A 144,179-nucleotide genomic window follows, 5' to 3' on the forward strand; every position below is an offset into this window, starting at 1 on the left:
CTCCAGGAAAAAAAATATTATTTTTTTGTTGGAGGAGTATTATGCCATTGAGTTAGTACAGTGTAGTTGTTAGTAAGCAAAATGTTGTCTTATAGTTTTGCCTGAATTTATGGTATCACCAGGATAAAAGCGAAGTGAAAACCTTTTAAGATACGAAGATAATTATTATACCACAAAAGGTTATTTCCCACAGTGAATGTACCACGCATAAAGTTGCTCAATGAGCTATAGCCCCCATTACAGTAGTCTGCTTATTGATGGGAGTTTGCTACACACATGTATTAATATGTAATAACAGGCAAAATGATAGCATACTAGTAATTATTAGTACTCTGTAGTGTGCATTCTGTGATCATTTCTCATGTGGGTTGTTGAAAAAGAAAAGACAAATTAAGTCATTTCCAAAACTTAAAGGCCAAGTGTTAAATTACATAATAAGGTATTTACCACGGTAAATAAAAACACTTACCCTTACTGCCACTATTGGTTTTACAGGATGAAACTCAGACTGGTGTGTTGCAATGGTCATTCCTTTCTGTGAGTATGATCATCTTTAACTATTACAGTGTAACCTCTCCTTTGCGATACCTCTATTCAAGGGACACCTCCAGTCAGGTGACACTAAATTTGGTCTTAGAAACATTTTCACATAATCTTTGTAGTTGTAACAGGTGTACCTCTATTGAAGGGACACCTCTATTCGGGGGAAAGGGAAACTTTACCTGGATGCCGAAACCCGCATTTGACCTCCATTCAGGGGATTCAGGGGGGCATTCAAAAGGTGACTGTCCACAAAAACGTTAATAAATTTAAGTGCTCACTAGTCACGATTGCGACAGCTTTCAAAACTTTAACTACCTTACTTAAATCAATGCACTGTACTTGTGAGAATTCAACACACTACATTGCAGAGGTAAGTTAATAACAATTTTTTAGACATAAGATTCCAAGGCAGGATAAAAGAAAACATTTTTATTTGTTGGTCAGTTTTTACACTTGCCTTGGTCCCAAGGGTTTCCCCTGAATAGAGGTTCCATTGTATAATATGACATCTTTAAATAATTATCTTCTTTTTTAGTTTTGTCTTTTTATAATAACAGACAAATGTTTACTCTTATTTACCTCTTTACCAATGACCACTTTTTCTAATTCTAGTGGAATTGGATATTCCATGCATTCACTCAAGGCCACCTCTCCATGATGACCACAGCCACTAATTTAAGGTGCTTTTCCAAAAATATACTTGTATTAAGCTCCATGTGATGGCCATTTCAAAGAAAATGACTCACTTTGGGTGTTGAGTAAGAGAGAGCTAACTGTCTTGATTTTATGATTATGAATCAAATCTGCTGGGGTATTGCATATAACCACAGTATTACAGTGCTCAGGGCCTTAGTTGTTCAAGATATGGATAACACTATCTGCTGCCAGATATTGCAGCACTTGATTTCCGTAATATTATCCTGTGGATGGCGCTATCCAGCATTTGAACATCTGGGGCCTGGCGGATAGATAGTGCTTATCCAACATTTGAATTACCAGGACCTGGTGGTAATTATGTGTCTGTTAAAGGAATTTACAACTTTGATTGACAAAAATTTCCTGGGTCTGATGGAGTATTCCTTCAATTGCAATGTGGCCAGTAAAAGCCAGTTATGCCTTTGCTGTAGTAAAAAACAGCTTCAAAGTTAGATTCAGGTTAATTTTGATTTAATGTTTTTAACAATGATTCTCTTTAATTTCCTCTGTCTCCTAGCTCTAGTAAATTATTAGGGCTAGGAGAAAAAGGATATTGAAAATTAACCTAGGATAAATCAAAACTAACCTGTATTTATAACATACACGAGTACTATCACAGGGAACCCACACAATCTCGCAATGTGTGTACTGATTGCTATTTTATTGTAAATACACCAGATTTACCATTTGCTTCACCTATAGCGATAAATCACTATATATGTATATAAATCGAAATGAATAAACGTTGAATTACCTTACCTTTGGTGTATATGTATTGTCGTCCTTTTGCCTCAAAAGCGGTTTTGTGAGCGATTTTGAAGGATTTTGAGTTCGCTGTTGACAGCGTTTATTTAACATCGATTTAGATACATAGTAAGTGATTTATCGCCATAACTGAAGCAAACGGTAAATCCACTATAAAATAACAATCGGTTATGCACACTGCGAGATTGTGTGGGCTCCCTGTAGTACTATTTACCTTTCAACTTATTTATTAATCTTCCTTTCTTTTGTTCATAGGCAGAAACAAACATCTTTAAACTAGAGCATAGCAGAAGAAGAGAGATTGCCCTTCCTGTCCTGATTTTAAGGTGGTGCATCAGGAGTCTGCTGAAGAACCCCATTTGTACTTCAACTTGCAAATTTGAGGGAAACATATCATCCAAGTTGAACACAGCTACACCAATTGAATGGACTGTTAATGTGTTAAACCGTGAACTGAATGGTTTTAATTTTTATCTATGGCAAAGGGTACATTCAATGCAACAATTTCTAGAATTTCAGTTGAAATGTTCATTCAATACAGAAATTTTAAGAAAAAGCGTTCTGTCCACCGAGGATACTGGTCACAACTCTTGGATGTACCTCTTTTTCAACCAAGATTTACGATCACATTCTTAGACATTGTTGTGTCCACTATCACAGCTCAGGGATGCGTCAAATTTACCAAAGTGTTTTGGTCACCATGGCACCATTAATGAAATGTGCATACTTTTAAAAAAATTTCTTTCTTGTTTATCCATTAAACTTAAATGATGAGTTACTTGGATAAATGTTCTTTTGAAAATATAATCTTTTGCAGCCATGTTATGACATTTTCATTTTTCTGGTTAGTTGAGAGCACCCAGTCTGCAAGTCTTAATATTGAATGGGCATGTAATTAATAAATTGTCATGCTGTCTTCCAAACTCTGCCTGATATGGAAAAATGTCACCACTACCTGAAGATGTTAAAGCCTGAATGAGATAATAAAAAATGAAAAGAAACACTGAAAGATAATTTGCTTATTGTTTGGCATTAACTGCTTACTATAGTTGCCGTTCTCAAATCAGTAAGTATGTACAGTGTGGACTAAGTTAAACCCACGGGTCCTTGCCAGACTGTGTATTACAAAAAACGTTTGAAACTTTTCGAGGCAGGCATAAGGATCTGCCATTGCTAACAGGGTTTTTTTTGCACTCATTTGAAGTGAAGTTCACTTTTACTCAAAATATTGTGTAAATATAATCATTTTCTTTACTCGATTATTTAGGTATTGTTCTAACTCATTAACAGAGTAAACTTTGATTTAACTCAAAATTTAGAGTAGCCTTTACTCAAATTATGAGTAATTGGCTGTTTTACTCAAAATAAAGAGTCACCATGGATACATTTCTCTTGAGTAATTTTACCTCTACTTTTGAGTTATTTGTACTCGATAACTGAGTATTTTCAACTCAAACTTGTGAGTAAAGTTACTCATTCTGAGTAAACTTACTCATGCTAATGAGTAATCTTTACTCAGTATTTCTGCTTAAGTTTACTCACTATAATGGGTCACTATGGATGCAACGATTTACTCAGAATTTTGAGTTCAGTTTACTCAGCTTTTTTTACTGTGTGTAAACTAGCTGGATAAGCTAAGTGCACTTTCCACTATAAGCGATATACATGTATCCATCAACGAAGATAATTCATAAAGCATCGCAAAGTCGCAAAATTTTGTATGGTTGGGGGCACTTTTCATTCCAGGCTGGAATAATATTCATATCGGCATGATAGGCTATCGTGATCAGTGACTGGATTGCATGTTTGTTACTAAGGGGAGGGGACGGCCGTACACAGGCTGCGATTCCATCATATCTCGCCACCGTAGGGATTATGCAAATGCGAACACAAAAGAGTTTGCACGCAGTCCCTTTGATCCCTCTAAGAGGATGTTGTGGTAGATAAAACCTGTGATGATGTGGATAGGGTCGACACAGAGGACGGAGTCACTGATAGTGTGGGGCTCAATGAGGTACATTGGCTTTTTAACTAAATGACCGGCAGTCTACTCTGCTAACAGAGTCGCTTCAATCTTTCCTAGAAAAGTCGGGAAAGAGGAAAGAGGAAAGGGGAAAGAAGAAAGCGGAAAGGGGAAAGAGAGGGAGCTGAAAAAAGTACCGAGTGTCACAAAACATGGTTTCGTTTTCTGAGCCCAACGTAAACCAAACGCTAGACTTGAGATCTACAAAGCATTTCAGGATCGCTTGGCTTTTCTTAATCGACACATATATGTTTGGATTGGTAGAGATTCTTAGATAAGTCAAATTTATTGAAAATACCGGACTGCGGGTCATTTAGTGTTTTGAAAACCTTGACCGGTTACCGGCCATATAGGGATTATGCAAATGTGAACACAAAAGAGTTTACACTGACTCCCTTTGATCCCTCTACGAAAAGAGCTTTACGACTCGCCCTCACACCCGACGAGTAAGTCGGTTTTAATATTGCCTTTTTCTAGTTTCGCCTAGTCTTGGGCTTGTCCCTGGCCAGAGCGATTCCCCATACCTTATTACCATGTCAAGATTAACAATACCCAGAGTATAATAGACCTATTCGGCTAACTCAAAGTTGTAGCCAATTCGAACCCTTTGGGAATAAAACGTTTTGTTTCAGTAATTTCCATATCATTTAAATGTGAATGCCACATTATAATGCAAATACAAGACACAAAGAATCTTATCCCCGGGAGATTTGAATTGGGTTCAACATTGAGTTAGCCGAATAGGTCTTTGTTCCCACGTTTTCGCTGTTGTCTTTAATGAGGTGGCTTACTCTTTGTGGAGGAGGGCGCCTCAGTCGTAGTTGGTGCTTCAGTCGTAGCCTCACTGGTCGGATTCATGGTGGTCACAGACGCATTCGTCGAGGGGCCAGATGGTGTCGAGCTGATAACCTCTGTGGAGGCTGCTGTAGCAGAGGTTGTTGTGGTAGATATATCCTGTGTGGGCAGGGTCGACATAGAGGACGGAGTCACTGATAGTGTGGGGGTCAATGAGGTACTCTGTCCAGACACACCTGTCAAAGTATAAAGGAAGAAGTTTGGTTTTTTGATCGTTACATTTTTCGGATAACTAAATAAACTAATAAAGTTTAAAGCAGTTTTTCCCGCGAAAAAAGAAGCTTCGCTCCGTCTTTGAGGGCATTGGAAACGCGAGTGAAAACGCTGTGATACGCCGAGCACATGGATGTTGCTTCTCCTGAGAGAAGTTCAAAAGGAACGATTATAGATAGCCGTGACAATATTTGCACCCAGCTTCTGAAAAAAGATTCTAGTTAAAAAGAAAATAAGTAATGGAAATGGCGAGTGTGAGCAGGAAGTTTTAATTTTGTTTTACTTTGACTAAGTGGGTAGTGATTACTAGATATTTTTAGTCTTTTGATGTTTTTAAAATTTTTTCAACATTGGCTTTTTAACACTTAATGACCGGCAGTCTACTCCGTGTTAGCAGAGTCGCTTCGATCTTTCCTAGATAAGTCGGGAAAGAGGAAAGAGGAAAGGGGAAAGAGAGGAACCAGCTGAAAAAAGTTCTAAGTGTCACAAAAACATGGTTTCGTTTTCTGAGCCCAACGTAAACCAAACGCTAGACTTGAGATCTATAAAGCATTTCAGGATCGTTTGACTTTTCTTAATCGACATATGATAGTCTGATTTGGTTGAGATTCTTAGATAAGTCAAATTTATTGAAAATACCGGACTGGGGGTCATTTAGTGTTTTGAAAACCTTGACCGGTTACCGGCCATATAGCCATAGCGTCATTTGCTGTACAATTATTGACAAATCTCCTAACGGAAATCCTAGCGGTCGCTTTAAACTACTTTCTTAAGCAATTTAGTAGCCTGTAATTACTTGTAATAACACTGAACAAATATGAATCTTCTTAGTTCAGTACTGCGTTTCCAGAGGACAATTTCTTTACGCCTACAGTAGACCTAGAACTTATAATACTGACAGTGGTCTGTTATTGGCTGTCAATTCTACTGCCCTCCCCCCAACCCCCCTTCCCCCTCCTTCCACCCCTGCACGGGCACTCCTTCTTAGATTAAGTAAACTGTAAACTACATTTGTTTTTACTGATACGACAACGCTTCTAAGTCAGGTTACTGTTGAATTCCACCTAGTTCTGCGCGAAATTCAAGTTGCCTGCAAAAATACTGACAGCCTGCTGGAAGTTAAAAAAGTCACCTGGCACATAAAACTTAGGGCGATATGTCCGCTGGGAAGCAAAAACGTTCTCAGTGTTTGCTGTAAATATAAGCTAGCATTAAGGATATCCATATAAAACTATAACTACGATTGCAATATTTTCAGGAAGTTTGAAAGGAACAGTCAGAAGATATCATCGGTTACATAACAATATACTCTAGACATACTTTCCCATCTAAATGTTTTCCTTTCTGAATATGTTTCAACTCAAAGTGTGTTGACCCACTAGTACAACAAACAAAACAAGCTATTAAAATAGTGTTTCAGTGGCTGACCATTTCTGAAGTGCTGAGAAATTAACTTCCTGTCTGGAAAGTTTCATAGCAATTTCGCCACGAACCCCTTAGAATCGTATCTACGATTATTTATCTATTACTAAAAAATAAAATACAGTCAACTCTCTCTAAGACGGACTCCTTTGGGACCGGCACTAAGTGTCCTTCTTAGAGAGATGTCCGTCTTATAGAGAGTCAAATAAAGGGAGTAAAGAAAGGCAGGGACCAACTATAAGTGTCCGTTTTACAGAGGTGTCCGTCTTATAGAGGTGTCCGTTAAGAGAGAGTCGACTGTATTACTTACCCCGTGAGACGAAAACCATTAAAAGTGCAGCGAAAGTTGCAGCCGCGGTTGATGAATCCGAAAACATGTCTCAAGGAAAACTTCAAGCGATGTTAATACCCAGATATCGAAACTGGAAAGCTGAAAGCTACGTTCAACGTTCTATGAACGAATTGAATACACTGGCATAGGGAATGTTTTGCTCGTGTTTATCCGTTTCTATGTACTCATGTCACTCGCACTGCACCTGCAACGCGTACCAGTGACAGAAGATAAACAAATGCAAATCCTTAAAAAGATAACCGACAAAATAAGTTGAAATTAGCTTTGTAGGCTATACTTCCAAAAGACATTTAATAACCAATTAAAGACAAACATGTTACCAATTTGGAGACCACGCATGTTCATGGAAATTCGAAAAATTGTCTTGGTTCGTCACGCCTATTTCAGTTTTTAAACTCACCCATAATCAAATACAGAATTACCTCTTTGACATGATTGGGTTATTAAATAACGCTTATGTTGGCTTTTGTATAAAGCAATAAAGATTGCCGGTTGCTAAGCCACAGATTGAAGCATTCTTTGGTTGTGTAGTTTTTCATTTTTGCGTAAAATCTGTTGAAATAAGATTTTTCTTTTTCTTGTTTTGGTGTTGGGGTTGGTGGCTCCTTTTTGAACAGTTTGGCGTGTTGGGGACTTCAGTGTTACACGTTTTTGCCAGAAGAAAAGATAAACTAATAACAAGCAATTGAACCACATCGGTGAAGTCACCTTCCGATTGGCTCAGCGAGGTCACGGTCAGGTGCAAAGCAGGTAAAAGTAAACGAAAGAATTGTTCAGTAACTCCGGCGGTTTCTGTTTTGCTGTTGACAGATCTGTTATCTAGTTTTGCGGTTCTTAGGCGTCAGTTATTTATCCGATAAAATAAAAAAAGGACAGTCGTTTTTCGTTTACCATAAGTAGGTGCTTCCACAGTTTAGCTGTATTCGTTCAGCCGGGAGAAGCCGCAATTTCTTCGAAGTTTTCTGTCAGTTGCGTTTCCAAGGACGTTCGGCTTATGACCAGTGCTGAATTTGCACGCAGAACTCTTTAACATCTCTCGGCTTCGCGGTTTTTGGCGATTGCGGTAAATGTATATTCTTTTTCTGAAGTATTAACAATTCGTCCAGGTGTTGTTCATTCCATGGTGTGCGTAACTTGCGTTTCCAATCGAGTTATTGCGCGAAAGTTGGAGCGAAAGCAAAAAACACAACAAAACAGAACAAAAAAAAATCATTCCTCTTTTTTGCTCTCGCCAACTTTCTCGATGAACTCGCGCTGAAACGCTTGCCACGTTATATCTCATAAGTCAAAAGTCCATCTGAATCATATCATACGTTGTTGCCGGAAACCGGTTATATGCGTGCAAGTTTTAATATCCAGTCTGACCAACCACAACTTTCACATTTATTGTTTTGAGAAAGGTTTTGACCTTATATTATTTTCCTAGACATACATTTGGACAAATTTCTCATTTTCGTAACGTTCCCAAACTTTTACGTCTCGTTCCGACAGTTGAACTACCATTAAAAGCAAACCAGGGGCACCCAACGTCATTTTTCGAAAAATATCTGTTCGGAGGACGATTTGAGATCTAGAATTTTCGGAACATTTGTTGTAAAATTTCTTGCTTGCCTGCCTCTCCTAGGATTTTCGAACATCTAAAAAATGGTATAATTGCCCATTTTTAACCTAGAATTTTTCGGGAGCCTTTTTTCTGGCTGAAATTTTCAAGAAGGTAAGTTTTGATCCCTATAATTTTCGGATCACTAGACTTTCAACTAGGAAATCCGAACAGAAAAAACTTTTTACAGGATAAAAATATGCCTATATCTACTGTTTAAATACTAAACTACGTTTAACAATGCTATGTTTAAGTGGTTTTGAACTATATTCTCGTTGGGTGCCCCTAGCAAATGGGATTGAACTGTCTCTTTTGAGTATCACTTCTCGTCGAAGCAGACTCCGGGTAAAAAAAATTCTTGTTGTAAGAAAGCTGCCACTGTTTTTGTTACATCTGCATTAAAAATATGTGCCGAATATCGGCGAGTGAACCAAAATAATTTTGCATCACAATCGTTTCTTGAATTTGATACTCTACTCCTGATTTCTTGTTTTCTGATTATAACTCAGAATAAGCAATGATCTGATAAACAACGATCGACCATCACTATCGATAACTTGTAGTCTATGTGGAGAGTCTGGTAGAAATGAGTGGCCAGCGTCCAGCGCTGATTATAGATGGGGATAAAGGAACGTCCTCAAATTCTACATGAGTGACTTGGCTCCACATTAAGAACTTGACATGATTCCCCATGGGAGCTCACACAAGAACCACGTTCCAAGTCCCAAACTCGATGTACTCTGAAGGGGTACCGAAATGTGGCCCTGTCTGGTTGTGTACTCAGGCGGGGAGGTACATGATTTGAGCCCACAGGTACCGCTCCAAAGAGCAATGCTCACTTCACAGTTGAACTAACTTAACCATAACTCTTCATCCCATCACACGTAGGGCAGTTTGGTCCTCGGTACGGCCAGGCGCGCTGCTTTAGGAGGTTTGCCTTTCTTAGCTCGTGGTTTACGATGCGCTCGACACGAAAGAACAACGCAATACAAAACAACCATTGCTGTGAACAGTACCACGTACATTGGGAGGGTGGACATTACGCTCATATGACTTGCAACAGGGAGTTCTTCAGGGTCTGAATCACCTACATCTGGGTACGGTGCTACTCGCTGCACGTGACGCGGGACGATCACGGGTAGCTAGGCAACAGAAAAAACAATAGTAGTCAATATTCCAGCCTCGCGAGCCACTTAGCCTTTTCTTACGTTCTTTAACTACCAAGTGTAACGATGCAACTGAAGACGGGAACTTAACATCGATCGAGGTAAGTCTGATTTTTGGGATTATTTAGAATGGGAATAACACCCTTCTCGATCTTCATAATTCCTCACATCACACGAAAGCCGAATCCAGTGATTGCTTATCATTATAGTTACTGGGACAAACGGGAGAATACTTGATCGACTTCCGAAATTCACCCAGAAATTAGAGTACAACTCTCATATAACAAAGCAAGTGCCTTAACGAAAGATAATCGTTGACACGTTTGGCTTTCTCGGCTCATCATGCAAAGAGCCAACCAAAAGCTTGAGCGGGAGTACTTTTATCTTTAATGTAAGCGTAGAAAAGGACCTCGAGACTGGACGTATTTTTTCGTTTTCTCGGTACTGAGTTTTGGCGAGATTATACCTTGACTTCACCATACACTCGCCCTGTAAACTTACTCTCAACACAATGTTTTCACTGCAAATGTTTTGCAGGCAGACGCCAAGATACAAGAGAGTGACAAACAAGCACCTACCTGATCAAGATTAATTGATAGGAGCCATCTTTGCTTGTGAAGGTTCTCAGGGGCCGTTATATTGAGGGGCTCTGGTTTGCTCCACGCCTGCGCGGGACATTCTGGCAAAGGGACAGTCTCAATGGCTCCAAGTTGAGTTGAGTCCAGTACTTTTGAGTATTTATGAAGGTGACTTCCTGAAAACCACCAACAAAGAATATGGATGAAGAGGCTTATTCAGTTCTTACTTTCATGAGTAAGAATATTTTTCTTTTTAACAATACTGTTCAAATTTTGTATTTTGTGGGGAGAATAACCGTAAAAGGAAATAGTGGTTTCTTGTGACTCAAAACGTTGTTTTTAATAAGAATTACAATTTTCAATAAGTTCAAAGACTTTAAATAATCGGAAGCAAGCAACAAACACAACAAAGGCAATTTTAATTAGGAAATATTTTCACTAGGGCCGTCGTTATCGCTACTCATGCTTCTAAAGATAGCATGACGGAAACGAAGGCTCGTATATAAACTGACGCTAAAATGGCCATGCATTATGTTTATACTCTAAGTGTTTTATCACTCTCACCGTCCATTCTTTCAGGTACTGATTCGGAGGGTTTGGGAGGGCCGCTGTCTAGATCTTTTAGTATGGGAGATAATATTTTGTTTGAAGTGAAGTCCAACAGCAGGTCCAAAAGCCAAAAACAATCTGTCGACAAAAAAGGAAAAACAGTAAGCACATACCTTTGGCTGTCATTCAAATATGCAACCACGTGTTTCATGTTGTATAAGGTTATGATGTAACCTGCTATATAAGGTCTTGATGACCGGACGCGCGTCGGTCCACACTACGTAAACCACGCTAAAATCGACATTGGCAGCCACACAATTACTCCAATTCCACCTAAAGGTTATTCAGGGCTTGGACTAGGGGCCTTCGAATTGCAATTCCAGCGCTTTAATCCGTCGGCAACGCTGCCTCTTACATACATGTATACAGTGGAACCCCAAACGGCTTAAAAAACAAACAAACAAACAAAAAATGGCCGAATCAACGGGGTGGCCGTATTACCGGGGCAGGGTCACGTTTCCGTTATGGCACATGCACTATATATTGCATTCGCACTTCTTGAATGACAACTATTCTCTTTAATAACCAGCCGGAATGTAGATATTGCGTACAATAGCTGTAAAAACTACTTGAAACTTTCCTTCAGAACATAGAACACTCTTAAATATCGGTTATTAAACCGTCAGAAATGCATTTTAGCCTAAAAACAAAGCAAGAACAGCTTTAGCCCACTTGGTCAATCAAAATGACATGTCACAGGCATTTTGATTTTCTAAATTTCGAATAAGTGGCTGTATTAAATGGGGTGAAATGATAAAAGATTCCATTTTTTGTGTTTTTAAAAACCTGGCCGTTAACCGTATTAAAGAGGTTTTTTTTTTAAATAAGAAAATCTCTTTTTTCTTCTCGGGCTGCCGCCCTCGTTTCGCGCGTCTCGCGGCTTTGCCGCTCCCGCGCGCGTGCATTGCTCTCACTAAATTTGAAGAAAAAGAGAGACTGCTCGCAGTCTAGAAAATGTATGGCCTTTTCGCCGGGCCGTAGTTCGCTGCCTTCAGCGTTCCTGGAACCAATTATGTTCAAGGGATGCACTACAATAATACATCCTTTCTATGGAGGAAGGATTCCAATACCTTTTTCCATGTGTGCATTGTCCAGGCAGTTGGAGTCACCATACAATGCGAGCCTGCCACTCGAGGGTCCTGGTACCTGATAAAGACCCAAGATCGCCACATCTTCTTCGGTCTTAGTCTCCCCCGTCACAACCTCGTTTCCCTGATGATTTAGCTTCTGTTTTATCACCAGGCCTTCGGATGGAAACGAGGCTAAGCTTGTTCCGGACGAGTACAAGACTACAGAAAACAATTAGAAAGCAAAGTGTTTAAAACGTACACAATCTGTTGAAATCTGTAATGTAGCTCAGCTGAATTTAAGAATTTCAATCTTCAGCTATAGCGGACGAAAGAACTGCGAATGCTGGTAGTTTTGCTGATAGAAATAAACCAGAAAAACGACAACAAAAGACAAGCATTTGTTACCATTAAGACAGCTGAGTCTGACAAAACTTGAACTAAGAAGAACTAAAATTTTAGACAAAAGCTATCTCTAACAAACTTTAAAAAAAAAAAAAATAAAGAAGACTTAAAACTGAGACTGAAACAAACACACACTTAGTTAATCATAACGACATAAATGTGATGTAATTTTAACATCTAGCTTACTCCGCCGACGAGATAATACGGTAAAACTATCTAGTCGACTCTTTCTGTTACTTTTAGTAATAAAAAACAAACTTCGTTTACGTACTGGTGAATGCAAGCATTCACGGAAGTTAGCTCATCAAGTACCATAATTATTCTTCCACATTATATTTTCTTTTCCTTCTTATCAATTCAAACATTCCAACGCCAAGAAAGTACTAACGTGTAGTGTGTTTTGTGTGTTTCATTTTTGTTTTTGTTCTGAACGTCACTGTCTGGGGTGACAAAAGGTTGAGTAAACTAAGGGCCTGTTCACATGGAAGTGGGGGACCCCGGGGTAGGTGAGGTAACTTATGGCGGGTCAACCCGCCTATCACGTAAACGCGATCAAATTAAAATGAGAGTTTATATGGACAGGCGGGTTACCTCACACACCTGCGGTCCCCTACCTCCATGTAAACAGGCCCTTAGAAAGGTTAACATTAACGCAAACAACGAATGCTTTGCTAAACCTTAGTCTCACCTTTATTCTCGCCGATTGTAAACTCTCCTTCATACACCTGGTCACTGAAAGCTATCTTCCAGTGAGAGAGAAGTGAGTTGATCGCTGGAACATTGGCTCCGCCCGTATCAGGCATCCACCACTGTCTCGTATTTTCGTCATAAAACTTGATCTTCCTCATAACCGGGACATTGAACCAGTCGCCCACCACGATAACTGATAAGCCTTTCTCTTCAACGTCTTCCCTTAGTTTGGTGATCTCTTCGGCAAAGTATTCTTCTTCGCTGTCTACAAGAAGTAACGTACCTAAGAGAAAACAACACGAAACGTTACAATCAGATAAGCTTAGGGACTGATGCCAGCGATTTTTAACGGCGAATAAACGCAGAATCCAAAGAAAGAGTAATAGGAATGGACCGTATAAAGAACGTGAGGACACTAAAGAGCTAAAAGGTCATTGACTCACAGAAATTGTGTGCCATAGGGCAATATGATACTTCAGTCAGTCAGTAGCAAACAGTAATTTGCCAGTGCACAAAAATTGAAATAGCGTTAAAGCCAGGCGCACTCAGTGTTTTATTGGCATAACAACAGACACAGCATCGGAGTCAGCACGTGAATACAACTTTTTGTAGCATATAACATTACTGTCAGATAATAATCAATTGTATTCTATACTACGTAACGACAGTTGCTTATTTTACGTCACTGCGTGACACTTACTTACAGATTGCATAGATAATATAGCTCACGCGCTGATTTAAGGAAACAAAGAACAATTTTGGCTTGATTTCGAGCTACGCATTACAATAACGTTTAGCGAGCCAAGAATTAACCGCAGCACTATAGTATTTCTTTTTTGTGAAAGTATGTCACTGATGTATTAAGGGCTGTAGTTTAGAACGGAAAAGACACTGAGGGTGTAACATTGAACGCACCTTGAGAGAGAATAAACGCATGTAGTGGAATTGAAAGATACAGTCCTTGATTGTAAACCAGCGCCGGGAAATATTCCCGAACAATAATTACACCAAGTTAAGTAGAATGAAAAAGACCTCGTTGACTACCGTTAGGTAGATCAGAAACACTCTACACGCTCACAGCGACATGCATTTTTTACTAAATGTTTACTAGATGATCCATAAGTCATTGCATTCGAGCATTATATACAGTCTTTGTATACGCGCCAACTGATTTATAAGATGCGAAGCGTTACAAATTTTAGAGCCTGAAAAAAGAAAGAAAATGGCTTCTTACTGTATTTTGTGGCATCAAAGCACGTGAACGGCGAACCGAGAACTTCCACAAAATACCCGGCATTCCTGAGGTGCATGTACATATCCTTGAAGTTGGTGTGAATGTGATCACCATTCCTGAAAGTAAAGTTCAACAATTATACCAGCTGATTGGCAATACCTCCCACTTAAGCTCCCTGTCTTCGCTAGAAAACAAAGCTAATCGTAACTTACCAGTCTAAGGGGTCGTTCCTCATCTTCAAATTGTCCCGCGGGAAATATCCGGAAGGATAGCGAAGGTTGTGATATTGATCCCATAACAGTCGCTTGCTGCAAGGATTAAATGGGTAAGAGTCTGATGAGAATGGTCAAAATACAAATACAAAATGAAATAGAAATTCAGTAACAACGCAAAACTCTGCCCAGTAATCGCCCCTGACCTGCGGTCCAACGGGTCAGGGAATGGTTATTCCAACGCGATTTCTGTAACGGAGCGAAGCTGCGCCGCGACGATCTCTTGATTGGAGAGTCACATATCGGATAGGTTCTGTGTTCGGACCGTAGCGGAAGTAGTCTGCTACACAGTCGTTTTTTAGTATCGTCACGCAACGCTGGGGACGTTTCGTGACGACACTGAAAACAACTGAGTAGCAGACTATAGCGGAATTGAATAAGTAGGAAAGATGGGATGTTAGCACTATAACGGATAGCTTTTAGTGTCGGCACGAAAAGCTATCCAGTGATAGTGTGAACATAGCAAAAGACACGCAAGTGCAAAATTACCTATTTTATTGACCGAATGCGCAAACAGCATTACAAACCTTCTAGGTGGTGTGGGTATCACTTTGACACGAACGGGAAGTTTGATGGTAGATCTTCTTGGCTCAATCTCCGATTCCTGCAGGTCAGAAGTAACAGTTATATAGTTAGAGATAAGTTAACACTGGACCAGAATGCTTTACGCTTTAGCAGAGTATAAAAACATGACACATGCACGATATGACCTCTTGACGCTTCTAATTTCAGCAGTTACCCTTACAGTAAGGTTTGTATAACTTGCATGAGAATGTGAACCATACGAGACGGCTTAACCAAGAATTTCACAGAAACGGTATGCTGTGAACTCTTTCTTAGAAGGAAACCATCGATGCCGGTCGACCGTCTCAAAAAAGGTGTCCTTCGTATGGACAGTCAAGTGTCTTCCTGCATAGGTATCGCATATCCCAGTTTCCTTTTTTCTTTTATTTTCATTTATTACTTATCTGTTTATTCATTTACTCAGGCTGATGCAATTTTTTGTTGTTGTTTCCATGATGTTTTGGTTGCTAGCGATATCTTTTGTAAGAATTTGGTAGTCGTACGAAAATTCTTCTTAACCTTATAGGTTTTCGTCTACAAACTTTCTCTCATCGTTCCAATTCTTGTTACGTATCAATTTATTTTGTTTATTTTGTTTGTCATGGGGAAATAAAGAAATCCAATCCTTCCCTACGCTCTCCAACTACTTGTGTACTGTTTCAGTATGATAGTTGAGCCCGAACAAATATAGTTAAGAGCTCAAACTGTAAAATGCTAGCAGGAAGAGGAACAAGGTCCTACCACAAATTTAAAATAGTGATTATGCTACAGCACAGTTTTGAAACCATCACCCATACCTGCGGCGGGGAAACCACGGTGAGTGACACGTGACCTTGTGCAATGCCTTCCCATGATTCAGCTTTTTGCGCAGGCGTGATGATAACAGCCAGATATCCAGACCACGGCCACAGAACAGATGAATAAGAAAAGGCAACCTTAAGGCAAGGAAAAGGCAGATAAAAGTAAGTGAACAATCACTGTACGTCATGCTATTCTGGTAAATGAAAGCTGAACAAATGTATTACAGCTTCAGATCATTTCTTGAAGCAATTCAATTTTGCTCGTGAAAGCCTTCTTATGTACAAGGGTAATGTCCACGGTTGAAAATTAGGAGAAACGGTATTTAAAATGTGAATTTCCGCTGTTTCAAACTTCATCGCTATCATTCCTTTTTTTTTTAATTTGTCAACTGTAGTGACTTTTTCTGTAATTGATTCCTTAAGGACCGTATCCAAGTTTAGAAAAATAAAAATAAAATCGTCGTCTTGTTTTAGCGTCCTCCATAAAACAAGAAATTACAAAATTTCACGTCGTAATCGTTCTGTTACGGCAGTGAAATGCATTGTTGTTGTTTTGGTAATGAACAACAATAAAACAAAAACAGGTTCTACGAGCAAAACAACTCTGCACGTGCATCACACTTTTTAGGAACTTGCACATTTCTTTGCCGTTCTCTAAACAACTAAAATGTAAAATGTCTTTATTCCGGCCAACGTTTTATGGTAGACGTGCACAGACGAAGCGAGTTTTCCTTCCTCTTTCTGAACACGGACATTATAACTAAGAAATCAATTAAGAACTATGTTGGTGTGCTTCGTCTTGGAATATTATTATGAAACAAGCCAAGATAGCGACACACATTAAGACCTTGCTTTGTGCAGCCATGAAAGCAAAAAAGGCAATCGAAGGGTGCCTTCTTGACCTTAAAGCAGGATGAGCTGCAAAAGAGGTTTCTCCTAGTAATGTTCTCACTCATTAATATTTACTAAAGAAAATAGTTAATACAAGAGAAAATAATGTTAAATGAGAAAATTCTCCATTTTGAATCATTAATTTCTCCTTCTAAAGTCAATTTGTGTGGGAAATAATATCAAATATTCGACACACAGTTTTCTATCACAAGATCATACACTTCGAAGCTAGTCAGAAGTTCTCCCCTACGTGTTGTGTATTCAACTTCTTCTCAGCGAATCACTTTGTCTCCATGTTTTATATAACTAGACGATTAAAAGGGAATCGTTTGACAGGAACTACTATGAATATTTTTACCTGTATGTAGTCTCCATTTTGAGACGGATAGGGATGCCATGTTGGCTGTAAATAGGAAGAACAGTTAAGTTAATTTTCAGATTACGTTTGCATTAAATATTCCGAACAAAAGCATTGTACGGCAGCTCTGGTCTTCTCTGATTATGGTTACAGGACTCTGTCTTAGTTTGTAAACATATCGTTAATGATACATTTGTTAGATTTTTTTCTTTGAGGGGAGGGGGGGGGGGATTGGAAGGGATATTTATCGGAGCGTAGACAGTTCCTCTGTTCGATTTCAAAATACAACAACAGCGTGTCAGAAGCTGCAGGTGCCATTTACCTCACGATTTCCACGTGACAACTGTAGTTTCCCCTTTAAAGCAATTTTCCATCGAATTCGAACAAAGAAACCGTTTTGGGGGCGAATTTGGATTCAGCTCCCTAAGCAACCTCGTAATAGGCAATAAAAAGGGCGATAGTATCCGATAGGTACCACAGTGCAATTCGACAAAACTCGGTACCAAGTCTCACTCTCGACTTCAAAGTGACCAAAAATGCACGTACCACTACGTTTCGGGTAATGTAGGAGATGCTCTTAAGGTGTTCCTTCATTGGTCGCAGAAAGCAACAACACATCATTGTTTATTATCATTTCCCATTGTTTCTCGGTTAGGGTATCGAACCAATTGGCTTTTAGGGTTAGGGGAGCTGCTACATGACTGTAAGTTTCTGCTGAATCAGGATAAAAGAGTGGAGGCTTTGTTTAGGAGAAACGTAACTTACATGTCCTTCGATGTGCCCAGTGACTCCCATTCCATTCAAAATAGTGATCTGATTAAAGAAACGATCACGCAGTCGTTAAGGAATCCTTTCAAAATCGCGTAAGTTACAAAACAAACGTTGCATGAGCAAGACAATGAATAAGACACACAGCTTATAGTTAATACGAATCTTGATTATCGCACCTTAAGCATATTAAGTGGAAAAAAGGTTTCGTTATTCGCTGTTGTTGTTTCTCACGAAATTCATGGCGCACATGTTAATCAAAACAGTCATCCTAAAACTGCTGATAGTGATGGTGATTATGACAACAATGTACGACCAGGCGACAAAAATTTCCTGATGACGTTGAAGATTTTGCGTTTGCGGATTGAATACAGTCTTCCTTTGAACTCTCTGTCTTGACGCCAACTGCCTCGCTTTCACGAAGCCACATGGCCTTGCTGTCATGAATCAGTGATGTTGCTGCGCACATGTCTCTCGAGTTTATGACAGGCCGTTTGATAAGTAATTCAAAACAAGCCATTATGTCAAAACAGACTTACATTTACAGTGGTTGGCATTCCACTATAGTAGATGGGCTGTGTGCAGTATGGCCACATGTAAGGACACTCGGTTAAATCTATGTACGCAGGACTCAAACTGCCAAGAAACAAGACACACACAAAAATATTTCAGTCTATGCTCTAGGGAATACATCTACAGAAAGTTATCCTGTTTTGCAAGTGGTTAATTGTTTTGGAAACTAAGGAAGTCTAGTCAGTAACAGATTTAAGTAAAAGATTGTAAGAATTGGGAGTTGGGAGTGGATTCATTTTGATTTACAAACATATGTTGTAGGCGAAAAGGACTGTTCTTTTGTCTCTTAGCCCTTATTGTTCATAGAAGACAAAGTAAATAATAGTTTGACATGCAGGGTTCTATCTAGGGTATTTCAGGGGTAGGGTAGTAGTTGGGAGTGGATTCATTTTGATTTACAAACATATGTTGTAGGCAAAAAGGACTGTTCCTTTGTCTCTTAGCCCTTATTGTTCATAGAAGACAAAGTAAATAATAGTTTGACATGCAGGGTTCTATCTAGGGTATTTCAGGGGTAGAAGCTTCCCCCGCCCCCCTGTACACACTGTAACATTTCTCAAAATTGTGTCTCAAAATGCACCAGATTGCATCTCTGCACATATTGATTTCAAAAACTTCCGGGGGGTATGCCCCCGGACCATCCTAAGAAGCTCGTGGCCTTCGGCCACTAGGGACTTCTCTCCCAAACGATAAATCCTAGATAGAGCCAATTAATGTATACATTAAGAGGCGACCATAAGTAGGGTTTCGACTGTACACTCAAACTGACAGTCAATACCTTGCTTGAGGTTTGTAGTTGCTGAGAATCTGATATGCTTTGATGAGGTCAAGTTTGCCATGACCTGAAATAAAACAAAAACAGTCTGATAGGAAAAAACTTCCCACTCACAGTTAATAATTCAACGAGTGTTCAAGAGCAGGAAAACCGTTTGTTATAACGGCGATACCTTACAAACATGTATATCCGTATCAGGGCAATATTTCATATATTTTATTATAGCAAGAGAGACAATGCATTTGTTACCCTACGTGTTCCATATAGGGGTTTCTTAACATTAACATTTGGGTATCATTTAAGGTAAATACATTGTTTACAGTGGAAGTGCACTATACTCAAATAGTCACCAAAAAACAATTTAAAGGTAACATAGCTAAAAACCCCAACATGCAAGAGGTAAATATCTTTCTATTTATACATGTATGACCGAGGAGGTAAAGACAGGAAAATCGAGAAACAAATCCGGCTAGCGGTCAGGGTGGGACAGGAATCCGGGACCCGCCATATTGCGAGTCTAACGTGGTGAGCTCACAGCTGCCTCCCTGCTCATTTATTGTAAGCCACATGCGCATGTCAGAAAACATTCCATCTTTCACCTCTCAAAAATATTCTGTGAAAGAATAAAAAGCTTCTCTTCTTATAAGAATGATTATCAGGGCTCGAAAAAACTTGAATTCCAGCTTGTCCTTTGGGCAACCAACTCTCACATTTCGCTTGCCTGGGGACACTTCTTGCTCATCTTAGTTAATGATTTAGTTAGAAGATGACTAGCTTGGACTGTTGCCCATTGCGCAGGTGAGCTTTATAGTTATCTGCCCAGCAAGAAAATCAAACTGTCCCAGACTGCTGGACGGGACTTGTTTCCAGCCCTGAACATGGAAAGGCAATTTGCTTTTTAAAGACAAAATACATGCAAGTCAAGAAGAAAATATGCACCTTGTTCAAAGATGTTAAACCCTAGAAGGCGGCGAGCTGAAGCCATCAGAGCTTGTTTGACACTGGCCGGATTCACAGCATTTCCACGATGCTGAACAGCACTAGGGACAACATGAAAAAAAAATTGAACTCCTTTTTGTTCTAAAAATGATTTTACACTAGTAAAGGTTATGCCGACTGAGAAATTCAGAGGCTTTTTCGCTTTTCGTCAAGGAAATAATTAGGTCAAGACGTTTCTTCTTTGCCCCAGTAGTAACCTTTACAATGGAGTTTATCATTTTCCTTGAGTTTAAATGCCGTTTACTGTCACTGGGTATGTCCACCATAAGAGACCTTACGATCGGCAGTTCCCGCAAACCGCGAACGTCAAGAAGTCACGTGACTAGTGCCTGCTGTCAGGTTTGTGGTTTGCGATTCACGTTCGTACGGCTAGACCACGCTCTAAAGGCAGGTGATTTACCCCAAGGTTTTTTGCATCCTACAACATCACAATCCCACATTTGAGAGAAAACACTACTTTTAGAACTCTTTTGGTTATCAGTTATGGAATTTTTTCTTCGAAACGCAATTTTTAAAGACAATTTCTCCGCTGAAATAAAAGTGAACGAATGAATGAATACAAACATGGAAGCCGCGAGATACCACCTGGGAATCTTAAGTCCCAAATATGGGCAGGCGAGTAACGTTGAACCGCATATCGCACGCCGTGGTTTGCTGTTTGCAGTAAGATGGCCAAACCTCGATCTTAAGGTCTTTACTATTGTGAAAACCAGCCGGAACACGAGCAAATGACGTCATTATTCCACTGTCGGAGCAGAATCTTGCACAATTATGTCCTGCTTATTCCGCAGAACTGGAATAGCAGGTCACTCGAACGGATGTTCTGGATTATTCTATGTATTCCTCTTCTAGAATCGAGCATTAAAGGTCAATCGAATGCATCCTAAATCACACTATGCTTCCCTTAAAAGTCAATGATCAGCTCCCAGACCTTCAAATTATTCGCGTTAAAACACGTTTTTCTTCTTCAGAGAAACTTTTCAAACTGACTTTTCGTATTTCCTATATTCTGAAGCTATTTCTACATCTCCAGCAGGTATTAGCTGAATGTGCAAAGCTGTGGTACAGTAAGTGTCACCAATTCAAGAAACTTGTTGAATCACTCCAAAAAATAACCCTGACCCTCAGAACATGCAAGTAAGTGCTAAAGAATCAAGACTGATGTCTACCTCAATAAAAGAGAAACTGCACCAGCAACAACAGGGGACGCGACACTGGTACCAGACAGTGAACGACAGCCACCCCTGAAAACAGATTTATTAAAACAATGAGTGGATGAAATATTTACCAAGCACATACTTGAATTACGAACACAGTGCTTACTCAAGTGTTGTCTAGATACGCTCAACTGCTACTAGCCTTCCACGCAGACGTTCTTGGGTTCACCACGCGTTCCTGCCCCACGAAGGTCGTTCGTTTGGGAGGATTGCGTAACGAGCCAAAAGAACGTCTGCGGGGGAGGTTTAATTGCTACCCGCTGTTCAGGAAATGAGTCCATGCTCCTCCTCTGATAAGCTAAAATGTCTCTTTAATATCCGGGAGGAACAAGACCGGACGTGAGAGAGCGGCGGAAATTGAACCTATTGTTTAGACTTTTTCAAAAAAACAAACAAACAAAAACAGAAAACAGAAACTGATCATACTTGAGACTTGATCCTCGTACTCCAGAACCATAAGTAACAATGTCTGGTTTGACTCGGCCATATCCATTAGGAAGCTCCTACAAAATGGCAAAACAGAAAAAGATCTTAAGGTGAATGCCTTATGGGGGTATCAGCTCAAAACAATACATGTACTTAAAATGTGAACAAGTCTCTGCTTCTTGCTTCAAATGTAAATTGACGTCATCTTTACAGAATTTTATCCCAAGTGAAAGTGTAATGACTTTGAGTTGAGTTAATATTAATTTTAATTTGGATTAATAATTCAAATTAAATTAACTCATCTCATTTTTTGAGAATAACATGAAATGTGAATAACACAGGGAACAAAGCATGCACTGCAGTCAACATAATTTGCCGTAACATAAAGGGTCAACCCTAATGATAAACTCGTTTACATCCGTTACTGAAATTTCTCGGCAAGCAGTAAGGCCCTATTTTCTAGCTGTCACTTGTTTCAGCCCATGGAGCAGACAAGTGAAAACTGGAACTACAACTGCATTCACATAGTTGTTACAGACTGATAGAAAAAATTCTTGAGGCAGTTTTTACCCATGTAGTCATTCCTCTGGAAGAAAATCTTGCAATGTGATCTTCAAAGTTGATTCCTCCAACACCGATGACATCCATCTGATCAGCAGGATTATTCAGAGTTCTTCAAAGTGGAAAAGCAACAAATTAAAAGACCAGATGATGGCCACTACATGCACACTGTTCAGAATTTGTTGTTATTTTTGTCAGAACAATGAACCCTTGAAAGCGCCTACGTGTAACTTTTGAGTCGTGGATGGAAGCCTAACTATTATGCTGTAAATATCCAAATGAATTAATTTTGATGGCACTTTCACATAGTACTGTTTGTTTTTCAGGCTTAATTCAAAACTTAATTTGGAATTTTCGCGTCGCAAATTCACCTTAACTGATTCTGGATGTAAATAAACTGTATGGCTCATGTACACATATCCTTGTGACAGTAAGGAAAAAGGTGTGATAATGTTTTCGTGTCTTGGTGTAAAAAAAAATTGTTTATTATACATGCAGGCTTGGTTTATTTTTTGTCTTTCAACATAATAAATCCTTTGTCAATGTTTTGCAGTATCCCTTAGGCCCAGTTCAAACGTCACAATTCACATGTCAGATGTGCCAAACTGGATCCTAATGAGGGAAATCTGACGTTCTTGTTCATTGGCATTAGATTCAGAAAAATGTGAAATGGGAGTTATGTACTGGGCCTTACGTATACAGTGTAAGTTTACATTGGGGGTATGGAACAATGTCTAATGAAATTTGTAATAGAAATACAATCATGTTAAGTTCATCAAATGCAGTACACTGCTGTTTTCTTACCCATAGAGGGGGCCATCATTGCCAATAGCAGAAACCATAACCACACCATTGGCAGTAAGCTCCCACACCTGACAATCAAAAAGCAAAACAACAATAATTATTAAATACATTTATTTTATAAATACTGTAACAATCAGGGTGAGCCAAAACCTCTGTCCGATTGTCCAGGACAGGTAGAAATTTAGTTCAGACATGCAAACCTTATGACTTGTCCGTGGGAAAAGAACATTTTTAATTAGAAAAAATACAGAAACATTTGAAAATTGACTTCAAATTACAGTAGAACACAAGTAAAATTTATCTTAGTCATAAAAGCAATCCTCATACTTGACAAAATAAGGGTATCCTTTTAACTTTGCTCTACTGGGGCCATTTTATTTGTTTTTGTGAGTTCCATTTGGCTTAGGAACCTGACAAAACTTTTTGCACAAGAACTCTTGCATTTTGGACAACAAATTTAATATAGTGCTTCTCCGAAGAACAAGTGAAAAAAAAAGGAAATTTTCTCTTACTCTGTAATAATACATGTACAACTGGGCCAAGTTGTTTGTAGTTCTTATAAATAGGAGATATGAGTTGTTGTGAGTAGTATAGGAAATGATTCCTTCTGGCTCACTTTAACATTTTTTTCTGGCTCAACTCACAAAGTCGCTCCTCTTGTTCTCTCATTCACTCGTTTCTCTCGTTTCGCTCGTTTCACTCGCTTACTCGCTTACTCGCTCATTCGCTCTCAAGTAGTCGCTCTTTTGTTCGAAGAGCCAGAAAAAAATGTTAAAGTGATCCAGAAGTAATCATTTCCTATACTACACTGTAGTAAAAAATTGATAATTAAAAAAATAAAATAATTAATAATATAAGATATGTCTAAATCATCTACAAATAAACAACTTATGAGTTTGTCTTTGGACGAATTAAAAAAGATTTTATCACAAGACAAACAAAAAGTTAGAAAAGATTATAAGGATTTGAAAAAAAAGATGAAAGTAATTGCTGAAATAAAGAAAGTGAGAAATATTGGAAATAAAATTAAACAAGGTAAAATTATACCAAAAGTTAAACCAAAAAAGATAAAATCATTTGAGGAGTATTTTGAGGAATGTATAAAAAATAAAAAAATTTCACAAGATACCCCACCTTACTTACGAAAAGCTCTTGAGAGAGCTATGAAGGAGCATGAAGAAGGAATTGAAGTTGAAAAATCATCTTTAGACGAATTTGCTAAAAAATATATTATAAAAGGAAAACCGGGTTATTTGCCGAAACATTTTTTTGAACAATATTATTATACTATTAAAAAATTTATTAAAAATCATCGTAATACTAAATTAAGGTTTGTTTTAGTTTGTATGATGGAAAAGAAAGAAAAAATATCAAAAGATAGTGATAAATTTATGTATATTCAAGATAAATCATATTTTAATTCTAGTACTTTTAATAATTTTAAATCAAGTGATGAAAAAGTTATATTAAGAAGTACTTATAAAGAGATTAGTGAAAATATAGCTATTTATCAACAAAATGGTAGTGGGTGGTATTTTAAAGAAATTGTACAATTAGAAATTCATACAACAGAATTAAAACCAATGAAAGGTTCTTCTTATACTCCTCTTCCAGATTGGATTACGAGAAAAAAAGCAATTGTTAATATTATTAATAAAGATAATAAATGTTTTATTTGGTCAGTACTTCGTTATCTTTATCCAAGAGAAAAGAATGATTGTAGATTTACAGATTTGAAAAAGTATGAGAATGATCTTAATACTAAAGGAATAACATTTCCAATGAAAGTAAAAGACATTAACAAATTTGAAAAACTTAATCCAAATCTTCCAGGAGTAAATGTTTTTTCAAATGATGAATATACTATTTATCCTTTGAGAATGACTGAGAAAGATTGTAAAAATACTATTGATTTATTTTTGTATGAAGAAGATGGTAAATTTCATTATTCATTAATTAAAAACTTTTCCCGTCTTGTACGTAGTCAAATTACTTCAAGAACAAATGAACCAATTAATATTTGTAAGAGATGTCTTTGTCATTTTACAAAACCAGAATTATTAGATAAACACATCAAATATTGTTCTAGTAATAAAACATCATTTGTAAAAATGCCAGGTCCAAAAACATATTTGCATTTTACTAATTATGATAAACAACTTCCCATTCCTTTTGTTGTATATGCAGATTTTGAATGTTTTACTATGCCTATGAATAGCTGTTCTCCCAATCCTAAAGATTCTTACAACTATAACTATCAAAAACATGAACCATCAGGATTTTGTTTTTATGTAAAGGGTGTTGTAAATAAAAGAATTAAACCAATCATTTATACAAAACAATCAGATGATGAAGATATTGCTAAAATATTTGTAGAAAAACTTACAGAAATTACTAAAGGAATATATGAAGATTTTTATTGTAAACCAAAACCTTTAGTAATGAGTAAAAAAAATATTGAAGATTTTAATAATGCGGTTAATTGTCATATTTGTGGTGGTGAATTAGGTTGTGATAGAGTTAGAGATCATTGTCATTTTACAGGTGAGTACCGTGGAGCAGCACGTAACAAATGTAATCTTATGTGTAAAAAACCAAGAATACTACCAGTTATACTTCACAATCTTCAGGGTTATGATGCTCATTTATTTATTAAACAACTTGCTAAAATTGATGGTGATCTTAGTTGTATACCATCTACTGAAGAAAAATATATTTCATTTTCTAAAACTATTAAAGTTGGAGAGTACAATCATATTAATGGTGATATTATTCCAATAAATTTTGAAATAAGATTTATAGACTCGTTTAAATTTATGCAAACATCACTAGCCAATCTTGTTTCAAATTTAAACAAAGATGATTTTCATATTACAAAACATGTTTTTAAGAGTAACACTTCATTACTAACTCGTAAAGGAGTTTTTCCTTATGATTATGTGTCATCAGTTGATAAATTATCTGAAAAACAATTACCACCAAAACAGGGGTTTTATTCAAAACTATATAATGAAGATATAACTGATGAAGATTACCAACATGCTATTAAAGTTTGGAATACATTTGGGTGTAAAACAATAAGAGACTATCATGATCTTTATTTAAAATCTGATGTTATGTTGTTAGCAGATGTGTTTGAAAACTTTAGAAAAACTTGTCTCAAACATTACAAATTAGATCCAGCTCATTACTATACGGCTCCAGGTCTAGCTTGGGATGCGTGTCTGAAAACAACAAGTCAGCGTTTAGAATTATTAAGCGATTACGATATGTTAATGATGATTGAGCGTGGTATTCGTGGAGGAATAACTCACATATCAAAAAGGTATGCAGAAGCTAATAACAAATATATGAAAAATTATAATCCTGAAAAGAAATCATCATTTATACAATATCTGGACGCAAACAATCTTTACGGTTGGGCTATGTCTCAAAATTTACCAACACATGGTTTTAAGCAGATAACTAATATTACAGTGGAAAAGGTGATGGAAATTTTAGAAAAAACAAATAATAGTATGGCAAATACTGGTAAGAAGGGGTATATTTTTGAAGTTGATTTGGAGTATCCACCAAAATTATGGGATCTTCATAATGACTATCCTCTTGCACCTGAGACAATGAAGGTTGATGGAGTTGAAAAACTAATATGTCATTTTAAACCAAGAAAAAATTATGTTATTCATTACAGAGCTCTTAGACAATGTCTTGAGTTGGGTATGAAGATTACTGCTGTTCACAGAGGAATATCATTTTACCAGTCTCCTTGGATGGAACCATATATAAGAAAAAATACAGAACTTCGAAAATGTGCTGCAAACAATTTTGAGAAAGACTTTTTTAAACTAATGAACAATTCAGTTTTTGGTAAAACAATAGAAAATATTAGAAAGCGACAAAATATAGAACTTGTTGATGATCGTAAAAAAGCACTAAAACTATCAAGTCGTCCAAACTTTGATAGATGTACAATATTTGATCGAAATCTTATTGCTATTCATATGAAAAAGACAGAAGTGTATTTTAATAAACCAGTATATGTTGGTCAAGCAATTTTAGACTTATCAAAAACTCTAATGTATGATTTTCATTATAATTATATCAAAGATAAATATGGGCAGAAAGCTGAATTGTTGTTTACAGATACTGACAGTTTAATGTATCAGATTAAAACAAAAGATTTTTATAAAGATATATGTTATGATATAAAAAATAAATTTGATACTAGCGATTATCCAACAGATCATCCTTCTGGTATACTAACAGGAGTTAACAAAAAAGTGATTGGCAAGTTTAAAGATGAATCATCAGGAAAACAGATAACTCATTTTGTTGGATTACGTCCTAAACTATACAGTTATAAACTTGAGGATGAAAAAGAGTTAAAAAAGTGTAAAGGAATAAAAAAAAATGTGGTAAAAAAGTCAATAATATTTGATGATTATGTTAGATGTTTATTTTCTGGTGAAAAAGAAATGAGAACTATGAAAATAATAAGAAGTGAGAAACATGATATATATTCTAAAGAGGTTAACAAAGTAGCTCTAAGCAATAGAGATGATAAGAGAAAAGTATTAAACGATCAAATACATACTCTAGCTATCAGATAATATATTTTAAGATAAAATAATTAAATATAATAAATGTTATATACAGAAGAAGAAATAAAAAAATATCTCAATATTTTACATAATTATAAAGAAGAAAATGAGGGGATTAATAAGTCAAAAGTATCTTCATGTTTAGGCTGTAAAAATACAGAATCTTTTTTTATTGATTTTGGTCAAAAAATATGTTACAATTGTGGAATGTTAAACGGTCATGTATTAGGATTTTACGATATGAAAGATTATGATAGGGTACATTATAGAAAAAAGAGTATTTATCATAGGAAGTATTACTACGATAAAAAGGTTAATCAGATTTCTAAACTAATAGATCTTCCTGATGAACAAAAATGTGAACTTTACAACAGGTTATTAAAAATAGATAATTACATTATGACCCATATTAACAAACAATATTTTAGAAAGAGAATGATAAATATTACTTATGTAATAAAAAAAATTTTGGATGAAATGGGGTGTGAAAAGTATAAAAGTATAAAGCTTAAAATAAGTCCTAAAACTTTAGAAACTTATGATAGATGGTGGGGAACTTATAAAGAAATGATAAAATAATTTTTTATACTAAAGTAGTATAAAAAAAATTTAATTTTCTAAATATGTATAATCGTAATGATACACATTATACAAATTAATAAATGCTTTTTTCATATACCAAAGATCTTCATGGATTTCATGATCTATATCTTTATCTAATTTTAATTCATTATCCATTTGACGTAAAAAATTATATATTATTTTAAAATCAAGAGTTTCATCTTTAATCTCAGTTTCTATTTTTGATAACAATTCTTTAGTCTTCATTTCAACTAAATCTTCATATCTGAGATTATCAAAATATAAGTTTCTAAAGGTTTTCTCTTCATTTTTATGAAACGATAAAAATTCTTTAGTAAGATTTTCATTATAGAATTTTCTTTTTAATTTTACTTCATCAAACTCTTTTAACATGTATTCCTCATGTACATGTTCATAAAATTCTTTCATTAATTTTTTACCAAGTTTTTCAAGATCTTTTTTTAAAATAATGCAAGCACTCATTTTTTATTAATGATTATATTATTCCTTTATGAAAAATCCAATATAAAATACCAGTTAGATATCCAAGTACTTCACTTTTTATTGGAGAATCAAATACATAAACACATCCTCTTCCAGCTTTGTAATGTTTATAAAAAGATTTAAACGCTCTATGAAATATTAAATGATTTTTGATTATTGAACTATTAGAGTTAATAGGTAAAATATCTAAATGATATATTATTGTTTCAAGTGAAATAAAATCTTTTACATAATGTTCGTATAAAAATCGATATACTAATGCTGTTTTTATAATATCTTCTGTTTGATTTATATTTTTAATTTTAGGGTAGTAAAAGTTAACATAATTAACAATAGTTTTTATCATTTTTATATATTGAAACTAGTTATTAAATCTATTATTATATTTAATCTCAAATCTATCTGGTTCAGGAGATTGATCAATTATCATATCATCTATTATTTTCATTCTATCTACGAATTTTTGTTTATCCCATTCATCTCCCCTAAGTACAGCTCGAAGTTCAACAAGAACTTTTTCATAAGTAGTGTATGCAATTTTTGTCATCTCAATTTTCCTCTTATAATTTTGTTTTTTTCCAACTCCAGTCATAATAACACCAGCACCATTTACAACTCCGAGAATAACAGGATTAAGTGTAATTCCCCCAGTAATAGTTCCTATTGCTACCAAACATATACTAGATATTGTAAAAAAATTATCAAGAAATTTATAACTTTTATAAGACTTTTTAAAACACCAATATTTTTTATGGTAGTAACTGTAAAAATCTTTTATTGTTTTAATATCAGATTTTGATAGAGATGGGTCTATGTGATTAAAATCAAAGATATCCTTCATTTTATTATTTTATATATATAATCTTAGTTTAGTCTATAATACATAATTTCCGTTTATCTTTTCTTGTAGTAATATATGATGATGTACTGAAGAGTCAATGTCGTAAAAGTTTGGAGAGTACATAAATTTTTCTATCACTGAATCTTTACACGAAAATTCAAATTCAAGGTTAGCTGAAGTTCTTACAATATTAGCGTCTAAGTCTGCGGAATAGTTACTTATATTAACTTTTGTAATATTATCATTAATACTTTCTGTTAACCATAAAACTATTTTTTTTCCATCAAAACTAGATGGTATTGCTAAATTTTTATTTACATTACCAATACTTATGTTTAGTGCACGAGTCACATATAAATAGTATAAAAATAAAAGTTGTTGTCTTGAATTTGCATTAGACACATCATATTTCTTTATACTAAAATTCTTTCTTTTAAAATGAGAAAAAACAATACATAAAGTGTAACTTGTATTTTTAATTGGTGGTTTAAAAGATATCTTATAATCATTTATTCTTAATCCAGTTTCTTTTATGTTATCCATTGTTTTACTTGGAAATGTAATATTTTGTGCAGAATTTCCTGTAATAGAGGACAAAGCATTAAACACAACACCAATTGAACTTTTATTTAGAACATAATAGTTTGAATCGCTAAAGTCAAAAAAATGTTCAAAATATTTTCTGTAAACATAATTTTTTATAAAAGGTAAATTTTTATTTACAATTCCAACTGTTGCTGTATTAAACTCATTTACCATTCCAACTGTTGCTGCACTATTATTATTATTTTTATCAAGATCAATGTTTAATATTTTTTTATTATTTGCATTTATGTCAACATTGTATGTAACTTCTGTTGGTTTGATATCAAATGCTGTGTGATAGTCATAAACTTTATCTGGATCAATATTGCTTACTTTACCCACAATACCATAAGTAACAAAATAAACTCCTGAAAACTGTCTTGGATAAACAGACAAGTCACTTCCTTCTTGTGGTATATTAACAAGAAAATGAAGAAAGAACCTATTACCAGTTGACAACTTTTTAAAATTAACTATTATTCTATGGTAATACATATATTGTGTTTGATTTGCTGCATCTGTATATCTATGACTAAGTTTTTTTACACTTACATTTTCAATTGATAATCCTGTTGAAGTTCCTTTGTCTACACTTATTTGAGACTTATGCCAAAGTTGATAGTCAGTGTTTAGTATTTCCAAACATAGTGTGTAATCTACATTAGCGGTTAATCTGTAAAAGTTAACTGACATTTTGTACTTATACCCACCTTGAGAATTTTTGTTTATTTTTACATAAATTACTTTGTGGTTATAGTTATGAAAATTACCTTTTGAAGGAGGTAAGTCTGCTATTTTTGATATAACAAAACTAGTTCCAGTATCTATTTCATCAGTCCATTGTGCTGCATTAGACATAAGAAAAGTAAACTGATCGTTGTAATGACTTGGTTGAACTGCAGTGTGATGAATTAGACTATCAACATAACTTTTATTTACACCATCATTGTCTTGGGTTGGATTACTTAATCTAATAATTTTTTTATTGTTCATATTTAAGTTTCCTCTCATATAATCCGTTCCATCTTTTTTTAAGTAACCTGTTGTAAATCCTTTATCATCAACATACTTTTTGGTTGCAGCATCTGTATCATTAAAAGGTGGTCTTAGACCAATTATAGGTTTATTATTCATGTTAAGTGAGTTTAACATTTTATTTGTTCCACCAACATGTAAATACTTTATATCTGTAAAGGCTAATGGTGTTGGTTGTTTAGGACCCATTGGAATTGGTAGGTTTAAAATTCTATGATTATCCATGTTAAGATCACCTTTCATTGGATAAGAACCATCTCTATCAAGAAATGTATTGTCTACATATTCTTTTGTAGGAGGTTCTTTTGCATCCAGTGGTGTGCTTAGATTTTTAATTCGGTATGTATTTCTCATATCAATGTTTGAATCAATTGTTAGGTTTGTTGTTGAGGTGGGTTTATCATCCACATACTTTTTGTTTGCTGCGTCATTATTAGCTGTTGGTTTACCAACATTAGTTATTTTATTATTATTCATGCTTAAATTGCCAATCATTGTTCGTGAACCATCTCTGTTAAGAAAATTACTGTCTGCATATTGTTTTGTTGCTGGCTCATCTGCATCATTTGGATGTTTAAGGTTTAAAATACGAAATCGGTCTTTCATATCTATATTTGCATCAACTGTTAATCTTGATGTTTTGGGTGCCCCGCTAGAATTATCATCAACATACTTTTTTGTAGCAGCATCAGTATTAGCAGTTGGTGTACCAACATTTCTTATTTTTTTATTTACCATATCATAATCACCATCAGAAGTAAGATTAAATCCAACTCCTGGGGCTCCTTGAATTCCTCTAGCAAATGAGTTATCTTTTTGTTCGTTAAATATTCCCATTTTATTTATTAGTTTAGACTACTAGTAAAGTTTTTAGCAATACGTTTTTTAGGCTTATCAATGTACAAAAATGTAAATGGTTTTTTTGTTGCTGTTCTATATGTTTCTTTATCAACTCCTAATTCTGATGATATACGATTTGCTTCCCTCGATGATGGAAATTCGTAAAGACAGTAGTGAGAACAATTTAATCGTATATCCTTTGGAGTTTTGTAAAATGATTGACTGAGGTATATTACAGAGCAATTCTTATGCCTTCCTTGGATAAAATAATCAATAAGTTCTCTTTGATTTTTATCACAAACGTAATCATCAAATATTACAAGTTTTTGATTATCCTCATATTCCATTTCTGTTACTGGAATTATTTCATCATTACTAACATTTAGTATTTCATATCCCATTTTATGACTTAACTCTCTCATTTTTTGAATTAACTTTTGATACTTATCCTGTTCTAGATTACGTGCGTAAAGATAAATCTCATCATAGTATAAAAGTGGTTTAATTAACATATGATAAAGCAAATTAGTTTTACCACTTCCACTGTTTCCACAAATTAACATTCTAAAAGTATCTGATGGCATATAAGGAAATAACTGTTTATATTTTTTTTCTGGGTTATCTAAACTATCATAGTTTGGTATTTCCATTTTTTATTTAATTAATATATAAATTTGATATGTAGTTTAATTATTAAATAAATGGATATTGAAGAATACAAAAAATTTGCAAAAAATAAAATTGAAGCTGATGCTTTAATTCAGCAAGTAAGAGATGTTATAAAAATAACAAAATGGAAAAAACAAGATATGAGAGAAGGTTTTATTGATTTATTTCAACCACTTATTGAAGTTCAAGATGCTATTAAAAAAATTTTGGCTATAAATGAGGGAAAATATAATTTTTACGTAAAAAAAGAAGATGAGGATAAAGATAAAGATAAAGATAAAGATAAAGATAAAGATAAAGATAAAGAAGATGAAGATGAAGATGAAGAAGAAGAAGAAGATGAAGATGAAGATGAAGATGAAGATGAAGATTATAGAGATATAAACTCTAAAAAATATAAAGAATTTATTAAAAAATACATTGATAGAAATTTATTAGACGATAATGCAAGAATTGCTCTCACTCATAATAAAATTTATAAACTACCTTCTGAATATATAGAAGATGATTATATTAATATTGAAACTTTATTTTTAGAAGTTTATGATAGAATAGAATATTATACTACAAAAATAAAAAATTATGTTAATTTTTTTGGACAAAACGGTTATTATTTAGCTAGACCAAAAGATAAGAGTATAAATAAAAAAATATTAAAGGATATATCAAATCATAACATATTAAGAGTTTACTTATCAAATTTGAAAGATCTATTACAATATAAAAAAAAAACTGGATTTGTGTCTAATGATTAAATATTTTTACATAAAATTTTTTATTTAATTAATATATAAAAATGGATATTGAAGAGTATAAAAAACTTGCAAGAAATAAAATTGAGGCTGAATCTTTGACTAGACAAGTGAGAAATGTTATAAAAGAAACAAAATGGCAAAAACAAAATATGAGAGAGGGGTTTACAGAAACATTTAAACCACTTATTGAGTCTCAAGAGAGTGTTAAAAAAAGTATTGATGAGCAACAAAATAAAACTTTAGCTCAACTTCAAGCTAATCAACTTGCTCTTACACAAGAGCTTAATCAAAACAGATTGGCTATAACTCAAGGATTAGAAAAAATTAAGTTTGCTAAATTACCTAGTGGTAGTACTAGTGGTGAAGCAAGTGGTGAAGCAAGTGGTGAAGCAAGTGGTGAAGCAAGTGGTGAAGCAAGTGGTGAAAAAGGTGCAAAAGGTAAAGAAGATGTAAAACCACAATTAGCAAAATTTACAACTGAAGATATTGATAAATATTTAATAAATAATGAAAGTCTAGATATACTAAAAGAAAATGGTTATGATAATCTACCTTCTTCATATTTAAACGATGATATTGAAAATATTGATAAAATAATTAATACTCTTGTTGATGATATGGAAAATCTTCAAGATATGATAAAAAACACTGCTTCTATTTATCAAAACAAAGAAGGTTATTTTTTAGCTAAACCAAAAAGTGAAAATCCACGAAAAGAAACTATTAATAACATAAAAACTTTTAACACAATAAGCATATATTATAAAAATATAACTAATCTTAGGTCTTTCAAAGAAAAATCTGGCTCTGGAATGATTTACTTTAACAACCCACATCAACTTCTAGACAGACTTGAATTACTCGGTGGATCAATTCTTGCTGGGAATAATGGTGTAATAAATGAGTTTTCTAAAATAGCACATCTTCTAAACCAAATGAAAGTAATTACAAAAAAACAGTTAAATGATTTAATAAAAACTTATATAACAATTAGATAAAAATGGAAGAACGAGCTATTCATATTTCTTCAATAAATAGGGAAAAAAGAGGAACAAGCAGACCCGGTGATTTTACTATTAAGTTTAATCCTTCTTTAAAACTTGACCCTGAAAAAAAACATCAACTTGCTCTTGATAGGTTGTCCATGACTTACTCTTGGTACAACATTAGAAGTGATTATAAAAATAATAAGATTAAATATACTCACGATGGATCCACTTGGCAAACAATTACTTTTACAGATGGAATGTATTCCTACTCAGATATAAATGATTACATTCATCAGTATATGGATCAAAAATCTCACTCATCAGGCTCAAGTGGAAAAAAAACTTATTCAATTAATATATCATTTATACTATCCACCTATCGAGTGTTAGTATCAATTGAGGGTGATTATCAATTAGATCTAAGAGGAACAGAATTTGGAGACTTGATTGGATTTGAAAAAAAACTTATTACAAAAACAGAGTATGGAACAAAACTACCAAATATAACAAATTCTATTGATGTACTAAATATTAACACAACAGCAATAACTAATAGTATTGTAAATGGAATAAATACAAATACCATTGCTGTGATACCAACTGATAATTTAACAAGATCTTTTCCATTTACTTTCGAACCTAAAAGGCCATTATACTGTGACGTTTCTGCGTTTAAAATTGATGAAATGAGAATATTTGTTACAGACTCAGTTGGAAGACCAGTAAATTTTAATGGTATAGATTGGTATATGACTTTGATACTTCACTCGATGTAATACTTCATATTTATATAACTATTAAAATAAAATGATGCGACAATCAGAGTTTAAAATGAAACTTGACCCTGAATTGGGTAAATATACAAGAAAACATATTTATGGAGAAGGAATGATGGATAGGTTTAAATCCTTTGGAAAAAAAACATTTGCAAAGTCAATGAAAAAAACTGCTAAAAAGAGTGCACAAAAAAGTGGTGATAAATTACTAAAAATGACTGCAACAAAAACTGGTGAATATTCTGGTAAAAAGGCTGGTGATAAGATAGTGCAAATGTTATCCAAAGAAAAGGTAAAATCTGTTAAAAAAACTCCTTCAAAAAAAGTTACTTTTAATAAAAATGTTGAAAGTTCACCAACAAGAAAAATGACTCAACAAGAAATAAATAAAAGACTGAATTCCATTCTTAGTGGAGGTTCATTAAACTAAGAAAAAAATTATATAATTAATAAAATAAAATGAAGTCTTTTAGAAATCCAAATTACCTAGAGAGATATGAAGATGTTGTTTTTGATCTGGAACAAGCTATTAATACAGCTCCAGCAAACAACACTGATCAAGATAGAAATAACCTTAAATTTATCACTGACAATTCAGGTGAAGTAACACCATTTGATTGGTATAATGCTAGAATAGCAATAGATTTTAAAGTTCAAGAACGTGATGGTACTAATTTTGTTATTGGAGCTAATGTAGATGATGACAGTCTTACAGCTGCTAGAAACGCTCAGTATATTGCATATAGAGATGATCAAATGGGAATTGTAAATGGAGCAAATAGTTTTATTTCAAGATTATCAGTATTAGCAAATGGAAAAGAACTATACCAGTGTAATTATGCTAATCATAGTGTAAATATAAAAAATTTACTTGAATATAACAAAACTTACGCTGAATCAGTTGCAACAAATGAATTTTATTATCTTGATACATCAACAACTGCTAATAAAAATAGATTTATTAAAAGACAAGTTACTCATCGTCAAAATGCTGCTGGTGGTGCTGATGAAGCAGGTTTTATGTTAGATAACAGCCCATCATCTTATAATAAAGGATTTGCAAAGCGTAAAGCTTTACTTGGAACATCATCCACAGTGCGCTGTGAAATTCCTCTTAATAGGTATTCATTTTTTGAGGCGCTTGAAGATAAACTTCTTCCTAACACTAAAATCGAAATAAATTTTGAGATCGAAAAAGATGATAATCTTATTTGGAGAGCTGGAGGAAATCGATGTAGAGTAGTAGTTACTCGTCTTCAACTTTTTGTACCTAGGCTGGTATTCAATGCAGAAGGAAGTAAATTATTTATGGAAAACTATCTTAAACCGTATAAATGGACTTATCTAAAAGAAGTTGTTGAGAGAAACATTGCTGGAAATCAAAGAACTGGTAATTTTAGAATTACAAATGGTATATCAAAACCACGACATGTATTTGTTTTTATAATTAACACACCAAATATAGATACACAAACAGCAAATCCATTTTTGTATAATACTTTCAGTGTTTCCACAGATCCAAGGACTCTTGACAGGTGTTATCTTGAGGTAGGAAATGGAAATGAATATCCTGATATTCACTACAAACCTTCAACAGATCCTTCAAGAGTTTTTAGAGATGTTATGAAGTATGTTTATGCTAACAATGATTTTCAAGGAGGTACACTTCTTACTAGATCTACTTTTGAAGATATATGTCCGTTTGTATATTTTGACTTAACCAAGCAAAAACTAGACATAAAAGATGGGGTGACAAAACTTGCATTTCATTATGAGTTATCTGGAACAACTGCAGCTAACTACAATGTTTATGCTCTGGTACTTCACGAAACTGAAGCTGAAATAACACAACAAAATGGAAAACTATTGTTAAGAGCATAACCCCTCCCTTAGCTACACCACATATGATTACACAGAATTTTACACAAGCTGTTATAATTACACAGAAATTTCTACAAGTTGTTATGATTACACAAAATTAAATACAAGCGTAAAAAAAAATCATACGATATTTATATTACAGCAGGTACATAAAACCACCAAAACAAAATAATATAAATATTATAATAAAAATGACAACTTATATTGAATACGGAGTAAAACTTACAGATGGACAAAAGTTAAAACTAGCTTCTGCTATAAAAAATAAATCAGAACTAACTCTTCGAATAAAACATTCACATCTTCGAGGTCCTGATGAATTAATGTTAACAAAAAGACAAATTGCTAAAATAAAAAAATCTATTGCAAATGGTACAGGATCTGATATAAAGATAAGTAGAACGCAAATTAGACGTTCTGTAAAACATGGTGGAAACTTATTTTCATCACTCGCATCTCTTGGAGCAAAAGTATTACCTTACGCAATAAAAGGAGTATCAAAAGTTGTTCCTGCATTGGCTACTGGTGCTGCCACTGCACTTGGAGAAATTGGATTAAATAAAATTTTTGGAAAAGGAATAACAATCCCCCATAAATTTTTCCCAATGCTACCACCTATTGTAAGAGAATTTACACAATCACAAATAAACCAAATTAACAAAGCACATCAAACAGGTGGACGATTAATTATTAAACCAACTCGTAAACAAATAGAAGGAGGATTTCTTGGAACTCTTGCATCTATTGGAATCCCAATGGCAATAAGTTTAGTATCTAAGATGTTTGGTTCTGGACTACAAGTAGATAGAAGTAATTCATCCAATACATCAAATGTTTACGTTCCACCTCCTCCATCTACTTATGGTGAAGGTTATCCTTATCACTCACCACCTTTTATTGGTAATTGGTCAAACCCAATAGGAATGGGAGTTAAAAAAAAAAAGCCCAAATCCAGGGGAAAAGGAATATTACTAGGAAAAAACAGCCCATTCAACTCAATTCCCATTCTAGGTACCATTTTGTAATTAAACCTCTATCCAACTTTGACCTTATTGATTGGATAAAAAGACTTGGTATTAAATATTTTAGAGGAATATATACTCGTGATAGACTACCAAAAAATATTAGAAAAGAATGTGGAATAATTAATCTAGATGATATTGAAGGTCCTGGAACACATTGGGTTTGTTATAGAAATATAGAAAATGTAGTCGAGTATTTCGATCCTTTTGGACTAATAATGCCAAATGAAGCACTAAGATATTTTAATACTTCTGGAAAACAAATATTTTACTCAATGGATGAAATACAAAATCGAAATACTGTACTTTGCGGATATTGGTGTTTATATTATCTGTTCGAGAGACAGAGGGGTAATAGTATTCTAGATGTAATACATAACCCTCATTTTGATGATGACAATAGTGATTTTATAAAAGCATACTTTGGAGGATAAATATAAAATAATATAATATTTGTAATAAATATTATATTTATACACATTTTAATCACTATCAACTGGTTTATTCTTTAATAGTTTAACCTTCTCAACTTTTGTGTTTAAATCTCTAACACTATCAACTATTTCAACAAAATTTGAGTAAATATCAATAAGTCTATAAAGTTTCTTCTTTTTATCACTATTTATACTCATCCATGAATATTCCTCATTTCTAATTTTTTTCCACATCTCACATTCACTAACCATTAACACTCTGGAAAGATCATCATTTTTCTTTCTAAGTGCCTCCATCTCATTATATATTTTTGATCGCACTTCTTTTTCAAAATCCTTGATTGTTTTAACATCAATATTTTTCTCAATTTCAGAAAAGAATTTGGCTTCCATTTATTATTAGTCTATATTATCTTTTCCTTAACAACTTTTTTATCTCATTTAATTTCTTTTCAATTACATTTAATCCTACCTCAATTCTTTCATATTTTTCTTCTATTTTTAAATATTGAAAACCCACTAACTCATAAGCTTCATCTAATGATTCTTCAATTTTCAATATCTTTTTTCTAAGATTTTCCATTTATTAATAGTTTATACAAATAGATAATTACCTTTTACAACTTTGTTAAGAGTACTTGCTTTTTCACTTATTTCCATAAGCAACTCAAATATTTTCATAAATTTAGTATCATTTTCCAATCTAGAAAAATCAGCATATTCATAACTCATATTAAGGTTATTATATATCTTTGTAAGCTCACTTTTAAGAAAATTAGATCTAGTAGACATATTTTATCTAAACATTATATTAAATGAAAGAATCATATTGTATTAAAGATAAAAGAGTAACTCCTTGCAAAGAACCAAGTGGTTACCAACAAGATAAAAGAGGAAGAACTCAATTCTTTTGTAGATGTGCAGTTTGTGGAATTAAAAAAGTTAGATACGTAAAAACTGGTACAGCTTCTCAAACTGGAAGTGGAAAAAAGAGAAAAACAAAAAAGAAGTCAAAAAACTAATCAGCCCGTCTGAAGGGGCGGGCGTCTTTGATACTGTTGTTGGTACAGCAGTTGATGGATTTGTACATTATGGTTTACCTTGGATGGGACACAAAGCAGTTGAAATGGGTAAATATGGAGCAAGTGAGTTAATGAGAAATAAAAACGTTCAAAAAAAAGCTGTAAACTACGGAATAAATAAACTTACTCCATTTATTCAAAATTCTGTTGGAACAGCAATGGATCAACTGTCAACAAAAGTTAGACCAAATAAAAAGTATAAAACTGATAGACCAGAGTTGGATGGAAGAGGATTAGATATTCATAATGCTATTCTAAAAGTGGCACCCAAAAAAGGTTTTGTTTTACCAGGTCATAATTATACCGGTCCTGGTAATCCTCTTGACGATCAACTTCGTTATGATGATAAGGGTAATATATTAGAAATCTACCAACAACCAACAGGACCAACTGATGCGGTTAGTATGCAACATGATGTGGATTACACAGTTTGTGGAAATAAACCAAAAAGTGAACAAGTAAAATGTAAAAATGAGGCTGATAAAAAAATGATAAAATCACTAGATGCAATTCCTTGGAAAAAAAGACAATGGGGGCATGCTATGGCTAGAACTATGATAAATACAAAACAAAAACTTGGAATGGGTTTAAACGCCAGTCGGCGTTGAGTAGTGATTGGTCTCAACAATTAGCCGACGAACTTCACAAACCAATCATACGAAAATTTCAAAAAAGAAGAGTAATTGTAAATAACATAGATGATATTTGGGCTGCTGATTTAGTAGAAATGCAAAAGTTTAGTAAGTGGAATAATGGAATTAGATATTTACTTATGGTAATAGATGTATTTAGTAAATATGGTTGGATAAGAGGTTTACCAAATAAAAAAGCTGAAACTGTATATGAAGCTTTCAGAGATATAATAATAAAAAGTAAACGAAAACCAAAAATGCTCTGGACAGATAAAGGTTCCGAATTTACAGGTAAATATTTTAAAAATTATCTTGGTATTAAAAAAATAATACCATACTATACTGAAAACAAAGAAAAATCTAGTGTAGTTGAAAGATGGAATAGAACAATAAAGGAAAGAATTTGGAAAATGTTTACTGTTAATAATAACACTGTTTACTGGGATAAACTTCATAAAATACTTGATAATTATAACAATACTTATCATACCAGTATAAAAATGTCCCCTGTTGAAGCAAGTAAAACTGAAAATAGGGATAAAGTTTGGTATAATTTATACAATGATTTAATTTACTTACAACCTGGTAAACCAAAGTTTACAATTGGTGATAAAGTTAGAATTTCTAAGTATAAAAGACCAGTATTTGATAAAGGTTATACACCAAACTGGACAGAAGAAATATTTGTAATTGATGATATTCTTCCAACAAAACCTGTTACGTATAGTATTGTAGATTTAATGGGAAAAAAAATTAAAGGTTCTTTTTATGAAAAAGAATTACAAAAAGCAAAACAACAAACTTATAGAATAGAAAAAATTATTAAAAAAGATAATAAAAATAAATTAGCATTAGTAAAATGGAGTGGGTATCCTGACAAATTTAACTCATGGGTAAATTTAGATGATTTAGTTGATTTTTAATACAAAAAAAATGTATTAAAAATAAATACTATTATTACTCTTCATCACTATCTTTTTCAAGTAATGCTTCAAGACCATCTTTTGTGTAATCACCATCACTCTCTTCTTCTTCCTCTTCCTCTTCAAACGCCAATAAAGACTCTCTAGGTTTGAGTGGTTTAACATAGCACTCATGTACTTTTATTTGTAAAGATGTTACAGTTTTACTTATGAAAATTCCTTCAATTATAAGAGCCAATTTAACATTACAGTATTGATTAAGATATTTAAAAGGATTTAGATCACGACCTCCCTTTCCCTTAAACAAAGATAGAATTTTTTTTGTTTTTTCTGAATAAATAAGTTTTGCATAAAGAACTGGTGCTGATGATTCATCAACTTTTGTTTTCTTTTTTCCTTTATTGTCTGTGTATTCTATTTGTTTATAGTAAAGTGGTGAAGATAAACTTGATGCCATATCAGGACCATATTCATTTTCTAAATATTGTTGTGATGCAGTTTTTATATTATTAATAACATCAAAAAATTCTTTTTCTTTAGTACTTGGTTCACTATCGCGAGACCAAAGACATACTGGTATTGAGTAACCTACTAACTTTTTGGTATCTTGGTTTTTCTTTTCATTTACTCCAAAAGAGAAAAGAACTGGAGTTTCTATTACAAGTGGACCTTTTTTCTTATTTGGATACTTAATTTCAATTGGAATACGTTTATATTTGATTTTGCTATCTTTTACTTTGTACTCTTTGCTCTCATTAAACACGATATTGTCTTGGGTAATATTTTCGTAACTTGACAACTGCATTTTATTAATAATTAGTTAATTCTTAAACCACTTTTAAATATTCAAACGTGTATTTATTTCCATCTTTTTTTGAAGTAGCTGATTTACAATAGTTCAAACCTTCACAAATCATTTTAACTTGACCTGCATTAATCCCCAATAACTTGTTAACTGAGTATAAACTATTGTAAATAAATTTTTCATTTGTTAACAAATTAATTGCCTTGACTGTTTTTATATTTTTATGATTATTCTTAAGAAAACTATAATCTCTATTAATCACTGATTTTTTATTATTTTCACTTGTTGTTACTACTTCCAAATTTTTCAACCTATTATCTGTTCTAATAAAATTAATATGATTAATACATTTATTTTCTTCTATCATCCCATGAAAACACTCATAAACAAATCGATGTACTAGATAACATTTATTTTTATTTTTTGATATAAATATACCAAAATTTAAATAACCAGTATTGTTAAGATTTCCTATCATAGGTTTTCTTAATCTAACATTCATAATTTCACCATATTTATTTGCTGCATATTTTTCATAAATAGGATGAGTATAAAACTTTTTATTATTTTTTAATATGAGAACCATTTTATATTAAATTTTATTTCTTTAATCTTAATTTCTAGGCCAAAGTAAATGTACTGACCAGAAGTTACTCGATTCTGGATTAGTATAGGTTAATTCTCCCTTTTTATTTTTGATTTTCATAGCACGAGACAAATATTTATCTCTTCTCTCTTTATCCTTGTGAATAGTATAATCTTCATATTTAGGAGATCCAAAATGTACTTTCTTTCCACCTGGAAGTTTAGCCATGTATTTACTATTTTTACGAGATGAATAATCAAGTGATTCAGCACCGAGTTTTTTAGCATTTTTGGTTAATTTTTTTAAACTCTTCTCCTGTAAGAACATTTTTTGGATTTGCATCCTCTTTTGTAGAAGTAGTTTCAATTTCATCCATTTTTATTTAATAGTTATAGTAATTTTATTTCAACTAACTCACATTTATCCTCTTTATAAAAATCATTTAATACGTATTTTTTTACTTGTTGATAAAACTTTTTAATATCTTTTTCATTCTCAATTTCATCAAATTTTTTAGAATAAAAAACTTTATAAAATTCATCACTGTTATATATTTCAGGTTGTAATAGTTTAATTTTTTTAAAAATATTGGTAGTATCTTTTACTTTTTCATTTTGATATTTTTCATCTTCTGTAATAAAAGGATCTCCTCTATCTATTTCGTCTAAAAACTTAATATCATAACGCTCTGTGTCTTCCATAGGAATAGAAATATTAATAGTTTGACCATTTTCATCAATTCCATGATAAGTTGGTTCTTCAGGTTTTCGACAAACATATTCATGTTGTTTACTAACAAAAATAGCATTACGTCCATCAACTTTTTTTATAAATTTATAATTATCATAAAATAAATAACCAAATCTTTTTTTCATATAACGTAATTGTAAAAAGTCATTATCAATAAACTCATTTAGATGTTCATAATCCATAAAACAATCACCTTTTTCTAACATTTTCATCAACCAATCAAACTCATCTCTACAATAACAATACATTTTTATTTATTTATTTATTTCATTTTTTTAAACTATTTTATAACAAAAAAGTTATAAAATAAAATATTTTTTCTTATACAATATCATTAATATTATCAAAAATATATCTATCATAATCGTAACCAATATATTTTACACTAATCTTTCTAAAAAAATAATCACCAACTTTGTTTACAATTTCAAATGATGAATCATCATAAATTAATAATTCTGTTGCATTTTTAAACAAACCATCCAATTCTTCTCTTGCATCAGGATAATTTTCTTTTACACTAATTTGTTTAATATTATCAAAATAAGATTCTAAATCAATGCTACCATCTTTTACTGATTGAACTACTTGGTTAATTTTTTCATCAAGACTTTTAAAATATATATAATCATCTTGACTATCAAATGTTAATCCACCAACTTCAAAACCTTTACAAATATTTGACTGATTACTCTTTGATTTAAAACCCATTATATTTTTTTTATAATTATTTTCTTAAATCAATTTTATTTTTGTGTATTCTAATAGTCATATTTTAATCTCATTAATCTTAATCTTGTTATATCTGGATCTACAACATAATTGTCATAAAAATCTCTTACTAGTTTTTCCTGATTATCATCGAGTAATTGTAAAGCTCTTCTATTAGAATAATTTACATTTTTTGAAATTTTTTTTAAAATTCTTTTTATTTGTTTTTGATTACAAATAAAAGTATAAATATAATCTTTTATATAATCATAACTATCATAACTATCATAATGATATATATCTATACTATCTCTTTTTATATTTTTTTTTATATATCTTACATTTTCTCTGTGAATATCTGAAAAGCCTTTGTGTGAGATAGACATTTTTCCTACACGCGTATATATTTTTAAAAAAAATCAATTTTATTTTTCTGACTCAAACATTAAAATAACTATAATACAAATGAATACCAAACTAACAAGAAAACAAGTTTACAAAAAATACAACATTGATGTAGAAAAACAAAAATTTTTAGACAACACTCCACTACATAAAATAATATACTACGAAGAACTCAATAAAAGTCTTACAAAAAAAAGTTATGCTTTTGATGAAGAACACATAAATAAACACAATCAAAGATGTAAAAAATGTCAAAAAACTAATAACTGTAAAATCTGGAAAAACTGTTTAGACTTTAAAAATTGTTATCCACAAAATGAAGAAGGTGCAATGTTTAAAAATGCATACGGTTGTAAAGAATGGATTCCATGGTCAAGCTTAAAATAATATAATCATATTAATAGAATAGTCTTATTTTACTACAGTGTAGTATAGTAAATAATTTACTACAGTGTAGTATAGGAAATGATTACTTCTGGATCACTTTAACATTTTTTTCTGGCTCTTCGAACAAAAGAGCGACTACTTGAGAGCGAATGAGCGAGTAAGCGAGTAAGCGAGTGAAACGAGCGAAACGAGAGAAACGAGTGAATGAGAGAACAAGAGGAGCGACTTTGTGAGTTGAGCCAGAAAAAAATGTTAAAGTGAGCCAGAAGGAATCATTTCCTATACTACTGTTGTGGAAACTAACCCCTGATTAGAGCTACATGTCCTTTCAACTACTCAACCCTGGAATATAAGGTTCACCCCTCCTCCACCCACCCCTCACCCCTAATAGTTTCTGCTACATCCCATCCTCCCCTGAAAGTTAAGTGTCCTAAATCTTAATGAATAATGAATTGTGCAGTGTACTGTACATGGACAACCTAAAAAATTGTGAATGTATACAACTTGTAAGTAGTTACACAAACCTTATCAACAAAGGGTTGGTCCATGAAGTCTGGTCCTCCAATGCTCAAATTCAAAACATTCACTTTCTTCAGAATTGCATAGTTGAATGCATCCAAAAACCACGAAGTGTAGGAAACCTGTCATTAACATAGTAAGATTTGCAATAATAATGACAATAACAATGATGATGATTATAATAATATTAATACATGTAATAACAATTTTGCATTATTGACTTATCACCAAGAATAATATTTTTCATGTGTTTGAAAAAAAACAAAAACAAAACAAAAAACAACATTACACTGCTTAAGCGCAGCCTTGTAGTCTGTGCAAGAACAAACTTCTCTGAAGGCATACCCTCTCTAATAGCATTAATGATGATAATGATAAAAAAATCATTAATAATTTACAACTTGCTTATCCATGCAGCTATATGCATGTAATGTGTTTCAATCAATATTCATGTACCTGACTATTAGTGAACACTCTGAAGATGTGCAGCTCTGCATCAGGTGCAAAGCCCAAACACTCCCTTGAACTGGCCACAACACCAGCTACAAATGTACCATGGCCAAGTCCTGCCATTAAAAGTACAACAACAGGTATTAAGTAATAAACTAAACTAATGGAAGGAAATGGAAATGGAAAGGTAATGGCACAGGTGACTTAAACTTTTGAGATGCATAATACAGTGTATACATAATTGTTTACAAATAAATTATAGTGTCTCGCTGGGACAATAATTAATTATTGTAGCCTCACTCAACAACCCTAGTGATGCCTCTATTTGGTGGCTCAGACATAAAAGAGGATTATACACAGGGTGCAAAGAAAGTCACTTTTAAAGCTTGCCATTCAGGCAAGCTTAAGCTAGAATATAATTACCCAAACGACATTTCAACTAGCTCCAAAATCATTTTGATGAGTAGAAATAATTTCGGAATTCACAGTTCTTCTGTAATTTGAATTCCTCAAAAAAACTTCACTTGCCCATTGGGCAAGTTAAGAACAAAATTCACTAGCCCGATAGCAAAATCCACTCGCCCCGGGCTATCGGACACTACACGCACGCCGACACGTGTACATTTTATTACAATTGTAACATCTCAGCTCCTGAATTCATCACTTCCGTGATAATTTTACATGCATACAATGTTAACAAAGTGCAATAAAATTGGACTGTTACTGTTATTAGTATACGTAGTCACTTAATGACAATACATGTAGAAACTGTAGTCAAATGTTTATGATTTCTCACCATCATCCAGTGTTTTTTCCTCTGTCCAGTTGGTTCTGTCCATAACCTTTCTAAAATGAGGATGATTCTTTGGCAAACCAGTGTCAAAAATGGCAACTTTAACTCCATCCCCTGCAACAAAAAGGCAATATCTCATTATTTGTGAAGGGTTAAACACCATGAACTCTCTTTAACAGAGGTCATTAGTGGACAGGTCAACATGTACACTTACATCGGGAGCTGCAAATATAGTGTAACTTTTTTTTGAAAGGTCATACAGCTGTGTGCTGTATACCCGCCTTTAGAAGTCACCATTCAGACTGGTCACCGCCATAATTATATTCAATGAAACAACATTATTAATTTTGTTAGTAAGATAATTCATGTGTGCTCTAAGAACAACTGCAGATTTTATTTTATCTGCAAAATGATAGTCTTTGCTACACGTATTAACTTTTGTACATTACAAAAACACTAGTGGACAGCTCTACTTAAATGGCTGCCTTCACAAAAGCCTGTTGTTTGTTTGTTTTTTTTCTTTTTCAACTCTCATACAAACTCTGTAGTTTTGCATTCCCGTAAGCGGCCAGTTCCAGTTACAGACACCTTTTTCGAATACCAAAGGTGTCCACTTTAAGGAAGCTTCCACTGTACTTTTACTATAGCCATCATCATCATCATTATCATTATTACATGTATTACTAAATTCCTCCTACCTGTGTGTCCCATGCTCCACAACACATCAGCCTGCAGGACATGAACAATCTAAAAGAAAAATGAATAATAAAAATTATGATACTTTGGACCATGGACTGCTTGATAAATGGATGAAAAAAAAAGAGAGAGAGACAGTGCAAATAAAAAACACTTCCACACTAGAACTCCCAGAGAATACTATTAAATTATAAACTGTTCTAGATGTACAGCATACATAAACATGTACAGCTGTAGGTTAGTACAAAGTTTTATCTAAAACCGTTGCCATTCCACCATACTATAAATTAACGGTGATAGCTAACATTGTACAGTACACCTCTCCTTATCAACACCATTCCACTAAGAACAATATCCTCCAGGTCTTACAAATGGCAAACTTAATAACCTCTATCTCTAACCCCAATCTCTACAATATAGACACTCTTGTAATTGTGCACAATTGGCTCTTTTATCCCAATTTTGGTGTCTGTTTTAATATGGTTTGACTGTATTAACAGTACCACTGATATACTGTAGTAAACAATGATATTTTCTTTTTCTCTGTTATCATTTCTAGGACACCTATCAAGTACATGTAGTTAAGACTCGAGCTTTCAGTGGTACGGAAATTTCTACAGTGTACATTTTCCCAGAAAGTGTTTAATTCATGATATTGAAACAGTAATTCTTGCAGTACACACCTGTCTAGGAACAGATCTTAAAATCCTCCGTCCAGAATTGTGACGCAGCTGTGATTGTATCAAGAGGTTGTGACTCTAAAACAAGAACAACCAGAACAGTGACTAATCTACAAGTTACAGGTGATAATTTTATTTATTGTTCATTTTTGTTTATTTAATTTCTTTAAAATACAGTAGAGTAAAAAACTAGCAAGATATAGAAAACAATGACTTAACAATGAAATCTGTTTAGTATTCATTAGAGAGGCGAGAAGACAGTCACATGGCTACAGTAATATGGTGCTCATAATACATCTAGGTTATAAAGTCACTAAACGTACTGTACCATCAACTTTGCATGCATATGTAACAGGTCAAAATTATATGATTATTCAGAATGGAGTTTTTTAAACCAATGTTGATTCTCAATATTCTTTGTCTCCTGGCCATAATTGAATAATTGGGGCTAAGATAGAACAGAAGTAGAGAATCAACCAAGGTTAAAAAACTTATATATATTTATCAAAGTTAAAACTACGAAGGAAGAGAGAGGAAAACTTTAAACGCATTAAAAATAGGAAAACATTATTTTGGTACATGTATAAAAAAGCATACATGATCATTAGTAAAAAAATATAATGTGCATGTACAATGTAAAGAAGACCATCAAAGTTAATGACTCAACTCACATTAATTTTGTATGCAGCTATGAAAAGAAAGCCTAAGAAACTTTCTTTTTACAACTGCATAAGTTGCATCCTCATTTCCGATCATCTTCTTTACATTAATTTATTTCTTCATCTCGCAGTTCAAATATATGAAATTCATATAGTTATTCATTAGTTTATGATCATTAGTATTGAGAAAAGTCCACATTCACACTTAAAACTATAATAGCAGTAGAACTGCCTATCATTCTTTTAGCTGACTTATCTTTATCAGAAGTACAACTGTATTACTACACATACATGTATGTCTAAAAAAATAATCCATATATACAGTAGTGTATAGGGTGAGGTGGGGGGAGGGGGGGGGGTGGATACATGTATGTCTAGTGAATGTATATAACAGACTATTCAGACCTCCAACACTACATATAAATGAATTTGCAGAATGACAAAACTTTTCTAAGAAAGAGGTGAGACAATGTGACAAACAAACACGAAAAATGCTCACCAATGCCAAGCTTGATCGCGTTGTTCGCCTGAAAGGTAAATAACATTAATATCAACAGTCAATGTTTCAGATAATTTAATGCATTATTTAAAACAGCAGCTCTAACTAACATACAGAAAAAAGCCTCCACGCAAAGTAATGGCAACTATGTGAAAGTCTCAAGAAGACCTTGCAAACTGCCCACGGATGTGAAAAGAATTGAGATAAGTTTTCTTTAATACCGTGCACTCCACTTTTGAGACCAGCAGCCAATATCCTGCTCTGCACAGTCAGCACCTGGTTCATTTTGTTTGTCAGAATCGCTCTCTTTCACTAGGAAGAAAAAAGATAGATATAAAAGGTACATGTAAAGGTACACATAAGGTATCAAGAAATCAGCCTATAAAAAAGTTCATTAGTACTTTCTATCCCAGGAGGAGAAATGACACTATCCTTGTCATCTTGTGACAATCAAAAGGACATTGTGAACTGGAACAGTCTGTACATTTGACAATGTGAACTGATCAAAATGGTGAAGGATCAGGAGTGGATCTAGGGGGGGGGTGTTGGGTGTGCATCCCCCCCCCCCCCCCGCTGAGAGAGCTTTTGACAAGTTGTATTCTGCAATATGCAGATGTAAGATAAAGTATTCTCAGCAGTTCACATTATGTTATTGCCTAGTCCAAAGCCTTCTTCGTATTCGCTTTTAAAATTTGTTTACATTAAGGTGACTTTTTAAAAATTATCTCACAATACACTGTCTTGCTGTACCTTCTACACTCTTGAGGAATCGTTCCACTCTCTTCTGCGGTGTAACGCTCCGAATTTTTGGATGTCTCTTTAATGCATCAACACCACTGCCAGTATCTCCTTTCAGCTGCAATATGAGCAAAAAAAAATTAAATTCTAATGTAAATTACTTGCAGCTGAATTATATTTAAGTCATGTATGAAATAACAATCACTGACCAAAATGTACAAAGCAAGTCTAGAGAACGTGTATACATGTTACAAGTCAAATTGGGCTTCACATTAAATGTTCTAACCTAGGTTGATTCTCAATTTCTGTTGTCTCCTAGCCCAAAGAAACAAAAGAAATTGAGAATCAACTTCAGTTAAAAAAGCATTACCTGAAATCAAATTTGACTCGTAACATGTACATACTTCTAGTAATATGTGGTACATGTGTCTGAGCGGACCCATGTTGCAGACATACATGTATGCTCAAAAATGTATCAGGGCACATTACATGTACATGTAAGTTTTTTTAGAGTATGAAAGCAGTATGATGTACTATCCATTCATTTCCTCTTAATAATGTTGTTTCACTGTTGTTTCAAATGGCCTAATAGCGTTAATGTTTACTTGCAATACACGACCCATATTGCAATAATATTAAGTCTATACCTGTACCATTGACATGATTCCCTGTATATTCTACTACATGTAATTAAAGAACTGCCCAGTTAACATGGAATCTACAATTGTAATACAATGAAAGTACAGGTTTAACTGCTTCGAAAACTCATAAATAATTCATAAAGAAAAACCAAAGAAATTAATGTTTAATGAGTGTATTTACATGTATCTGATAAGAACATGGCTAAATTTTACGTCCAATTTTTTAGACCAAAATAACACCCAAACCTCATAATTAGTGCAAGAATGAATTGATCCATATCAGAGATTTTGAAGCCATTCAAAAAACTTGCAGTCATGTATTATCAGGTGTAAAAACTATTGGCTGCACCTTGGGTTTTTAAACCTGGTAATACACTCCTGCTCGTTTTTTAAACAGTAAGGTTAGTTTCCTCACCTTTACAAGAGAGAAATCACTAGGGTAGTGACTTGCAGGATTATGTCGAGGGATTATCTTCCAGGAATTAACGGAAACTGAGCCAAGGGCGGCAGTAACAAGGTCATCTCGCACTGATGTGCTGTAATAACCATTGAAGACAACTATATATTCTACAAACAACAAGTACATACACAAATCACTACAAAGGAACTTTGGATCTTGGATCATAATAACCATAAAAATGTTTGGAAGTTAGAGTGGAATTTCACATGTAAGTCACTTCAACAGCCAACTACAGACACATTAAGAAGTGTTTGACCTCATATCCAAAAAAGGACGAGTTTGGTCTTCGACAAGCCGCCAACTTGTTTATTAGTACCTGGATAGTGGAAGAAACCTTTTCAATGTGTTACATTTACTTTTCTGGAAATGGCATTTCTGAGCTGCCCAATTAAAAAAAAATGGAAGACCCAACACCCCTAGAGGAAAGCGACAGTGTTAGTACTTGCTAATATAGCCAACTGGTCCCAGTTTTTCAAACGTTGGATAGCAATCTTCACTGGATAAATCACTATCCAGTGGACAAGTATTAGGAAAACCGATTCTGCAATCATTTGGATAGAGTTTTACCCAATGGATGGCATTTTCCACCTTTCAAATTTAACTTGGCCTTGCTTGAGTTCTAAGTGAAAATACTGAAAACCTGTAAGTGTCAAAACATATACAACATATAATATCATCTTAATCACCCAATACAGTCGAACCTTGATTATCCGGACTTGTTACCCTGGTCCTGTTTTTTTCATGAATATCAATAAGATGTGATCTTGAAAAATTGAAATCATTTAAAAGTTCACAGGCTCTTCCAAACGTGTGTTAAAATTGCTATTTGCTGCGGTTCTAAGAATAGCAGCAAATTAAATGTTTTCACGGTTCCAGCTTATTGACAGCTGTCACAGAGATTCAAGTATAAAAGGGCTGGATTTTACTGAGGCAATCGTTCTAAGCTGACATCGCTGCCCGAGTTTCGTTTGTCAATGCTTTTTTCTTTTTGTGTCATTTGAATTGATTGTCGTTGGTCGTTGATGTACTCATAATTTTGTATTCTAGTATAACCTCTCTCCTTCGAGGTTCATGTTTAGTGTCTGGCTCTGCTTTTGGGAGGGTTTAGGTTTCCTCCTTAGTGAAGGGGGTTCTTCCTGAAGGGTAGCAGACACAATATCATCTTTATTATTGATCAAAGAACTTTACTTGGAACCTGTTACATTTTTTCTACTTCACTGCCTTTGCAGTACCTAGGTGTTTGTATTTGTATGAATACATGGGGACTGATGTTTGCATTACGCTGGGCTTCTATCCAGTGCAGGAATGATTTCATTGTTTTCACTGTTCACCGTTTCAACAATAGGGAATAGGGAAAAACGCACTGTTTTTTAATCTGTTTTTGCTTTGAAAAAGCACAAGCAGTTGGAGATGAATAATTATTCTGATGCATTCAGCTGAATTCTGATTGGCTTGTTATGTTGCTAAGGGTATGTCACATGTGCTTGATTCAGTGTGGGTTATGTAAACACAAGACCAATTGCCATGTTTGTGAAATGGGAAAAAAAAGCGGTCTCATCTCTCCACAAAAGATAAGCAAATGATTATTTCACGTTGGAGAAAGGAGAGAAAGGAGAGAAAGGAACAAATTAAGCACTCGCAAATTAAAATCAGCAAGCAGCATATCTCAGATATAAGTAAAAGCAAAGAGAAAATCTGTTGGCGACCACTGCGTGACATAGAATCTCATGTACAGAGTGGAACTTAAGGTCATTGAACGTTCAACCCTTTCGTAATTATGTAATATTATCGCTTAGGTTAAGGGTGAGATCGAGATGCAATAGAAAACAACTAGGAAATCTGTGACCATAATTCCACTAAAAGCAAATCTGTGGACAACCGTATCAAGAGTGATTATTTGTCGGAAACCTGTTCACGACAAAAGTGGCGACCCTGCCAGGACACGGAGTAATCAAGAATATGGAAAAGAACATCAAAAACCTCAACAAGACAATCTACTCAAGTTTACATGTTCACAAGCAAGTAGCGTAACAGAGAATGGAAACCTTACATCAATGGAAAGGCTGTGCAACACTTTAGCAATGAAGGTGGAAGAAGTCCATGACCTTAAGGCGAAAGTACATGAATTACGATTTGGAGCGGGAAACCAAGAAGACGAAATCCTTCTTTGGAATACGAAATTGGAAGGGGACATAGGTGTGTTTAAAATGGCTGTCAATGACCTAGACGCAAGGATCAAGGAATTAAAGAGCGCATCACTTCAAGCCACAAAGAAAAGAGAAGAGGACCAGGCTGCAGAGATCAGAGAACAAAAATATCAGGAAGAAATGCAATTTGAAAAGGCAAAGTTGGAACAAAAACTCAAGTACGAGATGCAAATAGAGGAAAACCGGAAGAATCTGATAATTAGTGCAAGAATGAGTTGATCCATATCAGAGATTTTGAAGCCATTCAAAAAACTTGCAGTCATGTATTATCAGGTGTAAAAACTCTTGGCTCCACCTTGAGTTTTTAAACCTGGTAATACACTCCTGCTTGTTTTTTTAAACAGTAAGTTAAGGTTAGTTTCAAACAATAAGGAACAATCAACCAACAAGAAGCAATCAATCAACGCAAAGCTGCCAAAACTTATAATTACAAAGATTAATAGAGCGCACACAGATTGGCCGCGATTTTGGAACCAGTTCAAGGAAGAAATGGACTCAGCAGATGTACATGTGTCACCTGTTACCAAGTTCTCGTATCTTAAGGAGCTTATTGGAGCCAAAAGTTTGGGCAACAATATTGAAGGCCTTCCATTTACCAAAGAAGGCAATGAACGAGCAAAACACATACTGAAACCAAAGTATGGAAAGGAAAGTGAAATTGTCAACGCACACGTTACCAACATTATGTCACTTCCAGTCATTTATGGATCTAATCCTAACAATGATTTTTGAATTCTATGAAACATTGTCACCCAATCTACAAGCCTTAGAAACCATGGGGAAGATAAAGGAGGTAAATGGATATGTTAGAATGACGCTAGACAAAATGGAGGGAATCAGGGAAAATTTGGTGCATACAGATGACAATTGGCAGGATTGGGAATTTCCACATCTGCTAGAGGCATTGTGGAAGTGGACTACGAGAAACCCACCACAACCAGCCGATGAGAGACGCGGCAGGGAGAAAACATTCTCATCAAAGCCATTGAAGATGAAAAGTTACCAAGTCAGACAACATGACCAGAGAAGAAGGCCATGTGTTTATTGTGAAAGCTCCAAGCACCAGCCAGTCAACTGCGACAAGGTCATGACAATCCACGAATGCAGGAAACAGTTAAACCTTAAGCAGTTGTGCTTCAATGGCACCAGCACAAAACCACAAGGCTTCAAAATGCCGCTGTTCTTCAACCTGCAAGTTTCGCATCAAGGGATAGTTGTAACAGGGATAGAGTGCACAGCGAACAGCAAGGGAAAGCATTCTACATCCCACAAAAGGCCGTCGTTCAGGAAACAGCAGAGAGCACGAAGATCTGAATTGTCTACGATGTGTCTGCGTGAACTTACAAGAAAGCACCATCCCTTAACGATTGTCTAGAGATGGGCCCAACTTTACAGAACAACCTTTGGAGTGTACATTGCACTAATCAGAAACCGATTCCAACCTGAGGCACTAGCAGGAGATTTAAAACAAGCATTCCTCCAAGTCAGAATACAAGAAAAAGACAGGGACATGATGCGATTTCACTTGTCCAAAGATCTAACCACCAAAGAAGTGGAACCTTACAATTCATGCGAGCGATATTTGGTTTGTCAACATCACCCTTCTTACCCCGGGGGAAGAAGGAAAATTTGAGCTTCACAAATGGCACTCCAATGTACCCTCCCTGGAACAGCCAACACCCCAAGAACTAGCAACAGAAGGAAAACCAACCATCCCTCAAGGTGAAAGCGAGAGCTATGCTAATTACCAGTTGGGAGTCAAACAAGGAGAAACAAAAGAGCTTGGTATACCTTGGAACAAGATGACACAATCCAGATCAACTTCCCTGCTCCGATTACAAATGAAAGAAAGAGAAAAGTTCTAGGAGAAATCGCAAAGATCTATGATCCTCTAGGACTAGCACCTATTAACCTAGAGGAAAAAATAATATACAGAGAAGTGTGTGAAACCTGATGGAATTCGACCAAAAACTTCCCCTGAAACTTGAAATCAGTTGGCAAACCTGGGAAACCAATCTTCCAGGAAAGATAGAGGTACCAAGAAGCATTGTCAAGCACGAAGAAGCAACCACCAGCGTCAGCATCCACGCCTTTGGTGACGCAAGCAGCCAAGGTATGTCAACAGCAGTTTATGCTGTCATGCATCAACCATCCAGGGTATCACAAGGACTCATGACAGCAAAGTCAAGACTCACAAAGAACGGATTAAAAATAACAAGACTCGAGCTGGTGGCTGTGCATATGGCAGCCAACCTGGTGAGCAATGTGAGAGATGCGTTGGAAGGATTTCCACTCGAAGGTGTCTACTCTTGGCTTAACAGTAGGGTCGCCCATCACTGGATCAAAGGTGGAGGAGACTACACGCAGTTTGTCAGTAATCAAGTCCAGTAGATCCAAGAGAAAGAACACATCCAGTGGAGGCACGTGGGTACCAAGGAAAACCCGGCAGATTTAGGAAGCTGTGGTGGGGGAATCAGCAAGTGTTTGGATCTTTGGTGGCATGGGCCATTGTGGCTTACGTACCAAGACAGATGGCTTGAAAATACTGTTACCACACGTACCAAGGAAACACAAGCAGAAGCCAAGATTAGAAAGAGCTTCTGGACATGACCGCCATAACAGATGACCAACTAGACCTGATGATGCGAAAATGGGATGCGTGGGTGGCGCGTTTTGTTTGGAACAGCACAACTAAGCACCAGCAGAGAATCACTAAGCCAATCACTACTGAGTAGACAACCAGAATATTACAATTCTTGGCACGAAGATCACAAGATAGAAGCCTGAACACAACCAAGTTTGAGGAAGACAAGCTGCAACTCAACCTACAAAGGAACACAGCAGGTATATTCAAGTGCAGAGGCTGTATCCAGGGAGTTTATCCAATCTATCTACCTATCTACCTACCATATTTGCCAAGGAGTTCGTCATGCATGCTCACTTCCAAACTCTGCATGGGTCGCAACAGCAAAGTGGTTGAGGAAGATAAGGAATGACGAGAAACTCAATGACCTGCTTGCTAAACAAGGGATTGCATGGCACTTCAATCTCAGCTGCACGCCATGGTGGTGAGGCCAATTCCAGAGGTTAATTAGCGTCATAAAGCAGAGCCTGTACAAGTCAATTGGGAATGGGAACCTGCGATGGCACGAGCTGGAGGAAGTAATCCTAGATGTCGAAATTACTCTAAATAACCGACCCTTGGGGTATGTCAAAGATGATGTCCAAATGCCCGTTCTGACACCCAGTGCAATGCTGTATGGGAAGCCCAATCAGTTACCAGAGGAGGAGACAGAAGTGATCGAAGATGTTAACCTAAGGATATTTAATGAGCAAAATATCTGAAACAATGCAAAGAAGTGCTGTGGCCAAGGTAGAACCACAGAGTACCTTAAAGAGTGTCACAATCTCAACTGCAGAACAGGAGAAGTGACTGTGAACCCAGGGGACGTTGTTCTGATCAAAGGGGAAGAATGTGACTAAGGAAGATGAAGGTTTGGTATTGTCAAACAGCTAATTCAAGGCAGAAGTGGCATGGTGAGAGGAGCACGGCTGAGAGCTGGGAAGTCCTATTTAGAGCGATAGTGCAGCATTTGTATCCCCTAGAGTTGTCTTGGGACTGACCTGTTGAAGAGAGGGGCGTGACCCTACATGCCCAAGCACCTGAGTTCCAGCCAAGAAGATCCACGGCAGTTGCGCGTCAGCGGATTGCTGCCAGAGCACAGGAAGAATCTCAGGAGGACTGAACATTTGAAATAAAACCCTGAACTAGACATTGATTAATATTCCACATCAGCTTGACTCAGGTATAGTTGCTTAATTTGAACACAATATTTTTGATTGCTTATATTTGCCACTGTGAGAGTCAAATAGGGGGAGAGTGTTGATGACCACTGCATGACGTTGAATTTCACGCAGAGAGCGGAACATAAGCTCGCTGAACATTGAACCCTTTCGTAATTATGTAACATTATCGCTTAGGTTAAGGGAGAGATCGAGATGCAATACAAAACAACTAGGAAATCTGTGACCATAATTCCACTAAAAGCAAATCTGTGGACAACCATATCAAGAGTGATTATTTGTCAGAAACCCGTTCACGACAAAAGTGGCGACCCTGCCAGGACACGGAGTAATCAAGAATATGGAAAAGAAAATCGAAAACCTCAACAAGACGATCTACTCAAGATTACTTGTTCACAAGCAATTAGCGCAATAGAGAAGGAAACCTTACATCAATGGAAAGGCTGCGCAACACTCAAGCAATGAAGGTGGAAGAAGTCCACGACCTTAAGGTGAGAGTCTGTGAGAGTCAAATAGGGGAAGAGTGTTGGCGACCACTGCATGACGTAGAATTTCACGCAGAGAGTGGAACATAAGCTCGCTGAACATTGAACCCTTTCCTAATTATGTAATATTATCGCTTAGGTTAAGGGAGAGATCGAGATGCAATAGAAAACAACTAGAAAATCTGTGACCATAATTCCATTAACGCAAATCCGTGGACAACCATATCAGGAGTGATTATTTGTCGGAAACCCGTTTACAATAAATCATGAAATTCACCAACAGCGATGAGACGAACGAAGGATTTGAAACGAAAGTTCCTGAAGGAACACCAGAACAATATTGACAATATATATTGGCCCTATACAAACACATGTAATGCAGCTTCGACGAATGATGGACTTTGCTATGCGATCACATGGTAATTCGTTAACACAAACTAGTATGCTTGAAAATTAAATTTTTAGAGTGCTGTAAATGCACAAACTCTCAAAACAGTAACTTTTGTATTTCTAAATACACAACATTCAGACTGTACATAAATGCAAGTAGGAGCTAATTCATAATAAAATTTTGTTTTCTTCATTCCATATTTTAACATTATTGTCTCATTAATATTCATAATTTCGATTATCCAGACTATTAGAAAGCTTTAGATTCTAAGATGAGTATGGCTACGAGTACAAGACTTTCTCAGTAGTAAGTAGTACTTGCACACTACTACCAGTTTTAGCAAGAATGTCGAAGTGGCAGACACGAGTTAAATCAAATGTTAGAAGTTTTATCATTTTGCGATGGGGAGAGGGTCTAACCTCCTTTACTAAAGGTTAAAGTGCTAACGTTTCTGGTGAATAATGGTAAAATGAAGCTTTCTGGGGGAGTCTATGTTTTGACAATAAGCGAAAAACTTAAGTCAAATCACGTACTCGTAGTCCTCCTTGTCCTTGAATCTAAAGGTCTCTATTTACTCAAGTCCCAATGAGTCCAGATAATCAAGGCTCGACTGTACTATGTTTAACCCAAGCCAAAAAAATGGGCCTGAAACAAATGTGGAATGGTATGCCGTTTTTAGGATCCTGCTAAAAAAAACAATAAACTGCTACTGTGTTTAAAAAGTGGCAACAACATATAACATCTTGTGTTGCATTTAAATTTGAATGGGAAATCCTGCCCACAGATTTTCTTCTCAAATGTGACAACTAAAATCAGACTTTGTTGGGGTGTACTAAACACCACTTGTCTCTGAGATAATTTTCGCATACTGGACAAAATCAACCCTTGGATTTAATGTAAAAACTGGCATAGAAATTTGAATAACTAACTTTCAACTTCATTTAACTGTGTGAAAAAAACTTTGCTGTTTGTTAACATAACCTAACAGCTGACTTCAACACAAAATTTAATTGCTGATATATATTTGGAATTGTAAAGGTAGACTAAGGGAACTGTAATAATTAGCTAACGGGTTCAGTCACTAAACTGTTTTATCTATAACGATATTCACGAAAATGATCTGTATTGCGACCATATGGCATTAAGAGCTAGTGGAATAGGACAACAAATATAATACTAAAAGAGATCCCCCTTAATTACAGTTATAAGAGTTTTATTAATGTTCGTAAGACTAACAAAGTGATTTCTAGATGAAACTTGTAGAAACTCCATTGGCTGATTTTTATCACGCAAACATTGAAATCACGGCATAATTAAAGCCCCGACGAGATTTGAAAAGACATCCACATTTATCATAACGCGTCCAATGTTACAGACACAGATTAGAAGTTAATGCTGCGTAAATTGAAAGAAACAAAGTTTTGCAACTTCCTGAGAGAATCGACGCTATGTAATAAAGCATAAACTTAACGTAACCTAACAAAAGACTTTCAGAGAATAAGCTTAAAGTAGTTTTCCTTGAATTTCACAGTCCGAATTCAAACACGTGAAGAAACAAGCCAACAAAACAAGTTGTATACAAATTACAACGATTGTAAAAGAAACAAGATAAATGTACGTACCATTTTCAACAACAGATGTCTTATAATCGAAGAAGGATTCTTTCTTGACCGGCGCAACTGTAGCATTTCTCGAACAGTCGAATGGAGTTACATCAGACGCTTCAACACACACGAGGAATAACACAAGCCAGACCCGTCGTCTTCTACCGCCATTTTGGCTTCCTGTGGCAGGCATGGGCCTAAGATATTGCTCATTAATTTCCTGTTAAAGCCAATCCATCTCTGAAGAACAAAATGCAAGAAATGAGGCCAGAAAAACTGGTAAGCGGCCGAAAATTTGCTGTCTTCCCTCTTTCGACAAACATGAAATGGAGTAACTTTAGAAGGTGATCATGTGACTACCAGATGAAATGTGATTGGTCTAATTTTACGGGCGCTCGGAAACAAATCGACCTTGAGAAAAATGCAGTGATAAGGTTGCCATAGAGAATAGCTTTTGCTTTTTATGAATCCAGTTCTCCTAAAAGTAGCCTTTCCCTTCCCTTTCAAACGCCTGCCACGCAGGCTACCTAAAAGCTAAAAATTGTAGTCTTTAAACTGTAAAACACGTGATTTTTAAAGTGTATCCGTACCCAAGTCATGCATTAAACAGCATCCACAGGTTTGTCAGCCGGTCAGGGTAAAAGGAAGACTACACAGTGACTACAGACGGCGACGAAACCCTTTCGTCTGGCTCCGTCCAACTCGCTGATCCTCGCACACGCTCAAAACACCAGCCCCATAAGTTCCGACACATCGCCACCAACACCAATGCCTACAAGTACTCCTTCTTCCCTTGCACAATCCCTTTATGGAGCAATCTGCCTAATGAATGAATGAATGAATGAATGAATGAATGAATGAATGATTCGAAGACGTGGGAAGTGTTTACATAATCTTCCGAGCCAGAGCCTCATGTTAAAAACGCTCGACAAACTAAAAAATACAAAACAGGATAAAAAGTGAATTACGTATATACAAATATTAAGAAAAACCTAAAAACATCGTAATTTTGGGAAAATTTTTTTAGAAACTATTCTCTGAAAAAAAAAAACAACACTAAACTAACCTAAGAACATGCATTAAAAATAGTTTAAAATACAGCCGCCCAATACAGCCGCCACTGCTACCAGCCTTCCAAGTATCAGGTGCACCCAACGACTGTTTTCTGTAAAATATCTGTTCCAGGAGCAAATATTGCCTAGAATTTTCGATTACTTGAGGACAGCTAAAAATTTTTAGATGACCTTTCCATTCATGTAAAATTTTCGAATCTTATCTGATAACTTCCCTACGATTTTCTGAAGTTTAACCAGTTTCGCATTTTACTTCCCAAGTTAGGCTATTTTTCGTAGGAAAAAAAGGATACCTAAAATTTTCCGATTCAAAAATGTGATGGAGCGAGGAATTAGAAAATGTCTCACTTTCGTAATACGTCAAATTTCATCTAACATTTTCGGGAGAATTATATTCAAGGACCACCCTTCAAGGCCTTGAAATTTCGAAAAGGTTCAATTTCCCCTAGGATGACCGAACAGATACCGGCAAAGTTTACAGCGCCGCTTAGAAGTGCTTTTCTAGAGATCTGAAAGTACTACTCTGGATAGGCTAAAAAGTGTTTTCAATGCATTTAGGAGGAAACCATCGTTGGGTGCCCCTGGACTATATGCCCTGCCTATCATTAGAACCTTCTGCCACCCTAATTAACCAATGAAACCTTATTCAGTTTAATATTGCATTTTATTTTTATTTTTTTTTGTTTTTTCTTTCTAGTATCTTTTGGATTAGAATATGTGTGTACATTAGCCAGTTGTAAATTTGTAAGTGTGCAGTACGATATCCTGTAAAAATGTATTTTAATTGACATTTTTTTAGCATCCTGTATAGTTGTAAGACTTCGAGGATTAAAATATAAGTAAGTAAGTAACTAAGTAGGTACAGTTTACTAGGGCGGACGGAGGATATTGTGATAGAGGGGGCCTAGAGATAGAGTATACAGTGGCAATATGGGCGCGTTAGCGTCCATCAGGACTGCCAGCGGAGCACTTTTCTAGGGAGTTTCGGGCGCATGCTCCTCCCAAGGCCCAAGTTTACGTAAGTACAATATATTTCTATTTCTATTTTCTTTCAATATATTTCTAAGCCTATATTTCTACGTTGTAACAACTATATTGAATTTCTTATACAAAGTCTTTAAATCGTTCGTAATATACAAAACAGTATCGAAACTCGCGGTAATTTGTTCACCGAGCTTGGGGCGCCAGTGCTCCTCCAGGAAAATTTTTTTGAGATTCAGAAGTTCCCTGAGATGCAATCTAGTGCATTCTGGACGCTTAAATTTAGCAAATGCCTGGATTCCACGATATTGAACATGTAATGCTGTATATTTAATAAACCACAGGTGTGGTTGTGGTCAAAGAAGTAATTCTTGAAGACGGAATCCACCAGGACATTGAGTAATTTTGCTCAAAAAAATGTTGACAAAAATCTTGTACCAGAATACTTTAAAGCATACAGTAAAACCCCGCGTATAAGAACCTGGATTTTTTAATTTAGCCTTAAATGTTCTTATATAAATGGTGCTTAAAGCAAATTTAGACTACCAAGGTTCTTAAAATAGGTTCATATATTTCATCTGAATTTCCTTTAAAAAGTGAAAAAATTTGTTATGTCAAGTTATAATTAGTTTTAAATATAATCAGATGATGATCTTAATTCAGCAGTTTCCACCTATACACTTTTACAGCAAGCCCACTGATAAGAACCTAACTTAAAATTTTAGTCCAATAGGTTCTTATGTGGAGGGGGCTTAAAATGAAAATTTTAGCCTAACAGATTCTTAGTTCTTATACGCGGGGTTTTACTGTATTGCATTCTTTCTTAAATTTTTCAAGGGCTGAAGATGTCATAAATCATCTGTGGTAACACCAAAAAAAATTTCTTATGGGAGCCCGAGAAAATGAATGTCAAATTTTACAAAATTTCATGTTACACACGAATTTTTCAGAATTTTACCTGTGTAATCACAATTCTTGTGAAATTTGACATTCATTTTCTCGGACCAAAAACAGTTAAGTTGTCAAGCACAAAAACTTTTCAGTCATAAGAAGTTTTTTTGAGAAAGCTAAATTTTCAGTGAACAAATTTCCCTGGGCCCCGTTTCTTGAAACTCCCTCTATAAACTTTTAGGGCCCAAATTCATATTTTCAAATCAAAATCTAAAGAATATAAGCGCGGTCCCTGGCTACGAAACCAGTCCGTTTTGTTTTCGTTTAGCCTGTACACAGACGTTGTTTTATTTTGCTTTTCATTCTTTGCAAAAACATCGGCGAGCCTGGCGCGCGAGAAAGAAACATTTTATCCTTCCCCACCCCTTCCCCTTGCTCTGGCGGTCCATAAATCCCCCGCGGTTTTTGTTTTTTATCACGCGCGCTTGACGGACTCGACAGAAAATAGAGGGTCTGTGAACGGGCTAGCTTTCTTTCACTATGAATATTTAATCTTTGCAAAACTATTGAAATGTCTATCACTGAATGTAAACAACAACAGCTTTCCAGGCCTGTTAATTATCAGGACTTTCGAGAAACGGGACCCAGGGTCTCCATGACGACGAAGGTGGCAAAGGAGACAATGCACCCATGGGAATGAGGTTGTCATTGAAGCACTAGGATGAGGTTTACATGAATAAAGTTACCTGACCCAGCCATATCCCATAACATTTTTGCATTGAAAGGTACAGCTTGTTACAGGCAATCACAAACATCACATGCATGCAGGCTCAATCTTTCTAATATGAAATGAAGCTATTGCATTGGCAAAACTCAAGAAGGACTGCACTCTCCCTACTACATACCCCAGCACGATTATCTAAGCAGTGGAAAGATAAAAGGAAGGAGGATTTATTTTCCAGTCACTTACAATTACTGCAATACATTACATTGGTATACAACAGCAGGATCACTTAATTTGCAAAGTCATAGTCCACGGTACAGTGACGGTACTCGTCGACGATAAATCCTGCATTAAGTCCCCCGGAGCTTATTTATTTCAAACACATTTGGGTGGGGGAGGGGGAGCTTAATAGAGAGGGAGAGCTTATTGGAGAGGGGAGGTTTCAGGATTTAATTTAGCCGAGGTGATGGTACCAGTTCTCAATAAAGAACTCGAATGAAAAGTGGAAAATTTCAGGAAGTTGAAGCCATGCAGCCGAGGATCGAAAACAAATCCGATCCGAACTTCCAACTGGTAAATAAAACATCCTAGATCAGCCCACACAAAGTTTAATTTACAGTCGTGATTGATTTCTACAGTCTCTCATTTATTAGTGAAGGATAATTAGGGGAGGGGAGGGGGGCTTTTAACTTTCTACCCCTAAATAGGGAGGGCTTATGGGGGGGGGGGGGGGGGCTTAATATAGGATTCACGGTAGTCGTAATCAAACTCTCAAGGTCGGTCTTGCTGATTAGTCGCAGTGCGTTGTCAGCTCATGTCAGCTGGCCACCAAAAAAGCCCCCTTATTAGTTTTTGACCCAAAAAGCTGCACCTCACTCGTGAGTCTCCTATGGTCAGTATAGGCTATAGGTAGTTTTTGCAGCCACATTTTCTGCGGGAAGGTTTGTATACAATATTCTCTCAATCAATTACTTTTGATATGTTTGCTGATTGGACCTTATGAGGTAATCTTCGGACATTATTGGTTAACAGAGAGAAAAAGAAACTAAAATGTGTAGGTGAAACAACGCAAACAAATACAGAAAACTAACTGATTGACCAAATAAAGCCGTGTGCAGTAATGATAATATAGTTATGCGAAATTTTATTCACAATTATGTTACTGAAGATTGTAAAACCTGCTTCTGCAGCATAATTATTCTCATGATCAATAACTTTAAATCCGAAAATTATCAGTATCATCTACATGTTCCAACGCATCAAAAAATTCTTCTTCTGAGTCTTCTCCTTCGTGTTCTAGGGATACATAGGTTGCAATAGAACTGGCTCTTTCGAAGGTTGAAAAAGAAGCTAAAGAATCTTCTCGACCTGCAATTGGCCTTTTACCAAGATTTGACCAAAGTATAAAAAAGTGCAGAAACACGTGAATCAAGAATCCGAGATACATGGGCGGCCCAACCTCCAGAAGAATCTTCAAACTTTCCTCTTTGATTTCACAACTGAAAAGGAGATATATAAAAAAAGTAACGTGCACTGAAACTAAGAGATTATTAGTGTAGTAAGACCTTTTTCGGCCAAATCGTCGCATTTAAGCCTAGGCTAAACGTTGAGCTTTTCATGGACGAGCCTAGTAACCACCGTCTAATCTGGGTCTACCTCAATTTAAAAGTTAAGATCGTCTGTTGGGTCAGACGTCGAACTTAAAACTTTTTCTCCACAACGAGGCTGAATATATATATTATCAAACAAATGTTTAATTTGTTAAGGTGTTTGAAATATAGTTTTTCACAGGCCATACCGATATTTTTCAGTCGCTTTAAAAGTGATGTTACCCTTGTCGGATCGCCATAAAATTTTCACCAATGATGGACTATAGATTGAAAGTTGTCAAATTGTAGGTTTTAGTAAAATCGATATTACTATGACAACAATAAACAAAAAACTTTGAAATTGATGAACGCCTAATTTTGCGCGATCTAGACCAGCTTCTGAGAATCCAACACTAGGAACTTAAAGTTTGGTGTTTAGCAAATAACCTCTAAAGAAGTAAAAAATCCTGTATGTTTGAATTCGACTAAAACGAAAATATGTTTCAAACTGTAAATTTTCAATAGCCGTGATAGATTATTTAATAAAAACGTTATAAATGACTCAAATTATTCTTAAGTAGCGTCCGAATGCTGTTTAATGTCATATTTCGATGCTAGGAAATTTTGGTGTGTTTTCGTTCTTGCGATCTTAAAAACTAACCCGTTTTCTCACCACCTGTCCAAGTGCAACTTCATTAAAATTTGGACTTCTAGCGCTTTTTGGTATATCCCTGAAACAACTCGAACAAATTTTGTTCAAAAATCGCTTCACATAATCTTCATAACGTATATAATAATGTCTGAAACTTTCATTAAGATTGATTCACTGCAGCACCTTGAAATTTCAAGACAAGCCTATCCTACTTACCGGTCAAAAATCCGCGCCACAGCATTCACTGCTTTGACGTTATGCTAATTTTTCCAAATTAAGTTGGCTCGACTGGATTTTTTATGGGGGATACCTCACGATTTAAAGCATTAATTACGTCGCTATGAGTAAAGATATGGTAAAAAGGTTTCCACAACTGTATTATATAAAGATGAAAATTTCTTATGATCTGGGTTTTATTGCAATCGGAGTCGCCATGGCAACGTAACGACACCATTACGTTTTTTATTTATCTTTGTGTTTCTCTGTACCAGGAGTTTTTTTAAGAAATCGCTTAAGGGAGTTTGTACCTGCCATAATTACCTCAATTATGGCAAAGTTTGAACAAATTCTATGAGAGCGTGTTCGAAATATGTTGAAACGAAGTTTTAAGCATCATATAAACAGCGAAATAGCATGCTATCCACACAATTAGTTATTTTTTTAAGAAAACGATAAGCTTTGGAAACGCGGCTTCATCTCATAGTGGTTTGATTCCATTGAAAACTGCGTACAAAAAAAGAGGGGAATTGCTGGGGCGATCGCGAGTAAGAAGAATTTTAGTAACTTATAATCAGCTGCTTTTGTTACAGTTTTTGCACATAATTTGGTCTTGAAACTTGTAGGGTATATTTATTGACAATTGATCTCGGGATTGTCAAATTTATAACAAAATTTATCGAGCGGTTTTTTGAAAAATGCGAAATTTGTAGGCGTGGATCAAATTACGTGCAAAAACTGTAACAAAAGCAGCTGAATGTAAGTTAATTAAATTCTTCTTACTCGCGATCGCCCAGAGCAATTCCCTTCTTTTTTTGTACGTAGTTTTCAATGCAATCAAACCACTATGAGATGAAGCCGCGTTTCCAAAGCTTATCATTTTCTTTAAAAAATAGCTAATTGTGTGGATACATGCTAATTCACTGTTTTTATGATGCTTAAAACTTCGTTTCAAAATATTTCGAAAACGCTCTCATAGAATTTGTTCAAACTTTGCCATAATTGAGGCAATTATGGCAGGTACAAAGTCCATAAAGCGATTTCTTAAAAAAACTCCTGGTACAGAGAAACACAAAGATAAATAAAACACGTAATGGCGTCGTTACGTTGCCATGGCGGCTCCGAATGCAATAAAAACCCAAATCATAAGAGATTTTCATCTTTATATACTACAGTTGTGGAAACCTTTTTTCCATATCTTTACTCATGGCGACGTAGTTAATGCTGAAATTTGGGAGGTTTCCCCCATAAAAAATCCAGTAGAGCCACCTTAATGCGGGCAATACATATATTCATGACTAGTACATTTCAGTGCGAGTAATGTCAATGTTTTACATTCAAAAGATGTGATAAATTCAAACTAAAATGTACTAGTCATGGACGTATATAAAGTCCACGTTATTATGGAAAAATTAGTATAACGTCAAAACAGTGAATGCTGTAACGCAGATTTTTGACCGGTAAGTAGGATAGGCTTGTCTTGAAATTTCAAGGTGTTGCAGTGAACCAATCTTAATGAAAGTTACAGACAATGTTATATACATCATGAAGATTATGTGAAGAGATTTTTAAAAAATTCGTTCAAGTCGTTTCAGAGATATACAAAAACGCGCTAAAAGTCCAAATTTTCAATGAGGTTGCACTTATACAGGTGGTGAAAAAACGGGTTAGTTTTGAAGATCACAAGAACGAAAATACACCAAAATTTGCTAGCATCGAAATATGATATTAAGAAGCATTCTGACGCTACTTAAAAATAATTTGAGTCATTTATAACGTTGTGATTAATAAAATAATATATCATGGCTACTTAAAATTCAAGGTTTGAAATATATACAGAATTTTTTACTTCTTACCGAGATTGTTTGCTAAACACCAAACTTTAAGTTCCTAGTGGCTGGTCTAGATCACACAAAATTCGGCTTTTATCAATTTCAAAGTTTTTTGTTTATTGTTGTCATAGTAATATCGATTTTTCTTAAATTGACAATTTCACAAATTTTAATCCATAGCCAATTAATGGTGAAAATTTAAAGCGATCGGACAAGGAGAAAATCACTTTTAAGGCGATTGAAAAAATCAGTATGGCCTCTGAAAAACTTTTTCGGAACACCTTAATTTAGTTCGTTGCAAGTAAAGATCGACGTTTGTAACGGGGATGATCTTCAGACGCTTTATCCGTCTGAAGCAGACGGGTAGAAAGACTGTGTTGAAAGATCCAAACTCTTTAAGACGACTTATCTAAGTCAGAAGTCGAACGTCTCGTGAACTTAACTCTCTAAGGTTGGTGCATGCGTCTCATGAAAAGTCAGACGTTTGGCCTAGGCCTGAGCAGATGTACTTGATTGTTAAGAATCAGAATAGAATTTTTTAAGCACATCCATGCATGAGTAAGGTAATTCAAAACAGGCTTCAATTCAGTTTCTTTGTGTTGCAAACAGGTGCAACCACCAAACGACGATTGAAAAGAAACTGAGCAATGCCAACACCACGACACAAAACTGAGCGAACCAATTATAATGGTTTCGACAACACCAAGAATGGATTCCGGATTCCTTGTAAGTGGAACTTGGATCCCAGATTCCAAACGTTAGCGGGATTTCGGATTCTTTAGAATGAATTCCAGATTCCAAAACCCAGGATTTCAAATTCCGATAGCAAAAATGTCTCGGATTTTGAAATCCAGATTACCTTACATGGGGCCAGTCAATGACTTCATAGGCTTCTGTTTTAAAGGGCTGGAATACAATGAAATATACAGGATAAACATGTTGTACTTCAGAGACGTTCATGTTCTGTTGCGGTGTGGCTAGATGAGCAGTACCTTATTTTTCTCAGTCATCTAGAAAGGCTGAAATCGATGAGCCAACGTTTGTAAAATCGCACTCCTCAAGGAAACGCGCATCTTTAGAGACCTAGAGGCTTCGAGGATGGGAAATGCAACAAGCAGATCAAGAGACCCAAATTTCCTCTCCTCATTCTGAGACTCTTTCTTTTAACTGTGTTATACTTATTGAAACATTTTTCTTCCCCACCCCCCCCCAAAAAAAAACAAAAACAAAAAGTGTAAACCCAGTTTCCAGGCCGGCTCTCTTGGCTTTTGTGGCCAGCCCAGAGCCATCATGTTTAATAACTTCACTTCCCAGAACTTGTCGTTATTTTGGTCACGTGGTCAAATTTAATAAGCCAAGTGGCACTGGGGACAAGAACGTCACGTTTACAGAGAGACTGGAAGCCGCGCGCATGAGCAATAACCTATCACCTACCGAAGTCTGGTATCGAGAGGTCCCTTATACTGGTCAAGCAAGGTTTCTCCAAACACTGAAAATATTCCTAACATGATGACAGGAACGAGCAAATGATTCCATCTCTTGTTTATATTCCGAAATGGCAATGATCGTGCATTTACTTTCATGAACACGCATATCAGAAATGTTCCTGTAAGCCCACGTACGAGAAATTTTGCCGAATCCCAGCTCATTAATGATTGGTCGACTATGTCGTCTCTCTGAGAAGCCGTCTTCGCCCAGTAGCCGGCAATCGCTGCTTCTACTAACCAACAAGTGAAGCCAACAGCACCCATGCAGCCAACCTATAAATTAAAAGTAGTTGTCACATGAAATCATTTACAGGATCTGGGTTTGACCATGAATACACGACGCGGGATTCGGGATTAGACTGCAAGCGGAGAAGCGGGATTCGCCAAAATTTGAGCGACGGCTGCAGAAAAGAAAATGATGTTCGGGATTCTGTTTGGATGCGGGATTTTCGTGTAAAAGGAGCGGGAATGTTGGATCTGGACCCCCTTTACAGATTCTTTGTTTATATCATGACAAATCTACCAAATAATTCAAGGCCTGACATGCCACGATGTGTCAGCCCATCAGTCAGCTCTTTTGGAATTAAAGGGACAGTCTGTTTAAAAACATTATTTTTCGTTGATTTCCACCCTTTTTCTTAAATATCTAGATTTCATTCAATCAAAAAATGGCTCCACTTAGTTGCAGCCCTTAATTCAATATTTTTTTTTTGAGAACTTGATGATTTTGCGAGGGTGAGATGTTTAAAAGTGTGGAAAAATTAGAAAATATTGCATTTGGAGGTTGTTGAGAATTTAAAAGATGAAGTAAATAATTGCTAACGAGGCAACCGAGCTAAGAAGCGAGGTTGACTCGGCGGCAGATTATAACGCCGCGCAATGTGGGCAAAACCCCTCAAATTCTGCGTAACCCTCTAAAATTTGCATTTTTGACCATATTTGGGTGTAAGTAAGACCCCATATTTGGGCAGTGACGTCATGGTCTTGTAGTTATAACTCGTGGTTTGAGATTGCGTGGTCCGGTGTTCAGCTGTTCGTTGTCCATCGGAGAAGGTCGATGACCTAACAGGAGAGCAAGTTTTAATACGATTTCTAGTTTGAAAAGGCTATTAGTGGTTTGGTTTGCTTTATAAATTGCGTTTGAAGCAGCAGCTGATGAAGGAATAGGGTTTTACGCTCAAATTTTTGTCAGAGCCAGCTTGTTCTTCGCAGGCTTACATCCGAGCCAGCGTGTTTGCTTTATACATTCTCTATTCAGAACCAGGGTTTGCAGTGCTCTCTTTTCCTTTGTAAATTGAATTTTAAGCGGTAGCTGATCAAGGAATAGGATTATACGCTCAAATTTTTATTAGAACCAGCGTGTTCTTCGTAGCTCGATTCGCATTGAACCAGCGTGTTCGCACCTGTGTGTTTGCCTGTCAATTTCGAACGAGGTGTTCTTTCGTCGACTGAGAAGTTCTGAAGACTTACGAGAAAAGAAGCGAAGTGATTTATTTTTACATCTTTTAGCAGAAAAAAATCCTTAAACGCCAGCGTTGCGTATTAAATCAAGATAAACACGTGGTTTCCATTGCTTGATCACTGCGAGCGTTCAGTCGCATACCAACTTTGTCATGTTTCATGTTTACTGCTTCATGCTGATTGTATCACTCATTATTTGTGGAAGCAGTTGCTTCATAATTAAACCTCCGCGTTCTTGTTTAAGTGACGATTTACAATGACGCAAAATTAGATGTTGTGGCCCGAGCTTATATACGGTCACCTGTTACAAACGGAAATATTTGTCCAGAAGAATTCCGTATGCTTCAAATGGTAGTTTTAATCCTTACATAATAACAAACAAGGAAGCACATTTGGTCAATGGAAATCCAGCATTGTCAAAGGATTCAAATTCCCGTAAATCTTCCCAAACCAAACCACATTTACAAGAACGTTTTGGTAAAGAAATGTCGCAGTCATTGCCTCGTTCATCCCTCCCCGTTGAGCAAATGCATTTCAGGAATTACTGCCTTGATTTTCCAGGAAAATTCTCATGTGCAATTGATTGTTTTATTGAGTTAAGCTGTTACATTTTTAAAGATGCTATTGAGTCTGTGGAACGTAATGAATTTTTTGAAATGTTATACACAGCATGTGTGCAAGTAAATAGTGGTGAAATCCTTTCCAACCAGTTACATTCAGTCCGAGAACCCATTTGGGCCTGGATGAGACAGCACTGTACCTCTTTTACAGCTATGTCAGATAATGCTGTATTCAGTGACATATTCCAAATCGATACATTTGGAGAATTAAATCAACATACCAATCATACCATTTGTTCAGAGTGTAACCAGGAAATCACCAAATCCACATATGCTTTTGTCTTGTATATTACCTATCGCCATATAAATCAGAATGGTTTTGAAAGTTTTGTATCAGAAGCTATGCTGCCAAACATCAATAGACTTTTTTGTGTTTACTGCCGAAATCATTCTGGAAGTGTTGCTTCACTTCGACACTTTGTGTGCCTGCCAACCTTTTTAATGATAGAATTGTCACCTGATTGTATAACTCAATTGTTTTTTCCACATGATATGGAAACCTTAGGAGTTTCATACTGCCTCAAAGGAATTGTTAGGGGTTTAAATAGACATTTTACTGTTGCCTTAAAAAGTGAGAGCGGTTGGATCTATATTGATGATTTGTGTGTTTCTGTAAGGCGTTTCTTATCCTTTCAAGAAGTATTGTATAGTTATCCGGATGGCTGGTTTTTTGCCATATTTCAAAAGTCTGAGTCTGTAGACATCAATTTACATGAATCTGCAAATCAGACCTGTAATAGCTTCACCATAAATCCAGTTGTTTGCAAATCAGTTTCAAAAGACTCTTGCAGTACGAAAGAAGTGAAGTTACACCAAAAAGTCACAAGTTATAAAAAGGATAACAGAGTCAAATGTATTAACTATATGAAGTGTTACAGAAAATAGCCAGAAGTCAAGGCAAAAAAATAATGCATACATGCAGAAGTATAGAGCTAAAACTTATTCTGAACTTGACTTAAACGAAAGGGGCAAATTAGAAATACGTAAAAGAAACGAAAACCAAAGAATTGATTTAGTAATTAAATTTACAATGAAGCGGAAAAGTCAAAGCATTAATTCCTCAAGTGATACATATTATGCAGATGAAAACATTAAACGACCTAAACAGGAAATAATTAAGAAAAAGGTCTTCACAAACAAGGAAAGAAAAAAGTTGTACATGCGGGCATACAGGCTCAAGAAAAAAAATTCAGATAGTAGTGTAATGACTGAAGGAGTAAAAAGTCTGAAAAATGGAGTTTCTAGCCAGGAAATGTATTTATCTGAGTTTAAAATAAGTAACTGTGGAGAGCTTCACCAACAAGAGTGGGCAAAACTGAACATGCAAAAGTTTCATGATTCGATGAAGTTAAGAATTTCTTTATGTCAATGCTGTCATGAAGCATGGCCACTTCAAATTAAAACAAAAAAGAAAAAGGAACCATATATTTGTAATAGACAAGAATGATACCAAAAATTTTTATTTGAAAACAGCTTGCTACCATCTGCTGTGCCAGTAGAACTTGAAAATCTGAAACAAATAGAAGAAATGCTCATAGCCAGAGTGTTCCCCGTTATTAGTGTTTATACTAAGCGAGAAGGGCAGAGAGCATATAGAGGCCATTGCATCAATTTTCCCCAAGAAGTTCAACAGCTTCTTTATACTTTGCCTAGGCAACCAAAAGAATTACCAGTTATTATAGTTACAGTTGATGGTAAAAATGATATGTCAAAAGATCTAATTGTGCGTCGAGAAAAAGTATCATATGCCTTACACTGGCTGGTGAGTGCAGATTGATTATGAATGTTTAGCTCAACTTCCCTTAGAAGGCATTCCAGCCAATCTCTCAAAAGTAAGGTGCGAAAAAGGAAGCGGAAGCGAAGAATTAGATCCAGACAGAGGTCCACTTGATATTGATGACTTGCCAAACAACGAAGACACAGATCTGAGTAGTATGTTGTTAAATCCTGTGAAATCCAAGCAACAGAAAGAAACCATAACAGATGAAATATTGCAGCACAATAAGATTAGATGGCCTGAAAGGGGCCAAATACCTGTTAGTGAATTTAAAGTTGAATTCCTAGCAACAATGGCTTTCCCAACCCTCTTTCCTGATATAGCAAAGGAGATCCCACTAACTCGGGAACAAAACGTGATGTTACTTTTGGTGAAAAAATTAAGCACCTTATAAAATTTGGTGAAAAGAAAGATGAGAAATGGCATTATAGGCTTGCAGCACACCCTAGATTTGCTTATTGGGCTTTCAACATGCTTCAGAGACATAGAATGCTTAGCCAAGGAAGTATATTTCTCAAGCAAAATCCAGGAGAATCTCACATGTCTGTAGAAGAATTGAAGGAAATGCTTCATTCAAAGAGTTATTCAGGAGTTATGTCTAAGTTGATGCATTATGCAAAAAATGTCACAGGGAGTGATGCTTACTGGCATAAAGCAAAGGATGACTTGAAGGCAATAATCTCACAAGTCGGACCACCAACAGTATTCTCTACTCTGTCATGCGCAGAGTATCACTGGCCAGAGTTTCATCATCTTTTTGAAAATAAGACTATTGAGGAACTATCACCCACTGAAAGGCAATCTAATGTTCTCCAAAATGCTCACATTTTGGATTGGCTTTTCACTGAAAGAACTGATCGTTTTGTAAAATATTGGTTATATGATTCATTAGGTGCTTCCTGGCATTGGTACCGATATTAATATGCTGTACAACGAAGATCCATTCATTGCCACGGTGTTGCAAAGTTAAAGAATGATCCCGGATTATGCGTATTGACTGAGCTTGCTATGAAAGGCTTTCTAGCTGCAAAACTGAAAAATGAAAAGAATGAAACTCTCTCTAAGCAGGAGGTTGAAAACATCGATTGCCTTATAATGAAAGGCAAAGATGCTGAGCAGTTAGTTTGTCAGTATGTAGATTTCCTCTTATCCACGTGGAATCCGTGCTCGCCTGATGAAGGCTGGTCCAAACCGAACTGTCATCCATGCCAAACTTCATATCTCTCTTTACAAAGTAATGATCTGGAAAGAGACTATGTGGATTTACTGAATTCAGTTCAAAGACATACTACTTGCAGTTCAAAATATTGCCTAAGACAAAATGAGTTACTCTATACCTCTTTGTTATTCCATTGATGTTGTCACTTTAATTAATATCATTATTTTCAGGTTTCCACTTGTATAAAAATATTATAACTTTCTGAGGTGATCCTCACTGTGGTGCTTATCTTATGTGTAACTGAAAGATGGGCTTATTTGTAAACTGAGTTGCTAACACGTTATTGTTACTTTAAAAAATTACAGTTCATGATGTCAGCAAGAAAGCAGTCTAGGGGTGAGTTGTAAAATTTTATTCAAGTTGACGTTCCCTATGAAAGAGCTTATATGTTTGATATGATGGGAAAGTGGGGGCAAAGATGGAAAACCTTTTTTAGCTCAAGACACTTGACAAATGTTCAAGCAAACTATGCTAAGATAGCATAGCATGTGTTATTGTGTTAACTATAATGATGATAATAGGGTTATTGTTGCTGTCACTGTAAGCGCATTGATGATCATGCATCCCGAATTTGCTTGCTTTTCTTTCGTTTCGTAAACAAGTATGGGTACATCCAAAAAAATTCCCCCCGTCAAAACCTCTGCAAGGTGCAGACATGATTGGTTGGACTTTCACCTGACTAAAGTGCAAAGAGTAGTTGGATTTGACAAAACAAAACATCCCAAGATCAAGCACTTCCAAGAAACCAAGTGTCTCGTCTTGCTAAAGAACCTTCTTATACCAGATGATGAAGACAACGACTGGTTTTTCAACCAGCAATCCTATGTTTCGCAGTGTGCAAATGCTGATGTACCATTCTCCTATGTACCAAATTTTGTCAAGTCAGAACGTTCCGAATCAACATCACAGGAAGCGTCTGATGTCTCTTTACGAGAACTGAAAGAAATGGCGCCCAATCAGAAAGTCAACGTCCATGCAACTCTGTCAATGGGAGCCCAGGAGCCAAACAAGAGAGAAACTAAATCCAGTCAAGCTTTATCTGTCAAAGAAGACTGCATTTTGGAAGACGAAACGGGCACAATGGAACTCCACATATGGGAACCGTTATTTACACAACTGAAAAGCAAAAAGGCCTATTACTTTCAAAACCTCACACTACGGTATTATCAAGGATCAAAATTCCTTAGCACCAACAGGAATACAACTTACAGTGAGGAAACCACAACTGTCAAAAAATTAGTGGGCCCAGAAATATTGACAAATCCAGAAAGAGAGATCATTGCAAGTCAACTCAAATATGTTGCCAGTTTAAGCATTTTTAGTGCATGCCAACTTTGCCAAAAACGAATTGGGGATGAGTCGGGCGAGTCAGTGAGATGCCAAAACTACAAAGTGCGACAAAGGATCATCAACTGCAGGCGGGAAGGTTCTGTGAAGCTGTGTATTCAACACAATGAATCGGAATTGTGGCTCACTGCATTTACAAATGAAATCGAAAACCTCCTGAAGAATACAACAGCAAGTATGAGCAGCACCATAGATGAAATAGGAGATGCCCTTATCAGCCTAAAGGATGTCAAATTGAAATACAGCTCCCAACGGAACATTGTCAAAGAAGTACTAAACTTGTAATTTCCACAGGAAGTACTGTGGTACTAAAGAAATCAACCATTTTGTGGACAAAGTTAAAGAATTTCAAAAAAATGACATGTGAACTCTAGTGAAACAAAGTGGAAAAGAAACTGTTATTTAAGTTCGTGAACAGACCAATACAATCAAAACGTTCATAATTTTGTTACCTACATTTTTTGCTATCTATAAGAACGTTATAAAACTTTGATATTTATTACTGAGACGTGCTACGGATTTAAAAAAATTCGTTTGTACAAATTCAATTGTTGTATTTGTTGTTTCATACCATGAAAGAAAACAACCATATAGGCACTTAATACACTGATTTCAATAATTTCAAACAAAGCACTGCTGAAGTGTAGACAGTAGACACAGCTTGTTATTAACTTGTTTAAATTCAATTTTCAAGGATTGATTACCAAACGTTTATCGTTTAAATAAAATGAATTTGCAGCGAAGATTTGCTACCAAAGACGCTTTAAGCTTCTGTGACCAGGTTAACCTAAAATGTACCAAAGTTGTTGTTTCAAACCCCTCAGGGGGTTACCCAACCAATATTTAGGTATAGGTGAACCGCCGAGGTTTGAAACCCTGACCCTGTTTAGGACTAAATTATATCCTTAAATACATACCCTCTTAGGTCAACAACGCCAATTATATACTCCGTTTAGGATAAACGAAAAAAGCGCCGTCGTGTTTAAACCTATTTATGAATTTATTGGCAATTACTGTAGAGTAAAAACACAATAGGGGACGGAGAGGTCAAAAACCATACCCTGTCCAGCGGCACATCCCGTATAGGCAATATAAGGGCGTACCACCCCACCCTTTTACAGTCCCTTTACAATCTCCTGTATTAATTCTTATTTTGGCTTTATTAATAATAGACAAATCAATTTAAAACCCCTAAAATTGTCCACCGATTCACGAAGGACCGTTAGGCACATCTCACAAAAGGTTATCTAATTCGCCTCGTTGGCACTTGCCGGAAGGTACCCCTAGTTAGTAGACAATTACCAGATAGTCCGCCACCACAACAAGGTGCCTCTGATCCCATTAGCGCACTAACTGGTTTATGTTTATACCTTTTCTACCCTAATTTATTTCCTTCCCAAAGCAACATCATTTCCCCCAAAAAATAACAGAATGAAATGTGAGCCACGCGTTGTGATCTCAATTGAGCAACCCTATGAAGAGTGTAATCCTTCACTCCCAGAGAGAATTATGGAATCTTGAAAGATGGTTTAGCCTCTTGACTCTGTGGATGAAATCCTGTTTCGTGTTACCATTCAAATGTCAGACCTCTTTGGAAATAAAGTAGTATCCCATGGTACTAATTTAAGCAGCTTTAAATAAAATTGATAAAACGGGAAATATTGTTGAATTTTGACTCCCATAACAAATAATGGAATCATATAAGGTGGTTCTAAATTGATTTGAAGACTGCAGAGTGATAACAGAACATTTTTTTTTTCTGAGGGGAGGGGAGAGGCAGTTCACAGATGTATTACCCTAGTAAAATAATTTACTAGGGTAAAAAGCATCACAGTGGAATAAGCGTTCCTTTTTTGACATTGAAGTAAAAGTGCGTCTATAAAGCTCCATCAAATGGTCTCTCTGTGTTAGTCCGTCTTGTTCTTGCAATGTAATTAGCGAAATATGCTCGACTCATATACTCTAGGTAAAAGACTTAATCGGTCAAAAAATGCCGTATAAAACAATTAGATCAAATCCACTTGAAAACATCTTACAAACGAATCCGAAAAAAATAGAACTTACCATGATTTTGACTCCCATTGATTCAGAAATCTCGCCGTCTTCTAAATCATTGCTGTAAAGGAAATATGCGGCGAGAAAAAATATTGCCGTATTGACAATAATGGCGAATACCTGGACGAATGCGCCGATGTTAAGGCTGTGAATGAAATAAAGACCACAGAGGACAGGTGCGGTAATACACAAACAACCAGCGAAGAACCCCGCATACATCTTAAGTTGATCCCTTGAAGCCATACAATTAATGAATCGGTCTTCATTTTCTGGGACCTCAGGAAGCTGATTTACATCTGGAATTTCTGCAGAATGCTCCAGAAAAAGGAAACAACATAGCAAACGGTAATCTATTATCAACGCCTTGTAACCAACTACAAAAACATTAAACCATCCATCGAGTTCATCAATGATAGGTCCACTCAGGGCAACATCAATTTCCACGTTCACCTGAGCGTCTATCCACTCTATAAAGTTGAAGAAGGACATAATTCTAAAGTAAAATTCAGCATTCCCTTTGAATTCTTGCGTACTAAGACAAGTGGTCCGCAAGTAGAGGTATATGGCAAGCTGAAAAGGCTTTTGAAGGAAGAAAGCTGACTTGTCTATAATAATCAAGATCCAAGTGATTGTTTTCTCAGAGGGATCTACGGGTATCGCATTCTTAGCGCCTTTCGTGCACGCAAATGCCAAAAGCACGGCTTCGAGTAGAAATAAAAGAAATGTCACCACACCAACAACGCACCCCATTGCAGGCTGTTGTTGACCCAAAGTTTGTCGATTTTCTCCTTCGTCTGGCAGAGAGAAGAAAAGAGAAGCACCAAACAATGTGTAAGCTATTCCGACAAACACAAAGGCAGATAAACGGAAGTATAGCTTGACCTCTAGATTGTCGGAGTTGGAGAAGACATTCACAGAAGCGATCAATGCACTAATGAAGAAAACAAAAAACGTTCCTCGTGAAGAGCACAGTCTGGCACAAGAAGTTGACCAAACACCGAGTACGCTAAGCGTGCACAATGCTAAGTAAAAGATCCCTGCTCCCGAAGCGACAATCACTTCAGATGCGGTTCTTGTTGTATTTAGATCATGCGGCGTTGTTGGCTTGCAGGGCATTAAGTTCTCAGAAGCCACATCTAGGCCTTCACTTCCCAAAACGTCCGTTAGATTAACTTTCATGGCCAGGATTCTTTGTTGAATACCAACTTAGGATTGCTTGCTGCAAAACAGACAATCTAGATTAGACTAATGACCTGAGACACTTAAAATGCGGTAAGGACTGTGTTCGTCTTTCTCGGAAAACCAACGTCAAACAAGTATACGTCAAATGCTGAATTCAATTACCTAGATAGATTTCATCACGTAGTAGCTCTCTGCTCGTTTTACTCACTTGCCGAACATACTCGATATAGAAACAGAACTGTTGAGTTGTCAACAGTTAGGTAATGCACCAATGAGTTAGCCCTCCGAAGTTCCAAGTTGGAGTGTTTGCTTTGACTTCCTCCTTAGAAGCAAAGCACAATTGTTACTTGCAGATCCAAGAATTCTTCTTATGGGTCTCTTATAGTTGGCCCCTCTAGTATTTCCGGGCTTATGACCAGAAATGGCACCAGACATTAGAATCGGCACTCTTAACTTCCTTATACGCGAACTTTTGCTGACGGCAATGTTTACATTTTTTGCGTCGATGAAAATGCAAATTAAGGTCCAAAGTTGAAAGAGGTTCAAGGTTGCTTGAGCAATTTGTGTTGTTTTAAGCTCTTTGCAAAAAATATCCGATGAAATACTACCGCCATCAAAACTGCAAAATTGCTGAGTGTCAAAAATAGCCACGAGCATTATAAACTCTTTGATAAATGTTCTGGTTTTTTTTAAATAATTTAATTTCCAAAATTTTTTGGAATATCGGCCTCTAATCTTCAGAGATCACTATCACTACACTCTTTTTAATATTTTCCACATTTTGCAAGGTAATTGAACTCTCGTTATTCTCTAAATCAAATCCTTTTTATGCGTTCTCAAGCGCTGGAGTCAACCGTTACTTAATATAGATTGCCTAATTTTTTAGCCACTGCGGCTTCCGCATCCCACCCAGTGATCCTCTCATAGCTAAAGACATAACTGCGGTATCTTACGTACCCAACTCATCTCTTTTTGTTTGTTTATTTCTTTTTTTCTGAAAGTAAAAGCATTGCACGGGCCTGTTCAACCTCCGTGTAGAAACGTGTAGATTCAATGTAGCTGCGTGGCATGCGCAGTCAAGATCGTACCGAGGGTTAATACTTCTAAATAATGCCAGTCACTAAAGTTTAAATCGGGATACTCGGTTGATCATCTTCGAAATCCTAGGGAACGGATGCGAGGCGAAAAACCCTAACGCCTTTCATCTTCATTTGGTTGGCTGACATGCATGCATGTTGATAAAGGTCATGCAGGGGATTTGTTATGCACAGACGACTGGGAGGGTTCCAATGGGATTAGCAGTTAACTGATATTTGGCCAAAAAGCAGTAGCTAACTGATAATTGGCCAAAAAATTAGCAGTTAACTGAGAAATGAAAAGTTAGCAGTTAAGTGACATTCTATTAATTATACTGAATAAAATCGTTGATGTTAATGAAAACAACAAAGTTTTGCAAATAGAAATGTTATTTTCTGACTTTTTTTTTTGTTCCGACACATCGCCACCAACACCAATGCCTACAAGTACTCGTATTTTCAAATCAAAATCTGAAGAATAAAAGCGCGGGCCCTGGCTACAAAACCAGTCCGTTTTGTTCTCGTTTAGCCTGTACACAGACGTTGTCATATTTTTCTTTTCGTTCTTTTCGAAGACATCGGCGAGCGTGAAGCGCGAGAAAGAAAAATGTTCTCCTTCCGCACCCCTACTCCTTGCTCTGGCAGTCAATAAATCCCGCGCGGTTTTTGTTTTTTATCATGCGCGCTCGACGAACTTTCTTCATGAAGAGAAAATAGAGGGTCTGTGAATAGGCTAGTTATCTTTCAGTCTGAAATTTTTATCAATTATTATCAATTGCAAAACTATTGAAACGTGTATCATTGAATGTATAAACGACAACAACTTTCCAGGCCTGTTAATTATCAGGACTTTCGAGAAACGGGACCCAGGGTCTCCATGGCAACGAAGGTGGCAAAGGAAACAACGCACCCTTGGGAAGGAGGTTGTCATTGAAGCACAAGGATGAGGTTTACATGAATAAAGTTACCTGACTCAGCCACATCCCATAACATTTTTGCATTGAAAGCTAGAGCTTGTTACAGGCAATCACAGACATCACATGAATGCAGGCTCAATCTTTCTAATATGAAATGCTGCTCTTACAGCGGCAAAAACTTAAGAAGGACTACAATCTCCCCACTATATACCCCAGCACGATGATATAAGCAATGAAAAGAATAAAGGAAAATTACAACTACTGTAATACATTACACTGGTATACAACGGCAGAGTCACTTAATTTGCAAAGTCATAGTCTGTATTAAGCCTCCCGGAGCTTATTTATTTCAAACTCATTTGGGGGGGGGGAAGGCGTGGGGGGGGGTTTATAAAGAGGAAGGGCTTATTTGAGAGGGGGAGGTTTATTCAATTTAGCAAAGGTGATGCTATCAGTTCTCAGTTTCAAGAAGTTGAAGCCATGCAGCTGAGGATCGAAAACAAATCCGATCCGAACTTCCAGCTGGTAAACAAAACATCCTAGATCAGTCCACACAAAGTTTTTAAACTTACAGTCGTAATTGAATACTACAGTCTATCATGACGTCTATCATTTATTAGCGAAGAGTAATTAGTGGAGGGAAGGGGGTCTTTTTAACTTTCTTCCCCTAAATAGGGAGGGCTTATTAGGGAGGCTTAATAGAGCATTCACGGAAGTCGTAATCAACCTCTCAAGGTCGGTCTTGCTGATGAGTGTCAGTGCGTTGTCAGCTCATGTCAGCTGGCCACCAAAAAACCTCCCTTAGTTTTTGACCCATAAAGTTGCACCTCACTCGTGAGTAGCCACATTTTCTGCGGAAAGGTTTCTACGCCTGAATATTCTCTCAATCAATTTCTTTTGATATGTTGGCTGATTGGACCTTGTGAGATCATTTCTGGACACTATTGGTTAACAGTGAGAAAAAGATACTAAGATGTGTAGGCCGGGAGAAACAACGCAAGCAAATACAAAAAAACTAGCTGACTGACCAAATAAAGCCATGTGTAGCAATGATAACAGTTCTGCGAATGTTATTCACAATTATTATTTGGGCGTGGCCCAAATAGAGTAATGGAAACGGCTTGTTTTGACGCAAATGTGTAATAGGCACGCAATACGTGCTAACGTAAACAAGGCAAGTAAACAAGCGAAGCGAGGCGAATGTCTGCCATGTGAACGTCTTGTACAAGGTAAGAGGCATGTGGGAAAGAAAGCTCTGCTTGCACACGGCACTTAATCGCACTTTTACGATCTCTAAAGTTAATCTGAATCTTCAGTATTTTTGCCTCATCGAAATTTGGAAGGCTGAAGTCCAGGGATGAAATCTATCAAAAATATTTGGAATATTAACGTCGGGTTTTGGTCACAATAAGATCGCAAGCAACGAACCTTGAAACACAGAAACACAAAAAACGGATCGAAATCCACCAATCACAAATCATAAACAATGACTTTTTGAACCCGTTGAAGAAAACTTTTGTTTCCTAAGAGGTCCGTCAAGATGATTGACGTCTGACATTTTTTTGACGGGAGGATCGAAATGCACCAATCATAGAAAGACAGTTTTAATTGCATGTTTCCTAAGAGGTCATCTGCATTTGCTGTTTTCTTTATTTTATGTCCATTTTTTGTGATTGGTCGATTTTGTTAGGTCGAGTGGATGATCCAATCAGGGACGATTTGGATATCGTTTGATCCGAAATTTTTCGAAGCAGCAGTGAGAAGCAGTTTGGATAACATTTGGCCGCGGCATTTCAGGGAACGTGTTAATATATTGTTCAATCATGTTATCCCTGGTTAAACTTACAAATGGACACACTGTTCGCGGTAGGCCCACACTAAAAAAATAACACTGAGTGTTTTCGGAATGGGCTGGCCCGCGAACCCAAGGAAAAACAAAGGAAATTATCAAGACATTCAATGACATGAAAGACTCTTGGACCCCATAGACGTAATAACAAATCGGAATGTCAGGAGTGTACGTGTAAAATGGATAAGAGTTTTACCAGAGGAATGTTAAACAAGTTTGAGAGTCGCAAGGTTTGTGTAGCTGGTTATCACTGTGACAATAGTGATTACGGAGCACAACGAGTTGCCCGTGATAAAAATCTGTTCCGATGTAGGAGGAGACGATTGTCAACAATTGAAACCAAAAGGGACTGAGGCTTCTTTTGTGACTACTGTGATAACTGCAACAATTCTTTGTATTATTTCAATTTTGTTTAGCAGGGTGAAGGTTAATGTACTTGTTTTTGTATTGTGTGTTGTGTTTTTTCATACGATGCTATGCGTTGGGATTTTGCATTATCAGCAACTTTTGTGCTAGTGTTTTGATGGCAGCGAGGTGACGACAAGAGAAGGTAATGAGCTAGTTGTACAGAAGGAAAATTGTGTTGGGGAGGAAATAAAAGAAGTTGAATTGAGATCTCGTCGTGGGAAATTTATTTATAACAGGACTTACAATTTCATTGGTTTAAACCAGGTAGTCCATTATATTCTCGGCATGACAAAATACCATAAAATGGAGATTGTAATTCGAAACTCGCGTTGTTTTCAAAATTTGTATAAATCGGCCGCTGCAAAGAAATATTTAGGTTACAAGCACTTCGACACACTGTACCTTCAGAGCGGCATAGCTTTTACTTGTTGTGCTATATCTTTCAAAACTATCGATCGATTCTAGCTCAAAACTCTCAAAGCAGCGGTTTAAATGTTAAAGCCCGTGGCTGGTTGAAATCGTCTCTTGTTTGTCTTCAAACGATGTAGGATGGATCGAACCGACTTTGGATCGATTATTATTTTCTAAGCTTGTGGTATGAACGAAACCTTTTTCTTCTCGATAAAGTTCACTCAACAAATTTAGAAAGATTTACTTGACTTTTCATATGTGGAACTAACTGACTTTTTTGTTGAACGAACTGACTATTTTATGGAACGATCTGACTATTGATTGGAACGATCTGACTTGGAACGATGTCAACGATCTGACCATGGAACAAAATGACCGGTTACCGTCATGCCGCTAGCAGACTACCAATGAACAAAGTAAAACCTTTGTTACAGAAAACACGGAAAGTGACACTTTTTGTATGGAAGAGTATTCGGAAAAATACACCTTTGTCGTCTGAAATTCATTGTTACGTTAAAAGCAGAAAAGGTTTACACTTAAACAGGTACAGAAGTAACAGTAACAGTGTGACGTTTTTAATTAAGGGACAACTACAAAACTAGTTCGTAAACGAGGGAAGGTGTATCTGTCGTCCAAGCAGAAGAGCACAGGCGATTTAGGTGGAATGAGATATCCAAACAGGCTTCTAAGTAAGAATTCGTCTCTCTGTACATGTAATTATCCATTTTATAGTGCTTAAAACAGTTTGAATCACCGGGTTAATTTTGGCCAATTTAAGCTTTGTACTGATATAGAAAAGAATCCAGGACCTTCAGTTTATGTAGATGCTGCAAAAACAATTAATGCTCCATACTGTCAAGGAAATGTTAAAGAATTTGGGGAAAGTGGTGGTCAACGATGTGTCGCAATGAGTCCGTGCGCTTTAATTTACAGTAAGATAACAAAGATGACTTCAGTTGATGATATGACTCAAACTCCGAATGATTGTTGGTATTCAATTATATTCTTGTCTGTCACTGTTTGCAAGACAATCTATGTCAATGTTAACAGAATTGCCGGGAATGGTTACAGTGTTTGAGCAATTTTTCCAGTTTGAATACAGTGACAGTTATACTTGTAATATCCATCACTACTGTATATGCCACTCACAGGTTATAGCATTTCCAACACTCTTGGCTCTGAACTACAACTCATTCATTTTAACGGTAGCAATTATTGGTGTTGGTATCTACAGCACTGAGGCTGGGGTATATAATGTATTTGATTCTCATGCTAGAGATATGTATCATAACAGTCATAGTGAAGGGACATGTGTATTGTTGGAAATACCATCCATGCATAAATTAGTACAGTATTTTCAGACTCTGCATAGGAATGACGATATATATGAACTTAAAGGTGTACATATTGCCACCTTTGAACCTCATCGTTTCTCAAGAAATGTTGAAAATTGTAGTATATCAAATGTTAATAGTTACCAATGTTCCTGTAAACAGTGCTACCCTATAGCAGTTTATGCAATGTGTTACTCTCTTATTAATCCTTGTGGATACTGGACTTAAGGAACTTTATTTGCCCTTGTTAGTAACCGGAATACACTGTACAAAGTTAGGGGTGGGAAAACACATCTGTCAGTATCAGTGGAGCTGAGATAAACCTTACTCTCCGGGCTGTAACCACTTATGTCCTATGTTGCAATTTGGCTCCAAGCATGTCTGCATTGAAGATGTGCATATTTTCAAACATTGTCGTGAAATGACACTATTTTTGTTGTGGATTGGGACATACTGTATAACAGGTGGAGTAAAGGATTTGTCTTCTCTGGTAAGATATGATGACAGTTCTTTAGCTGCAATAAGGAATGTTCAAAGTATCATACCCGTAGTACGACCACGCCCAAATATACGCTCACACAGCGTCTTGTTTTACTGAAGATTGTAAAACTGTTTCTGCAGCATAATTATTCTCACGATCAATGACTTTAAATCTGAAAATTATCAGTATCATCTACACGTTCCAACGCCATAAGAAATCCTTCTAATTTCCGTCTCACACGTCCCCTTGTTCATTGTTGGACAGGAGGCGATGGGGCTGCGGCCACTGACTCATGCAGGACTTCTAAGTCTTCTCCTTCGTGTTCTAGTGATACTTGTGAACTGACACATGATGTATAGCATGAAATAGAAACTGATTCGATGGTCGAATAAGAATATTCTAGACCTGCCTGTCGTTTACCAAGATTTGACCAAAGTATAAAAATGTGTAGAAACACGTGAATCAAGAATCCGAGATACATGGGGGGCCCAACCTGCAGAAGAATCTTCAAACTTTCCTCTTTGATTTCACAACTGAAGAGAAGATATAAACAAAAAAGTAACGGGCACTAAAACTAAGAGATTATACGTGTAGTACGACCTTTTTCGACAACATCGTCTCACCTTAGCCTAGGCTAAACGTTGAGCTTTTCATGGACGAGACTAACCACACTCTAACTTAAGTCTATACCTCAATTTAACAAGTTAAGATCGTCTGTTGGGTCAGACGTTGAACTTAGGACTTTTCATTCCCAAACGAGTATCATCATACAAATGTTTAATTTCTTAATCATGTCAGCTCGTCGCAAGTGAAGATCGACGTTTGTAACGGAGATGATTTTCAGACGTTCTATCCGTCTGAAGCAGTCGGGTAGAAAGACTGTGTTGGAAGATCCAAACTCTTTAAGACGACTTATCTAAACCAAACCTGTCTTTTCGTTTACTTAACTCACTAAAAGTGGTGCATCTCATGAAAAGTTAGACGTTTGGCCTAGGCCTGAGCAGATGTACTTCATTGTTAAGAATCAGAATATAATTTCATTAGCTCATCCATCCATAGATTACCCCAAGTAAGGTAATTACTTTTAATTTTGTGATTATGTATTTTAATTGTTCTTATATATATATATTTTTTGATTTTCTGGGCCCGCAGTAACTGGCTCACGCTGTTGCGGAATCCCTGCCATTTTTTCTTTGTTATTTTGTTTGATTACCCTCATGTATTTCTCTGATTATGTTCGCGAAACTAATGAAATAAAAATAATAATAAAAATAAAATAATTTAAAACAGGCTTCAATTCAGTTTGGTGTTAAAACAGGCTTCAATTCAGTTTGGTGTTGCGAACAGGTGCAACCACCAAACGACGATTGAAAAGAAACTGAGCAATGCCAAAACCACAACACAAAAGCGAACCAATTATTAATGGTTTCCACAACTCAAGAATCCGATCCTAGTTTCTTGATTCCACGCAGTGGATTCTGGATTGTGGATTCCTCAAGTGGAACTTGGATCCCAGATTTCAAACGTTAGCGAGATTTCGGATTCTTTGGGATGAATCCCGGATTTTAAAGCCATACATGGGGCCAGTCAATGACTTCATAGGGGGTTGTTTTAATGGGCGGGAATACAATAAAATATACAGGACAAATATGTTGTACTTCAGAGACGTTCATGATAAGTCGCGGTGTGGCCAGATGAACAGTACCTTATTTTTCTCAGACATCTACAAAGCTGAAATCGACTGATGAGCCAGCGTTTGTGAAAATCGCCATCCTCAAGGAAACGAGCATCCTCTGAGACCGAGAGGATTCGAGCAGAGGCACCCAACAAAGGTTTCCTCCTAAATACATTGAAAACACTTTTTAAACTTTTTAAGATCTCTAGAGATGCATTCCAAGCGGCGCTATAGAATTACGAAAGAGAGAATGTTTCGCATTCCTCTGTCCATCACATTTTTTAATCCGAAAATTATAGGTTTCCTTTTTTCTTCGAAATATAGCCTAACCTTGGTAGTAAATGTGAAAAATTAAACTCAAGAAAATCGTAGGGAATTTGTTAGATAAGCTTCGAAAGTTATACATGATTGGAACGGTCATCTAGAAATTTTTAGCCGCCCTCAAGTAATAGAAAATTCTATACAATATATAGGCAATATTTGCTTTTCCGAACAGATATTTTACAGAGAACAGTCGTTGGGTGCCCCTGTTCGAGGATGGGGAATGCAACAAGCAAATCAGGGGACCCAAATTTCCTCTCCTTATCCTGACACTCGTTCTTTTAATTGTTTTATACTTAATTAAAACTTTTTCTTGCCCTCCAAAAAGTGCATAACCTAGTTTCCGGGCCAGCTCTCTTTGCTTTTATTTGTGGCCAGCCCAGAGCCATCACGTTTAATAACTTCAGAGTTCTTTTGGTCACGCGGTCAAATTTAATAGGCCAAGTGGCACTGGGGATGAGAACTTCATGTTTACAGAGCGACTGGAAGCAGTGCGCATGAGCATTAGACTATCACCTACCGAAGTTTCACATCAAGGGGTGCCTCATACTGGTCAAGCAGCGTTTCTACAAACACTGAAAGTATTCCTAACATGATGACAGGGACGAGCAAATGATTCCAATTCTTGTTTAGATTCTGAAGTGGCAATGATTGTGCGTTTACTTTCATAAACACGCGTATCAGAAATGCTCCTGTGAACCCGCGTACGAGCAATTTCGCCGAATCCCAACCCATAAATGATGGGTCCTGTACGTCGCCTCTGTGAGGAGCCGTCTGCGCTCAGTAGCCGGCAATAGCTGCTTCTACTAACCAACAGGAGAAGCCAACAGCACCAATCCAGCAAACCTATAAATTAAAGGTAGTGGTCACCTGAAATTATTTACAGGGTCTGGAGGGGTATTCCGGGGTTTAACCAAAATACAAAATGCGGCCGAGATTCAAGATTTGACTGCTAGGGAGGAGCGGTATTCGCAAAATGTGGGCGGCGGATGCGGAAAAGAAAATGATATTCGGGATAGCGATGAAAAAAGTTGGGATGCGGGATTCTCGTGTAAAAGGAACGGGAATGCGCGATCGGGACCCCTTTTCCAGACCCGGATCATTATGCGTTTAAGGCTTGCCATGCCACGATGTATCAGCCTATCAGTCAGCTCTTTTGGAATTAATCTCATAAATGTGTGTCATGTGTAGTGATCTTAATGGTGCAGAGCTATGAAGAGTGTAACCGTTCACTCTCAGAGAGAATGGTGGAATCTTGAAACTTTAAGATGGTTTAACTTTTTGACTCTGTTGATGAAATTCTGTTTGGTCTTACCATTCAAATGAGACCTCTTTGGAAATATACTTTTATTGGAAATATACTTTCCCATGGTACTAATTTACAGCAAGGAGCACAAAAGTGTGACCGCTTTTTACTTATTCACATTCTTTGGTACACTGATTTAATCCAATCAGAAGCCAGCTGGAAACTAGCCTGTCTTCGACGTCTGATTGGTTAATGTCTGTATGAAGAAATGTGAGTTAATTGAAGGAGGTCACACTTTTGGGTTCCTTGCTATAACTAGCTTAAAAAAAAGATAACTCAGGAAAATATTGTTGAATTTTGACTCCCATTATAGTAAATGATGGAGTCGTTTAACCCCCGGGCGGTTCTTGATTGATTTGAAGACTGCAGAGTTATTAGAGAACATTCTTTTTTCGAGGGGAGGGGGGGCGGCAGTTCACAGATGTATTCTCTGCAAAAAAATTTACTATGCGCCAAAATGGTATAAGCGTTTCTTGTTTGGCATTGAAGTAAAAGTGCGTCTATAAAGCTCCATCTAATGGTCTCTCTCTGTTAGTCCGTCTTGTTCTTTCAAGGGAATCAGCGAAATATACTCGACTCATATACTCATGAAGATTAAAACGGTTGAAAAATGTCGTTTGAATCAATCAGATTAAATCCACTTGAAAACATCTTAAACGAATCGAAATCAAAAATAGAGGAACCGACCATAATTTTGAACCCAATTGATTCAGAAATCTAGCCTTCTTCTAAATCATTGCTGTAAAGGACGAAATATGCAGCGAGAACAAATTCTGCCGTGTTGACAATTATGGCGAATACTTGGATGAATGCTCCAATGTGAAGGCTTTTAATGAAATATAGTCCACACAGAACAGGTGCGGTAATACACAAACACCCAAAAAAGAACCCTGCATGAATCCTAAGATGATCCCTAGGAGTCATACAATTAACCACGTCTTCATTTTCTGGGACCTCAGGAAGTTTATCCACATTTGGAATTTCTGCAGAATGCTCCAGAAAAAGGAAACAACACAGCAAACGGTAATCTATTATCAAGCCTTGTAACCAACTACAAAAACATTAAACCATCCATCGAGTTCATCAATGATAGGTCCACTCAGGGCAACATCCACATTCACCTGAGCGTGTATCCACTCCATAAAGTTGAAGAAGGGCATAATTCTAAAGTAAAATTCAGCATTCCCTTTGAATTCGTGCTTACTAAGACAGGTGGTCCGCAAGTAGCGGTATATGGCAAGCTGAAAAGGCTGTTAATTTGAAGGAAGAAAGCTGACTTGTCTATAATAATCAAGATCCAAGTGATTGTTTTCTAAGTTGGATCTACGGGTATCGCATTCTTAGCGCCTTTCGTGCACGCAAATGCGAAAAGCACGGCTTCGAGTAGAAATATAAGAAATGTCACCACACCAACAACGCACCCCATTGAAGGCTCTTGTTGACCCAAAGTTTGGGGATTTTTTCCTTCGTCTTGCAGAGAGAAGAAAAGAGAAGCACCAAACAATGTGTAAGCTATTCCGACAAACATAAAGGCAGATAAACGGAAGTATAGCTTGACCTCTAGGTTGTCGGAGTTGGAGAAGACATTCACAGAAGCGAGCAATGCACCAATGAAGAAAACAAGAAACGTTCCTCGAGAAGAGCACAGTTTGGCACAAGAAGTTGACCAAACACCGAGTACGCTAAGCATGCACAATACTAAGTAAAACATTCCTGCTCCCAGAGCGATGATCAGGGGCACCCAACGACAAATGGTCTAATTGCCTATTTTTAACGGATTTTTACCCTAAAAAGGTCACCTAGAATTTTCGGGAGCTTTTTTTCTGGCTGGAATTTTCGAAAAGGTAAGTTTTGATCCCTATAATTTTCGCATCACTAGACTTTCAGCTAGGAAATCCGAACAGATGAAAAAGTTTTAGGGGATAAAAATATCCCTATATCTACCGTTTAAATAATAAAATACGTTTAACAATGCTATGTTTAAGTGGTTTTGAACTATATTCTCGTTGGGTGCCCCTGTTTGATCACTTCAGATGCGGTCTTTGTTGAGTTATATCTTGTGGCGCGGCGGGCAGGTAAGAGACAAAGCTCTCAGAAGCCACATCTTTGCCTTCACCTCTCAAAACGTCCGTTAGATTAACTTTCATGGCCTCAAGATTCTTTTTGAATACTAACTTAGGCTTTCTTGCAGCAACACTGCAGTGGCAATGTAACTTTAATGACCTGAGACACTTAAAATGCAATAAGGATTGTGTTCGTCTTTCTCGGAAAACCAACGTCAAACAAGACAAGGCGTCAAATGCAGCATGCAATTACCTAGATGGATTTCATCCTGTAGTCACTTGCACGATATCTGAAATTGAACGGTTCAATTGTCGACCGTTAGGTAATTAATGCACCAATGACCCTCGGAAGTCCCCCAAGTCGGAGTATTAGCTTTGTCCTTTTTCTAGGAAACAAAGCACAATTTTCCCCAATGCTGTACTTGTAGATCCGAGAATCTGACCCACAATTCTTCTTATAGGTGGTCCCTCGAGTATTTCCAGGCTTATGACCAGAAATGGCACCAGACATTAGAATCGGCGCTCTTAACTTCCTTATACGCGAATTTTGCTGGCGGCAATGTTTACATTTTTCGCGTCGACGTATATGGCTATATGGAAATAAAGCCAGTCCAAAGTTTAATGAGGTGCAAGGTTACTTGGGCAATTTGTGTTATTTTATACTCTTTGCAAAAAATATCTAATGAAATACTGCCGCCATCAAAACTGCAAAATTCACGCTGAGTGACGAAAAGAGTCATGAGCAATACATTCTTTGAGAAATGTTCTGTTTTTCTTTTCTTTTTTTTTTTTTCTCCAAAACTTGTTTGCTATATCGAGCTGAAATATTCAGCGATCACTGCTGCTATGCTCTTTTCAATATTTCAATTTTCCATATTTTGCACGTTTTGAACTCGTCTTATTCCCTCACTTACGTAATACGATACTCTACTATTCTAAAAGCGGGAACCAAAAATTTATGTCATAACTGCGTATCTTACATACCCAAACTTATCTCTGTTTGTTTAGCCTCCGTGTAGCCGCGTTGCATACACAGCCAAACGCACACGCAAATTCATACCCCCACCGTTGTACTGAGGGGCGGGGGGGGGGGGTAGGTTGATGGAACTTCTCCCCAGAGTTTTTGATGTTTTGCAGTATTTCTAAACGATTTGGCTTCATTGGAAAGCCTTTGATCTTCTCAACAAGATGAGGTATATTTTATATGTGGTGGTGCTGCTGGAGGCCTGTGACGTCACCAACAATGGTCGGCATCTTGGATTTTACCAAGAATTAGAAATCAGGTTAACATTGCGATAAATGGTAATTTTTGGTGCTTGACACGTAGAATAGAACATGAAAAAGAACTTAGCATCATTTCATACAAGTTTTACTTTTATTGTTGAAAAAAAGTTGAAAAAAGAAACATGTATTTTCACTCAAAAATGGCTTGACCACCTTCTTCTTATTACGTCATGTCTCGTAGGCATAGTAACTGACCACTAAACTTGTCTCCGAAGTCGCGCGAGGGATAAATGAACAGCTACTGTAAGCGTCAGGTGCAGATATTCTATCGTCTGGGAAAAAAAAAAAAAACGAAATAAAAACAGAGGGGGAGTGGAACGATCATCTTCGAAATCCTAGAGAACTGAGGCGAGGGGGCAAACCCTAATGCCTCTCATTTTGATTTTGTTAATTGGCACGTTAAAAAGGTTGTCGTGCAGAGGATTTTCAAGTACAGACGGACAGGTGTACGTTGTGCAGACTGAAAATTTCCCATTTCTACGCGGCCCTCGACTATATCACATTCAATAATCGCTTACTAAAATAATAGTCCGCGATGCCCTCTAATTAACTCTTGCCTTTACAGCTTTGAAATCAATGGTATTTGCTCAAGTAGTTTAAGGGCTGGGACTAAGGGGTTTACCTATGGAAAATGAATTATTGGCTATAACTTCGGGCATAGATGATGGCGGTGAATTAAAATTTAGCCCACATAAAGAATACTGTAATGCTGATCGTACTACGTGAAAATTAACTTTGCAAGACATTAGCACGACACCGAAAGAACTCAAAACAGAGCGGGGTTGTAGCCATAGACAGCTGTTTCGCCCTTTTTGGGGCTCGTCAACACGGCGTAGCAACCAAAGAAAGCTCTGATGAAAAATATCCGTGCACTCTGATTTAAGCCCTAAGCTAGAACTCTCAACACCCACAGAATCACGCCACATCACGTGTCTTCTGAGGGGCAAGAGTCCAAGTGTCAAGTTGATGTCTCGCAAAGAAAATAAAGGATTGGCCAAAACCAACCTATAACGGCATGGACAGAACCGGGCAAAAATTACAGCATATCGGATCTATAAAAGATCTACGGCCCCAAAATACATGAAGTATAAACCGTCATTAACCACAAAGGGCTGCAAAGGACCGCAAACGAATATGCCGAACGTAGGATCTATAAAGTCCTTATCAGCTAAAATTATAAGTAGACACAATTATAAGTAGACATATTTAGTATTTTTGCCGATCAGGTCTTTATAGATCCTACTTTCGGGATATTCGTTTGCGGTCCTTTGTGGTTAATGTTTGTACACATAATGAACTCATTGTCCTTAACATTTTAAAGTATAAATATTGTGACGTGACCAATTTGGTAAAAATTGTAAATTATTGACCAATTGGTGGCCGGTTTAAGAAAAGAAATCGAGCAGTAACATTTTTCTAATTCATATTAAATATTTCTAACACTTCACGTTTGGAATGACCGTCCATTGCACTTAAATGGAAAATTATGAGGGAAAACATCACTTTAAATGCCTAAATTTAATCTTGAATTATTCAAAACTTTAATTTTAAACTTCGCGTACATTCTTTCATTCCAAACGTAAAAAGTTAGGTATGTTTATCCTCTTTCAGAAATACCAAGTTGTTTATCCAAACAAATTAAATCCGCTACCAAGTCGCCAATTTCTTCGTTTTCAATTTCTGGATGTCATGTGACCATAATTAAACGTTAAGGCACAAGAAAACATCACTATTTACTTTTGGGGAAAAATTCATTTTGTTCTAGGTCTCCTAGCGAGAGATATTGCCAGTCATTCATATTATCAGAACACGCCTTTGACCAGGCCTTAAACCCCTTGAGTGATTTCCGCACAGACACTTCACTTTCTTTTTCATAAACTTCCTGTTTACTGAGAATCGGTACCAGGTGCAGGACGGACAACGGGTTAATTCTCAAAACTCAAAGCCCATTTTTTCAAGGTACTGGTATATAATGAATAACAAGTAAAAGCCTCAAATATGAAATATTGGAGCGGTCTTCCACCTTTAACCAAAGAGAATTCTTCTCCTGAAGTGAGCCAACAGGATATAAACAATACGATGTTTGCTTCTCAGGTCATCGTCGCATCATATTCGACGCTATTTTACCTGCTGCTTCTCATTTTGAGCATTCTCGGCGTCTGTTACAAGCCGTGCGTCAAGATATATACATCTCAAGCTAACTTTATGCTCTTTCTTATCGGGGCTCCGCTGGTTTTTGTGAACATATTCGCAATTGAAAACGAGCTTGAGATGAGGAGCTACTTCCGCATCACCACAGGCTTTGTTATTGGAATAGCATTCACGATCTTTGGCGCATTCCTCTTCTTTACAAAAGCAGATGACAATAATCATCACCGTACCCTTGAGCGACAGCAACCTTCAATGGGACTCGTTGTGGCAACAATAACGATCCCGCTTATTATTGTTGAAGTTTTCCTTGTTTCTTCGACCTTCGGATCATCGGAACGTGAAGAACCATTCCTCAACAACCATGACTGGGGCCTTGTTCTTTCAGACAAGATAACATTTCTCACTCAGAAGATTGTTCAAGCGATCGTTTACATCATTCTCAGATATAAAGTAACTTCTCAGCACTTCAAAGAAAGTGCCCGGTTTTATTTTCAAATACTATCATTTTTCAACTTCATCGAATGGGTAGACTCTCAAGTGAGCGAGAACAATGATGTAAAATTAAGTGGATCCGAAAACATTTACGGTGAGTGGTTTGAATTAGTTGCAATGTTTTACAAGGCGCTTATCATTGATTATCGCCTTCTGTGCTCGCTACTGTTCCTTGAGCATTCACTAGATGACTCAGATGGCGAGGCTGGGGAAAATGATGCCACCACGAGAAGAGATTTAACTTTGTCAGAAAAAAGATTGCGGAACCTGGGATTCATAGTCGGCTTCACCAGCTTGTCTGCACCAATTTGTTGTGCCCTCTATTATGTACCCAAGCTTCATACCCCTCCATGGGTTCACTCAGTCACAGTTCTTGTAAACTTGTCAATCATCGTTTCTGGAACGCTTTTCCTTTGGAAAAATAATTTACAATCGGAGGAACAGAACAAAGGTTCATATGGAGTCAAAATTATGGTAATGTAATACAAACGTTCAAATTATGTTAAGTACGTGATAAAATCTACTGCAGTACATGTGCTGTGAGTGCTATGAAAAGGCGCACAGCCGTTTCTCACTAACCAAAACTCACGCATCCAATCTTGCACGCACGGCAATGTAATGAGCTGATTTTGTCTCCGTCTCGTTTAACAAATCGACAACATTTTCCATGGTCTTTACTCTTATCGAACATAAAAATAACGTCAAAATGTCCCAAAATGTTCAAAACTGGAGTGGAACCAAGAGCCGCAGGCGAGTGATTTCGATGCAAAGTTTTGATCGTTTTGACGCAATTTCTATGGTCGATAAGGATACAAACCATGGAAAGTTGTTGTCGACTGGTAATTTTACGATAACATTGACAGCTTTGACGTTCATTTCGGTTGAACTTCCTCCTCTTTCTTAGAAAGTGGCGGGCGCGAGAAAGAAGAAAACACTTTGCGCCACCATCAATGGTTTGTACTCTTATCAAACATAGCTCTCTACCAATCAGCGCGCGAGAAATCGGTCAGTTGTTGTAAAATCATCTTTCGACGCATTTTATTTTATTGATTGCAATTTATAGCCTGCCCACAAGCTTTCCATCTTAAACAAATGTCTTGCAGCTTGCTTCGCTCACCACTAGAAATGGAAAGCTTGCTCTTTCTCATATTGAAGCGCCTAGCGTAGGCGAATAATAGTTTTTGGCATAAACAAAGTCGTAGTTCTTTCCATTCAACCAAAAGTTTCGAAAATTTGGAAACAGAGGCAAACTTAGTTCAGAATTTCCCGGAAAAGTTTCCAGAAACTCCGGAAACTGTAATTGAATTTCCGAAATGCGAACCATTCAACCGAAAATTCTAGGAATTCCGGGAGCAAAGTTCTACTAATGGTCATTAATAAACTTTTCTTCAAGGTCGACAGACTAAAACTTTTTCTTCAAGCCAATTAGATGAAAAACCGGACGAAATGAAGGGGAGGGGACAGGGCAGCTAAAAAATTCACATATTAACAATTATTGAATTCGGCTTTCGTAACAGCTGAAGAATTATGAAGATGGCGCATAACACTCTCCTCGATCTACATAATTCTTCGGGTGTTACAAAATCCGAATTCAATAATTGTTTTTATGTTATTCATTGAAAATAATCCTAGCTCAAAAACAAGCTAAAACATGCTTACCTCCATCGATGTTAAGTTCATCTTGGATAGTGCACGTTAATCGGCAAAGTTTTAGGAGATAAAGGGTTGTTCAGTGTTGGTTGATAGTATATTGTAGCACACATGAAGGACGATTCTAGTTCCCATGATCCTTCACTTCGAAAATGGCGGTTCACGAATAAACACATGTTGTCGTGTTCAACTCTTGTCGTGTTCCTCGTTCTCCACTCCACTCTCTAAATCAACATGGTGGCAGCCCCGGGATTTAGTTAATGAAATGACGGCTACAGAAACCGGACAGTTTAGACTTCCTCCCCAACTAGATGTGAATTCGGGAAATGTATCCGAGAACTTCAAACGGTGGAAACGGCAAGTGGAAGTGTACTTAGCAGCTTCTGGAGCTTCAGAGAAGGACGATAAAGTACAAACTGCTATCATTTTAAACTGTGCAGGCCCTCATGTTCTCGAAGTGTACGATACTTTTATTTGGACAGATGACGGCGATAAAGATAAACCTGATGAAGTTTTAGAAGTATTGGAAAGATTCTGCAACCCGCGTGACAATGAAGTCATCGAATCTCACAGATTCTGGAACATTCCATACTAGGAAACGTTCGCCAAATTTCTCACGGAGCTAAAAACGAGAGCAGCCGCGTGCAATTTTCTGGAAAAAGATCGGATGTTAAGAGACAAAATAGTTTTTACTGTGACTGGAAAACTTCAAGAATTACTCCTCAGTGAAGACAATTTGACACTCGACAAAGCAGTAAAAATTTGTAGAGCTTTCGAACAGTCAAATAGACAAGTCAAAGAATTCAGAGAAAGTGCAACACTCCCAAGTTCTTCCACAAGTGTGGACAAACTCTGAAACTAAAACGCCCCGTGGCAAGAAAGGTTCAACATCACACAAAGGGAAAGGTAAGTTAAAATTCAACAGCAAATTTTTTGGACACAAACATGAGAAACAAAGAGACAAATGTCCTGCTTGGGGCAAGACATTTGACAACTGCAAAGGTCTTAACCACTTCGAGTCTAAATGCAAAAATATTCATGCACTTAACCAATCCAATGATAATGAGGAAGATTCTGATGATCAATGGCTCATGGCTATAAGCAATGGGACAGACAGTGTTACTGCCACACTCACTAAATGATATTGATGTCAAATTCCAGCTTGACACTGCAGCTGATGTAAATACCATCTGTCAGAAGCGTATAAGACAACACCAAGTGTCTCCTACAACTGCGCACCTTAACATGTGGAATAAAACTAACCTGAAACCTCTCGGAGAAACGCGCCTGAAAGTCAAAAATCCTCACACTAGTTCTGAATCAGAAATAAAGTTTGGTCCCAAATGGTTTTACAAATCTGTTAGGTCTGAACACTATTCAGGAACTTGGTTTTATAACCATAAGTAAAGAATGTTTTATCTCACAAGTATAAACCCCGCAACTTGGTGATCAGAGTGAAGGCCCCCTCAGAATTGAAGAAAGTGTTACTCCCAAAGTACTGCCTTGTAGGAAAGTTCCTATTGCCATTCAAGACGCAGTAAAGGAAGAACTAGATCGACTTGTAAACAAAGGCTTACTGGTTCCAGTGACCGAACCAACTAAATGGGTCAGTCAAATGGCGGTCGTACATAAACCCAATGGTCAATTGCGCGTTTGTATTGATCCTCAACCCCTAAATACTGCACTCAAGCGTGAACATTACCGATTACCTGTGCTTGATGATGTGCTTTCAAAGCTTAAAGATGCGAAGATCTTTAGCAAACTAGATGTAAAAGACGCATATTGGCATGTTCGACTTGATGAAGCATCCAGCAAACTCACCACAATGATTACACCTTTTGGTCGCTACATGTGGAAGAGGCTACCCTTTGGCCTCAAAGTCTCAAGTGAAATTTTCCAGCGCAAGATTGATGAAGCGTTAGGTGATCTCGATGGTGTACTCAATATAGTGGATGATGTCATTGTAGGGTGTGGCAACTCAGATGATGAAGCTCAGAGTGACAACCAGCAAAAACTAGCAGTGACATTTAAAAGGTGTGCTGAGAAGAAAATTATCCTAAATGAGGATAAGCAGGAAACTGGTCTGGATGCGATCATATTTCGTGGACACAGAATCACGAAAGACGGTGTGAAAGTTGATGAAGCTAAAGTGCAAGCTATCCGAGACATGCCAGCACCCACTGATGTGGAAGGTGTGAAACGCCTCTGTGGCATGGCTCAGTACATGGCAAAGTTCTTACCCAACCTTGCAGCAACAATTGAACCAATCCGTGCTCTAACTAGAAAGGACACCCCATTTGTATGGTCGAAAGAATGTGAAGATGCTTTCAACACTCTCAAGAAAACTCTGTCTGAGTCTCCTTGCTTAGCTTACTTTGACTCCTCGAAAGAAGTGGTAATTCAAGCAGACAGTAGCAAACATGGAATTGGTGCTGTGCTACTCCAAGAAGGGCGTCCTACTGAGTATGCATCTAGAGCATTGACCACTTCAGAACGAAAATGGGTTCAGATGGAGAAAGAAGCCTTTGCTGTCCTGTATGGCCTTGAACGATTTGATCAGTATGCTTATGGTCGTGCAGTAACAGTACAGAATGACCACAAACCTCTTGCTGCTATATTACGCAAGTCGCTGAGCATGGCTCCAAAGCGTCTTCAAGACATCATGATGCGTTATAACCGGTATGATGTCAACTTCGTGTTTGTGAAAGGCACTAGTCTACATATTGCCGACACCTTAAGTAGAGCTCATTTAGACTCTGTTGAAAGTAACCAGGACGACCGTGCACGAATCATGAACATATGCCTTTGCTGAAATCCCAGATAGGCGTTTGGACGAGATAAGTGAAGCAACTTTGCGCGATACTAGCCTACAAACCGTTGTCAAGTTAGTCTGGGATGGATGGCCTCAAGACAAGCACAATATTCCCCCTCAAGCCGTACCTTATTTTGACATGCGTGACTCTCTCAGTATAGTAGATGGCATCTTAGTAAAAGGAGAAGCAATAGTAATTCCATCTGAACTGAGAGCATCTATCAAGAAAAGACTCCATAGAGCACATCTAGCCTGTGAAAGCATGAAGCGTAGACCTAGAGGCATTGTTTTCTGGCCTGGCATGGGCCATGATATTAAACAATTAGAAGATTCATGTGAAACCTGCCAAGAAATGAAACCACGAAACACTCAGGAACCATTAAAACAATACAACGAAGGCGATGGACCTTGGCAAAAGATTGCTTTGGATTTCTTTGAAATCGCAGGAAAGCACTACTTGATTGTAGTGGACTATTACTCTAATTTCATAGAGATTGATCTACTGACAAGCCAAACACGCACCCGTACCATAAGTCTTCTCAAGAAACATTTTGCGTGGTACGGCATACCAATAGTAATCGTGTCAGATGGAGGTCATCAATTTACCAGTCAAGAGTTTAACTCATTCATGTCAAGCTGGGGTATTTCCAATCATACATCATCACCCATGCATCAACGTGCTAACGGCAAAGCAGAGTCCGCCGTGAAGACTAAGAAATCCTCGCTAGTCAAAACCTACAGGGATGGTGGCGATCCCTATGAAGCCATACTCGAACAACGAAACACCCCTTGTCAGGAAACATCATTTGCGCTGGACTCAACGCAGTGCCGTAACCGCAAAACACGTAGTTTCTTACCAAGCTTAAGCAGTAACCCAAACAACACTCTCGTGAAAGGAAAACGTGATGCGCGAAAACGCAGCATAAAAACATATCACGATCGGAAATCACGCAAACTCTTAGTTATTGAAATCGGACAGTTAGTATTCTACCAACACACAGAAGGTCAGAACTGGAAATGGGGCAAAGTAACTGGAAGTTTAGGCCCTAATACGTACCAAGTGGAAGGTGCCAATGGCGGCAAGTACAGAAGAAACCGTGTGCATCTAAGACCCACCAAAGTAGTAAGAACTCCTCTCGATGTGTCTCCTATCGTTTTGTCTCGTACTCCTGACCAAGTATTAACTTCAGCCGTGCCTGCAGTTCCTCAAACTCCAACCACTGGCGCTGAGGCCAAAGAAAATCATTCGCATAGTGAGGCAACTACTCCTATTAAGAGTCCTGCACCAGAAAGGCCTAAACGTGAAAGCAGATTACCTATTCGTTTTAAGGACTATGTACTCAAGTAGAGACTGTTTCTGATAAGTTGAACTGCTTTATTTAGGAACTTTGCTTACTAAAGATACTGTTTGAGTTCCTTGTTACTGTTATTTAAGTGGACATCTTCAGTGAAAGATTCGGCTTTCATATTTAGTTGCTAAGAAACTCCGTTGCTATTTTCCTAAAGGAGAAGGGATGTCTATTGATAGTATATTGTAGCACACATGGAGTATGTTTCTAGTTCCCATGATCCTTCACTTCGAACCATGTGCTCTCGTAATGGCGGTTCACGGATAAACCCATGTTGTTGTGTTCTACTCTTGTCGTGTTCCTCGTTCTCCACTCTAACAAATCAACATTTAGCACGGCAAATATTCTCCAAATAGCAGATGCCGTCCATCAACTTGCCTTTCTCCTGTTCTTGCTATGTTTTTAGCTAATGGTTCGCGTATTTCTTCTTCGTGAAACGAGTAAAATGTTTCGCCATTTTTGTTCTCACTTCCAAAACAGCTCAACCTCGTCCCCAGGTCTTCTCGGTTAACGGTTCAATAATCTGGCAATTTTACTGCACTTATTGACGTCATTTTTCACATGTCGCAAAATTCTTCCAAATCTGGTCGACAATAGCTGTTTATGATGAATTATGCGTGGTATTTTAGTCAATCAGAAACGGAAAAATATTTTGAATGAATAATCTTCCATAACATCGTTTCTGGCAGGTTTCTTGCCTGGGTGCGGTCGGATTCGCTTGTTGGGTGCTGAAGGCAACAATCGTTGCTTACTGGGCATGCGCCAGAACTGACGACAGAAAACTAAGTTCTTACTTTGCCTGGGATGCAGCAAAGTTTAGCGTTCGTGGAATCGCCGCAGCATTTTTGATGGGTCTGTTCCTCAAGGTGGATGCTCGAACAGTACCGATGGGAAATCTCAATGTCGAAATGAATCATTTTCTGGTGCCGACTGTGATGCTGACCATTTTTGGCACATTTGTGGAAACCCTGATTGATCAGTATGTTGGACCGATCGATGCAAACCTCAGGTTGGCAAAAGGATCAATTTATAACTATTTCTAATGCTTTAGTTTGTAAATCTAGACAATGACAATTACCAGAACAAATAAAACTCAGCTGAACATCACTTAACTCTAGAAGCAACAATTGTCGTGTTGAAGTGGATAAATTTTTTTTATCTTAACTAGGATCAGGACGTTTTTCCGTTCATTGCCAGAAATTAGGGACAAGATGGCGGTTGCGCGTGCGCACCAAGGCCACAATGGCTGCGAATTCGTATAAGAAAATGTATGGAGAAAAGGAAACTTTTTCAAATATATCGATTATGAGCTCACGGGTGTTCGGTGCACGACTCGAAACATGTTAAGTGCTGTGCAACCTTCGCATCTGGGTTAAAAATAGCTAATTAGAAGTAGGTTTTCTTACTTCCCGAAGTGGCCACTTTTATCTCTCGTTGTTAGCTCCATTTCTCCATACATTGTCTTAAAATCTTGCCGAAGTCATGCGAAATACTCGTCGATTAGAGGATAAACCCTTCACTGAAGTAAATTTGCACGACTCGATATCACTTTTGCGATGGAAGATGTTTCCAAAACAGTCGTTTAAAGGACGATTTTTGCACTGGAAAATACTTCCAAAGGCGCATTATTTCCCTCAGTTTTCCATCTGTAGTCCAGTAATGGACGCCATAGTTGCGAATGACTTATTTCGGTCGGACAAAGCTTCACAACTCCAAACCTCACCGAATCGCCATTTTGGTTGTTGCTACAACTCCAGAGATGCTTCACGGGATATAAACTAGGTTCCAGGCATTCAAAAATCCTCGATTAGCCTACCAGGCTTGGTTTTAAAACAAAATTGTCACGAAAATGTCACAAAAATGTCACGAAAGGTACAGCCGCGTACTGTTTTGTTGCTATCAGCCGCTCGGCCGAGTATAAACCTAACATTTTCTTGCAAGGTGTTTCATTCCAGCTTTTTTCTTCGTAAAACAGATCCACAGAGCTCAAATTATTTAAAAAATCGCAGGGGATACGCTTTCCCTGACTACGATCGTTTTTGTCCGCAATTTTGGAAATGAGATTCCGCTGACAATTAATCACGGGCGCGAAATGTCCACTATTTCTGGCAATGTTTAGGAGTCAGGGTTTAAGGAAGCCGGAGGTTAGAAGGTTGAGTTGACTGAATATAGTTTTTCCTTTTCTAGGGATGAAGTCAAGGAATTGAGTCTCAAAATTTTGTTTGACGCTGGTCCGCCCATGTACCTTGGATTTCTGATTCACGTGTTTTTACACTTTGTCATCATTCAGACAAAGATTGGTCAGCAGCCTCGGGCCTACGGCGCTTTACAACAGTTATAATAGATCATGAACTTACTCATTTTTTGCTGTTTTCCGAAAACAAAGAAATAGAGGGCAAACGAATCAAGTAGGAGAAGAAGAAAAAAAAAGATAAAGAAAATTAAGAAAAAATGACGGGTTTTAACAAACTCGCTTTTCGGGCAAAAGGTAACTGCTTGTTCTGTTAAACATCACATCACTAACTGTCTTCGAATTTTCTTTTGATTAATCTATGTATCTATGTACATTATCTAATGTTTATTATTTTTGATTTTGTATTTGACTTTCTTTCCTTCCTCTCATATTTTCCTCTTTTTGTTACTGTCATTACTATTTCTTTAGCTCCTTGCCTATCTTTTTAAAGGAGCTGTGTCACGAAATTCACCCAAATTAGGGAATTACAAAATGCCCGTTAGATTAAGAGAAGCATAAAAATAACCTCTTAAAACTTTGAAGGAAGGAATGTTAAAATAACATAACAGAAACAACAGATGCCACGGATGGGCAAAACTGAAGAAGATTGAAACGGATTGAAATTAGGGTTTTTGAAAACTGTTCAGCCTAGCAGTTTTTCACAGTTGATCCCTGCTGCTTGCAACTTCAAAATTAATGCTCAGGAGACACATTAGTTTGTCTCGGATATCTGATTTTGTCATTTACCTGTAATTTCTTTACTTGCTTTAAGTTCCGTAGCGATTGAGGTTGAGTGATTGGCAAAATTAAACAAAATGAACTGGACTGCCGTGACACAGCCCCTTTAATGTAGTTTTGCAGCTGAAAAACACTTTAGGGAATTATGCATCAGTCAATTCCAGCTGCGCCCAGCCCCGCCCCCCTCCCCCCCCCGCGGGCTGACCCCGGGGTTGGGACGAAAAAAGAGGGCAAATGACCCGTCCTTCGTCAACACTGCAACATTTTTCATTGATCACACAGTCGAGTACTGCCGTTTTAAGCATTTTAATGTGCGATTTTTTGTTTCAATTAACGTCTTCCCCTGTAATAGCGCTAGGATTCTAGACGACATGCACCAGTCTAGGGTTTTAGTATTGATATAAAATTATTGACATTAAAATTAATAGAGCGCTGTAACCTTATATGTTATGAAAAGTGGTATAAAGATGAAAGGATGTTCTTGAAATAATATCAACAGAAATTTGATTCAATAACCAAACACGTTGATTCACATCGATAGCTCCGGTTTCCGCTATGTAATTCTGGCTTGAAAAGCAATGAAGAAATGTATGCATAAAATCGAGAACATGCCCTTAAAACCCTCTTCAATTTATTCCTGTCCTTGACAGGTGAGCCAATCTGCTTTTTTTGCAGTAAAACCTTCTCTGTAGTTATATTCTGATAGGAAACTGCGTGCGTGTCAAAAGCTCGCTAATGGCCCCGGAGTTGGCAAATGCCTTGCCCCCGGGCAGTGCAAAATTTGCAAATGCCCCACCCCCGGGACTGACAAGGCGGGCAAATGCCCTGCAGTAGCCCGGGGGGGGGGGGGGGCGGGTGCAGTTGGAATTGACTGATGCATTATAATAAACACAAAAAACAACAAAGTAACTATGTATATATCTGTAATATAACTTACGTACACGAACGGAACGGAAAGATATTCTTTGCTTAATTACATTTGGTGATATATTGAACGAGAAGATGTAAAACAAGGGCAGCACTACTTGGTGATTTTGAAAGACTCAAGTTCAGTGTTGGTCAGGCAGAGAATCGAACCTGCGCCTAATACAAGCAAATCTGGTAAATTCAACAAATCTGTTGTAAAGATGACTGAGAAGACAAAAAGTTCAAACCACTGGTTAGTCTAAGGAATGGAAGGATGGGGGGTAGAATGAATTTAAAAATGTTCATAATTCTAGCTTTATGGAAGAGCACTAAAATATAGATCAGTGCCTAATAAACAATCCAGAATAGAAAGATCCTCCAACTGGAAATACCCTCCACAAAAAATATTTTGCTCGTCAACAGAAAGAGAAGAACAGGAGTTAGAAGTTTTCTAGAACTTGAAACTAATTTTTCATTGGCCTGCACGAGCACGAGTACAAAACGCGCCATAAAATAAAAAAAAGGCAGAGATCAAGCTAATTCGCAAAAAGGAAGGCCAGAAACTGTTTACTTTATTTCATTAAGTCCATTCTCCACAAGGCTCCTAAACTGTGCTGCAACTGGACGGTTTTCCTTTCAGATGGAAGCCTTTCATTTTGGAATGAAATACTCATGTACCTGCAGGAAAAGAGAGACTTTCAAGTAATATATCAAGAATGAGACACTCCGCAGAGTATTTTTGACGAACTTCGAGGTGTTTCATCTGGTGATGAAGCTGTGTCGAATGTGTCAAAATGATTTTGGGATCGGAGAAATTAAAAATGCAAAAATGAGCAGTTTTTCATCTTATTTCCAAACATTCATTAAACATTGATTTCTTTTGTATTTTCTTTATGAATTATTGATGAGAGACTTTACACAAGGCATGAAACTGCCAATAGTTTTCTCTGAACGATCGGTTTGGCAATTGGACAGCACAAACAGATAACACGCGATAAAATAGAGGACGGTAATAACTTGAATCACTCGTAAAATCGACGTTCACAAAATTAAGACCCCTCAGGGGGAATTTCAATGCAAGAGTACCACGAAGAAAAAAAACTAGGGTTGTTGCTTTCACTGTTGAAAGTTTGTTCAGGACATATTTTACTAATAGGCTGTAAATTCACTTAACGTTTTGAAAACTTACTGAAAGCGTCCAAGTGTTTGAGAAGTGAAACTGGTGTTGTTCGTCGGCGACATTTGACAGCATATTAATTACACCAGGGCGCTCACCAATAGTTGGAGAAAAATGAAAAGATAGTTACGTTGAAGAATAGTTTTATACATCGTTTCCCATTTTTCACTTAAGGAAAAAAAAAACAGCTAATAGGTTGTTGTTTTTCAGGCCTAATCTACTGAGATCAAGAGCCATTATGGTTCTTGATTGTGATCGAAGATGATTGCTGTTTTTGGGGGTGTACATATAAGGCTATCAACTCGATGTAAGACGTTTCACTTTAAAATCACTTAGCCTTTCCCTCAAAAGTGTGCTCTTAAGTTAACTGATATACGGATTACAAGTTTATTGCTTGAATTAAATTATAAATTTATTATTAGGAGCTTTGCTTTTAGCCTTGGCTATATCTATATATTAAAATCACTGGTACGCGTCGAGTCTGGTAGTAAGTTCCTGTTGTTTAGCGGCATGATACTGAAAATGAATGCGAAGGCGAAAAGTAGCAGTTTTAGGTACAGGCAGTGTCGAAATATAGTCGACACGTACATTATAAGACGAAATACGTAAATTGAACATATTATTCATGAAGATAGGATACTTAGTCAGAAACAAACTGTTGTAGAGTAAAAATTAGCATATTGTGTATACGTCTGTTGTATAGAGAAACACAGTTGACTTCATCCAATAGAATATGATGGGATTCAAAGTCTGCTGTATCATTACAAATAACAGATTACAGTGGCGAACTAGGTGTTGGGGGCTCGCCCCCCCCCCTCCCCTAGTTATTTTTAGACCAGTCTTAGGCCCGAAGAGCCGGAAAATTTTTTTTGGAGACGCTCCACCCCCCTCCCCCCACTTCTCTCAAGGACTGGATCAGAAACTGGATTATGTTCTTTAAATCGGCACTATTTTGTAGTAAGCTCTCATATGGGTTGTGCATCAACGGCTAAATTTGGGAGATATATATTAAGTATTCCATCATGACCAAACATTTCACGGACGCTTTTCGATCCATGTACATCATTGAGAAACTTAACTGACTGTAATCCTTAAGTGGTCATAAAATGATCCACAAAATTATTCTTTGCACATCTTCCAGCCTTTTAAAATATTTTTCTATATTCATTTTCTATTCCTCACATCAAGTTTTCTAATTATATAAACACTTTTGCTTTCGCTTAAAGAGCACTTCGCTATAAATTGTCAGCCTATAGTGCTTCTACTGAAGACCTTCGTTCAATAGTTGAGTACAGGTGCTTAGCTGGTTTCTTCTTTTCGCAGGAGTCAATTTCGACTAGTTAGCCTAGTTCCTTTTTAACATCTTCTTTCGATGCAATAGGCCATTTGCACAATTACTACTACTACAAGAATACTTCAGGTTATTGCTTTCTTGTGCAAATTAGGGCTTTTGTTATTTAAACCTCACTGGGATTACCAAATTTAAATAATACAAGAAAAACGAAATGAATTTTGGTCTTAATAGTAAAAAGACGTCATCGTGCAAATGGCCCATTGGCAACTTCCATCGAGGTATCTAATGCTCCTGGCGGAACCTCTGCAGGGCTTACATACATCTTCGATCCCTCCAAATGTTCTGTTTGCTTTGCATCATTTTGATAAAACTTTGTAAAAATCAATTACCATAAACTTGTCTAGTTTATTAATTGCCAAGGTTCCAATTTCCTGTGCAGTTCTCACCCCCAAAATAAAAGCAACTGAATTTATTAGGAAAACAACAAAATTAGCCTTATTTATTTGTACATCATCGTTTAGGATTTATGATATGTAAAGTGGTTTCCCTCAATGATGTTCCACATAATCAGTTTTAATGTGGTAGGTATCACGGGCGCCTTCTTCGGCACGGAAGTTCACTTTGCATATAGCATCACAGCTGTTAACTTGCATCAAAGCGATTTACATTTTTTTATCAGTGGCTACAGGGGTTAATTTCGCTCTGTACACGGAGTAAGTTGAGTGAGTACCTTTATTAAAAGAAAGAAAATGAAGGAACCTCCTATACTCTGTGATAGAACGTTCAATAAAAGCGTGCCAGATACTGGAGAGGGGGAGAGCTTCCGCCGTCCCAATCCCTCCTCAGTCCCCGCTCGACTTGCCTCTTTCTTCGCGCTGACCCATTCATTAGCCCTCTCCCCCCCACCCCTTCATAAGGAGCCTCGGATATCAACATACCGCAAAGTTTCCAAAGTAACGACCTTCCGAAAGTAGCGACCCTTCGAGAGTAGTGAGAGAAATAACGGAAATTATAGTTACAACAAGCTTTATCGAAACGATCCGAGATTTATTTTTTAAAGGTCGTAATGATCTTTCACATTCCCCTATGTATCCTGATGTAACTCACAAGGTACATTACATCCTTTTTTTTTTTAAAAAAAAAGTCTTCCTTTCGTCTGTGAATACCCACACGGTAATCAGACAATTCTTTTGAGTATTCATTTACAAAGCAATATAGTATGAAAGAAGTTTCTCCAAATAAAAAGTGTGCCGGATGTTTTCACAATTGCCGTGATAGTATTATCTTAGCTTCCTATCGTCCATGTACGGTACACGATTTAGCTACCCGAAAGTAGCGACCTCGTGAAAGTAGTGATAGAAAAAGGCTGCTAAATCTTAAAGTAAAGAGGGTCGTTACTTTCATATCATCTATGTCCGTTGACCTAGAAGTTTTACAAATGGGAGACAGAGGCCCTGAGCGCTACGTATTAAACATGGATTTTTGATGGGGCCCAATTAGACCGACAATCAGGATCCTGTCCATGGCTGATAATAAAATGGGTGGTATCAACGGTACTTTGTACATCAGGGACAATTCTTGTTACTATTATGGCTATATAGTGGCCTTCTAAACAGCAGTGCGAGTTGCTAGGGATTTCATCAGGACGAAAGGCTTCCTTTGGAAATTCCTGGATTTTTTGATAGACATAGTTACTCGTGTTTAGTAGTGGGTTAAACGTGATATAATCATGAACACTTTTATACATATATTGACTAAAGTTGACTTAATTGGAATGTTCGCCGCGATTACAGCTCAATCCAAAGACATATCTAATAAGTGGTCATCCACGGCATCACCACCATCACCTCCTGCGCCAACCCCTTCGTTAGCTTGTCGTCGTCTGCGGATTCTTGATTGGATTACTATAAAGTGCAAAACCAGATGAATCAAGAATCCAAGATACATTGGTGGACCAGCCTCCAAGAGAATCTCCAAGCTCTGTTCATCGATTTCACTTCTACGAATAAGAGAAAAACCTTAAGATGAGACAATGATATAAAGTCGCATAGGGGGATAACTCGAGGTCTCAGCCTGATAATCGCAAGGCGCATGTAACTATAGATATTCCTTTTTTATCAACGTGTTTCAGTTTTGAAAATATATGAAATGACTCATATTGTGAACTCCGGATAAAGATATGAAAGAACCTGAAAAAAATAAGGCTTGACCAGGAATCGAACCACCACCTTTGCGATGACAGGGCGCAACACTCTCTCCATTAAGCTAATCAAGCCAACTGGACAGCAGACCACTGGATTTTTTTTTTCAGGTTTTTTTCAACCGATTAGGTTTTTTCTTCAACTGCAACGATCATTTCCACTTTCGTATTTCCGTTTTCTAAATGAAAAAAATGGGTGCGAAATAGCCTGAAAAAGCCTACTACAGATATACTACTTCAGATATATCTTAGCTATGCAAATTTGACAAACTTGTGGTTTGACGTTTCAGTAAACTTTCTTTTAAAGGACACCCAAGAACCGCACTTCAAGAGTTCAGCATGATGAGCTCAGGTCCCTACCGCTCTTAATTCAGGAAAGCAATTAATTTGGAGGACCAAAGAATGTCGTATGCTATCTTAGAGAGAATCACTCCCTGTACTGATGGTTTGGGTATTAACAGATTTCAAAAACTGTAAAACAGTGTAGTTTCATTGGATCACGACAAACAGAAAAGCACGTAACTCAGCTCCCTCTGAGTACTTCTCATTTTCAAGATTTCGAAGTTGGTCATACCGCTGTTTTCATCGCGTTTGAAGTAATGATGAAACTGAAACGCTCTGTTATTTTTGATCCAAAATCGAAAACACAGAGAAGCCTGCGGAGAAGCCTATCTCTCTGGTTTTAGGCTTGCAAAACGATATGATTTCAAGCTTACTTTGCCCGAAGAGCCTCAGATAATTCAGGAGGACACTTCAGCAAGTATTTAGACAAACAGACGCGAGATGGAGAGGGAATGTTTTTGCCATTTTCTTTTATGTTTGACGTATTTAGCGTGTGAAATACTTTGGGTGTCTGATACAACTTCTCAAATAGTTAATGTTTCTTTGGAAACATCAAAACGGAACGTTCGCGACAGTTAGATGACAAGTTCAGAGTTATCCCCAAATTATAGGAGAGATTTAACAATCTCGTTTACGCAAACGATAACATCACGTGACCACGTTTTCTCTTAACTGGTTAACAGTTCGTTATATCTCCTCAAAAATTAATAGTTTCATCCAAAACTGATCTATTTATTTGCTTATTTTCTAATTTGAGAGTTGTCAGCAACTTGAACCTGTTGTTTGCCGTTCGAGAATTAAAATTTGATTCTATACTCCAGATATAATTAAGTGCGTTTCAGAATGATAAACTGAATAAATATTGTATAACCTGAGTTTTTTCTCGAACGGTCCAAGGTACTGATCAATCAACGTTTCCAAGAACATGGAAAATATGCCTAACAGAAGAATGGGAACCAAAAAGTGATTTTTTGTCGAGGTTGGATTTTGTAACGGCAGGGCCTTTGCGTTAACTTTCATGAGTAAATACATAAGGAATGCTGCTGTGCATCCACGAAAACAAAACTTTGCAGCATCCCATTCAGCTCGGTCATGCGTAGTAGCTGCCCAGTAAGCGGCAATGGCTCCTTTTATCAACCAACAAATAAATCCAACTGCACCTAAGCAGCAAACCTAAAAAAAAGATTAGAAAATGTTAGAAAAAACGTCTTAAGATAATTCAATAAGAATTTGATTCTCTTCGAAGAACAAATAGTTGAAGATAATCCTCTTCAGCAGGAGCCGAATCGGCTCCTGTCTTCAGCTTTTGTGGTTTCTTCTTCTGTACGGTCTGTGAGATTAGTCGCTACAAATATCATATTTGACTTTGTTGATTACGTGGCTCTATCTGTTTTCAAAACACAGCTCAAATTTTGAAATACATTGTGATGTAAAAATAAGAAACAAGAAAGGTTGAAAAAGAAAAGTGTATTGAAGAAATGGAGGGGCAATCGAGCTCAAGGTCTTTGGACACCGATGTCAGAAATCTTTCTCTTGTGTTAAATATTATGTATTTTAAACCTTGGAATCTTGCACGGTTAGCAATCTATGACCATAGTTTTTTAGAATATGCAAGTGTAGTCAAACCTCCCGTAAGAGACCATCCAAAAACGCTTACGAGAATCGAACAATAGGGGGCCAATTTTAAGAAGATCTTCAGACACATGTACGTTTTAGAAGAGAATTTATTGCGTGCTATTTTTAAGCTACCATAAGTGTAGTTCCACTTTGTCATGTAAAGTTTTTCGTATACTTGTGCGTGGCGTAGTGACATACATAAACGAAGAGAACAGACTAATAATTGCATCACGTGATTGCATCCAAGAGATCCAAAGCAACGAAAATCTTAGCCTGCGTAGCATGGCGGTTTTGTCGGGAGCACTACTGAGCGGCGAAGCCGCCAAAACGCGCGCGAAAGGGCGCGCGAACAAACGGCGACGCCACGAGAAAAATAACTCCCGCCCCAATCTCCTCGCGATTTCTCTGCCCTCGCCCGCCTGACCGCCGCCTATGTTACTTAGCGCGCCCAACCAAAACCGCCATGCTACGCAGGCTATGCAAATCTATAAAATGGTCAGCCCAGAAAGTGGTCGCGCAGAAGAGGTAGTAATTTTCGAGAAGTTTTAAAAATAGGACTCTATTACAGGATAAAAATTTTTGTGATATATGATGGTGGTCGCTTACAAACTGCCGGTCGCAAATTGGAGGTTTGACGGTAGTTCCTTGATCCAAGTTGAAACAAAGGGTAATGATTGCAACCTGCTGTGTAATAATATTATAACTTATAGCAAAAAGTCAACCTTTTACTGTTTATAAAATTTTGCTCAATGACATTTGTTTAGCAATTTGTTCTAGTAAACGGCGTAACATTTCATTTAAATTTCCTAAAGTCTTGGTCTCCTATAAAGTCATATCTCGTAATAGTATTGAATAATAATCGTAGCTAAATTTTGCATAAAGATGAACAAACCTCTTATTGTACATAAACGAAGTAAAAGATAAATGTTGTCAATATTGAAGTGAAAAGTTCGTATTTCCGAAGGTGCATTCTCAAATCAGATTATTTTAACCGTTTTCATTAGTAACAACTATAAGTCAAGCTAGAGGATTTAGGCACTAGGCCTAGGTTTAGTAAAATCAGCAAATCAACTTACCATGGTCTTCACGCCAGGTGCTTCTTTATTTCCACCATCCTCTAAGTTATTGCTAAGAAGAAAGCATGTTCCAAAAATTAAGATTGCCACGTTGACAAAAATGGCGAATATCTCCACCCATCCTTTTATGTTAAGGATGTCCAGATATTGAAGGGCACAGAACAGAGGGGCAGTAAGGAACAAACCACCCATCATATATCCACCACACATTCTCAGTTGATTCCTTGGTGTCATGTTACTAATCGTTGGAGCATTATTTTGTTGGTTCTCATCGGCGGCTTCAGTTGCAATCTCTATGGAATGTTCCAGGAAGAGCAAGCTACATAGTAAACGGTAATCAATAATCAAAGCTTTATAAAGTACTATGAATACATCCAACCAGCCATCTAGCGTTTTAATAATGGGTCCACTTAATAAAACATCATTATCGCCATTCACCTGAGCGTCAATCCACTCGATCAAGTTGAAGTAAGATAGTAGTCTAAAATAAAAGTCGGCGTTGTCCTTGTATTCGGCGTTAGCAAGAGTCGTGGCACGTAGATAAAAATACATGACCATCTGAATAGACTTTTGAAGGAGAAATACTGATTTGTCTGTTATAACTAAAATCCATAATTCCCCAGAAGGGTCGTGGGCCTCGAGCGACTTCTTAGTTTCCTTTGTATAGGCAAAAGTTAACAGCAAGGCTTCGATTAAAAACAGGGGCAATGTTATCATTCCGATAACACACCCCATCGAAGGCTGTTGGTGGCCCATCGTTCGTGGATGTTCTCCTTCCCTTGGCAGTGAAAAGAAAAGAAAAGCTCCAAACAGAAAGTAAGCTATGCCAATAACAATGGCTGAAGATGAACGGAAGTAGAGTCTGACCTGTAGGTTGTCTGAATTGGTGAAGACATTTACGGAAGCGATCAACACGCCAATAAAGAAAACGAAGAAAGTTCCTTGAGAGGAGCATAGCCTGGCGCAGGACTTCATCCAAACGCCAAGGACGCCGACCATAAATAAGATTAAGTAAAACAGTCCAGAAGCAGACGCGATGATAACTTCAGAGGCGGTGATTGTTGAGTTTCGATCTTGGGGAGAGGCTGTTAATTCATAAGGAATGATCTCACTCCAGTCTAAGTTTCCGCTGCTCAAAAGCTTCGTCTGACTCATTTCAAGGCTTCTATAATTTATGCCGGTTTTGGCATGAAACCTAGATTAAAACTGTCTTGTCAGTGACCCTTAAAAAATGACATGCTGGTACTATTTCTTTCTTGGAAAGTCAACTACAGTAGTGCGGAAGTGCGCATGTTTTACAGATGCATCTCCAAGATCCTATAATGTAGCTTCGCTCAGCAGTAATACGCCTACTTGTTATGGTGTGGGAAATTAATAATTTGGGACATCTATTCAACAAACCGCATTTGTGTAAGCGTCTCGTGATTTGTGGCTCTTTTGAAACTAGACACCTCTTTCGATCACTCCAGGGCGCCTGGAGTTTAGCTCGAGGACGAGCAAAAGACTAATGATCCGTGCAGTCCTACCTTCTACAGGAAGAAGCCCAGCGAAAAATTTCTAGTTCGTCTCATTTAGATAGTATTTTCTTACTGGAAATTAGAGTTTGGTTTTCATCTTTCGATCTCGGGAGTGGACGGTTCATTCACACAACGACTCGCCATCGCTGTACTCAGTCTTAACTTAGTGAATTCCTGAATCCCTTGCAATCACTTCGGGGTATGTTAGTTAACGTGAATGCACTCTGCCCACTGGGCGCCAGAGGATGAGGGATGAGATTATTTCTTTATCTGCCCTATAATAATCACCACTCCAACTGGAGACGCTTTTGCCCGAGTCTTAAAGATAGAGGTGTTACCAAGTCTCCCATAGATCCTCTCAAGCGTGGCGTGGTCCTTCAGTTGATGTTTTGTTCTCTCATCAGAAGGTTTGTATAGCAACCGTAGAACAGCTTTTCCAGTCTTGTTGAGTTTCTGAGCCATACAGGAGGACAGGCTCTGCAAGCGTTCCCAGTGTCTCGACTCTCAGCAATGATTTTGCTAAATTAGAATGCCATATCTTCTGAAGTTTATTGCATACGTTCTGCGCTAGTTCCTAATCTTATTTTGAAGTCAGGGTCTGCCATGTGTGAACCTAAGAATTAGTAAAATCCTGTTATTTAGAGTTATTTATAGATTTCAGTTCCGATTCTGTTGGGCAGGTGGTGATGCTTAATACAAGATATATATTTAGCAAGGCTTTACATTTAACAGGTAAGAATAATCTTTTCATTTAAAAATGCCTGTGGAAGAACATTTGATGTAATCAAGTTTCACTTGTTATAGCTGTCACGCCGGTAAATTACCAGTTGCGTTCTTCGGTATTCACTCATCATTTGTACCAACGTCTCCTACATCAAAACACTTGGAATAGTGAGCGAGTTTGTGGAGGAAAACAAAAACTAAATTTCATATAGGTTAAGATGCCGGGAAAAAATTCACAGAAAACCAGTGAGAGAAAAAAGCGTTCATTTGGGCTTACAAAAATGTCAAATAACGTGAAAACGAAACCAAGTGTGAGAGCAAACACGAGGTTAAAGGCCAAGAAATACTTTAATGCAAGACAGATTTCTTTAACAAGGCTTTACATTTAACAGTTAAAAATGGCTGTGGAAGAACATTTAATGTAAGTCATTTCCAATGGTATATCGTGCAGGGTTCAAACCTCTTTAGGCTTGACAGAATCAAGATTCGGCTGTTGGGACATTGTATTGCAAATACATGTTCTTTAACACCAACAAAATCTCGTCCCTTCATCACGTCACCGGTCACGCCCTATTTAATGGCGAAATGCTTTAAGTTGAGATGCCTTCTATTAGAAAGCAAAACGTTTTCCTTTTGTATGTCCAAAAATTGCCTACTAACAGTCTTCTAGTGAGACGTTTAACAAGTGCTGGGCATCGTTGTTTTCAGTCCTAAGGATAAATTGACTGGTAAAATGATTATTTTTTATACGCACTAAGTGGCAAAAAAGGAAGAATTAAAGCACAAAATCCATTTAAGTACAACCCGTCCCAGAGCGTTGCAGTTGTTCGAGAGGTTCGTCATACAAGCCCTATCCCTTTTAGTTATGGGGTGGGGTGGGAGCTTGTAGTAGGCTATTCTGTTTAGGATCTGAGGAGCGTCTAGTATACCTACAGCCGAACCTCCACTAACGGCCACCACCTCTCTACAACGGTCACTCATATCTGTCCCAAGGTGACCGCTGTGGAGAGGTTCAACTGTATAGCCAACTCTTAGTTCTGAAAGCAATGAATTTATTATTTGTGGAAAAAAAATCGGCTGCTTCTTCATAGGACTTTTACCCCTTCTCAATCTTTGGATAGCTAATAAAGCACTCCTCTTTAATTTCGCCATAACCCATGCATTTACTAGGCTTATAAAACAACGAGTCTTTAATAGCTCTGTGTTTCTTATGACAATAATGACAATAGTTATGTCTAATAATAATAATAATAATAATAATAATAATAATAATAATGATAATGATAATAATAATAATAATAACTATTATATCATAGAATAAAAAATTTAGTAGAATATACGTATCTTCATTAACAATCTTACTTACCTATATCCTAGAGATACCAACTTTATGGTCTTCTAGCCTTTTTGCATTTGAACTGGTTTGTTAGAAACACCAAATGGTCAGTGTTTTATGAATGAGAGGTGCGCACCAAACTCGATCTGAATCATATGACACGCAGTGTGAAGCGGACAACGGACGGTTTAGACATCACAGAAGTAGAGGATATTTCATGGCCGGGTGGAGATACGAAATTTATCTTTGAGTGAAATATTTCTCAATACCAATGATAAACCAAACCATTTCACTTTAATACCTTTTTTGCTGCGAAAGGCCCGATCGATTTATCATTTAACCATAGCAACGGTGATCTTTTCACATGTGAAGATAACATGCTCTGATATCAGGTTTTTCGAGAGAAAGCTCTTCTGGTATTTCACTGGTGTTTATGTAATAAATTCCAATAACGGAAGCTGAGATTAGGACTTGATTATCATTTTAGTAAGAGTGCTTTTTCAAAAAGGCGAAACAGTATCTAGCATTACAGCAACTTTACCCTCGTTTTGAGCAGGATATTATTTTCAGTAAGTGGACGGATAGAACAAAACTACTAGATCCAAGCTTGACGAGCCAAGCGTTCAAGTTGCTCGCCGTTAATTCTAGTTCCTTTACTGCACGGTGGGTGTAGAGGGATGTACCAATACTTATTGGGAACAAGACGCTATCGGGGTGTACACTTGGGCGTCGTTGTGTCACGCGTATGTGATGAATTTTTTGTGTGTCAGGTACGTGTGAGTGCCGTAGTACTGTTGTTATTTGTTAAGAGTTGGTTGATGTAGAGTGGACTTTGCTTGGTATGTAAACATCTCGAGTTTTTCCTCGGAACTCCTAACATAAACTAGCTCATCGAATAGCGAACGAGCACGACTACCAAGAAATGTTTACTTATTGACTAAGAGTAACATCTCCATTTCAAGTGGCAAACAAACACGCGATCGAGTGAGCAGCAAAGCCGTGAGGTGCAGAGAAGAATAAGAGATCTCCTTTTCTATCCCAGCACCTTATTCTCGCGTCTCCTTTCGCGTGTGTCAAGTGTTGACATCTCCTTTGGCTGCCACATCTGATCTAGAGGAAACAAACTTGCTCAAACTCTCGTCTGTTGCAAAACCCGTCAATTCCAATTACTTTTGCGAGATTTTACTCCAATTATCGGAAGAAATCGCTCCGAAAAGTCAGGGATTTGCGTGCCTAATCTTGTCGCGGTAAAAACAATTTTGAAACCGATCTGGCCGTCGCAATTCTTATACTTGGAGTTCCGCCCAAGTAACAAGCCGTTGATGGATCGATGTTATCTGACACATGTTAAAGATCATAGTTTAGAGGATGGACCCTTGAGGTACACCAAACCGGCGTAAACTTTCTCCCGCTTTTGTTTGCTATAATACTAAAAGCAGGCTACCTTCGATAAACTAAAATTTAAGCATGATTACAATTGTACCATTTCCTGTGTCCAAAGGAAGTCGCCACACCAATAAGAAACTGAAAATGTATTCCAAAATGAAAAGCCGATTAAAACAACATGTATTCTCGTGTAAAAAAAAAACTGTAAACTAAAAATAATAATTAAAAAAAGGTAAGTTGCAGTAATCAATAGTTGGTTAAATGCGCGGCCTTTGGTGCGCGAGATCCTGAGTTCGATTTCCGGTGACATCATATCCTTTTTCAACTTCTTCTCCTTTCTGTGTCGCTTTGAATAACTTTAAACACCCTTAAAACGGAACTTTGGTTGAGATGCCGGGGAAGGGGTAAAATAAGCGCACCGTCGACCTCAGGCTGTCACAAGTTATCGACGTAAAAATATGGTTGCATGGTTGCTATGGACAAAGAACGTATATTGTTTCATACCACCTTCAACCTTCCCCCTCCACCTCCCCATCTTGTGAAAGCGCACCTTTCCTTTCCACCCCTCCCCTTACCTTTTTTTCTTTTGGTCGAAATTGTGAATAATTTCCCTTTCAGTTGAAATTTTTTAGATGAAACAATACGCTGGAAATCGATTTTATGACAAAATGGGTTTTCTTTATTTTATAATAGTGCAGCACATTTGCATTTTGACTCCAAATGGCCCTTTGTTCCGTCCCTCCGATGATGAAATATGGTTCTTGTCATTGTTTCTAAGAAAAAGCGATCCAATAACAATGATCGCCAAGTTCACAACAATTGGAAGAGCGTGGACCCATGGGAGGACTTCAAGCCTGGGTACATAATAGAGGGCGCAGCAAATCGGTCCAGACAAGCTGATGAACCCAACCACGAATCCCATGCTTCGAAATTTCGTTCTGTTAAAGTTAGGTCTCTGCTCTTTTTGCACTATTTCCTTCTACCTCACCATGGATAATAGAAAGACTGGATAGGAAACTGGCTGACGCGATCGGTTCCAACATAGTGGAAAAATGTGACGTCACATTATTGAGAGCCATTCAACCTCATTCGACGTTTTGCGCGTCTTATGTTTCCTCGCATATTTCACTATCTCTGTCTTTGACTACATATTGGCCATGTTTTGAAGTAAAGGATGAAGAGGACTTGCTCTTGGAGAAGACAGTTAGAGGGTACAAAACCGGTAGAGGCAGAAGACAGAGTAAATGATTATGAAACTTGTGAGAGCGACGAATGACTCCAGCGCTCGATAATTTTATGCACCAAACGGGAAGCCTAGCTACAAAAAAAAGTATGCGAAAACTTACATGTATACAGCTACAAAACACCTGTAAAAAAGGCACAGCCTAATTTTCTTCAAACCACAAGAAAACTGGAAATAATTTTAACCCTTTTTATCACGATTTTCACGATTTCTTTTCTGCTTTTATCGACAAGCTCAGCGAGTGTCAAATTTTATAAGTTAACAACTCTTGACAAAATGATTTTATTAGCAGTAAAAGGACCCAGCTCAAACAGGCGTTTAATTTTCTCTTCAATTTTATTTACGGACAACCAGTGACAAGAATTCGTATTTGAGAAATATAAAAAAGCGGCGAAAAGCACAGCAGAGAAAGGAAATTTGCTTGCGGACCACCGTGGAAACGCCGTTTCTAAACTTTTTAAAATCAATTTTCATTGTAATTTTCAGGTATAAATATACAGTGACCCAAGGTACTTTTCAGTCAGGTCTATGAAAAAGCGAACTGCAACGCTTTTAAAAATGTTATGTAAAACGGTTAATTGGTAACTACTAGAATACAACTGGGAAGCAAACTCTCCTGGTTAATAGTAGAACCCTCACTTCTTTTTCATTAGGAAACACTTGTCTTCCATAAGGCTTAATAAAACCTAGAAATTTATTATCTTTGAAATACTGACCTTTTTTTTGGGATGAAACAAAGTTTAGGTTTTTGTGTAGTGTAGTGTACTTTCAGTATAGCTTACGTGATGTATCTAGCCGTACAAAGGTTGATGGGATTGATTATTAAAAGCATGGCGGATTAGATTCGGAGTGTTTCTGGTGCAGCTTGATAATCCGTGTGAATCGGTTTCAATACGCGATTAAGACACGACATCTGGCGACGAGGATAGTCTTTTAGGTCAAAAAAGTTGAATTATGGCCTCTATCAAAGTGGATGATCTACTAACAAGTGTAAAACCCTTCGATCCGAACGGCGAACCGTCGAGCATTGGTAGGCGATGGCAACGATGGCTTAAAGGTTTTTCGTTATATGCCGACAGCAAGGGCCTCATCATCCAAGCAGACAAAGCCGACAATAAAGTGCAAAGAAGGGCTCTACTTTTGCATTGTGCCGGGGAACAAGTGCAAGAAATCTTCGAAACTTTGGCTGATACGGGCTCAGCGGCCGAGTATGAGAAAGCTGTGAATGCGTTAAACGCATATTTCATTCCAAAGGTAAATTCGACATACCAAAATCATCTTTTCCGAAGTATGGAACAGCGTGAGGGTGAAACGGTGGCTCAGTTCGTGACAAGGTTAAGACAAGTTGTTAAAGATTGTGATTACGGTGATCAGGCGGATAATCAAATTCGAGATCAAGTTGTTCAGCGGTGTACGTCCCATGATTTAAGGCGGAAATTGCTTGAGAAAGGTGACACTTTAACCCTAGAAGTTCTACTTAAAACGGCTGCGTCCTTTGAGGCTGTGCAAGCTCAGCTGGAGAGTATGAAGAGTAGAGGCGTTACTGTGAATCAAGTTCGTGACTCAAGCGAAAACAAGCATTATCATAAAGGGAAGAAGATATCGGGTGAGCCTGGAAACAAAACATGTTATCGATGCGGCAACACAGGACATTTTGGACGAGACCCTGAATGCCCCGCGAAAGGAAAAACCTGCAGGTCATGTGGTGGTGCTGATCATTTTTCCTCGCAATGCAGAAGCAAGGAGAGTAAACGTAGAGGCGATAAGAAGCCAAAAGAGAAGAGGAAAGTGAGATATATGCAGGGAGAAAATGACGACGAGGAAGATGAGTATGCGTTCACTGTAAAATCAATGTCACAGCCGGAAAAAGTTCAGGTAATTGTGGGTGGTTGTGTTGTGAAAATGGTGATTGATTCAGGGGCGAGCACTAACATTGTAGACAAAGGTCTATGGAATGACCTAAAGCGGCAGAAGATTGTCTGTGTATCCAAGAAATGTGACAAGAAGCTTTACGCGTATGGAAGCAAGGAGCCATTGAAAGTTTTGGGGACATTTTCAGCGTTGACGAAAGTAGCTGAGAGCGAGGTTCAAGCTGAATTTGTTGTCATCGATGGTGAAGGAGAAGCACTACTTGGAAGAGAAACCGCGTTGCAACTAGGTGTGTTGAAATTAGGGGCTCCAGTTTATACAGTGCAATCCAAAGAAGTGATCATGTCTGATTACAAAGGAGTATTTGATGGTGTAGGCAAGTTGAAAGACTATCAGGTCAAGTTACATGTTAATCCTGATGTACCCCCAGTAGCCCAGCCAGTCAGACGTACCCCATTCAGCCTCCGTGACAAGGTGAAGAAGAAGGTTGAGGAACTTGTAAATATGGATATTATCGAGCCAGTAGAGGGCCCAACACCATGGGTTAGTCCAGTAGTGGTGGTACCGAAACAGAATGATGAAATTCGGCTATGCGTGGACATGCGTAAGGCCAATGAAGCCATAATCAGAGAACGCTACCCCATACCTACTGTCGATGAAGTACTCCAAAGCCTGAACCAAAGCACAGTGTTTAGTAAGCTTGATTTGAAGTGGGGATATCATCAGTTGGAACTCCATCCAGATTCCCGTAGCATTACTACTTTTATCACTCACTGTGGACTGTTTCAATATAAGCGCCTAATGTTTGGAATAAGTTCAGCCCCAGAAGTATATCAGCATGTTATTCAGCTAGCACTTAGTGACTGTGAGGGAGTTGCTAACATCTCTGATGACATAATTGTACATGGGACAACTACCAAGGAGCATGACGAGAGATTAAAGCGAGTCTTGGAGAAACTGAAAGAGAAGAACTTAACTTTAAATGCAGAGAAGTGCAAGTTTCACATGACCAAGCTAGTGTTTATGGGACTCATGCTAACAACCAAGGGCATCGGTCCAACTGAAGAAAAAGTGAAAGCTATTGTCGAGGCGAGAGAGCCGCAGAATGTGTCAGAAGTTAGGAGTTTCCTGGGACTTGCTAACTACAATGCACGGTTCATCCCAGATTTTGCCACAGTAACTGAACCTTTGCGTAGACTGACAAAGAAAGGTGTCTGTTTCAAGTTTGGAGGCGAGCAGAGAAAAGCATTCAATGAGCTGAAGAGCAGATTAGCAAGTGCTGAAACCCTTGGGTATTTTAACAAAGACGCCAGGACACTAATTATAGCAGATGCAAGCCCAGTCGGTCTTGGCGCGGTACTTGTTTAAGAACAACAAGGAAGAAAGAGAGTTATCAGCTATGCCAGCAAAAGTTTGAGTGATGTGGAAAAACGGTATTCTCAGACTGAGAAAGAGGCGTTGGCAGTTGTTTGGGCATGCGAGCGTTTCCATGTGTACCTGTACGGCATTGAATTCGAACTGTACACAGATCACAAGCCATTGGAGACAATATACTCCAACAAATCAAAGCCCTGCGCCAGAATTGAGCGATGGGTTCTGAGGTTACAACCATACAGTTTCAAAGTAAAATACCTGCCAGGAGAGAAGAACATTGCAGATTCGCTATCACGCTTACTACAAGAAGAGAACCAAGCTGATTCAACGGTAGCGCACAAAGTATCAGATGTATTTGTCCGATTTGTAGCAGTAACTTCCACTCCACGGGCAATGACCACACGCGAGATTGAAGAAGCATCAGCAGAAGATGAAGAATTCTGTGAATTGCGTAACTGTATAATGAGGGGAACCTGGAGGAACGACCAGCTCAAGCAGTACATACCTGTAGCCAGTGAACTGTGTGTGATTGGCAAGCTAATCCTCCGTGGTACCAGAATTGTAATACCCAGCAAGTTGAGATCCCGAGTCCTTACGTTAGCACACGAAGGGCATCCTGGTATTGTTAGTATGAGGCAGAGGTTGCGATCAAAAGTGTGGTGGCCTGGAGTTGACAAAGAGGCAGAAAAATTTTGCAAAACGTGTTTTGGTTGCCAGTTAGTAAGCAGTCCTGCCCACCCTGAACCAATCAAGTCGACCCCCTTGCCACAAGGTCCTTGGCAAGACTTGGCCCTGGACTTGCTAGGTCCTTTACCGTCAGGTGACTCCGTGTTGGTCGTGGTTGATTACTTCAGCAGATATTATGAAATTGAGATTATGCGCTCCACGACATCCGAGAAGATCATTGAGAGTCTGGACAGGATCTTCATGATTCATGGTTTACCACTATCAGTAACCAGTGATAATGGTCTGCAGTTTGTTTCAAACGAGTTTGAAAAGTATTTGGAAGACTGTGGTATTGAACACAGGAAGACCACGCCATTATGGCCCCAAGCGAACGGAGAAGTGGAAAGGCAGAACCGATCTCTTTTGAAAAGAATGCGGATTGCACAAGCTGAGGGCAAACAGTGGAAGGAAGAAGTGCGCAAATACCTGATTGCATACAGATCAACTCCTCACACCACCACCGGAGTGAGTCCAGCTGAACTCCTGTTTGGAAGGAAAATCCGGACCAAGTTACCTGAATTCCGCGAAGATAATGTAGCAAGTGAAGTGCGAGACAGAGACAGCGAAATGAAAGCAAAGGCTAAGTTATATGCGGACGAGAAGAGGCATGCAGAATATTCAGATCTAGTTCCAGGTGACAGAGTCCTATTAAAGCAAGAGCGGCAAAACAAGTTGTCAACACCATTTGCACCAGAACTGTATGACGTTGTAAGCAGAAATGGCAGCAGCATTGTTATCAAGTCTCCCGAAGGTGTTCAGTATGAAAGAAATAAAGCCCACCTTAAAAAGTATGAGGCTGAAGCTGCTGATCCTCCTGCTGTAGAGAATGCTGTCGACGCAGGACCAGACCATACAGACCTTGAGACGGATTGTGGAAAAGCAAAGATTGCTGCACCTACAAGACCTGTTCGTCATAAGAAGTTGCTAGAGAAGTTTAAAGACTTTGATATGACTTGACTTATTAGAACTGTTCGTGTTTCGCTAGGATAGTGTTTAAGTTGCTTCGCTTTCTTTATTATTGAACTGTGAACTGCGTTCATCCTGGCGGAGTCGAGGTTTATACTTGGGACAACTACTAAGTTTGCTCTGATTTGTTCTTGTAGCTGTTAAGTATGTTTATGTTTCCCATGTGTTGTTCCAAAAAAAGGGAGGGATGTAGTGTACTTTCAGTATAGCTTACGTGATGTATCTAGCCGTACAAAGGTTGATGGGATTGATTATTAAAAGCATGGCGGATTAGATTCGGAGTGTTTCTGGTGCAGCTTGATAATCCGTGTGAATCGGTTTCAATACGCGATTAAGACACGACATGTAGTGTTAATGATATGGATAGGGAATACTGTAAATCACCTCTGAAATAAACATAAACACTGTTCCCAAAGAAAAATAGAAGCTGCTTATATATATGGAAAAAAAACAGTAACATCAGGGGTTATGGGGTCTTGGTTTAGTCTGAGGTAAGTGGATGAGGGATTGAAAAAATATGACTGTCTGGTCACATTATCATGTTGTTGAAAACAAAATGCATGCCCCAAACAAGTACAGGTATATGTTTTATTAATTTGATTTAGAATATACCTTGGTGAGGTTTATCATCTACAGGTACATTGTTACTTTGGATCTCTAAAAAACCGAATACAATAATAGTGCTAATCAAGTCCATCTTTGGTTTGAAAAACAATGTGATTCAGATATAGACCGTTTCAGGGAAGAACACTAACCAACTTAAACACATGACTCTGTAGCTAATACAAGCATTGACCCTCAAACACAGTTAATTTGTCCCACTCACAAAGAAATAATAAATACACTTCAGAAGTGATAAATAAAGTTTCTGATCATAAATAATTTAGATGCCACCTTCTGGCTCTCATGCATGACAAAAGCAACTTTGTTGCTGTTTAATACAGAAAGATTGATTGATTTGTTCCCTCTCAGAAGAGTACTTGACCACAATTTTACTGTCTTCAATTGACTATGTGTGTTCAGCAAATCCTACAAGAAAGAAAAACAAAAGGAAATCTAACACACTGTTTAAAAAGTAACAACAACACTTAGGAGACTAAACGGAGGACAAAAAAATGTCAGTAGGTGTTTTCCCATTGATGCAACAATTATTTATAGTTTATGTAAGGGAAAAGTACAAAATTTATTCGAGTCTCTTCAGTGCCTTCGAATACAAGCTGCGAAGAGCGACATGAGGCGGTAGTATTCACTGGATATGTAATGTAGTAGTTTTATTTCAACATTAAAAGATGAGCGAAATTAACATACTGCTTTACGAACAATATAACAGGGTTAATCTAGGATATTACTTGAGCGAAACAGTTCTCAACACAAACTTGTCGGTCGATTGGAACTTTACACACCGTTTGCGTACACTTGCTCGGCGCCAGCTCCGAACGTAGTTAGTTTCAGCCATTTTCAAATGAAATTTATGGCTGAAAAATATCAGCATTCAGTCTGTAACTATGCCCATGCCACAATTCCATCCTTAAAACATCTGTCAATCGTAGTTAAGAATAGAAACAAGAAGAAACCTTCATAACAAAGGCGTCCCAAAACAGTCGCCAAGTGTACTAAATATGGCTCGGGTAAGGTCAATTTTTGGGACGCAATTTTCTCAAAGACAAGGACAAATAACACAAAACAACAACAAGAACTGCTTACCTTGAAGGTTCAAGTGTGGCTTTGAAGGATCGCCATCGCCGTAAGACAACAAACGAAGGAAAGAACACCCACCAAAGATTAAAGTACCACTGAAAAATCCGAAATAGAACAACATGCAGGCAAAGAAACCCTACATTTCGACTGGTTTGCGCCACATTTTCGCCATCGTTTCGTCACAAATCTCCACTATGATGGAACCATCCAACGCCATCTTGGAGCACGAACCAACCAATCGGCGATAAGAAATCAGCCCACGTGACATAAGTTTCCTATCCAGTCTTTCTATTATCCATGACCTCACCATCTGGCTCATCTAAAGAATGCTTAAGGAACAGCAACGAGCAGAGAAGGCGATAGTATAGCCTGTTCCAGGCGTTCGGATAGTGGAGTGCAGCGCGAAGGAAGAAAGCAAGAAAAAGATAACGAGGAAAAGAGGGAGAGGGAGAGAGGAGGGAACAACTGTGAGATTAATCTCGTACCCAGATCTCCCACGGCCAAGTGTAAAACAGAGTGAGATCTGGGTACAAGATTACTGTGAGATTTGTTTTCAAAAGGTCATTCCGCCCACTTTGTCGGCTAGTAATCCAAACGCAGTTTCCAGTGTTAAAAGTTGTCAATCAAGCAACGGGCGACAAAGCGCACTGTTAACTGAATTTTAACAGAAAAAAATATGTCTGTATTCATCTTTTTTCAGTTTGTTTCCTGCAAATGAATATATCCCTTACCTCGAAAAGTGAAAGAACTGGCAGGCAATACTCGTTCCACTTTCTCTGCCGTTGATTTTCACTCAACAGGTCATATACTAACTGCTGTCGGTTTTTGTTGTTATCACTGAAATGCTGTTTGAATTTGTTTGTCATTAAAAGCTTAACCGGTAGCTTTGGAAGACGTGTTAAGTGAATAGAGAACTGGACGAAATGGGACAAAAAAATAGTCTTTTCACAAAATCGGCTTTCAAACTATCCAGGTGAATGTTTTGACAGCCAGCTTCCAGGAATTTCAGGGCTTAAGAAGCTGCATTTTCTTCTTTTCTATACATTCAGCCGCTTCCCTACTGTTTTAGTGATTCTAGCCTGTTCATAGACCCTCTATTTTCTCTTCAAAGTCCGTCGAGCGCGCGTGATAAAATATAGGGGTGGAGGGAGAAGAAAATATCCACGCTAGTTCTCGCACGCTCGCTTTGCTCGCGAGCGCGCCGACGTTTTCGAAAAGAACGCGAAGAAAAATAAAACAACGTCTGTGTACAGGCTATAGCAACTCCGACTCTGTTAAACTGTTGTACTTGAGTAGCCGCTAAGGCGAAACGTCCATTGAGCGGTGAGGAATTAGGCCAAAGTGAAACTGCTGTATTCGCAGGCTAAACAAAGACTCATATCAAAAGATGGTTCATGTGCCTCGTTTAAAAGCCAATTAATGGTAAAATTCGGAAGCCCTACTTTCAACAAGATCCTGACTCAGAACGATTTCTCCTAGCTTCTCCTGTTCTTCAGCGATGATATTCCACATTAACCGTGTTGTCTATTTCGAATCACTTTCACGCTTTCAAGCAATGGGCTTTAACAAACGTCAACTGATATTTGGCCAAAAAAAACAGTGTTTAGCTGACAATTGGCCAAAAAATTAGTAGTTAACTGAGAAACTAAAAGTTAACAGTTAAGTGATGTTCTGTTCATTGTACTGAATACGATTGTTGATTTTAAGGGACAAAGCAACAAAGTTTTGCAAACTAAGAGAAATGCAGTTTTCTGTCTTTTTTCTGTCCTGCTGATGACCCTGTCTATATTCGCTGTCAGAAAGTAAAAGTTTTAACTTTTAACTACTAATTTGTTGGTCAAATATTAGTTAACTACTATTTTTTTGGCCAATTCTCAGTTAACTACTAATTTGGGTTAGCTATTAAAATAGCTAACCCAAATTAGTAGTAAAATAGCTAACCCGAATTAGTAGTTAACTGAGAATTGGCCAAAAAAATAGTAGTTAACTGATACTTGACCAAAAAATTAGTAGTTAACTGAGAACTGGGTACCCCCATTAGCACCCTCTTTTATAATAATAAGAACCGACGCGGTACCTGACTGGTAGTTCCCCTTAAATTTTGAACCTCGCTTTACTGGGAGAGGAGATTTATTGATTCAGTAAAATCAATTGATTTTAACACTTTGTTACATTGCTGTTTTAAAATTATTATTTTAATTATTATTTCTAGGGTTTCGCTATGGATAAAGAAACATTTTCCTGCAACCCTCTGACCCACACTTGAGGGGGTTCTCAAGTGAAGTTGAAACCTCCAAGCCCTGAACCTATTTAACACAACAGACCTTATATTATGACCTTGGTACAACTCGTCTGGCAAACAGAATTAAGGACTTAAAATAGCTTCATATTAGATTTAGATAGTTTGTAAAAAATAATATTAGTACCACAAAATAAATGTACACTAAATGTAGACCACTCACCACCAACCTTTACATTCTTTTAAAGGCTATGGTCCAGAACGAAACCCTGTTCAAGATGCTGTATAGTAAAATTGTATACTTTGTTCTAGATTCAAGAACCTAAAAGCCATGAGTCCCCGTTCAGTGGCACATTCTCGGTTATTCCAGTTAGAGGGAGTTCACAGTTACTGACTTAGTTTTCGTCTCTAATTAATAAACAAAAGCGACTTATCACATTTATGGTCTGCAAGGCTTCCAAAGCTTTTATGGTCCCTTTCCCCACTTATCTTTCTGGGAAAAGTATTATATTTTGCAGAAACACAAGCTCATCCTAATGTAATTCTAGGATTCATGTAATGACAACGTTCGAGTGAAATTCTTAACCTGTTGCTGGGGATCGGAGATAGCAATTGAAATTGCACTAAGCGGACTAAGGCCCGGTTCAGACGCCGTACTTTTCATCAGCCGAACCTAATACATTGAATTGAGTACATGAAAAGTTCGGCGTCTGAATCAATTAGGAACGCCTATTTCAATTTGGAACGGCCGTTCTTTTCGCCTAGCCCGGCCGGAAATTTCGCCTTTGGATCGACTTTGGGACTCCTTTGCTTCAGACGCCGAACTTTTCATGTACCGAAACAGGCATAAATTCTTATAACGTATTTTGTAAGCAGTTTGACCAAAATGCGCATTTTTCGCCTTCTGAATTTAGTTCGGTTGGAATTAAGATCGGCGTCTGAATCAATTTAGACGATCTAAATAATTTGGGTCGGCCTTAATTCGAATTTGTTTCGGCTCATGAAAAGTTCGGCGTCTGAACCGGGCCTAGGAGTTGTCTTGTTTTCTTGCTTTGCTGTGTAAGAATGTTAAGAGCGAATGTCTGTAAAAATCGAGCAACCGGCGGCCACGGTCAAAAATTAAATGTCGCTCATATCTTGTCCATACATACTTATTAGTCAGTAACTAAACGTGGTGTAGTTTGTTTTTCAAAAGGCCGCTTGGATTTGGAGAAAATCGACAAAATCAATTTTCGTGGTCGGCGACTTGAAAACAACCAAAATTTGACGCAGAATGAGGCGGTCTCAAAACTTCACTCGAACGCAAATAAGGAAGAAAGCGCGGTAAAATATTCCCCGATAAATCAATTTATAAAGAGTTTTAGCCCGAGTGTGGCGGTTAATTCTTATCTTAACGATAATGTGGAAGGTAAACAATTTTATTTTAGTTTTGGTTCTTTTTCAACTCAACGAAGTTTAAATTTAGACCTAAAGTTGCGATTTAATTTTTAGGCATGTGCTACACCTTGGTTTTTCCTGAAACTCAAGCTATAAGTTAGCTAAACATTGTACTAAAACATATGTAAGAACTGGCTTGGGTAATTTAATTTGCGCTTCAGACGAACCTTCTGAACTTGACCAAATTTTGAATGAAATATGACACATTTGCATAATTCACCAATGGCTTGCTGTTGCCGAAAGGGATCATTGGCATTTCTTGAGAAGAAACCTGATGTATCTTTATATTACGATAGTTAATTTGCAAACATGCAATAGAAATTAACTTACCTTTATAGTTTTGGGCACTTGTTTTACTTTTTCTACTCTCGAGCTCCAAAATTCTGCTGGCGCTAAGGCATTTTGTAATTTGACCTCTAACGAGAGGTCATTGGAGATGGGCCAGGTTATTAAAATGTCACTCAAACCGAATGAGCGTTATGATCTAAATTCTTCAGGTGGTTGAACAAAATATTTCACGAGAAAAATATGTTTTCACGACATTTTCGGCGATTTGAAAGATGTTCTTACCACTTAATAGAATCAGTTACAACATACAGGGAGGAAGTGTGAGAAGAAAAGGAGTGGTGTTGCGTGACAACGAACACCATCCTTCGAACAGAAAACAAAATTGTTTATACACTTCTTTGATGTTTCCAAAGTTATTTGTTCAATTATACAACAACTGGAAGGTTGCATAGTCTGGCTGCCAACAGTATTTCATTTAAAAGTGTAAAGTGGTGGTCAGTTTTGCGGACACCTGCGCGTGTGATAAAAGCAATGACTATTAAGGAATTTGGAAAACATCAAAATCATACACCCTGCCAGTACACACGAACACTGAGTAGGTTTTAAACTTTGGACAACCTGGATAAATGATCTCGGAAGCATTTTTTGTTTTGAGTGAAGAATCAATAAAAAAATCACGTTATTTCATATGTATATTTGGGGAAAGGGTGGCTCTGAATCTTACTTCGGTACTACTTAGTAAGACTCCGATGGAAAGGCCGTTGAGGGGATAGAAGAATCCGTCGAAAGGGTTAAGCTGTAACTCTTGCTCAAGGATGTTAGGTAAGCAATTCGCTCTAAACACTGTCTCCCCCTTTTCAAATGCTTGCACAGGCTAATAAAATAACCAGCATTAAAAACTTACATTAGCACACGCAACTAAGAAAATATTGCAAAGTAATTGGGGAAACGCTACCCAGGCAGGGCGTCCTTGTGGAGTGGTAGTTGACGTAGCGCTATTTTCAAGTCTACAAACCTCTCCTTAAGTGTGAAGACTTAAGGCATGAGTTTCAGTTTCTAGTATCGAATATATACAGTGAAAGAAACCTGGGGTCTAGAACGCTGACCTGTTCGTCTCTGATTCCTTTACCAAAAGATATGTCAAAGTATATCACAAAATTTCCTCCTTACAGCATGCTCGGCTACTCAAACAAGCTTTAAAATCTGACACTAAGAAGATATACCGCAGATACAGCAAGTTAAAAAACTGGAATGAAACGCGTTTACCAATGGCTTAGGCCCTGACGTCTTCAAATTCACGATAAAAGGACACTGTTAAGGCAAAAGCATTAAGTTTACTTTTCCAGTAAATTCTGTCTTGCGGCCTTTGGCAACAGACCACAGGGACCCGTTTCTGGAAAGTCCCGGTAACTTTTTGGGCCCGAAATCAAATATTCAAATCGAAATATAAAGAATAAGAGCGCTGCTCCTGGCTAGCAAACTACTCCATTTTGTTTCATTAACTGATAGTTTTGTCATGTTAGATGCAAAACTATTAAAACCTCGATCTTTAATGTAAACGGAGACAGCTTACCGGGCTCGTTAATTATCGGGACTTTCGAGAAACGGGTCCCTGGGGCCCGTTTGTCCAAAGTCCCTATAACTTTTCGGGCCCGATATCAAATATTTAAATCGATATAAAAGGAATGTGAGGAGCGCGGGTCCTGGCTAGCAAAATACTTCATTTTTTCATTAACTGATAGTTTTATCATGTTACATGCAAAACTATTGAAATTTCTATCTTGCATGTAAACAACACCAGCTTTAGGGGCCCGTTAATTATCGGGACTTTCGAGAATTGAACGGACCCAGAAGCGGATGCAGCCTTAATATCCGTTTCATTGATGACTGCCAGAGAAAGTTATGGTCGGAGACTTTCTTTTCAAGAGTTCTGATCATGAATTTCTGACGAGCCACCAAGTTTCAGTCTCAAGACTGGTACCAAAGCGCACACTCAGAAAATGGTAAATGACCGAGAGTAAAACTGAAAAAAAAGACTATGTGGGTAAAGAAAGTAGTGGTAGCGTTAGGCGATAGTTGACAGGGGCACCCAACGACAGTTTCCTCCTAAATACATTGAAAACCCTTTTAGGCTATCTAAATCACTAAGTTCTTTGCGACGCCATATAATTATAACAACTGTTCTGTCATCCACAGGGCAACTTGAGTAGTCTTTTCGATCGAAATTACAAGTTCTTGAATATTATTTTTTTGTGAATTTTGAAATTTTTTCTGATTCCCTCTCTATTACAAGTTTTGTATTCGAAAGTTTTAATTCCCTTTATATGGAGGAAACCTGTCTCGTGTAGGAGAGTCACCCGCCTAGCCGAGCGAAAAAAAAACATTGGCCCAACCGGCCTTCGCGCATGCTCTAATTGTCTCGCCTTTTACCGATACGGATCGGATTTGATCTAGACGGTCGGACCGAAATGTCTCCTTCCATTTGACAAAATTTTTTTCCCTAGGACCAATGATCTGTATCCTGCTTACAAGCACGATAACCAAACTCGCGGTGGCTTTGGTTTGGTCTTTGCAACTGGAATGTACCTTCCACTGGGCACGTGGTTTTTCCGAAATTTCAAACAGGAATTTTTTTATTCAATAGAAAGCGCGTAAAGTGCCTACGGAGAAACGTTGGCTCGGCTAGGAGGCTGACCCTACCATTACAAAAGGGCGACTGGACAAAGTGGGTCACCCTTCTAGCCGAGCAAACGTTTTGTAATTTAAACGGTCCGCTATGTTTTCAGTAAGGAAATGTGTGAAAAGTTGCCTCTTTCAGGGAAGCTTAGCCTGAGATCATGCCCTTTCCCTATTAAGGGAAGCTCGGATGGGCGGGTGACCCTTCTGCTCGAGACAAATTTTCTTCGTATAAGCGGGGCCTAAATTTTAATTCTTTACATTAATTTCAATTATTAATTATTATTATTATTATTATTATTAATTATTATTATTACTATTATTATTATTATTATTATTATTATTATTATTATTATTATTATTAATTTCAATACAGTGGAACCCCGTTGATGCGATCAGCGTTGGGCCATAAAATCCTGGTCGTGATACCGAGGTGGTCGCATTAAAGAGGTCTTCAAAATGATAAAATGACACGGAGATTTTCACGTCCGGGTGAAAGACTATGGGAGGTGAGCTGAGGCAAGAGGTGATCGTATAAACGGGGTAATCCCAAGGCGGGGTTCCTCTGTATATAAACAGACTGAAACAAGAGTTTGACGATCGAATAACCATGTTCAGATTAGAAAAATTTACGAAATCAGAAAGTTTACGAAAACTGTTATCCAAAAAAATGGAACTTGCATATATGAGAGGAAAGACAGCCGCCTGATAGGTAATAACGCGGTGAAATAGCTAGAGGTTGAAGCCTGAAGTCAATCAAAGGCACATACAAGGCAACGAGGGAAAGTTGACGTGAAAAACGATGTTTTTGGACTTACTTAGTATGGTATGGAAGCACACTTTAAGAAAACTTAGGAAAAAAAGAAAAAAAAAAACATGATTTGGATTGTTAGTAGCATAATATGCTACTTCTGGCAAGAACATTAAAAAAAGGCGTCGCTCGAATGGTTAGATTGGGAAGCCTGTGAATACTGTCACGCAACACTTTTGACCAGACTTTTATCACCAAAGAGGAATCGGCAGCCCGAAAGTTTCACTATCAAAATCGCACTTTTTGTGAGACCTAGAATTTTTAAATGGCAATGGATGTAAAAGTGTGACTGCGGAAAAGATAGGCCATGTTCTGTTTGAGGTTATTTTCACGCACCACGTTTCGTCGAGTTTTTGGATCTTCGGTTGATTAGCATGGGACAAGGCGCAATGCCAGTTGACAAGAACGGGAAAATGCATTTGAGGTAACAAAAATTATCGTTTCAGTTCAAATGTCTTTAATACAAGTGCGATTGTGAGTTAAGTTTCGTTTGGAGAGCCCAGCCATCGTGACTTGTCGAGCAACAACCAACCGACTTTCTTGAAAAGTCTCATATTTCAAGCAAAATTTATTCAACTTCAGAAGGTTCGGGTGAAGTACAAATTTAATTACCCAGGCCAATTCTTACATATGTTTTAGCACAATGTTTAAATAACAACTGGCTTGAGTTTCAGGCAAAACCAAGGTGTAGCACATGCCTAAAATATAAAACGCAACTTTCAGCCTAAATTTAAATTTCGTTTAGTCGAAAAAGAACCCAAACTAAAATAACATTGTTTATCTTCCAGATTATCGTTAAGATGAGAATTCATTACCAGACCAGAAGAAGAACCCTTTATAAATTGATTTATTGGGAAATATTTTACCCCGCTTTCTTCCTGTGTGCGTGCGAGCGAAATTTTGAGACCGCCTCATTTTGCCTCAAATTTTGGTTGTTTTCAAGTCGCCGACCACGAAAATTGATTTTGTCGATTTTCTCCAAATCCAAGCGGCCTTTTGAAAAACAAACTACACCACGTTTAGTGACTTACTTATGCCTATCTATGCACAAGATATGAGCGAAAATGATTTTTTGACTGTGGCCGCGAAATTTCGATTTTGCTCGATTTTTACAGACATTCGCTCTTAATTGTCTTACATTTGAAATGCTTTAATCAGTTCCTGGAGAGAGAGTTAGCAGCGCAAACTCATTTTCTCGTCCTACGATATAACAGTTTTTAACTGGCATCAGGGTCTATTCGACAAACATAAAAAAGAATAAACTGATCAAAAGGAATGACAGTCGAGGAAAAGGCACTTTGTGTCCTGCAGAGTAAGCCTGGCCCAGCTTGGCGTCCGCTGCTACTAAGTACTCGTCAGACTGGACCACGACGAAGGAGGTTAGTGGCGTGACAAAGTTGTACTTCAGTGACAACCGAAGCGCCTCAGATTTTAGACTCTCTTGTTCGTGGGCATCAGTAGAGACCAAAAGCTGAACAAGTAATTGTTTGATCTTCATGTAGGCCCAAAGACGCTCGGTCAGATCCTCTATGAGCAATTCATTCGAGGGAATAGTCAGCTCAAGAAGAGTGCGTGACGCCGGAGAGTACGTGACATTTTTTTGGCCGTCATAACCGCGAATATTCATGGACATCATCCTAGAGGAAACACCCTCTTTAAGCTTTCCACTTACCACAAGTTCTGATCCATTATAGTAATGCGCGAATGAAAGTGCAGTTGTATGTTTTTCATTCACGAGGGTTTCTGGGTACTCGAATCTGATTCTTAGTAGTAAAGGTGTGCTGATCTCGTCAAAGAATCCCTCAAGCTGACTTGCAGCGTCTTTGTCTTGGTAAATCCTGCGTGCTGTTCCCTCACTCTCTGTGGATAATGCTGTTAGGAAATCAAAGTTCAGGCTAAAGCCAAAACCAAGAGCAAAAATGGGCGCTTTAATTCCATTTGAGGCAAGAATGTTTCGACGTATCTGTAGTGTGTTTGTTTCTCCAGCCGTTGGCTCCCCATCTGTAAGAAACAGCACCATAGGAAACTTGCCAGCGATTTCAGAGTTTGATTGTTGAATGCTGTGCTTGAGTAAATTGAGAGCCACAATCAGGGCTTCATTGATGTTGGTAGAACCTGATGCCTTCACTCGTTCATCCACAAAGGTTTTTGCAGCCTGTATGCTTCCAGCATCGACTAGGAATACCTTAGACTTCCACACAGATACCGTGCCACTGAAAAGAACGATATTGAACGAGTCCCCCGGACGGAGTTGACTTAAAATAGCGTGCATGGCTTCGCGAGTTTGGGAAATCTTCTCTCCAGACATAGAACCACTTACATCAATCACAAAGACCACGTTTTTTGCGATCGAGTTTAACCCACTTGGAGAGAAAAACTGAACAAAATAGGAGCCAAGTACCTGTATAACGCTTTCATCTTTCCCGTGATGCACATCGTACCTAGGTAGAAATCCGGGAATTAGTGCTGAAGGAACAGAACCTCCACCTTCATAGTTTCCTTATCGCATATCTCAGGAGCATAGTATATATCTCGCACCATTGAACCAATAGAAAACGTTTTCCGTGTTTGCACAGCTTAATATAAACACGGTAGAGGTTGGGAGAATTCGAGACAGTTATGCAAACCCGAGACTTCGTCTCGGATTTGCATAACCGTCTCGAATTCCCCCAACCCCTCGAGTGTTTATATCAGGCTATGCAAACACAGGAAAAAAGCTTTATTTATAAAATAACTTTCCCGAGAAAAACTCAAAACTCTTTGTTATGGCACTGATTAAAAGAGAAATTCTTACCAGTCGCAAAGTCGTGTACACGAAGACTTGCACACGTAATCAGTTCTTGTTTTGCAAAAAGATGCTTTCCAAAATACGGATTTTTCTCGCTTAAAGTATCAAAATTGACACAGCTTGTTTGAAAAGATGTTCAAAGTTTCAGTCGACGAAGGAATGGATAAATAAAGTAAACTTGTCGAGTTTTGAACTAAAAAACTTTTTCAAATTTGTGCTTGCGTGATTAGCGCGCGAAAAGCAAAACATCTTGACGTCACAACCATGTTTACATACTCTCATGCAAACACTCCTCTCGGCCAATCAGAGCGCGCGTACTATCTTAGTTATTTTAAAGGTAATTGAAGACAGCCTTGGATTTTGTATTGCACGCTGTAGATTCTAAATCCCCAGGAATGGGTTCTAAATTCATGTCAGTGGGCGTGACTTGGATTCCAGATTCCAACCTAGCTGGATTCCGGAATCCCTTAGCCCAATCTGGATTCTGAAGACCAGAATTCCGGACTCCACGTCATTAAGCAAAAACTTTACGGATTTCGGAATCCCGATAACATTATAACTGCGGGAGATACACCAAAGGGGCGCAATTTAAAGTTGTAGCTGCAACTGTCACTAAAAGCTATACAAAAATAATTATTCAGCGTTTGTTGAAAGTACTTATAAGTGCGTTAGAGCTTGAAGTTTCCCATGCTTTGCAGGCTTCATTTAACTGAATTACTGAATGAGGGTGAGTATCATCTGAAAAATTATGGACATCGAGCGGCCGAGGCAGATAACACCCTCCGATATCTCCGTAATTCTTCAGATGATACGTACGAAAGCCGAATTCAATAATTGTATTATTGTTCATTCAAAATAATTCCTAGTTTGAAAACAAGCTAAAAGAAAACATGCTTACCTCCATTGATGTTAAGTTCATCTTCGATAGTGCATGTTTATCGGCATGTTTAGACTCTATAAAGGGCTGTTCAGCTCCGCAAATATTCTGTAAATAGCAGATGTCGTTCTTCGAGTTGTCTTCTTGCTGTTCTTGCTATGTTTTTAGCCAATAGTTCGCCTATTTCTGCTTGGTGAAACAAGTGAAACGTTCCGCCATTTTTGTTTTCACTACCAAAACAACTCAACCTGGTCTCCAGGTCTTGTCGTTTAACGGTTCAATAATCTACAACTTTGCTGCACTTTTGACGTCATCGGTTCAGTATGGCAAAATTCTTTCAAATTTGGTCAGCAGTAGCTGGTTATGATGAATTATGCGTGTGATTTTAGCCAATGAGAAACGGAGAAATATTTCGAATGAATAATAAATATGGTTATCTTATATACGTTTGCATAATTTAGCTATCAGAAATAATGATATTGGTTTTCTATAGAGTGTCATAAGAGGAGTAGATCACCTTCAAAATATCACAGTTGAAAATATAATATCACATTATAACTAATAAACAATAAAAGCGGCAGTTGTTAAAATTCTAGAGAAAAATGATGGCTTTGGCTGTCGCCCCTAATCCTCTATCCACAGTTTGCATGCAGTAAGTCATATTTCGCATACCGGTATTCGTTATATGCTTCCGTGATCTCATGCAACATATATACGCGCGTTTCCTAAGCATTTTCTATTAAAAAGGAGCATAGAATGTAATTAAACTGCATTGCAAAATAAGATAAGGAAAGAGAATTATGAAGTTGCCAAGAAATGTATTAAATTCTCCAGTCTGCTTCGATCTGTACAACGCAAATTTATAATGTATAAATTATTTAAATTGTGTTTTTAAATTACAAAGGTCACATACCAAATCTTGTTTACCTTACTATAAAGTCTCCGTCAATTCCATCAAATCCCTGCCTTTTTTGTTCTTCTTCACTTGGACTGTACTCGATATAAACCGATTTAGGCGATGCCTGTCTGGTCACAGCTAGAGGATTACCCCTTACCAGCGAATCGCTCGGTTCTTTGCGTATCTTCATCACGTCCACATAGGTTAGGTCTTGAGGCTCTTGAATATCAAGTGAAATGTTGAGCACAGGGACGATCTGTTTCGGGCGAACACTAATTACCTGTTCGTAGAAACCTTTTCTTCTTTCCAAGAGCTGTTGATAGTTTAAACGAAATTCAGCCGTGCTGTTAGGTGCCACGTTAATTCTGATTTCAAATCTATCCATTCCTCGTACAGCGCGGTCGTTACTTTGACTTACAAGCCCCGTATTTAAACTATTGTTCTTCGCGTTTTCGTACTCTTCTCTAGCTGCAGTCTTTTCCTTTACCTGTCCAAGGTACAGTTTGTCACCAACTACCATCGAGAAGTTGGAGATGAAGGCAGCTTGAGGAAGGTAAACAAGAAACAAAGCTTCCTTGTTCTGTGGAGATTTGTTCTCCATGACACTTGTCACAAGTGTACTTGCAAACCGTGCAGATATTTTGGACGCTACATGAAAACGTAGCGGTGTTAACACGGTATTTTGCACATCCCTTGGAAGGCGATTCACGGAACGTGCATTTAGATCAGCCGAGAACACTCTGGCGTGTGCAATTTCAACGTAGCTCACAAGAATAAATAAGCACACAGAGTACTCCATGACGCTACACACTGCTTTGCAAGCATCAGTAGCTGACGATGATGGAATCGAATGGCATCAGAAAGGTTTTTTTCCCTATTTTCGGATGAAAGACTTGACGCACTTGTAATTTTTTGACAGTCATTTTTCAAGATTGTCATCGTTGGTGCGCATGAACAAAAAAATTAACATCTGCGGTTATTTCTAATTGAATATTTCGCTTGAGTCATTCAGGATTGCTGTTGTGTCAAAATAACCTATTTTGAGGGAGGGGGAGGGAGGGGGACGTTGCCTAGACTACGTCTTCCGAGGCTTTTTCGGTTAATGCTTTTTAATTCGCTCGAACCACTTGGCCCGGCACGCATAGGCCGGGCGAAAAAATGAGGCCAAGGGACTAGGTAAGAGGGCACGAACTTTGACCCAGTTCCCTGCTCAAGTAAAAGAAGTGATAGCGTCCATAAAGCAGCCTTATATTGCAACACCGACCCGGCCAGACTCAAGTCAAAAAGGCTAATACTCTACACTTCCAGTCAAGTCTACTATCTTCAGCAGGATAAGTAGGGCGAGTAAAATACATAAAAGCGCTCATGAAAAGTGCCTCTCGCGAGAAGAGGAAAGTATCTCAATAGGTTTCTAAAATTGTTTTATTTCTGGCAACCGGCGTACGTAAAGTTAGAACCCCTTTTGTTTTAAATCAAGTGTACAGTTTTCATTTTCAAGCTATCAAAAATACTAGTTACGACATGTCAAACGAGAATCAACCGAACTCTACCGAGTAGTCATCGTGGAAAACTCGACAATGTCCGGCTGATTCTCGCTTGAAGATCGCTAAGTATAGAATTTGAAGTACACAGAGGTTGAGCAAGGACCGGGATAATTGAAATGATAGTTATGAAGAGCTAAGGTGTTGGACCGCGCTGTTCGCCAGAGAATTCGCTTTTGTAGCTGTTTAACTACAACTACACTGATATTCCAATTTCTCGGTAAATATTCCAATTTCTCGGTAAATATATAATTTGCTCTCCAATTTCTCGGTAAATTAAATTAGATTCAAGATAATAGATCCTTTCCCTGTTTTAAGGCCGCTGAAGCTCAAAAAAAGGTCCTGCGCTGTTTTCAAATTAATGTTTGCTGAGTTATAGACCGAGCTGAATCGGTAATATTTGTGCGACATATTAAGGAAAATAATAATAAGCTTTTTAAGAAACTAATAAAGCAGTTTGTTTAGTTTCTTTCAATAAACAGGCAAACCCTATTTAAACTTTCTTTAGTCTCTTTCTCAGATGGCTAAACTTTAAAAGTCACTATCGTGCCGTATGAGCATTGCCGTCTGGAGAACAGGAATCCTTTTCCCCTTCAATGCTGGGTATCGGTTTCTTTACCAACTTTTGCAAACTTGATGAATTAAGGTTCGGTAAAGCCTGCGTTACAACCGGCTGGATATCCGGTAATGAATGACTCACTCTAATATGACATCTGCCTTGAGCTTTCGGTCGAGCACTTGGTAGCCCTTTCTTAACCCCTGTTGGAGGCTTAGGTTCTTGCGTATGCGTGGACTGAATACATGGTAAGGCTGGTTTTATTGTCAAGCTGTTTCTTGCTTCTGCTAAAGGGCGAGACTCGGTGCGGTTTCTGTTTGCTATAAGTCTAAGTCGTGGCAGGGTCTCAAAATTTTCCCTCTTAAGCCTTAAGAACGAATAACTGTTTGACGACGATGGGGTGACACCACCCTGACTAGCCACCTTTGGTTGAAAGCTCGGCTTATTAACGGTGTTTCGGTGCTGCACAGTACTCCGCAGAGATGCCTCTGAATCTCTCCTCATGCGGTTCAACAATGCATAACTATTTACTGATGAAAGGTTTGTGCGATTTTGGTTTATCTTCTGAGGCATTTCCGAAGTATTCTGCCTTTTTGGGTGTGGCTCTCGTCTTGGCATTATTTCTCTCGATTCAGACCACGTGGCCCTCACGCCTGATACCTTGGGGGTGGGTGAATGTGCACGTTTATGACAGCTATCGTTTGATGTCGTCGCAGTTGCTGTGTTTACCAGAGTCTCTTTTTTCCCGAAACTGGAAAGTTTTTGTTCAGCCCTGGATTCCCCACCCTTTTTAATAAGTTTTGCTTTGGCTCGAAGACTGGGCAATGCCCCGTCTTCTGAAACTTGATAGCTAGTTTTTCCTTGTTTATCTGTGGACAGTGTGGATAACAATTGGTCCGCCGCTTGTGGAGTATCTAGCTTGGCTTGTCTGTCCCTTCTACTACAGCTCGATAGCACTTTTTTTGATGCCAAGCAGGTGCTTCTAGAAAAACTCTTTACTCCTGTACTTTGTTTTCCGCTTGGGTAATCCCCTATCACTTCAGCTGTTCTTATCGGCTGAGGCACTGGAACTTTCTGATCGATTAGTCTTTCAGAATCCTTTTGTGCTTTTATGTGTGGATTCCCAATAGAGATTTCTTTTTCTTTGAACTGGTTTGCTTCTTTGTCTTTGGATAATCGACCTTCCTTTTTCAAATCTTTTGCTTCAGGGCTAGGAGGGAGTTCCTTGTCTATGGGTTTGAGGCTAGGACGCGTTTTGTTTTCATTTGTCTGAATTGTTTTCTTGGCGTCTTTCGCTAACTTCTTCGTAGTCTGTTGCACGTTGTCAGTCTTCAGTGGCTTAATCATCTGTATATTCCCCAAATTACTTTGCAGATCATTTCCTTTTTTTTGAAGACTTTTCAAAGGCGATTTTCGTTTCTGCTGTAAACTGTAAGGTATCGTCTTTTCTTGTGACGTGGTTTCTTGTTCGGTTTTTGTTGCTTCATTGGATGAAAAATCTGGACAATTTTGTTCTTCAATCGTTGGAAGGCTTGGTAGCAATCGCTTGCGGCGAGGAGCTCCTTGCCATTTTGATGGTGGCCTTACCGCAGTGAGTTTGATACTAGGAGGATCTGTAGGCGGATCTCGTGTTTCCGGCATTGGAATACTCGGAGGAGTTCGTGTCTGTGACGCTGGAATAATCGGCAATACTCGTCTCATCTTTCTTACTCTGGTGCGCAACTTTATCTCTGGCAACTGTGTACTCGGCAAACTTCGTTCTTGGATTGTGGGAACAATCGGTAGCTGCCTCGATGAAGGAATCGTTCTTTTTGCTACGCTCGGCAGAACTTTATCCTCAATCCTTGGAAGGCTCGGCAAAACCCGGCCCATGGCTAATTTATCTAAAGGTTTTGCTTCTACTCTTCGTTCTTTGGTTGGACTGTTCGGTGGGCATCGTTTTTCTTTTAAGAAACGCCGACTTGCTGGAAGCGCTTGGTGAAAGCTTGGTAAAGCTTGAATCACTGTTGGTTGAATAATTGGAAGATTAAATTTCTCCGTCAACTGAAGCTTGCATGCTTTTGAGGCAAATTTCCATTCTAAACCGTTTCTCTCTCTTTGTTGATCATGAAAGTTACAATCTTGGGGCGTCTCCCCAAACGGATGCATTCCTATCGTTTAAACGGTGTACGTACTTTCAAAGTCACAAGTCAAACAACTGAAAGTGCCTGGAATCCGCTGTGACTAAACAATGAAAAATTGCTGACGAAAAGCGCGCGCCCGTGTATTCTAAAGGAAATTGGAACATTGCAAAAAAGAAATTAGTGAGTTTTCCCTCGTTCTTTTTTAGAGCGATTTGCGTATGACCTTGAGATGAAAACGCGCGAACAAAACAGAAACAAAAAAGGAACGGGAATAGAGCGATTTGATTGGTTTATTGAATGGATAAAAACGCAGGTGGCTTTTGCTTGGTTAAGCGAACTTTTTAGAAATCAACCGATACTTCGCTTTGACCTTTGACCTTATACTGTAACACGATTAGCCAATCGAACAATGCCCAGGCCTTCTCCATATTAGGGTTTTCTTTGGCGGGAAAACGAAGAGGCCATGTTTTGATCTTTTCATGCGTTGGGTGATAAAACAAATAACGAACGCTTTCTGAAAACATTTTTCAAGGTCATACGAAAATCGCTCTAATGAGGCTATATGTTCACAAGGCACCGAACGAATCTTGGGTATTTGCCCAAAATGAGAGGGAGACAGGGGTAACATAGTTACCGTAAATGATCTAACAAACGCCGGGGCGTTTATTTAATTTTAGGGGTCTAAGAGAGGGCGTTTAATAGATAGGAGGCGTTTATTTGAGTCGAGAGAGGCATTTATTCTCCTGACTTATTTTAACGAACTCAACAAAACTGTATACAGTATGCTTTTGGCCAAAAACGTTTTTGTGTTCCTGACAGAATCTCGACTGCGCGGGCTGACGGCTTTTGCGCTCCAAGGTTTCTCTTTTGCTACAATCAAGAGGGTGGTTTAATGAGTGCGACTTGTTTTCATATTTTAATCAAACGCTGAAGCAATGAATCAAGCAATAAAATTAATAAATTGATTGATTTTGCTCTTTTTCGTTATTTCCTCGTATTTTATATCGAGCAATTTTCACGGGGGGCGTTTATTAGACAGGGGCGTTTAATACAAAAAGTAACAGCCGGGGGGGGGGGGAGGGGGCGTTTATTTGAGAGTGGGCGTTGATTAGATCATTTACAGTATTTGAAATATTAGAACTTACAGTAGCTGGATCTCTCTGACCACATGCGAATCAACGGAAGAAAATGATCAAATAGTGGTAGCTAGTAGTAGTAGTAGCAGCAGCAGACGTGGTAGTGGTGGTGGTAGTTCTCATTAGTTTATTAGTATAGCCTGAGTGTAAACTGCGCATTTAACCATGCTTACATCGTTAATTGCGTCTGCATTGTTTGAAACAATCGATTGGTATTCCTGTGTCATGACTGTGAAGAAGCCGATCCAATAGACCAGCGGAGTAGCAAAGAAACCAAAATGACCCGACCCCGCAAGGGGCCCCTACATTCGGTGGCCATTATATTGGAATCGTCGCGATCTGAGCAGCTTTTAGCGACGACATTCGTAGAAGCGTTTGATTTCTAGACTAAAGGTAGGGCGTTTTATAGGTGTCTCGTTGAAATATACGAAAGAAAAGTTTCACTCTGTTATGCTTCGTTTTTAAAAGCCTTCCGATAGAAAAGGGGTCAGAAGTGTCTGGGAAATATCCTGCATACGTACTCCGAGGAGCTCAAAAAAGGTCTGGTCGTGAAGTAACTCTGCTTTTCATTTCAATGCTGTTTTTCAGTGATGGGTTGAATCCAGTATCACTGTAATAGAATTTAATGACCTGTTACCATCAACACTAACCAAAAGTCCAATTTTATTTTATAAGATGGAGAAGGCTCCCCTCCGGAAAAAAATGGGGATCTGGATGCGGTGGGGGGCGGGGCTGTACTGCCTCATCCTCAGATGGCATTGTATTGTAAGTGGTGATGTGTTTAGTCCCTGCTAACAAAGGCCTCATGATCAAGTTTGAAATATGGTGTTGACAGGCTAAATGAACTCATCAGCTCATCATTATAGTGCAAAACTTGTCCTTGGAGGTTTTCCTTCTTTTCTCTCTTTCTTTCTTTCGCGTAGGTTTTGCAAAAAGCATGGAGCACATGTACAGTGCTGGGAGTATGTATTTTAACTTTGCCTGGGAAAATATTTTATTTTTCCTGTTCCTAGTATAAGATTTAGAGGTCGTGAAGCCAGTCTGATGCATATTGTGGTTTGATTCTGACAGGATTTAATCTTAGATGCTGCTTAGTACTGATTTTACGTGACCTCTGATCTGTTAAAGCTTTAAACTCTTTATTGTGGCTAAATAACCCTTCAATAAAGGTTTTAGTATCTCTGGTTTTCTCAAAGTGCCTGGATCTGAATAGCTACATGCGTGTAGTTTTTTTTGCTCATGAATGTGATGATTTGTATTTTCTGCTATGTTTTGACACTAGCAATCAAGCTTTATTTGTTTACATTCACAATAAATAAATTACAAATACAGACTACCTGCAAAATAGCGGAGCTAATTGAGGCAGGTAGTATGGAGACGTGTCTATTGCAATATACAATATTATTCTTATGACATAAAGATATACAATAATTACGAAATTACAGAGATTAATTACATTAATGAATTCAAAATGTATTATTCTAATGACATAAAGATACAAGATATACAATAATTACGAAAGTACGGACGAGGTTAATCACAATTAAATTAAAATTATCAAAATACAATACTTAGAAGCATAAAATTTTACAGTCTAGTAAGCGGGTGAACAAGAATACATACAGCATGAAAGCTTTTTATCCTCTGCAGGACCATGTAAGCAGCCAATTTTAGCACTAAATATTGAAAAGTGGACGGGTTTTCTGAACTTGCTTTTCCCAAGTTCTTAACTGTAGTTTGCAGGATGTTGAATTCTCATGGATAGCAGCTGTGGAAAGTGATCAGATCTGAGTAGGAGCACTAAGCTGAAGCTCACGGTTCTCATTAAGTTTTAAAGTAGACAGCCAGGATGTGAGAGTAGGCGGCTTGGCAGTCAAGTGCTGTAGGCAATTTAAGGCTTTCACTCCTTCACTCTATCCATTTACCCCAAGCCAGTTGCTGGCACTTAATGAGAACCCTGAAGCTGCACTAGTTGTGCTGGGAATCAGTCAAGATCATTCTATAGGCACTGATGAAATCCATTTTGTTTCTCCTTGGACTGGAGTGCAATTTCCTG

The 144,179-nt window shown here is 37.5% G+C and overlaps 7 protein-coding genes across 9 annotated transcripts; 3 read left to right on the forward strand and 4 right to left on the reverse strand.

The window, feature by feature from the left end:
* Positions 1 to 8,535: 8,535 nt before the first annotated feature.
* Positions 8,536 to 59,963, reverse strand: LOC140928050 (membrane-bound transcription factor site-1 protease-like). Of its 3 annotated transcripts, XM_073377774.1 has the most exons (28): positions 59,666 to 59,963; positions 51,112 to 51,263; positions 50,068 to 50,173; positions 49,539 to 49,629; positions 49,318 to 49,345; positions 48,163 to 48,237; positions 47,482 to 47,530; positions 46,787 to 46,897; positions 45,997 to 46,106; positions 45,546 to 45,662; positions 23,227 to 23,294; positions 22,432 to 22,534; positions 21,862 to 21,938; positions 21,388 to 21,462; positions 20,159 to 20,259; positions 19,223 to 19,286; positions 18,411 to 18,507; positions 17,869 to 17,916; positions 17,104 to 17,148; positions 15,852 to 15,989; positions 15,018 to 15,094; positions 14,431 to 14,526; positions 14,219 to 14,334; positions 12,983 to 13,267; positions 11,893 to 12,111; positions 10,778 to 10,900; positions 10,214 to 10,389; positions 8,536 to 9,611 (listed from the first exon to the last, which is right to left on the reverse strand). In XM_073377774.1, the coding sequence occupies exons 1-28, from the start codon at positions 59,838 to 59,840 to the stop codon at positions 9,348 to 9,350; spliced, it is 3,186 nt and encodes a 1,061-aa protein (XP_073233875.1). In that variant the 5' UTR covers positions 59,841 to 59,963; the 3' UTR covers positions 8,536 to 9,347. The 3 variants fall into 3 exon arrangements, with proteins under 3 accessions (XP_073233875.1, XP_073233876.1, XP_073233877.1); XM_073377775.1 differs by lacking the exon at positions 21,388 to 21,462; XM_073377776.1 differs by lacking the exon at positions 51,112 to 51,263 and having other exon boundaries at positions 59,666 to 59,857.
* On the forward strand, positions 27,228 to 27,836 carry LOC140927732 (uncharacterized). Its single transcript, XM_073377417.1, has one exon. The coding sequence runs from the start codon at positions 27,228 to 27,230 to the stop codon at positions 27,834 to 27,836; it is 609 nt and encodes a 202-aa protein (XP_073233518.1).
* A 4,078-nt stretch (positions 59,964 to 64,041) lies between the features above and the next one.
* LOC140928049 (uncharacterized) lies at positions 64,042 to 79,270 on the reverse strand. The gene is made up of 4 exons (XM_073377773.1): positions 78,916 to 79,270; positions 77,581 to 78,790; positions 69,040 to 69,365; positions 64,042 to 64,815 (listed from the first exon to the last, which is right to left on the reverse strand). The coding sequence occupies exons 2-4, from the start codon at positions 78,748 to 78,750 to the stop codon at positions 64,533 to 64,535; spliced, it is 1,779 nt and encodes a 592-aa protein (XP_073233874.1). The 5' UTR covers positions 78,751 to 78,790; positions 78,916 to 79,270; the 3' UTR covers positions 64,042 to 64,532.
* A 14,153-nt stretch (positions 79,271 to 93,423) lies between these two features.
* On the forward strand, positions 93,424 to 102,883 carry LOC140926758 (uncharacterized). The gene is made up of 3 exons (XM_073376459.1): positions 93,424 to 94,995; positions 101,022 to 101,341; positions 102,520 to 102,883. The coding sequence occupies exons 1-3, from the start codon at positions 93,877 to 93,879 to the stop codon at positions 102,671 to 102,673; spliced, it is 1,593 nt and encodes a 530-aa protein (XP_073232560.1). The 5' UTR covers positions 93,424 to 93,876; the 3' UTR covers positions 102,674 to 102,883.
* A 5,253-nt stretch (positions 102,884 to 108,136) lies between these two features.
* LOC140926759 (uncharacterized) lies at positions 108,137 to 113,154 on the reverse strand. Its single transcript, XM_073376460.1, has 3 exons — positions 111,916 to 113,154; positions 110,094 to 110,395; positions 108,137 to 108,679 (listed from the first exon to the last, which is right to left on the reverse strand). The coding sequence occupies exons 1-3, from the start codon at positions 113,068 to 113,070 to the stop codon at positions 108,475 to 108,477; spliced, it is 1,662 nt and encodes a 553-aa protein (XP_073232561.1). The 5' UTR covers positions 113,071 to 113,154; the 3' UTR covers positions 108,137 to 108,474.
* Positions 113,155 to 118,940: 5,786 nt separating this feature from the next.
* On the forward strand, positions 118,941 to 120,480 carry LOC140925860 (uncharacterized). The gene is made up of 2 exons (XM_073375705.1): positions 118,941 to 120,365; positions 120,464 to 120,480. Exons 1-2 carry the CDS (start codon positions 119,075 to 119,077, stop codon positions 120,478 to 120,480), a joined length of 1,308 nt encoding a protein of 435 aa, XP_073231806.1. The 5' UTR covers positions 118,941 to 119,074.
* Positions 120,481 to 132,846: 12,366 nt separating this feature from the next.
* Positions 132,847 to 137,746, reverse strand: LOC140928051 (inter-alpha-trypsin inhibitor heavy chain H4-like). The gene is made up of 2 exons (XM_073377777.1): positions 136,797 to 137,746; positions 132,847 to 134,645 (listed from the first exon to the last, which is right to left on the reverse strand). Exons 1-2 carry the CDS (start codon positions 137,564 to 137,566, stop codon positions 133,439 to 133,441), a joined length of 1,977 nt encoding a protein of 658 aa, XP_073233878.1. The 5' UTR covers positions 137,567 to 137,746; the 3' UTR covers positions 132,847 to 133,438.
* Between the last annotated feature and the right edge of the window lie 6,433 nt (positions 137,747 to 144,179).

This window comes from Porites lutea, chromosome 2 (assembly GCF_958299795.1).
Source record: "Porites lutea chromosome 2, jaPorLute2.1, whole genome shotgun sequence".
NCBI classification, from domain to species: domain Eukaryota; kingdom Metazoa; phylum Cnidaria; class Anthozoa; order Scleractinia; family Poritidae; genus Porites; species Porites lutea.

What these genes read in the sequence shown, in the direction of transcription:
- LOC140927732 (XM_073377417.1), top strand. Translation starts at nt 27,228, where the DNA reads ATGAAAAAGACAGAAGTGTATTTTAATAAACCAGTATATGTTGGTCAA.
- LOC140928050 (XM_073377774.1), bottom strand. Translation starts at nt 59,840, where the DNA reads ATGCCTGCCACAGGAAGCCAAAATGGCGGTAGAAGACGACGGGTCTGG. An exon ending in ATTCCTCAAGAGTGTAGAAG is followed by an intron (nt 49,630 to 50,067) that starts GTACAGCAAGAC and finishes TTTTCTTCCTAG; the next exon opens with TGAAAGAGAGCGATTCTGAC. An exon ending in AGTACCTGAAAGAATGGACG is followed by an intron (nt 10,390 to 10,777) that starts GTGAGAGTGATA and finishes GGTGGTTTTCAG; the next exon opens with GAAGTCACCTTCATAAATAC.
- LOC140928049 (XM_073377773.1), bottom strand. Translation starts at nt 78,750, where the DNA reads ATGAAAGTTAATCTAACGGACGTTTTGGGAAGTGAAGGCCTAGATGTG. An exon ending in CAATGGGAGTCAAAATCATG is followed by an intron (nt 69,366 to 77,580) that starts GTAAGTTCTATT and finishes TTTAATTTATAG; the next exon opens with GTTGGCTGCATGGGTGCTGT. An exon ending in CCTCTCGATACCAGACTTCG is followed by an intron (nt 64,816 to 69,039) that starts GTAGGTGATAGG and finishes TCTCCTTTTCAG; the next exon opens with TTGTGAAATCAAAGAGGAAA.
- LOC140926758 (XM_073376459.1), top strand. Translation starts at nt 93,877, where the DNA reads ATGAAATATTGGAGCGGTCTTCCACCTTTAACCAAAGAGAATTCTTCT. An exon ending in CATATGGAGTCAAAATTATG is followed by an intron (nt 94,996 to 101,021) that starts GTAATGTAATAC and finishes CGTTTCTGGCAG; the next exon opens with GTTTCTTGCCTGGGTGCGGT. An exon ending in CCGATCGATGCAAACCTCAG is followed by an intron (nt 101,342 to 102,519) that starts GTTGGCAAAAGG and finishes TTCCTTTTCTAG; the next exon opens with GGATGAAGTCAAGGAATTGA.
- LOC140926759 (XM_073376460.1), bottom strand. Translation starts at nt 113,070, where the DNA reads ATGAGTCAGACGAAGCTTTTGAGCAGCGGAAACTTAGACTGGAGTGAG. An exon ending in CACCTGGCGTGAAGACCATG is followed by an intron (nt 110,396 to 111,915) that starts GTAAGTTGATTT and finishes TCTTTTTTTTAG; the next exon opens with GTTTGCTGCTTAGGTGCAGT. An exon ending in CCGTTCGAGAAAAAACTCAG is followed by an intron (nt 108,680 to 110,093) that starts GTTATACAATAT and finishes TCTTATTCGTAG; the next exon opens with AAGTGAAATCGATGAACAGA.
- LOC140925860 (XM_073375705.1), top strand. Translation starts at nt 119,075, where the DNA reads ATGGCCTCTATCAAAGTGGATGATCTACTAACAAGTGTAAAACCCTTC.
- LOC140928051 (XM_073377777.1), bottom strand. Translation starts at nt 137,566, where the DNA reads ATGGAGTACTCTGTGTGCTTATTTATTCTTGTGAGCTACGTTGAAATT. An exon ending in GACGGAGACTTTATAGTAAG is followed by an intron (nt 134,646 to 136,796) that starts GTAAACAAGATT and finishes ATTTCTACCTAG; the next exon opens with GTACGATGTGCATCACGGGA.